At 47.2% G+C, this 143,685-nt stretch overlaps 3 protein-coding genes across 4 annotated transcripts; 2 read left to right on the top strand and 1 right to left on the bottom strand.

Moving 5' to 3' along the window:
• Positions 1–438: 438 nt before the first annotated feature.
• Positions 439–8,348, top strand: LOC308652437 (large ribosomal subunit protein eL39-like). The gene is made up of 3 exons (XM_081300283.1): positions 439–582; positions 698–782; positions 7,899–8,348. Exon 3 carries the CDS (start codon positions 7,958–7,960, stop codon positions 8,111–8,113), a length of 156 nt encoding a protein of 51 aa, XP_081156409.1. The 5' UTR covers positions 439–582; positions 698–782; positions 7,899–7,957; the 3' UTR covers positions 8,114–8,348.
• A 16,215-nt stretch (positions 8,349–24,563) lies between these two features.
• ATF7IP2 (activating transcription factor 7 interacting protein 2) lies at positions 24,564–74,300 on the top strand. The gene is made up of 11 exons (XM_081297249.1): positions 24,564–24,635; positions 39,202–39,318; positions 46,197–46,321; positions 50,140–50,274; positions 52,470–52,568; positions 55,054–55,214; positions 65,219–65,292; positions 66,437–66,498; positions 67,208–67,274; positions 72,473–72,558; positions 73,157–74,300. Exons 3-11 carry the CDS (start codon positions 46,250–46,252, stop codon positions 73,568–73,570), a joined length of 1,170 nt encoding a protein of 389 aa, XP_081153375.1. The 5' UTR covers positions 24,564–24,635; positions 39,202–39,318; positions 46,197–46,249; the 3' UTR covers positions 73,571–74,300.
• A 24,119-nt stretch (positions 74,301–98,419) lies between these two features.
• On the bottom strand, positions 98,420–104,409 carry EMP2 (epithelial membrane protein 2). 2 transcript variants are annotated; one of them, XM_081299311.1, is made up of 4 exons: positions 103,943–104,409; positions 103,364–103,454; positions 100,612–100,723; positions 98,420–99,043 (listed from the first exon to the last, which is right to left on the bottom strand). In XM_081299311.1, exons 1-4 carry the CDS (start codon positions 104,018–104,020, stop codon positions 98,770–98,772), a joined length of 555 nt encoding a protein of 184 aa, XP_081155437.1. In that variant the 5' UTR covers positions 104,021–104,409; the 3' UTR covers positions 98,420–98,769. The 2 variants fall into 2 exon arrangements, with proteins under 2 accessions (XP_081155437.1, XP_081155438.1); XM_081299312.1 differs by having other exon boundaries at positions 100,577–100,723; positions 103,943–104,376.
• Positions 104,410–143,685: the final 39,276 nt, after the last annotated feature.

The raw sequence follows: 143,685 nt of genomic DNA, 5'->3' as shown, positions 1-143,685 counted from the left end.
TTTCTATTTTTTAATTTTGAGACAGGGTCTAAGTTGCTTATGGTGTGGCTAAGTTGCTGAGGCTGGCTTCAAACTTGCAATCCTCCAGCCTCAGCCTCCTAAATCGCTGGGATACATGGATGTGCAGCATCGCCCAAGTTCAAGTCGTCTTTTAAAAGAAGCAAGGGGGAGTGGACAGCAGTCCGTGGGTTGTTTCCGCCGCACACCCGCCCCAGGGCCGGCCGCACACCCGCCCCAGGGCCAGCTGGCACGTTCTAAGCGTCTGCAGAAGTTCTTCTTCCGGTTCTGGCCTCCCAGGTCAAGACCTGCGGCCCTGTGGCCACCAACAGCCCTAACGGCCCTGGGACGCCGGCTTCCGGCCTGAAGGGGGCTGTGTACTGCGGAAACATCCGGGTGGGACCACGCTGCCACCCACTCAGGTTCCAGGACCGCGCATAACCCGGCACCAAACGGGAGCCCTAGCCTGGGGCCAACTTCCGGTGAGGCCTGGCGCTCTTCCGGCAGCCGCCATTGCCCCTGCTGGCCACTCCTGCGGCCCAGAGACCCGGAGGCCTCGGCCTTGAGGCCGTCGGCTTGACCCAGGTGGGTGGACTCGGCCGGCGGCAGGCAGTGGGTGGGACTCCCCACGTGTGGACAGGCCTGGCGCCGGCCCGGCCCTGGGTGCAGGCGCCACGTCCTCGTCGTGTCTCTTTTACAGTTGTCGCCGCCCACGGAGTCGCCGCCCGCGGGCGCCCAGTAGCCCTGCGTCCGCACCCACCTTCTCGACCTCGGCCACCCTGCAGGTAAGAGGGCGCCCTGCGCAGGCCCGCGGGGCCCCAGGCCGCCCTCCGGTTCCTGGTGGTTTTCCCCTCCCGCGGGCGGAGCTCGAGGCCGCGGCCACCCTGCGGCCTCCCTGTGGCCCCTGATGGGCACCGGCCTGGCCCCCAGGGCGCCGAGGCGGGAGGTGTGACCCTCTGACACCGAGCTGCCGCCCTGCCCGGTTTCACCCCGGCCTCACCCCAGCCTCACCCCGGCCTCACCCCGGCCTCACCCCAGCCTCACCCCGGCCTCGGGTTCTGTAAACCCTGGGAGGTGGCTCTGGGAGGGGAGGCCCCGCGTGCAGGACCCGCATCCCACTCTCTGGCCCTCGGAAGTCCCTCTGAGACCTGGGGATTGAATTACTGAGTGTCCTTTGGACAGACGTAGAGGTGGGCTTTTTGAGGTACTGCCTCTGTCCATGGAAGTAGGGAAACTTGTAGAGAAGCAGAGACCCCACCCAGGACCTCGAAGGTGCCAGGCGTGCACTCCACCTGACCCACCAGCTCGGGTTCTCCGTGGTCTTGCAGTGATGGAATGGAGGTGGGGGCAGGCGGGCTGCTGCAGTAATGTGGGCAGGAGGGATTAGCATCTCGTGTTTGCTGAGAACTGCTTCGTTAACAGTTCCTTAGGATGGGCTCCAGCCCTTGGGGACATGAACATTTCAATTTCCCAAGTGCTGCTCTGGTTTCCTGGATTCCATTCTCAATAATGGCCTGAATTTTATTTAGCTTACTCAACATTGGACCCCTGATTTACCTAACTACACTAACTACCTATCTGTAAATCTGGCTTCTTTATGAGCTACTTATTTACGTTGTTTTTGGTTACTTGCCAAACATCCTAAATTAAAATAGACAATAAAAGTCTGTCCTTCTTCCAAGTCATGTGTTTGATAGCAATTTCCCCTTTATCTGCCAACTACCAGTTCCCATTAATTTGGAAGGGTGCAGTGGAGGACTCATTATTTAACTACTGAGCCATATCCTAGGGCTTCGATAAATTGCTGAGGCTAGTCTCAAACTTGGGATCGTCCTACCTCAGGCTTTAAGAGTTACTGGGATTATAGGCATGTACCACCACACCCGGCCACTATTAAGTTTTAATATTCACGTACCGTTTAACCCAGCACCTTTTCTACACACTCTTGGCTCAATAATTTATAGAACTAGGAGATAACCAAAAAGCTTTTACCAGAATAATGCTATCAATAGAATAAAGGAGGGCTCGCATCACCTATGCTTTTCTGTTTAGAATAGGTCAAATGAATTACTGTGTGTCAACACAGTAAAATATAGCGCAACCTTTATACAAAATGGACTAGCTCTGACGGAAAGAACTTCAGGACATACCATGGCCTAGTTGATAAGTAGGATGGAAGGATAAGCACATTTGTGTAGTTTGTCTGTACCTATGTACAGTCCTCCTTCCCCTCCCTCCCTCCCTCCCTCTTTCTTATTCAGCTTTCTCTCATCCACCCCCCTCACCATCCCCACTCTGTGGTATATGTATGTAGATGTTTAGGGAAAAGTTGATAAACTCTTGTTAGGAAGGTTGGAGTGAGTGGAAGTGTGGGTAAGTTTACTTACAAAGAGGCATTTTAATTTTTACTATATAAAATATGCTTCTGTGTTGTTAGAGCTTCATAAGGTTGCATACAGATAACTGGGAACCTTAAAAAAAAAATCATGCAATGGCACACGCCTGTAATCCAGCAACTCTGGAGGCTGAAGCAAGAGGGTCACAAGTTTGAGGCCAACCTTGGCAATTTAGAACCTGAACTAAAAATAAAAAAATAAAAATTCAGCAGTAGCACAGTGGTAGAGCACCCCTGGATTCAATCCAAAGTGTGTGTGTGTGTGTGTGTGTGTGTGTGTGTGTGTCCCTTTATTTATTTGCAGTTCTTTTTTTTTTTTTTTTTTTAAGCAGACACTTTTTTTTTTTTTTAAAGAGAGAGGAGAGAGAGAGAGAATTTTTAATAATTATTCTTAGTTCTTGGCGGACACAACATCTTTGTTGGTATGTGGTGCTGAGGATCGAACCCGGGCCGCACGCATGCGAGGCGAGTGCGCTACTGCTTGAGCCACATCCCCAGCCCTATTTGCAGTTCTATTTAACCACAAACTCTGGGTTACTTCTCCACATAAGAAGTGAAACTGAGCAGGCACTGTCACACATGCCCGTAATCCCAGGGCCTTAGAAAGGTGAGACAGGAGTACCCAAACAAAGTTCAATGCCAGCCACCGCAGTTTAGCGAAACTAACAAACTTAGTGAGACCCTGTCTCAAACATAAAAAGGGCTGGGTGTGTGGCTCCAAGGTTAAGTGCCCCAGGATTCAATCCCCAGTACCAAAAAAAAAAAAAAAAAAAAGTGAAACTTAAATCCCTTCCTCTTCAATTGTGGGATGTTCCATAACAATTTGTCCTCTCCTTTCTTGGATCTAGAATCAGTTATTTCTCTAAGTAGCTGTTTTCTTACAGTAGGAAATAATATTTAAATGAAACACTGGGGACAATTTATGTTATTAGCTTGGTCATTGTTCCCTGCCTTTTTCAGTGGGGAAAGGTAGGAAATAAGTATTTCCTTGTTTCAAAAGATAAAATAGATCCTGAGTTCCCAGGAGTTGGAGAAAGACTTCTTTGGACAGAGGTGCCTTTGTGATGTAGATGAATGTGCAGTTCCCCATTCTCCTTTCTTCAATTACCTTTTTAAAGTTTAGTTGCGAGTACATACCGTTAAATAATTTTTTCATAATAAATCTTATTTAAATTGGAACAAGAGACAATTATCCTTTCTTTTTCTAATATAGTTACCTGTGTCTGAATCATTCTAATTAAATTGAGCCCTTGCATGACCAATGTTACTATGTTTTCTTGGTCTAGTTAAATATTTTAAAAATAATCTTTATTCAGAAAAGCAAAAAAAATTATAATTCTAGCACTCAAACAATTATTATTAAAATATTTAGCAAAACTTTTACACATATAGGAAAAATAATACTGTTTGAGAAAGGATTTAAAATGAAAGACTGAGGTCGTGAAATTCTTTCACTGAGGGGAAACTTGAGGCAGGAGAGTTGGCAGGTCATTCTGACCTCTCAGGGCCAACTCCCTCTCATGGAGGTAAGTCCTCCTAGTAAAAGCTTTTCTTTACAGAGATTCTTTCCTAGAATTAATAACCTGAGCAATGACCATTCATCAAGCTGTGCTATTCTTTTTTTTTTTTTTTTTTTATTAAAATTCTCTCTCTCTCTCTCTCTCCTCTCTCACTCTCTCTTTTTTTTTTTTTTTATAAAGAGAGAGTGAGAGAGGGGGAGAGAGAGAGGGAGAGAGAGAATTTTTAATATTTATTTATTTTTTTTAGTTCTCAGCGGACACAACATCTTTGTTGGTATGTGGTGCTGAGGATCGAACCCGGGCCGCACGCATGCCAGGCGAGCGCGCTACCGCTTGAGCCACATCCCCAGCCCAACTGTGCTATTCTTGTTGACCAGTATCATCGTAAGAACCAAGTTACTGTGATTCCCTTTTTATTTTTTATCTGTAAAATCAGATCCTTTGTATGCCATTTGGCTTGAATAATAGGGTCTTTGTTTTCAATTTTGTGGTGCCTCAAACTGCCTTGTGTTTGGGGATGTAGTAAGAGGGTTTCCTTCCACTTCCCTGTTAGTTCTTTTGTGACTCCTTTGGCTGAATCTAGGAGCCCCATTAATGTAAGAGCTGCTTAGCAAGAAAATAATAAGGGGGTTGGGGATGTGGCTCAAGCGGTAGCGCGCTCGCCTGGCATGTGTGCAGCCAGAGTTCGATCCTCAGCACCACATACCAACAAAGATGCTGTGTCCGCCGAGAACTAAAAAATAAATATTAAAAATTCTCTCTCTCTCTCTCCTCTCTCACTCTCTCTTAAAAAAAAAAAAGAAAAAAAAAAGAAAATAATAAGTTTTTAAGAATTAATGTGGGGATATTCATAACAGAATGAAGTCTGAAGAAATGACCAAAGCATGATGCTTATTTTAGACAAATAACAGTATATTTGTAAAGGAATCATCGTAGGATAAATGGATGTCTGAACTAGGGTCGTAAATTCTAGGGATGTTACTGAGAAGTACATGGGGGAGAATAGACGCGTGTGGAAGGTAAGAGTTAAAGAATTTATTCAGGTTGCAGCCCTAATAAACAGTCTGCTGTTTCCCAGCCTTGGTATGTGAAGGACATCCCTCCCAAGAGAACTCTTGTGACTTGCTGCATGTAGGAAAAGAGAGGCTGAATATCCCTTTCCTCAGTGATTTCAGCTTGAAATAATTACTATACCAATTTGCCATATTTTGTTTTTTTGTGTTTTTGTGGTGCATGCTACTAGGGAAATGCTCAACCACTGAGCTACACCACAGCATTTTTTTTTTTTTTTTTTTTTTGAGGATTGAACCCAAGGCCTTGTGCAAGTTAGGCAAGCACTCTACCAGCTGAGCTATGTCCCCAGCCCTGATAGTGTGACTTTTTAAAAATTCCTTTCTCCTTTCCTTTTCTATGGAATTAAAAAAAAAAAAAAACCAACTATGATTTATTTTCTCAGTGATTACAAAGGGATCACAACTAGACTCTGTTTTTCAGCGCTAACAGTTGAACCCAGGGCTTTCTACATACCAGGCAAGCATTCTCCTGCTGAGGTACATCTCCAGGTACCTTAGCTTTAATAATATGCAGAAACTATGCTCTTACACATTTCCTTCCTTCCCCACTTCCCCCTATTGAATCCAGAACCTGGAGCATGCTACAAAAGTACTCTACCACTGAAGTATATGCCCAGACTTAAAATCTTTATTTCAAGACAGGGTCTTAGCTGGGCACAGTGTTGCACGCCTATAATCCCAGTGGTTCTAGAGGCTGAGGCAGGAGAATCACAAGTTCAAAGCCAGCCTCAGCAACAGTGAGGCACTAAGCAACTTGGTGACACCTGTCTCTAAATAAAATACAAAAAATAAGGCTGGGGATGTTGCTCATTGGTGGAGTGCCCCTGATTTCAATCCCTGGTACCAAAGAAAAAAAAAAGACAAGGTCTTGCTGGGTTGCCCAGGCTTGCCTCAAACTTTCAGCCTCTTGAGTAGCACACAATACCCTACTTCTGCATTAAATTGCTGAGGCTGGCCTCTAGCTTCCAATTCTCCTGCCTCAGCCTCCCAAATTGCTGGAATTATAATCATATGCCACCATGCCTGGCTCTTTCACCACTTTTAATATGTTATCCTGTTAGGTAGGAGTTCCGGATGCGAAGATGGTGTCAGTAGGGTACAAGAAAAATGCGACTTGGAAGACAGGACAGGGAGTTGAGTCATCACATCCCTGTATATAATGTTCCGGTACCATAGCGACTCCTGCCACTGAGGATTTATTGCCCATGATAACTCCCACCACAGGCTTGGAATCTAAACTCACCAGTGGGAGCAAATGTGGGGAGCTCTCTATTAGGTCCACACACGGAAGAACGCCTCACAGCTCAACATAGGAGGCAAGAACTTGCAGACATTGTTTTAGCCACTCTGCTGTACCTGACTGAATGCCACTTTTATCTTCACCTTCAACAAACTGTTCTTTACCTGTTACTTCTGCTTGACTTGCTCAGTTCTTTACTGGGAACACCGAGGACCTGGACTGCAGCTGGAGACCCCAGCCTTACAAATCCCATTGCTCTCTTTTTTTTCTTTTTCACCTGGGATTGAACCCAGGGGTGCTTAACCACTGAGCTACATCTCCAGCCCTTTTAATTTTTTATTTTGAGACAAGGCCTCACTGAAGCAGGCCTTGAATAAGAGATCTTCCTGCCTCAGCCTCCCGAGCCACTGGGATCACAGACATGCCCCACCGTGCCTGGCACAATTCCATGCTTTCTGACCTCCTTGGTTTCAGCTGGGAAATTGGCTGTTTACCTCTCGGAGGATCCCTGTACATGATGGGGTGCTTCTCTCGCTGCTTTAAAGATTTTCTTTATGTCTTTGGGTTTGACACTTTGACTATATTATGTCAGCATATGGCTCATTTGTTTATCTTTGTGTGATTTCTTAGAGATTCTTGGATGCATAGATTTATATCTTTGATCAAATTTTGGACGTTTTCAGCATTTATTTTTTCAAGTATTCTTTCTTTCCCTTTTTTCTGTTTCTTTCCTGAGATTCCCACTGTTTCTTCTGTCTGTTCCTCTGACTTTACAATCTCAGTTGACCTACACTGAAGTTCACTTGTTCTTTCTTCTGACTGCTCAAGTCAGCTGTTGAAATGTCTAGTGAGCTGAGTACAGTAGCACTCCCTAAAATCCCAGTGACTTGGTAGGCTGAGGCAGGAGGATCATGAGTTCAAAGCCAGCCTCAGCAACTCAGTGAGGCATTTAGCAACTCAGCCAGACCCTGTCTCAAAATAAAAAATAAAAAGGACTTGGGATGTGGCTCAGTGGTTAGGCACCCCTGTAAAAACAAAAAAGAATTTTTGACTTTATTGTTGTTAGTTTTATCAGATTTAATCAAATGTGCCAATTGTTCTGGAGTCTTTAAGTTCATGCTCCAGGGCTGATTTTGGTTTTATCCCTGTTGGAATTCATGTTGTTCCATATCTATGCCATCGTCATCTCCTCATTCTGGGACACTTTTTGTACATGGTTTTTTACACTTCATATTTTCTCTGTATGCTTAATTTTCCACCTTTCCTATCGCTCTTTGAGTCCGTGAGTCTTGTCTTCTGTGTCCCATTTTGCAGGAGACCCATCTGTGGCCACCTATTCTGTTCTTATGTCCAACACTATCACGGCCTGGTGGTTCTTGCGACAGGAGCCCGCTGTGTTGCCCAGGCTGGCCCCACTCCTGGTCCCTGTGGGCCTCAGCCTCAGCCTCAGCCGCTCCCCCGCTGGCAGGCAGCTGGTTTATTGTTTGACACATCCTAAGTCTGAGGAATAGTCTCTATTATTTATCTATCCCATTTGCCGTTTCTCTTCATAATTAGTCATTTTAAAAGTCCTTATCTTTAACCCTAATTTATTTCATTTGTTGCTGTGATTTACTTAAGTGTATTCTTTGGATCACCTTTTTTTCCTTTTTCTTTTGTTCCTTAATGCTTAGAGATTTTTGGCTCTCTCCTTCCGACATCGTGGTATGCACAGTGGACTCCATTCCTCACCATGTCTTCTCACAAGACTTTCAGGATCAAGCGATTCCTCGCCAAGAAACAAAAGCAAAATCGTCCCATTCCCCAGTGGGTTCAGATGAAAACTGGTAACAAAATCAGGTACAACTCCAAGAGGAGACACTGGAGACGAACCAAGCTGGGCCTTTAAAGAATTGCATGTAAGATAGCTTACATGTTTATGCTTCATCGGGGCCATTGTCACCTTGCCATATCAAGCTGAAAATGTTACTTATGTCTGAATAATGGGGCATGTTTACTGGGAATATGATTTTTTCGATTTGTTTCTGGTCTCTGCACTAATAATTAATAATAAATTTTGAAAAACCATTTTGTTTGAAAATAAAAGGGTTGTTCTGGATGTATTCCAGAATTTAACAAGTGTTTGCTATTGTCACTGGTGTGTTTTGTGGTGGTGGGAATCAATCACAGGGCATTCTGCACTCACATACATTTCCATTCCATAATAAATGTGTTAAGAAGAAACCTATGTGTGTCACTGTCAGAATATTCCAGTCTTTACTTTTGCCAGAACATTTCCACATAACTGTTAAACTCCATTGATGTTCTTTTCCCAGTAATGGTCCTCTGATCCTTCATTTATGTTCCCAGTTAACAAATTATTTTTTAAAAAATGGCTCTCAGCAAACCCACATAAATACATTTATCTCATACTGTCTAAAGGCACCAAAACCATTCACTGGAGAAAAGAGAGCCTAGTCAATAAATGATGCTGAGAAAGTTGGAGATCCACATGTAACAAAATGAAATTGAACCTTTACCTCTCGGGCTGGGGTTGTGGCTCAGTGGTAGAGTGCTCGCCTAGCATGCACAAGGAACTGGGTTCGATCCTTGGAACCACATAAATATGTAAAAATAAAGATACTGTGTCCACCTAAAACTTAAAAATAAATATTTGGAAAAAATTTTTAAAAAAAACCTTTACCTCTCACCCTGCATGAAACTCGGCTCAAAGTGGACCAAAGATTTAAGCACTCACTAGACCAAAGACACCCTGCGTCTAATAGAAGAAAAAGTGGGCCCAAATCTTCTCCATGTCAGCTTAGGATCTACTTTCTTAACTCGCCTCCTAAAGCATAAGAAGTGAAATCAAGAAATCAATGAATGGAGGGCTGGGGATGTGGCTTACGGTAACGCACTTGCCTGGCATGTGTGAAGCACTGGGTTCGATTCTCAGCACCACATACAAATAAAATAAAGGTCTTTGAACAACTGAAAAAAAAATTAAAAAATCAATAAATGGGATGGATTCAAACTAAAAAGCTTCTTCTCCAGCAAAGGAAATAGTAATGTGAAGACAGAGCCTACAGAATGCACATCAGATAGAACACTAATCTCCAGGATATTTAAAGAACTCAAAAAACTTAACACTAAAAAAAAAAACCCAAACAATGCAATCAATAAATGGGCTAAGGAACTAAGCAGATACTTAAATATACAATCAATCAACAAATATATGAAAAACTGTTCAATGTCTTTAGCAATTGTTATGCTCGAATTCAGGACCCCCAAAGACCACCAGAGACCCAAGATCCATGTAAACAGCAAAGAGGTGTTTATTGCAAGCTAGCTCGGTCCTCTGCACCCACACACAGCAACTGGTGACTTTTTTTTTTTTTTAGAGAGTGAGAGAGGAGGGAGAGAGAGAGAGAGAATTTTTAATATTTATTTTTTTAGTTCTCGGCGGACACAACATCTTTGTTGGTATGTGGTGCTAAGGATTGAACCTGGGCCGCACGCATGCCAGGCGAGCACGCTACCGCTTGAGCCACATCCCCAGCCCAACTGGTGACTCTGGAGAGGCGCTGAGCCCAGGGTTTGCAGCAGTTTTATACAGTCTTTGGAGAAGGCAGGGACTTCACATACATCATAGCATCTCTTAACAAATCATCACACACCGAGGGAAAATCAAATAACAACTCTAAAAAATGATTAGCACATTCACTGGCGGGAACAAGTTGGGTAAGGGTGATTGGTCAGTAAAAAAGGGGTATTGGTTTGAACCGACTGGTTTAAGCCAGGAGGGGTATACGTGCTGAACTACATGGTTTCCCAACATGTTATCAACCACCATAAACTACTGGGGGGTCATCTGGCATCCCAGGTATTCCCCTGTCTCATGCTGATTGGTGGCTGCTAGGGGGTTGCTATGGATCCCCACCTAGCCTGACTGAGTTAGGGACACCTGGCGCAGCAGATCTCTCCTGTTATTTGTAGATAAACAACTTAGCAGGGTGGGCATGTGCCTAGGAGCGCTCTGTGGGTTTTTCCAAGGACAAAGGTGATGTCCCTTCCTTGGACAGGCTTTGCTCTGAGGTAGAGGCTGGTTTTTCATTCCCCCCTTTGTCTGGAAACTTGGGAACCAATCATGGTTTTCTCAGTTGGAGGCCTATTTGGGCAGGCTCTACATCTTGTAAACAGTAATCCTCAGGGGACAGTCTTCAACTTCCCAGACTCACTCAAAATTGGCTTCTTAGATCCATCCAACCTGACTCGATTTACCTATCTACACTGCCTATCCATTTTTGGCTTTATTCCCCCTAATTTTTGGAACTATTTATTGCTGTAAGGAGAAGGGTTGACGGCTCGTTCTGGCTGCTTCAGAGCTGAAAAGGGGTGTCGAACATGAGGGGGCTTGAAGACATGGGGGGCAATGTGGGGGACGTGAGTTCCCTTTTAGAAGTCAGTTCCAGGGCTGGGGATGTGGCTCAAGCGGTAGCGCGCTCGCCTGGCATGCGTGCGGCCTGGGTTTGATCCTCAGCACCACATACAAAGATGTTGTGTCCGCCGAGAACTAAAAAATAAATATTAAATTAAAAAAAAAAAAAGAAGTTCCATTTGAGGTCTGGTTGGGGAAAAACAGGTTGTCATCTGGGGATGGGTGCTTCTATGAGAGAAACAAAAAACATGAGTACTGAATAAATGTTGCAGCAGCTGGAACATGTCACTGTATAAAGTTCCCTCACCAGGCTTTAACATCCCTAGTTATTAGAACTGTAAACCTAACATTTAACTTTTAGGGTTACAGATGTCCTTCCCCTTAAGATACAGTTTAATAATTTAATGTCATCTGATCTTGCAAAATCCTTTTACTAGTATGACCTCTGTGTTTAATAGAGAAACCTTTAATTCTGTTACTTAGGGCTGGATAATCATACAAGCAAACACCAAGCCTACCTGTGTAGGTTAGAAATAGCTGTCGGCCTTAAACTAAAAACTACTCTGGCAGTTCCTTTTGATAGTTGTCAGGCATTCCTGCCTAAGAATCTCTTTTGTAGCTTCCAGTTTACTTATTCTTGGAAGTTACATTTAACTATTATTATTATTTAAAATGCCCAGGAATAGCTATGTTTTGGCTTTAACTGTCTTTGCTAAGTGTTTAAGATGAAGCAAATCAAACTGACTTTTGTTTCTATCTATTGTTAACTGTCAGCTGAGTTTCCATGGGAATCATGGGGGAACGTTAAAGCAGCTTCTCAGTTCCGCTAGTGCCATTTGTGCTAGGATTGGTCCAGGCCTTGCTTGACCATGTGGCTTCTCTTGAAAGCATCAGGGATGGCTCCCTTCTCTGGTGACCCTCCTCTTCATAGCAAATGCACTGATTGGCTTTCTGTTCTCTAGTGGTCTCATTAATCTCCCTGATGGGGAGGTTATGTGGCCCAGAGTTGCAAAGCTCTTTAGAGATGTCCCCTGTTCCCTGGATTCAGACTGACTCAGAGGTCAAGAGCCAAATATTGGTTTTCTTGGCCCTTTTAATTTAATTTTAATTTTAAAACTTAATCTTAAACATCCAGCAAATAAATTTCATCAGCCTTATATTAAGAGTACTGGCTTTAATGTCTATCTCTCTATCCTGTAGGTGATAACTCATTATCTTAAATTAACCCAGGTTGTGTGTTCTTAAAGCACTACCTCTCCAAAACATTAACAGGCAATCTTTAGACCATTTATAAGAAAACTACAAAATAAAATTAAGAAGAGTAAAAACATATTTAGTTCATGTAATAGCTACTTTGAATTTTGGTAGAGTTATACATTATAATCCCCTGTTTGAGATCCTAGTAATCATGACAAAAACCAACTTTTGGACACTACTTTAAATGTACTGAAATCTAGCCTACTTCTTTCATAGTCACTTTCACATGTAGTGAGATGGGACACAAAGCCTTATCTCAGGTAAGGCGGGGCTCATCATAAATCTTAAGTACTGGGCTGGGGATGTGGCTCAAGCCGTAGCGCGCTTGCCTGGCATGTGTGCGGCCCGGGTTCGATCCTCAGCACCACATACCAACAAAGATGTTGTGTCCGCCGAGAACTAAAATAAATAAATAAATTCTCTCTCTCTCTCTCTCTCTCTCTCTCTCTCTCTCTCTCTCTCCCCCTTTCCTCTCTCTTTAAAAAAAAAAATCTTAAGTACTGTAGTTCTGAAACTGATCTTTGCTTTTTAAACATCATTTTACAAAGCCTACATAAATTGTTGCTCAAGTTCACGTGAATATTAGCTAACACAATATAATATCACATCTAAAATATGAATTAAAGAAAGGCTTAAAGTTTTTAACCTTTTGTAGAAAAGTAGCAAAGTACTTTTGTGTTTTACAATATCAACCTTCACACAGATTAGGCTCTGATTAACTTAAAAATACATTTAAATTGTATCTCAGTGTAAAAAGTAACATAGAACTTTACATATCTTATTGATAACAAGTCCAGTTATAGAACACAAATGATATAAATAAATCTCCAACATGTTTTTCTTTTAAGCCTAAAATTACCATACAACTTTAGAACACCAGCTTGATATAATGCTCTTTTAAACTTCTACCTTACAGACTTGTATACCTGGAAGACATGAACACGTTAATAGCACCACAATTACATTGATGATTTTATATTAACCAAGTTTAGCTTTTAAAGAAATAACATATTACAATATTGAAAAATAACAGTTGTTGTTTAACCATAGTTGTATAATTTTTAATTTCTTTAAGATTACTTGCTCAAAAAACTTACATATATAACCAACTTACACAGACCTTCTTTATCACTTACTTAAACCCTCATAATTACTTAATCACATAGACTCTCTTATCCAGAAACACATTTTCCCTCTATTAAATCCATACCTAGAATCTTCTAATTTCTCTTTTCCATCTGTTAACCTCCTTTTCTGTTCACATTTTAAAACAATACTTGTAAATTTCTGAATTTAGGCAGATTATTTCATAGACATCAACATTTTATTAGTTTTTTTTTAATCACCTAGGAAAAACTTATAAGCTTAATTTTAAAGACATCTTTACTTTCATCTGTTTACCCAATTTAAATTGAACCATTTAAATCACGTGAATCAAAGATATTTGGATCCATTTGTTTTAATTTCATGAGGCTCCTCATATATCTGCCGATTGTCACATAATTGCATGACATATGGACATACACATACAGACATACAACACGTAACACACGTGTGCACACATACACAATAGTAAAGGCCTCGAAGCTTTTCTCAGGTGAAATCTCCATTGCAATGTTTAAAAAACTCCACAGTTGATCAAAAATAGAACTGATCAGAAAACTTAGGTCTGTAGGGTCAAAAATCATGAGCTCAAAAAAATACAGAATTAACAAAAAGCAAAAGTCCTAGAAAAAATGACTGGCCAGTTATTAGTAAATACCACACAATTTACTTTTTGGTTTAATCTAGTTTGAGTTCAGGTAAAAGACACCTTTATTTTTTTTTCCCCTTGGGCCTTGGAAGTCTCCTACTGAGCTCGCAGGCTTTTTCTATTGCATTTCAACTTAAGTCCTGGCAGAGGTCTGGAAGGAGCAAGAAAAACTGGAATTCCGAGGAGAAGCCTCATGCCTAAGGCATTTTAACCATAAGTCACAATTTTCAGGTTTGGATGTTGAAAATTATGATACAAGTTTAAGATACAATTCTCAAAATTTCATACCTTTACATCTTCCTGCACTGGAAAAACTTGCTCACACACAACTGAAAATAGGATCTTACTTGATAATATAAAAGCTACCATCAGAAGAAATTCCTTAAGGATCATTAAGCCACATCCTTTGTTCTGAAGTTCCTAAAGTGGTATTAAGTTACATTAAATCACCTGAAAAAAAATTTTAAAAGAGAACTACACACTACCATGTATATCCAATATTAAGCTTTGAAAATTTCCAAGAATGTTGCTATTCAATGCATTTCAATAAGCCAGACCAATGTCCCAATCCAACACTTTCCTTTCCTAAATCCTACACACTGAGGGGAACAGACACCATATCATAATTTACTATCCTTGCCCAAATTAATGCACTGGTATACCTAGTGAAATCTTCCCAGGCTACCCAGTTCAAAAATTGATGAAAAAATAAAGGTAAATGATTGGGAGTTACTTGCCAACTTGGAAGTAGAGTTCTTTAATTTTCCATCCTAAGTATTTAAGTTCTCTAGCATGAACTATCTGAAATCATAAACTAAACAATTACGTAAACCTAACTTTTGGGGCTGGGGATGTGGCTCAAGCGGTAGCGCGCTTGCCTGGCATGCGTGCGGCCTGGGTTCGATCCTCAGCACCACATACAAAAAAGATGTTGTGTCCGCCAATAACTGAAAAATAAAATGTTGAAATTCTCTCTCCATCTCTCTCTTCTCTCTCTCTAAACAAAAAATTTTTTTAAAAAACCTAACTTTTAACTGCAAGATTGTGCAATGCTTCAAAAACCCATCCAGATACCAGATTGTTACAATAAAAAATCATCTTTTAGATACACATTCAGCCAAGATCATCCCCAGAAACAATCTATAATAACCTTTAAAACAGACCAGATAAGAGAAAAATCTCCCCAGGTTTCCAACTCCCATTTAATTATGACTCCTACATCAGTGGCACCATAGATCTCCCCACGAGTGGACCAGATGATCTCACATAGGGGCAACCAGAAGTGTAAAATCAAGGGTCTCCGTGTGGCAACTTTACTGCATCAGTGTCCCCTTCTTTTTAATTAGACAGAGATGGAGCAATCCTTACAGGGTAGAAATGAGGGAGGTTTCCCGAAGCAGAAGGAGCTTCGGCAGCTGCTGGGAGTCCCTCAGTCCCTCCTTTTACTTACAGGATTAGCTCCTTTGGTTAGGTCTGTTCCCAGGCACGCTGGCATATCTCCTAACTTTCCAGTAGTCAGCTCTCAAAAAATTAATCCTCTGCTTGCAGTTGTTTCAAGTGCTAGGCTTCCCCAAGAAGGCAGAGTGGGAGTCCTCTAAAGTCCCCTCTGGGGTGCCAAAATTTGTGACTGAAAGTTTGGTTCCTGTCCTCCAAGCCAATTAATGCCAATTTAATAATGAGGACAGGGTTTTGAGAAAAAGAAAAAGCGAGGTATCAAAGGTCTTAGGTGCCCAGCAGGCATTTCCCTCTGCAGTGGGTGCACTCAAGCCAACTACCGGAAGAAAAGAAAAGGTTGCTTCCCTAATCCCATTTAACAAAGGGGAGTAAAGTTTATCAAAGTTCTTTAAAAGACAGCTTAAAGGGATGTAAAAGTTGAGAACAGAAAAGCTGGCTATTCTATTGACTTTTGGTCCCTCTCAGGAGAAGCATACTAGGGACATTCTTAGGCTAAAATTTAGCTAACGTTACCTCCACACATCTAAGGCAGATGGGAACTTGGGACACTGCTTCTGTCCAAAGTAAAACAATGCCATCACACTTAACCAGACACAGACAAAAACACACACAGAGACACACACAAAGACATAGATTCCCTTTTCAGATTGTCAAAAAACAAAAGTGGGTGCTGGCCCCAAGCCAACTGGGGCCTTCCCTTCAGACAAATGGATTGGGGGAGCATCCCCCTCAGGTTGGGTCTGACGACCCCAGATTGGGAGATTAGTTCTCTTGCCAGGGTGTTGGTGTGGAGACAGACAGGACAATAGAAACAAACACACATAACACAGAATTCGCAGCGCGTCGTGGATTGCTACCCAGAAACTAAAGGCACAGGCGGACCGCGGATCTGTCAGCTACAAAATACTTTACCAAATACTTCACAAAATACTTTACTACAGGCAATCCACTCAGAACCCAGAAAGGGGTTGGGGACATCTCCCACAAACCCCGTCGGCTGCCCTTCAGTGTGTCCACCTGGATCTTTTGCCGACCACACAACACAGAACCAGAACCTGCATGCAACCAGGTCGGCAATGCCTTTACTTACCGGCCGGGTTTTTATCACCTCTCGATTGGGGTGTCTGGGTAGGCTTATTAGGGGGATCCCGGACGAGCCCCCATATGTTATGCTCGAATTTGGGACCCCCAAAAGACCACCAGAGACCAAGATCGATGTAAGCAGCAAAGAGGTGTTTATTGCAAGCTAGCTCAGTCCTCCATGCACACACAGCAACTGGTGACTCTGAGAGGCCCCAAGCCCAGGGTTTGTAGCAGTTTTATACATTCTTTGGAGAAGGCAGGGACTTCACATACATCATAGCAAATCATCACACACCGTGGGAAAATCAAATAACAACTCTAAAACATGATTAGCACATTCACTGGCAGGAACAAGTTGGCTAAGGGTGATTGGTTACTACAAGAGGGGGTTCATTTGAACTGATTGGCTTAAGCCAAGAGGGGTGTTCCTGCTGAACTACACGGTTTCTCAACAGCATAAACTACTGGGATGGTCATCTGGCATCCCAGGTATTTCCCTGTCTCATACCGAGGTGGCTGTGCCATTCCATTTGCTGGATCAGGCCTGATTATAGGAAAAGCAAAGAAGGGAGTTTCGTCCTCATCGTCAGAAGGTTCTGAGTCCATTTCCTGGACAGCCTTTAAAGAAGCTGCCAAAAAAGGGTTGGTGGCTGGAGGGGCAGAGGGCCTGGTTCCCGATAAAGGCCTAGGGTCCATTTTAGCTTCTAATTTATTAAGACGGCCCAGAACTTCCTCCATAACAAGTTTGAATTGTTCGGAAACAGAGCGATCATCGATCGCCGTTTTTACTTTCGTTTTCTTTTCCGTATCATTACTAGTTAAATCAGCAGAATTTTGTGAAGAATTATGAGTCAATTGTTGCGTATCTTTTACTACCTCTTCTTTTTCACTAATATCCAGAGGGAGATCTAGAATAGAGGGAGCTACCTCCTTTTGTAAATTGCCAATCAACCTTTCTTCCTCCATAGCTTTAAACATTGTATGTAAAATAGACCAGATAGACCAAAACCGAATCAGAATTTTTTCGCCTTGCCTCATGGCCTTTTCAACATTATGACGGACCCGTTTCCAATTATCCACATCCATAGATCCTTCCTCCGGGAACCAGGGATTCCATTCCCTGATCACCTTAAGACACATCTCTATATCAGAATGAGAAATGTTAATACCATAGACGGCAAGTGAATGCCTAAGAATATGTAAAAAAGGAGAAGATGAAGATTGTCCCATCACCCTGTAATATAAAGAAAAAGAACTTACCCTTCCTGTCAATCCAGCAGGGTCCCTGTTCGAGCGCCAATTGTGAACGTCTAGAGCGTTCGGGTCCCTGGGTAAGGGTCGCGAAATAACCAGGACACAGGGGATGCAGAGCAAAGGCAGCAGTTGCGACTGCATGCTGAGATTTATTTGCAAGTTCCTTTTGTATTTTTCTTCTAACAAAGCAAGCAATTCTTCAATAACACTTTACCCACATTGTCCAAATATCATGCCTCAGCGGGTACACAGAGCTAAATTCAGATGGTTCCTGTTCATTTGATAAGTATCCTCCCAAAGTTCTTTGTAGACATTATCTAATCCTCTGAGGATGCATTTGTTTCTTTAGAATGTACTGTTCACAGGACAAGTATGCAGGAAGCTTCTTCCTCTTGGCCAAACCATGCAGAACTTGTGACTTGCGATAAGGGGAAGAGAACTTTTCCTCCTCCTAACTGAGGTTTGCCTCAGCTGACCTAAATCACAGCCACAGCTCTTGCAAAGTGTCAGGCCTGAGGGAGCTAAACTCTGCACACTCAAACCCCAACACCTCATGAATGTTAGGTAAGCATTATACCACTGAGCCATACCATCTCTAGCCCAGTTTCTCTTATATTTAAAAGTTCATAATATCAAATACGTTTTACTGATAAAATAAACAAAAAGAACATTCTATCTTTTTGTTTGTTTTGGTGGTACTAGGGATTGATTCTAGGATCTGGTACCTGTTAGTTAGCTTGTGATCTATCACTGAGCTACATCCCAAGCCATTTTTTATTTTAATATATATATATATATAGACACAATACCTTTATTTTATTTGTTTATTTTTATATGGTGCCAGGGATCGAACCCAGTGCCTCACACATGCCAGGCAAGCGCTCTACCACTGAGCCACAACCCTGGCCCCATTTTTTATTTTTGAGACTGGATTCTGTTTAGAGGCTGGCTTCCAAGTTGCCATCCTTCCGTCTCAACCTCCTGAGTCACTGGAATTCTAGGCCTGACTGATAAAAAAGTTTCTAGACAGAATTCCTTCCATTCTGCAAAACCTGTTTTTGTTCTAAAGGCTTTAAAGTAATTGGATGAAGCTCACCCACATTATTGAGGATAATCTCATCAATTGATCATAGATATTAGCCATTTCTACAAACTACCTGCACAGAAACATCTAGCCTTAGATTTGACCAAACAATAGAGTCCCATACTGTAGCCACATTAACACATAAAATATAACCATTGCAATGAATAAGCTTTAAAAATATATAGTCAAAAGATAATGGTATTTCTATTCTACAATGTTCAATTCATAATTAGTGATTGTTTTGGCATCTATAATTTTTCGTGAAATAAAATTTGTATGCTTGTGGACATGATATAATAATCTGTTTACTAACTTTCTGGGTGCATTTATTTTTATTTTATGAACTTTTATTTGTCATCTCTTGTGCATCAGACAATGAAAATGGATATATAATGGTCATAATAGGGTGGTGGGGTTATGCATATCACATTCAGCAAGAAACCCAGCACCAGTCAGAGGGTGGGAGCTCAGGCTTATTTCACCAGAGGACCAGATGATCTAGTGCTCTGAAATTCTGGGGCCCAAGCTGATGTCACACGAGTGCTGTCACAAGGGGCTCTTTATAGGAAATTTTACATCATTCCTTAACTCTTATAACATTGGTGGGTTTGAATTCTTTTTTTTTATTGGTTGTTCAAAATATTACAAAGCTCTTGACATATCATATTTCATACATTAGATTCAAGTGAGTTATGAACTCCCAATTTTACCCCATATAGATTGCAGAATCACATCGGTTACACATCCACAATTTTACATAATGCCCTATTAGTAACTGTTGTATTCTGCTACCTTTCCTATCCTCTACTATCCCCCCTCCCCTCCCCTCCCATCTTCTCTCTCTACCCCATCTACTGTAATTCATTTCTCTCCTTGTTTATTTTCCCATTCCCCTCACAACCTCTTATATGTAATTTTGTATAACAATGAGGGTCTCCCTCCATTTCCATGCAATTCCCCCTTTCTCTCCCTTTCCCTCCCACCTCATGTCTCTGTTTAATGTTAATCTTTTCTTCCTGTCTTCCTCGGTGCTCTGTTCTTAGTTGCTCTCATTATATCAAAGAAGACATTTGGTATTTGTTTTTTAGGGATTGGCTAGCTTCACTAAGCATAATCTGCTCTAGTGCCATCCAGGGTTTGAATTCTTGACGCACATGGCCAGGACCAGGTGGAGCGAATCCAAGATAAGTAGTTCACAGGTGCAGACAGAGACTTGCCTGTGTTATGCTACGTGGCCCTTCCCAAGGCAGCAGCAGCTCAAGATGGCTTGAGTTGACCTTCCTAAGAGCTCTATTTCTAAGAACTAAGCCTATGAAGTTACAGTTCAGACAGCAGTTAACTGGCCTAGCAATTAAACAATGTAGCTACATTTTTACAGAGTTCAGAAAGTTACAAAGTAAAAGAAGAAACAACTTTTTTTTTTTTTTTTTTTTTTGAGGCATCTGTTGAGTCTGGCTTGAAAGCCTGGCACAGGGCATTTTCCTTTTTATTTCAAGAGGCAGTAGTCAGCCTCCCAAGCCAGTTACTTACCACCCAATAGGTAGGAACCCTTGGTTAATTGGGTCCCTAGAAGAAACCAGGTCTGGATTTTCCAACGAGTGCTGATATAATACTTGTACCTTTTCACTAAGCACCCTGTAAGTACTTTACCATATTATTCACATAGTACCTCAAAGACACGTCCCACTCAAGATGCTCATGAGCAGTAGGAAGGGACAAGCAGAAGAGGGACAAGAGTATAATAAGCATGGGACAGGGTCTACCGGTAGAGTCGTTTCAATTTAAGAAGCATTAACCAGGTGACAAAAAAGGGAAATGCTTCTCCAAATATTGGAGCCACAGATGCCAACTATCAAAGTCTTAAAATAACAGGGCATCTTCTGGAGAAACTGGAAATCAAGAGACTGGAAATGAGAAGGGGCAGCCAGTAGGGGCAACAGTCCACAGTCTACCCAGAGGTAGATTTGCTCTCTGCAACTGCTGTATTTCCAGACTTCTCTCATGGCTTTTGAAAGAGATCCAGTAGAAACAGGGAGAGCTGGGCAGTGGTGCATGTCTGTCATCCCAGCAGCTTGGGAGGCTGAGATAGGAGGATCAAGGGTTCAAAGCCAGCCTCAGCAAAATGAGGCATAAAAAGCTCAGTAAGACCCTAACTCTAATAATATTCAAAAATAGGGCTGGAGATGTGGGTCAGTGGTTGAATGTCCCTGAGTTCAATCCCTAGTATAAAAAACAAACAAACAAAAACAACAACAACAACAACAACAAAAACAAAAACAAAAAACAGGTACAAAATAAATTACCTAAGCCTGGAGTTTTCATAGTTCACAGTGCAGAGAACTATGTATAATCCTGACTTCTTTTGTTATAGAGTATCTTGTGACTGCTGGAATTCCTCAATAGATAAAGCAGTGGCAATATGTGGGGTTTTGTTGTTGTTGTTGTTGTTGTGGTGGTTGTTTTTGGTACTGTTGATTGAACCTAAAGTGCTTTAACCACTGACCCACATCCCCAGCCCTTTTTATTTTTTATTTTGAGACAGGGTCTCACTAAATTGCTGAGGTTCTTACTAAATTGCTGAGGCTGGCTTGAACTTGAGATCCTCCTGCCTCAGCCTCCTGACTCAATGGGATTACAGGCATGTTCCACCTTACCTAGCTATGTGTGTGTATTTTCAAGGAAGAAATATTGGTACCAGGTTAGAGAAAAGGTAGAATAAACTTGCAGTTGGTAGTGCCAATTTGGTGACCTTATGAATAGCCCTTTTTTAAAAAAGAGAGAAAGTGAACACTGAGCACCTATCATGTGTTCAGCACTGTGTTGAACACTTCATGTGGCGTGAGTCCTTAGGATTCAGTCCATGCAATCCAAGGGCTTAGTTTTTACTGTGGCAGGCATCACTTCTAATTTTACTTTACAGACAAGGAAGTAGAACTGAGAAGTTTATCAGTCAAGGTTCAGACATAAAGAACCACTTAAGATCTTTTTTTTTTTTTTTTAAAGAGAGAGTGTGTGTGGGGGAGAGAGAGTGTGTGTGTGGGAGAGAGAGAGAGAGAGAGAGAGAGAGAGAGAGAGAGAGAGAGAGAGAGAGAATATTTTATTATTTATTTTTTAGTTATCGGCGGACACAACATCTTTGTTGGTATGTGGTGCGGAGGATCGAACCTGGGCCACATGCATGCCAGGTGAGCGAGCTACCGCTTGAGCCACATCCCCAGCCCCCACTGGAGATCTTGAACCTCGTGGTACTAAGCACAGAGTATTCAGTCTTACAAGACACTGGAAGGGCTGGAGAAGCCATTGTCACATGGTTTCCATCTGCACCTTGGCTTCTGTGGTGAAGAAAACAGGCTGCTGCTGCAGCTGCGACCCAAAGGCCTAAAAGTTCAGAAAAACCACTCTTGGTGAGCCAGTGGCCTGAGACCACGGAGACACATGGGCAAGGAAGAGAGCCAAACAAAAGGAACAACCATGACAGAAGAGCCTCTTACAGTAATGCCTTTCTCTACTTTGCAGAACTCTGAAGTGCCTCTCCTTCAGAAAAATGTAAAGGAATCTGGGATCCTGGGGACAAAAATGTGTGGGGAATGTCCTTCCCAGGACTGCAGCCTGCCCTCTGGGAGAACCGCCCATTGCAGGGAAAGGAATGCTTGTGTTAGGAAAGGAATGCTTACTGCTGTAAAACAACCAGAAACTGCGGACTTGAAACAGCCACCACTTGTTATTTAACAGAAATACAGGAGGCTCCGCTGGGAGCTCTGGCCAGGGTCTCAGAAGGCTCAAGTCTAGGCGGTAGCCAGCAAGACTTGAGAAGGATGTGCCTCCAGTCTCCTTCAGGTTATTGGTGAATTTACTTCCTCCTCCTGTTGCCCTGTGGTCCCTCCATCTTTCAGGTGGCACCTATGGGATGAGTCTTTCTTATGCTAGTGCCTTGAGGAGTTCAAGGGATCACACTGTACTTCCCTGCAAAATCCAGACTAATCTCCATTTTAATGTCAGCAGATTAGTATCCTTAATTATATTTCCAAAATTCCTTTTACCCTGTAACTGAACAAGCAGAAGAGGCATACTAGGGGACCAAGTTCAGGGTGGTCCAAGTTCAGCCTATCTAGTTCTCACTGGAAAAAAGCAAATAAACTTCCAATTCGAAAAGCTAAAAGATTTGCTCAAGGTCACTTATGCTGCGCTCAGCACTGTAAATTTTAATACTAAATGTCATCATCAAATGTCTGCTATCACATTAAGAAATGTACAAAAAGCTGAGTCTCCGTTATCCCACGCGTTTCTTTAATTATCTGGCTTATTTTTGTGGTCCTCTCTGTGGATTGAAGCCAGCACTTTCCACATGTGAGGCATGCGCCCTACCACTGAGCTACATCTTTAGCCCTTTTTATTTTTTATTCTGAGATAGGGTCTAACTAAGTTGCTCAGGCTGACCTTCAACTTGTGGTCCTCTGGCCTCAGCTTGCGGAGTAGCTGGGATTGCTGGTTTGCCCCACCCCAAGTGCCTCCGTGGTACTCTCCTAAAGGAGGGTGTAGCTCAGAGGTAGAAGACTTGGTGAGCATGCACCCTGCGTTGGCAGATTGAGAGACTTTATAGTAAGTGTCTTGAGTCCTGAGAATTAACTTAAATAATAATGGATAAGTGCTTCCTGGAGGGCCTGAGATCATTAAGAACACAATAAACCATCTATTATTGTTTTGGTTGTTCCCAGTTTAGAAAAAAAATCAACAGTGACTCTGAAAAGACATCCAACTTGCTCAAGACCGTGTTCTTAATAAGTGACTCATCATGGCTTTGAATGCAGATTGTCCAAAGGTAGAAATAAAGGGGGGGGGGATTGCATCATAGACTTAATTAACATAATGTCCAATAAATAATAAAAATGACCAGGGTGGGGTGTACTGAGTGGTAGAGTGCTGGCCCTGCATGTGTGAGGTCCCGGGTTCAATCCTCCAGATAACTAACAAGACCCTCTAGACAACCTTTTACCCTAAATAGACATACTACTACTCCTAAAGGCTGCTCCGTGTTGACTAAGTCGGAACTCCTGGTCTGCTGGCGATTTCTCGTCCTTAGGCAATGGGACATATATATATTAGTACGTGGTCGCAGGTGGACCCGGGGTCTTCATCTTATATTCACGTGGTGCTGAGGATGGGACCCGGTGCTGGGTGCGTGCTAGGCGCGCGCCCTCCCGCTGAGCCGACGCATTTGGGGCCATTTGTGCAGTGAGTGGGGAGGGCGACGGTGCCCTGCGGCTCCGGCATTCAGTCTGCTCCACACACCCTGCGCTCTTCCGGAAGGTCCAAGGACATCCCGCCTGACTGCGAAACCTGAAAACAGACAGCACCTCCATGACAGGGAGGTGAGCGCCCCTGCAACGTTGGGCTCCACGGGGAACCTTCTTACCGACCTGGTGCTCCCTGATGCAGGCCGCCGGTCACTCTCTGAGTCACAGTGACGGGCAGTCAGAAAGACAAGTGGCATTCCTACATTTTTTGCTTGTTGGCATGCTGGGAGCTCACCCCAGTCACGCGCTTCGCCACTGAGCTCCAGGGCTGCCCTTCTTATCTCTGTTCTGAGACAGGGTCTTGCTAAATTACAAATTAAATCGCTGAGGCTGGCCTCGCACTTGAGATCCTGCTCCCTCAGCCTCGCAGGTGCCTGGGATCACAGGCCTGCGCCACCCGGCGCCTTTAGGAAATCGATATCTTAGAGCGAAGCTTCAAGCCTTCTAATTGCACAGCTCTGGTTTGCGCGGCCGCGGCTCTCGGACGGGTGGCCAGCGGCGCTCCGGACGGACGCGGTGCGGAGGCCCGGGCCTGGCGCCCAGCCCGCGGGGGGCCGGGAAGCGGCGTCCCGGCCGGCGAGCCGGCGCCCCGCAGCCCACTTCCAGTTCCCGCCGGACTCCTCCGCCCCGCCCACCTCGCCCGGCCGCCTCTGATTGGCGGGGCCGCCGCCCGCTCGCGCTGCCAGGGGCCAGGAGTCAGGCGTGGGCGGGCGCAGGAGCTTCCCCCCGCCGGCCGCGGCGCCCGACTCATTCCGCTCGGCGGTGGCGGTCGCAGAGGTAGCCCGAGGCCGCGGGGACGCCGCGCCGCTCTAGGTACGTGGCGCCCGAGCGAGAGTCCCGCGCGAGTGGCGGTTGGCGCGGCGGCGGCTTCCCGGGCCCCGCGGAGGTACCAGTCGCGAGACCGGAGCGACGGGCGGTTGCGGCGGGGCCGCTGGGGCCGCAAGGTGTCCGCGGGGGGCGCCGGGAATCCGGCCGCGAGGGCCCGGCGCGTCCGCACCGCCGGCGAGCGGGCCGCGGGGAGGCGGGCAGTGGGCGGGAGCGCGGGGCCCGTCGGAAGCGCTTTGCGAGTCACCCGCGCGTCCCAGCCCGCCGCGGCCCTGCAGCCCGGCCACCTCGGGCTCGGGTGGTCGCCGCTGGCCGCGCCGGGCCCTCCCCGCGGTCGGTACGTGGTGACGCGGCGCGTGGAGGCCGGAGGTGACCCGAGCACCTGGAGCACAGGCCGAGTGGCCTCTGCGGAGCTCAGCCGCCGGGACGCGGGGACGCGGGGACGCGGGGACGCGGCGAGCCCTGGCGCGCACGTGCGTTTTGTGGATCTCAGAGCGACCCGACTGGGTTCCCGGCGGCCCGGCCAGTCCTGGGAGGCCCAGGAATGGGTCTGCCCCAGGCCCACGACGCCGCTCTCGTCGTCCTTCAGAAAACTCCAGGCCAGCCCAGGCGTGCCGACGAGGAGGGCGACCTTCTCCCTCCGTAAGAGGACACTAGTTGCTGGCTTCGTGCGCGTGAGCTTTCACCCCCTGCAGGTGTAGATGTTGCTGCCGGTGATCCCAGGTGCTCCTGAGGCTGAGGCAGGAGGATCACAGGCCAGCCAGCCGCGGCAGTCAGGCCAGGCCCCGAGCCATGTAGGACACCCTGTCTCAAAGTCTTAAAAATAAGCAAAAAGTCTGGGTATGTGGCTCCATGGTTAAGCGCCCTGGGATAAATCCATGGTGGAAAAAAATTTTTATGGTATTGTTAATATCAAGAAAAAGACGATTTTATTAAATAATTTATATACAAATTGTCCTAGCAATTTCAATGGACTTATTCCAGATCAGAACTTAATCTGTTAATTCCAAAACTTTTGATTCTGTTAATATTTCAACAAAATGGACCATGGGTGCATTCAAATAGGTTGGAGTTGGGCATGGCATGATGGCTCACTCCTGTAATTCCAGCGATTTGGGAGGCAGAGGCAGGATTCAAGTTCCCGGGCAGTCTAGGCAACGTGGCAAAAACCTGTCTCCAAAACAATTTAAAAAACAGGGCAGGCTGGCCGTGGTGACTCACACCTATAATCCCAAGGGCTCAGGAGACTGAGGCAGGAGGATGGCCGAGTTCAAAGCCAGCCTCAGCAATTTAGTGAGACCCGGTCTCAAAAAGGTTAAAAAGGGTTGGTCATGTACCTCAGTGGTTAAGCACCCCTGAGTTCAATTCCTGGTTGAAAAAAAGGGTGGGAATGGGAAGCCTGCAGGCTGGAGATGTGTATTCAGGGGTAAAATGCCCTTGGGTTCAATCCCCAGTGCCCAAATAAATAACTTGGAAATCATGATCTATAGAGTTGTTAGATATAAGCTCATAATCGTCACAGTATGATACAACTATTATGTATCATGTAACCTTGTGCCGTTGTTATGAGCATTCAGCATCTGGGACCATGAGACAAAATCGGCTAAGACTATGCCCATGATCTTTGCACATCTGCTTGTAGCTGGTGAATGACCTACAATATAAATGTTTGCAAAACAGGTGGGTGAAAATATAAAGATGAGTATAAATAACAGCAAAGCTATTGTGAATGAAAGACAATTAAACTGATCAGCTTTTGTAAGTACGTCTTTCATCTTAGCTTGTTTATTCCTCAGTTCCTTTGTAGAAGTGTTGTATCCAAAGTTAATCAAATTAATCTACTTAACCCCCAGTCTCATTTGCAGATGATATTCAGATATAATCCTAAGATTGACTTTTGCCTCAGTGAAATTCATGAGCAGTGCTTAGCTGCAAATGATGTGTGTACTTTACATATTTCTTTAAATGTTTTTTAGTTGATGTACCTTTCTTATTATTTTTTTAAATTTATATGTGGTGCTCAGGATTGAACTCAGTGCCTCACACATGCCAGGCAAGTGCTCTGCAACTGAGCCACAACCCCAACCCAACTTTAAATTCAAGATTGTCCTGCTAGAGTCTTGGTGTAATCTTGAAATTTCTGCTTGGCTTACCTTATTGACACTCTGCTTCATCTCAACCTTCAATTCCACTATATTTCCTTATTAATACTATGAAGTTTGGCATGGAACTATCATGTGATCTTTTTGTCTTTCTGCATGTATTGTAGTTTGTTTCTCTCTTTTTTGGGGGTAGAGGGAGGCAGTGCTGGGGATCAAACCTGGGGCCTTGCATGTGTTAGGCAAGTGCTCTGTCACTAAGTTACATATCCAGCCCTTCAGATGTATATCATTTGATGTAATAAACCTTTAATATAATGGATAGTTAAAATAAAAGAACTTTCTAACTTTAAGTGTGTATTAGATTAGTTCTCACAAGGTTGAATAATATAAAATATTAAGATCCAAATTCTTCAATCTCATTCCTTCTCTCTTCCTCCATGTGTGTGAACTAGGTATTGAACCCAGGGGTGCTCTATGTCCCCATCCCCCATTTACTTTTGAAACAGGGTGTCACAACATTGCTCAGCTGGTCTTGAACTTTCAATCGCCCTGCCTTAGCCTCTTGAGGCTTTGGGATTACAGGTATGCTGTACTGCGTGTTTCTGCCTTGGTTGGAGAGATTGTCATCAAGTGATATCTAGAGAGAATGAATTCTTAAGAGTGAGGGGAGATAATTAGAGATAACTTTGATTTTTGAATTTCTGATCAAGCATTTATACTAAATTTAACCATTAATTATATACAGGCACTTTTTAAGTGGCAATTTCTATTAATATACTTCTGAGGCTCTACTGTGTATGGTGCTGTTGATGTGAAAAATCTTGTGTGATAAAAATGACAAGTTGCTAAGGCCTGTTCTGGTATTCTTTATTAAGGAGAGGCCCTGGGTTCAATCACCAGTACTGGGGTGGGGTGGGAGGAAGGAAAAAATAAATAACTCTAGGTGGTTTTCCACAGGTTAATTTTTATAAGTAAATACTTATTAAATATCATTTTAATACTTTGTGAGCCTAGTGCTATAGTATACACCTGTAATCCCAGATACTCCTGTATCTGGGATTACAAATTTAAGGTCAGCCTCAGCAACTTGGCCAGATTCTGTCTTAAAAAATTAAAGCACCTGGGATATAGCTCAGTGGTAAAGCACCCCTGGGTTCAATCCCTAGAATCCACCCCACCCCCAAAATCATTGTGAAATGTTTTTCACTGAGGATGTAAAGACACATCTCTGCCCTGAAAGCTTTCGAATAAAAATGCATTTGTAACAGGAAATTTAGATAAGGAAGTAGTCCTCTTGGGGAAGACATAAGGGTCTTAAACTTGACCATTAATAGGGGACCTGTTAATATGTGACAGTTCTGATCAGTTTAGAAGAAAAGGAAGATTTGGTCAGTTCCAGGAAAAATGAAATATCATGTAAGAAATAAAATGCAATCATGATATTGTCTAGTTTTATAAAAATTATTTACCGTAATAAGTATGGATGCATCTGAACGTGTGATGAGCTGTAACAGGCACGTGGAGTATAGAAAAGAACTAAGTCATCAATTTGTAACTGGATTAGTTCCATAGTTTTGGTGGTAGTTTGGTTATCAGACTCCCACACAAATACTCAAATCTGCAAATGCTCAAGTCCTTTAAATAAAGATGGTGAAGTATTTGCATATAACTTACACACATCTTCCTGTATGCTTTAAATCACCTCTAGATATCTTATCTAATACTACGTAAGTGCTATATAAATAGTTGTTATACTAATGGACTGTGGCAGAAGGACTGCTTACATTCTGCACACGTGCAATTATTTTCCATCCATGATTGGTTGAAACTATGGATATAGAACCTACAGATATGGAGAACTGGCTGTATTTAGAAGTAGGTAAATTTTTAACTCAAGAAATTTGAATGTGAACATATTTAAAGACAGGTTTAAAAAAATAAGTTGTTAAAATTAATTGAAAGTGATTGCCATTAGGCATTAAGGTTTATGCTAGCAAACAAATGCTTTATTTATTTTTTAGTAGCTGGGTTGAACCCAGTGGCACTGAGCCCCATCCCCATCCTTTTTTTTGTATTTTATTTGGAGACAGGCTCTCACTGAGTTGCTTAGGTCCTCACTAAGTTGCTGAAGCTGGCCTTGAACTTGCAATCCTCTAGCCTCAGCCTCCTGAGATGCTGGGATTACAGACATGTGCAACCATGCCCAGCCTACAAATGCTTCATTTTGTTATGAGCATTTTATACTAATTAATTTAATACTATTACATTGATAAAACTTAGCAGAAAGGACAATTCTGCTAGTGCTCAGGTGACACCAATGCTGCAGTTCTGTGGACCACACATAATGTAGAAAGAAATAGCCTGTGCTCATGAGAATAGGAGTGGGTCATGCTCATGAATGTCCCCTGACACAAGTTGACCCCTAAAAGGAGCATTGTCACTTTGTTGACTCCCTATTAATGCAGTCCTGTATCTTAACAATACCTTATGTGATTAGATTAGTTGAGGTTTTTTTTTTTAGCTTTTACTTTTAAAAATTAGGTAAAAAGGTAGATTATTGCCAGGTACAGTGTGTGGTTAATTTATGGAATTTTCCATTTAAAATTACTGGACCAGGGACAAGAAAGGGACTATTGTATAGATCCATCTCTCTTGTTATCAATATAAAAAAATTCTAAACAAAATATTACCAAATTGAAGACATTATGATCAAGTGATGTTAAACCAGAAATTAACTAGAATTAATATTTTAAGATATTAATCAGTATAATACAAATTAGTGAAGAAGTGAAATTTATGGATCCATCTCAGTAGATATGGAAAAGCATCTGATAAAATTGAACCTGCATTTATGATAAATTCTTAGCTAGAAATAGAAGGATGATTCATTAATACAAACCATCTAGAGAAAGACAAGCAAAAAGTGTAGCAGAACAATGAAAACCATATAATATCTTGTCTGTGGTTGGCAGTGAGAGAGGGATAATCATATCAGATTGGAGGTTCTAATGCAATACGACAAGAAAAAAAAATGAATGGGAGGATTGGCAAGAAAACGTCATGGTTTTCGACATATATAATTCATTTGTTTAATAAGTGAATTTAATGAATTTGTTGAAGATGTGATTAATACAAAAAGCCCTGATTACATTTGATTACATTACATGTATATAAAGTTTTAAAGTTAAACAGTAGTGAAAGAAAAAGAATTCAGTGAGGCATGTTAAACTAAAAGTAAAACGAGTCAAAGCCAGGCACTATAGCACACGCTTCTAAACTCAGTAACCCCGGAAACCGAAGTAGGAGGATTGCAAGTTTAAGGCCGGCCTCAGCAACTTAGTGTGATCTTATCTCAAAAGTTATAAAAAGGGCTAGAGATGCAGCTCAGTGGCAAAGTGCCCCTGGGTTTAATCCCTAGTACTGTATTTTAAGAAAAGTACACTAGAAGACATGAATGCAGTTATCAATAATGTCAAATATAAATGGATTAAACAATCCAGTCAAATAGAAGAAATTGTCATACTGGAGGAAAAAATGGCATCCAACTATATACTGTCTAAAGGAAACCCGTTTTAGATTCAGAGTTAAAAAATTGTAAGTAAAGTGACAAAGATGTGTTATCAGCGACCATTAGAAAGCTAGAAAGGCTGTACTAATATTAAAGTAGATTTTAAAAAGTATTTCTAGTGACATAAAGAGGGACATTTTAAGAATGTTCTTCAGGAAAGTGTCATGATAATGTATGCACCTAATAAGAGCATCACAATATATATAAAGCAGCTATTGGTGGAATTTAAGGGAGAAATACACAATTTAACATTTTTGTAGTGGAATGGAAATCTAAATCTATCAGCAAGAAAAGAGAAGAATTGAACAACACTGAACCAACTAGAATCAAGTGACATCTTTTGAGCACTCAATGCCTTTAACAGTAAAATACACATTCTTTTCAAGAATACACAGAATTTTCTCCATTATAGCCATGCTAGGCCATGAAACCAAGAAATATGAAAAGATTAAAGTGAAAAAAATAAAGTGCATTATTTGACCACAATGGAATGGATTTATAAAATAGTGCCAAAAAGGAATTTGAGAAATTGACAAATGTGTAGAAATTTACAGACTTAAATCCCTAGGGGAATTACAGAATACTATGAGATGAATGAGGATGAAGACACAAAAGACTCAGGAGTGCAATGTAACAATCCTTAGGAAATTTACAGTGTCAGATGCCTACATTACAAAAGAAGAAAAATTTCAAATTAAGACCTATTTTTAACCTATAATTCAGAAATAGGAGAGAAAACAACCTTGACTCGGCAGCACAAAGAAAAAAAATCAAAGATTAGAACAAAACAATAAAATAGAAAATAGGAAAAATAAAGGAAACTTAAAGCTGTGTTTGGGAAAGATCAGCAAAATATACATTTAGCTATACTGATCAAGAAATCATTAGGGAGAGAAGATTTAAATTACTAAAATGAAAAAATGAGACGATGTTGCTACTGATTTTCCAGTTCTTAGAATTGTTGACAAAGGAATAATACAAGGGGCTGGGGTTGTGGCTCAGGTAGAACGCTCACCTAGCGGGACAAGGCCCTGGGTTCGATCCTCAGCACCACATAAAAATAAATTAATTAATTTAAGATATTGTATCCAACTACAAATAAATAAATATATATATATATATATATATATGAAGAATAATACGAAATGATGCAGTTATATGCCAGGCCATTAAATTAATGAAACAGACAAATCCTAAAAATACACAAGCTACCAAAACTGACTGCAAAAGAACATGTGAGCCAGGCATGATGGCATTGCTTGTAGTCCCAGCTATTTGAGGCTGAGGTAGGAGTATCACAAATTTTGAGGCCAGCCTGGGCAACACAGTGATGCCCTGTCTCAAAAATGACTGTGGATGTGGCTCAGTGGTAGGTTTAATCATGCTGGGTTTAATCCCCAGTAAACTACCCCCAGACACAAAAGGATGATAAAGAAAATATGAATTGAGCAGGCCTATGGGAAGTGATGAGATTGGATTAAGACACAAAAGCCTAAATCAATTAGGCTTAATTGATGAATTCTACCATAAATTTAGAGATTCTGGTTCTTCACAAATTCAGAAGAGTAGGTATGGAACTACCATATAACCTGGTTATCCCACTCTTGGTATCTTAAAGAACTAAAATCTGCATTTTATAGTGATACATGCATGGATACCAAGATTTTTAGCAGCACAATTCAATATCCAGGTTATGGAACCAGCCTGGGTGCTTCTCAACCAACAAATGGATAGTAAATATGATACACACAAGCTGAAGTTTTACTCAGCCTTAAAGAAGAATGAAATTATCATTTGCTGATACATGGGTGGAACTGGAGAATATCATGCTAAATAATAAACCAGACTCAGGAAGTCAGGGTGAATGTTTTTTTCTCATTTGCAGAAGCTCAAGAGAGAAAATCAGGAATAAACAAAAAGTGGGTATCATGAAAAATAGCAGAGAGACCAACAGAGTAATGAAAGGGGGGAATCACGAGGGAAGGAGGAGGAAGGGCATGGGGAAGTACTGGGGAATGCAGTCTACCAAATGTTGCTGTGTTCACTTACAGATATGACACACACACACACACACACGCACATGTATGTGTAACATGTACTGGTTAATAATAACAGGGAGATCAGTGGAGCAAGCGGATCAGGGAGAGGGAGTCAGGGGGTAAAGGGAAGGTACAGGGGAAGCAGGTTGCGCACATTATGTGCATGAATGAATATAACATGAATCCCACTCTTATGTATAATCATAATGCATGAAAATTAGTATTTAAAAACTAAGGATTACTTGCCATCCCATCAAGTGAGTTTTATCCCAAGAATGCAAGGTTAGTTTCTCATTCAAGAATCTCTTAATGTAATGAACCATGAAGCCACAAAACATTTTTTAAATACCAGATCTTGTATGTCTTCATGATGATAAACACTCAAAAGTAAGAAAGGTAAGTTGTAGGTCAAGAAAATCAGTGTACAAAAACCTATCATTATTGCATATATTAGTAGCATTCTACTTATAATAATCCAACAATGATTTTGTTTTTATTTCTGGTTGTCAATGGATCCTTATTTATATGTGGTGCTGAGAATCGAACCCAGTGTCTCACATGCTAGGCAAGCTCTCTACCACGGAGCCACAACCCCAGCCCCCAACAATGATTTTCTGACTTCATAATGAGTTTATTGGAAAGAACCTCATAGAAAGTAAGCATCTATCTACAGTTTTTCAAGTTATGTAGTTGAAATATTATGTAATTATAATGTAATATAATGATATAAGTTTTTTATTATAGCAGTTTTATCAAGGTATTAAATGTGTTTTCTATTTACAAGTGGTTTATCAGAATATCACATTGTGAGTGGGGACCATCTGTACAATGAATAAAAATGATATTAAAACAGTTGGATTTATAATACTATTAAAAAGAAGTGTAAAACATTCTGAATACTATAAAATGTTACTGAAATATTTTTTTATTGGTTGTTCAAAACAGTACAAAGCTCTTGACATATCATATTTCATACATTAGATTCAAGTGGGTTATGAACTCCCATTTTTACCCCGTATACAGATTGCAGAATCACATCAGTTACACATCCACATTTTTACATAATGCCATACTAGTAACTGTTGTATTCTGCTGCCTTTCCTATCCTCTACTATCCCCCCTTCCCTCCCCTCCCATCTTCTCTCTCTACCCCATCTACTGTAATTCATTTCTGTTACTGAAATATTAATTTTTTTTTTTTTTTTTTTTTTGGTACCAGGAATTGAACCCAGAGGCATTCCACTACTGAGTCACATCCACGGTCCTATATTGTATTTTTTATTAGAGACAGGCTCTCACTGAGTTGCTTAGCACATTGCTCTTGCTGAGCTGGCTTTGAACTCGCCATCCTCTTGCCTCAGCCTCCTGAGCTGCTGTGATTACAGGTGCATGCCACTGTCCCCAGCTAAAATTTTTTAAAAATGAATGACACACCATGTTTAAGATCAGGAGACTAGATAGTATTAAGATTACTATATTCCCTTATGTGTTGAACATTAACCCCTTATCAGATACGTGGTTTTGAATATTTTTTCCCATTTCATAGCTTGTCACATCACTCTGTTGGTTGTTTGCTTTGTTGAAGCATTTTGATTGATGTCATGCCTTTGTCTATTTGTGGTTTTGTTGCCTGTGTTTGGGATCATTAAAAAAAAAAATCATTGCTCAGACTAATGCCATGGAGTCCTCCCCCACTTTTTTCTAGTAGTTTTACAGCTTGAGGTCTTAACATTTAAGGTTTCTTGTTTTTTTCCTCCCCATCCCTCTCTGTTCTGGATTGACATCAGAGGCTCTTTACCACTGAGCCATAGTTGCTCCTTTCTGGTTTTTGAGATAAGGTCTCCATGACTTTCCCACGCTGACCTTGAACTTGTGATTCTCCTGCTTTAGCCTCACAAGTAGCTGGGATTACAGGGATGTGCCATCACACTTACAATTGATGTATGTGTATGATAAATTGATGTATGTGTGTGGTATGAGAAGATAGCATAATTTTGTTTGTGGATTGTCTATTTTCACCAATGCTTAGTGAAGAGATTGCACTTTGTCCATTGTGTGTTATTGCCTACTTGTCAAATTTGTTGTTTACTGTCCATGTGCGGATTTATTTTGGGGTTTTCTATTCCATTTCATTGGTCTGTGTGTCTGTTCTTTACTGCAGTGCCATACTGTTGATTACTATGGCTTTGTTGTATATTTTGGTGTATATTTTGGTGTATACTTTGTTGTATATTTAGTGTGATGCCTTGGCTTTGTTTTTGTTTAGGATGCCTTTGAGTATTTAGGATTTCTAAAAAGACTTCTGTGAAAAAATTTCATTGGAAGTTTTGAAAGGCTGCATTGATTCAGGAGATCACTTTGGACAATAATTTTAACATTTATTATTCCAAAAATTTATAAGTAACTGAAAAAACTCAGTTGTGAGAAAACAAAAAACCCAAATAACCTGAATAAAAAATGACTAAGGGACTTGAATAGACATCTTTTCAAAGAAGACATATAAATAACTAATAGGTCTATGAAAAGCCCTCAACATCACTAGTCATGAGGGTAAGAAAGGAAAACCACAATGGGATATCACCCATACCTGTTATTTTGGGTATTATCAAAATGATAAAGGATGAACTTGGGCAGGGTATGAACAACAGGGAACCCTGAACAGCACTGGTGGGACTGTAAATTGGTTTAGCCATCATAGAAAGAAATATGAAATTTCCTCAAAAAAATCAAAAGTAGGGGCTGGGGATGTGGCTCAGGCGTTAGCGCACTCGCCTGGCATGGGTGCAGCCCGGGTTCGATCCTCAGCACCACATACAAAGTGTCTGCCGAAAACTAAAATGTAAATAAATAAATAAATATATATTTTTTTAAAAAAAGCAAAAGTAGAACTACTATATTAACTCTATAATCCCACTAATTGCTATACATCCAAAGGATGTGAAATCCTGATGTCAAAAAGAAATAACTATACTTTTGTGTTCATTGCAGCATTAACAATAGACAAGATGTGGAATCAGCCTAAGTGTCCATCAGTAGATGAGTGGATAAAGAAAACCTGAGTCAGCAGTGGTGGTGCATGCTGTAATTCAGCTACTCGGGAGGCTGGGGCAGGAAGATCACAAGTTTGAGGCCAGTGCTGGTAATCTATTTAGACTCTGTTTCAGAAAATAAAAAGGGCTGGAAATATAGCTCAGTGGTAGAGAACCATTAGGTTCAGTGCTAAGTACTAGTAAGAAAATAGAGAAAGAAAGAAAATTTGGGGGATGTATTGGTGTATATATTTATTACACAGAACATATAAACATAAATATAATACAATATAAATATACATATGTATACATATACCACTGTCTTTAAAAAAAGGGAAGGAAATCTTTATTTATGACAACATTGATGAGCCAATAGGACCTTTGTGTTAAGTGAAATAAGCTAGATGTATACAAATACTGTACGATCTAGCTTACAGGTGGACTCTAAAAGTGTTTAACTCATAAAAGCAAAGAGAAGGTTATGAGGGGTTGTGGGAGAGGACAAAGTTGGATGATGTGGGTGAGAAGATATATCATTAAACTTAGGAGGAATAAGTTCAAAGGCTAGGTACAGTGGCAAGCATCTGTAGTCCCAGCGTCTTTGGAGGCTAAGGTAGGAATTTATTTATAGTTTGAGACTAGTCTGGGAAACAGCTAGACACTGTCTCGAAGAAAGAAAGAATGGGAATTTCAAGATCTATTTTATAACATGATGTTACAAGTTAAAAACAATGCATTCTTGGAAAAAAATTAAACAAAGGCAATTAATGTTAAAATTCACAAATAGTGAAATTTTTTTGTATGTGTTTGTGTATGTGTATATGTTGCTGGGGACCGAACCCAGGGCCTTGTGCATACAAGGCAAACACTCTACCAACTGAGCTATATCCCCAGCCCACAAATAGCAAAATGTTAATTGAAAAAAAAAATAATACTCCCTAAATTGTTCTACAAATTTAACAGAGTTCTTTGTTCTTTATCTTCCAATGTTACTGAGGATTGAATCCTGGGACTCAAACATGCTAAGGAAGCTCTCTATAACTGAGCCACATCCTCAGCCCTTTTTATTTTCTTTTTGAGAAATTGTTGGGTTTGGCCTTTAATATTACATCTGCCTATTCACCCTCCCGAGTAGCTGGGATTGCAGATGCGCACCTGACCTCAGTACAATTCTTAACAAAATCTTACCTGTCTGTGGGTCCAGTGGTGTGTGCCCGTAATCCCAGCAGCTCGGGAGGCTGAGACAGTAGAATTAGAAGTTCAAAGCTAGACTCAGCAGTGGCAAGGTACAAAGCAACTCAGTGAGATCCTGTCTCTAAATACAGAATAGAGTTTGGGATATGGCTCAGGGGTTGAATGCCCATAGGTTCAATCCCCAGTACCCCCACTCCAAAAAATCCTACCTGTCTTTGCAGAAAATGATAATCTGGTCCCAAATTTTTTATGGGAACATAAAACAATTCCAAAAAGAATAAAAAATTAAGAGAACACACAGAGATCTTGAATTCAAAACTTAGCACACAGCTGCAGAAACCAAGACTGTCCAGTAAGTATAAGGACAATCCAGAAACAAACTTGCACATTTATGGACAATTTGTTTTTGTGCAAGAGTATTCAAACAGTTCAATTGGGGAAGGAATACCCTTTCCAAATTGTGCTGAAACAACTTGCTGTTCACTTTGCAATAGAATGAATGCGGACCACTACCTCACACCATATACAAAAATTAACACAAAATGCATAATAGATCTATACATAAGAGCTAAAAGTATAGGCTGGGCATGGTGGCACCTGCATGTAGTCCCAGCGGCTCAGGAAGCTGAGACAGGAGGAACAAGAGTTCAAAGCCAGCCTCAGTAATGTCGAGGCGCTAAGCAATTCAGTGAGACCCTGTCTCTGAATAAAATATAAAACAGGGCTGGGGATGTGGCTCAGTGGTTGAATGCCCCTGAGTTCAATTCTGGTTCCAAAAATAAAAAGTAGAAGGTATTAAAAAAATGGGCAAATTATTATGATCTTGGATTAAACAGTGATTTTTTTTAGCTATGACACCAAAAAATGTACAACCAACATGAAAAAAGGTGAACTTGTATCAAAGTTTAGAAGTTTAGTTCTTCAAAGCATACTACCAGGAATTGAAAAGGCCACCAATAGAATGGAAGGTAAAGTTTATAAATCATCTAAGAAGGTAACATACAAAATACTCTTGCAAATCAGTAATAAAAAGGGCAGATAACACAATTTTTAAATGTGCAAAAGAGCCTGAATAGACATTTATCTAAAAATATACAAGTCATCAAGAAATATGTGAAGAAATGCTCAACATCTGTTATGGTTTGGATCTTCAGTATCCACCAGTGGCCATATGCAAAAGGCTTGGTCCCCAGCCTGTGCTGCTGGTGGGAGGTGGTGGAACTCTTAGGATGCGGGGTTTAGGGGAAGGAATTTAGGTCATTTGCATGTGCCCTTGAAAAGGACATTGGGACCTTAGCCTGTTCCTGTCTGTGTCTTTGCTTCCTGGATGCCATGAGGTGAGCACTTTGCTCCACCAAGTTCCCCCTGCCATCATGTTCTGCCTTGATACCAGCCCAAAACAATGGCACCCAACAGCCATGAAACTGTGAGCCAAGATAAAACTTTTCCTCCTTCTAAGTTGTTTATATGAGGTATTTGGCCACAAAGACAGAAAGCTAATAACATCAGTAGCCATCAGAGAAATGCGAATCATAATGACAGTGAGGCCCCAGTTAAAACTGGAACTTTCAGTCACTCCTAGGATAAATGCAGATTGATCGAAATGCTTGGAAATTTACTCCTGTTGTAAATGCAGATTGATCCATATGCTTGGAAAAAGGGGAGGGGCATGGGGGCAGGAACGCGATGGTGGAGTGAGATGAACTTATTACTCTAGGTACACGTATGACTGCACATGTGGTGCGATTCTACACTGTGTACAACCAGAGGAATGAAAAATTGTGCTCCATTTGTGTACGTCTGCTCTCATGAACTAACTAGAACAAATTTAAAAATGCTTTGAAAAACATTCTGGCTCTTCTCAAAAGGCTAATTATAGAGGCACCATAGTAGGTGAATGGGTTAATAAGTTGTCTCAGGATTGGGTTTGCTGTAAAAGCCTGTTGGGCTGGGTCTCACATTGATTACCTGTCTCTTGCCACTTAATAACCTGCAGCACCTGGATTCCAATAGCTACAAGAACTCTTGACCTTGTATCATAACTGTGAGCCAAAATAAACCTGATTATAGTTTGTGCAGTCTGTGGTATTTTGTTATTATCAGCAGAAAATGTAACAAAGAGAATATATAAATTATGAAGTATAATAACATTAAAATCTTTGACCCAAACATGTAGAATACTACCAATCACTTGAATTTGCCTTCTTGTTTCTCCATACCATGCTTCCTACTCTTTGCCATATTGCATTGATTTTTTTTTATAAAGAGTAATTTTATTATAAATGTCACACATAACATTGTTTAATTGTATTTATGAGTTAAATATAGTTTTCTAATAATTGTTTTTCATAAATATTTCCAAAACTTATCCATGTAATAATTGATTCATTTTCATGGCATTGTACTGATCCACTGGATTAATATACCAAAGTTTGTTTATCTGATTGTATCTAAAGTTTGTTTGCATAATGTGCAGGGTTTTTTTTTGTTGTTGTTATTATTATTGCTGCTGTTGAACTGTTTTATTTGTTTTGATTTTTGCCCTTTATAATAATGGGGATTGAACCTAGGGGCATTCTGCCTCTGAGCTATCCCCCCATCCCTTTTTATTTTTTGAGACAGGGTCTTGCTAAGTTGCCCAGGCTGACCTCCAACTCATGATTCTCCTGCCTCGGCTTCCTGAGTTGCTGGGATTACAGGTGTGCAACACCACACCCAACTGAACATTTTTGTGTTAAGGTACATAAGTATAAGCTTTTGTTGTGTGGGTTTGTTGGGTATCAATAAGGTATACAATGCTCAACTTTTTAAGATAGCCAAATTGTTTTCTGAATTAGTTTTTCTCCAGTTCACACCGTAAAAAACAATGTGTAAGAATTCCCACTGATCCATACCCTCTTGAGCTTCGGTATTAACCGTATTATCTATTTGGATATAGAATTATATTGGTCTTAATTTGCCTTTCCCTAGTTCATGGCATGTCTTCATTTATTTTTTGTCTATATATATGTTTCTATTTCTATAAAACTTTCTGCTATGTCTTGTTCATTTTATCTTGAGTTGTCTTTTCTCATTATTTGATTGGTTAGCAAACAGATTAACCCGAGGCCTAGCACATGCTAGAAAAGCTCTGGACTACATCCCCAGCCCTTTTTATTTTATTTTGAGACAGGGTCTTACTGAGTTGCCAAGTCTGGCCTCAAACTTTTGACCCTCCTGTTTCAGCCTACTGTGTTGCTGGGATTTCAGGCAAGCACCACCACACCCCCTCACCCCACCCTAGGACTCACACATTAGGCAAGTACTTTACCACTGAGCAACCCCCTACTCCCAGCTCTCTCATTTATTTTTAAACAATACTTAATGAACAGGAATTACAGGTATCTCTGTGCATTTTTGGTTTCTCTTTGCTCTTCCTAACTTCAGTATTGTCAAATTTATTCTCTATCTCTCTTCCTCTCAATGCTTGTTTTTCTTACCACATGATGACCTGTGAAGTATTCAGGCTTGCTGTTGGTACAGAAGCACTTACTGATCTGGTTTATCTGAGGTTATGTTGCTATATATCATGGTTGTGCAATGACAAAAATATATAGTAATGCAGAATGTCTGCTTAACTTATAGTTAGGCCAAAGTTCACAAACAACGTGAAAAAACTAATCATTAATGTGTTTATACTTGATAGTTGATCAAATTTAGGGTATTGAGGAGAGAGGTAATTCACTTGGAAAATTTTGTGCAGGAGATTGCTTACAGAAGATAGTAAAACTGCCAGTAAAGCATAGGGAATGTAAATATTGGTAACTGTTACATAACATTTAGTAAAATTCAGCTTATTTCTGGGAGAATAAAAAGCAACTAGTTGGTCTAATTTTGTGCATCACCAGAATTTCTGATTCTTTTCAGCCAGCTTAAATCCTTTGCTGTCACATAAGGCACATTTTCAGAGATCTTTGGAATCAGGATACTTTTCCTGTGGTACTTGGTGTAAAAGATAAATTTTCTATATTTTTTCTTCAAGTTTAAGAGGTTTGTCTTAATCATCTAAGAATTCATTTTAGCATGTAGAAAGAGGAAGGGATCTAGTTTCATTTTTCCCCTTAGGTGTGCAATTGTTTTGCTGTATTCTGTTTGTTTGTTTTTGTTTTGATATTGGGAATTGAATCCGGGGGTGCTTTAGCCCTGAGCTACGTCCCAGCCCTTCTTTGAGACAGTATCTCACTAAATAGCTGAGGACCTTGCTAAATTAATGTAGTCCAGAAGATCCCTACCACAATCATAACAAGTTTCTCTCCTTGTAAGCAAGATTGTTAAACCAAAAACAAAACAAAGAATATCAACAGGATTTTTGCAGAGAACTCATTGTGGATTGAAGCTTTCTCTTTTTTGTAAAAGCTTTCCCTTTCTATTTTCCTTGGTAGAAATTTGTGAAACCTCTGTCCAATCTAAGAATATGGAACAAAGAGTCGCTGTTATGTAACCGCCCCCTAAGTATAAATGTCAAAGAATTTCCAGACTCTGGGTCCATAGATTTTTTTGGCAGCAGCCCCACTGGAACACTGCAGCATAATTAAGCCTGCTTCTTGAAAATTCCTTGGGTATCCAGCTGCTGGGTTTCTGTTCTTTCGATTAAAAGGCTCAGGGGTTACTCCAGGTAAACTGGGCTGACTGGGCTGCACTAAATAACCCCACAAGAGACACAAATACCTTTTTCTTTGGGGTTGCTGTGACGGCTCCTCTGACCTTAAGGGTCCACAGAAAGAGAGCGAGCAAGAGCATGCGCTGACCCCTTTTATTGAGGAGAAGCTATTTAAATGAGGCAAGGGGTCAGGTTTCAGGGGGCTGAGTCTATCTTCATGATGTCCACTGTCAGCAGTTGACTGACACCTGGGTAGGCCACACCCAAGGGCAGAGTAAGAGGAGGGGACACACATAAGGCACTTCCATGGAAGATTCTATCCTAAACAGGGCAAGGGGTTATGTTACAAACGAACAGGTGAGCCTAGCTTCACCCAAGAGGCTGTAGCAAGACACACCCATGCACCCTCGAACCCAAGAAGGGTGGGGAAAGCTCTGCCACATTTCTGTGACTGAGCACCTCAGCACCCAGCTGGGGAGTATGACTCAGTCACGTGTAAGGTTGGTCTCCCACATCCAGCCCTATCTGTCCTGCATCAGAATGACTGAGGCTGGCTGCAAATTTGTGGTCCTCCCACCTTAGCCTTCTGAGTTCCTGGAATTACAGATGTGTGCCACTGATTCAGCTTCACCATTCATTTAAATTTTAAAAACATAAAGTAATATTAATTAATTTTTTTATCTGCTGAATATTAATATTACCCATCCTTTTACCTTTTAACATTTTTATCACTTTGCTTTTTTAGCTGTCTTTTGTAAACAATATGAATACTTTAACCTCATGTTTTTTAGTAGAATTTAACCCATTTACATTTTTTAGAAATGACAAAATCTTTATCTTTGATTTCTATACCTTCTGAGTTTTATTCACTGTTATTGTTTTACTTTTTTCAATTGTTCTTATGTTATTTTCTCTATTATTTAATACAATAGTGCCATTTATGTATTTATTCATTCATTTATTTGTTTATAAAGGCATAGACAACTGTTTATTTAGGAAAGTAGATCTATATTCAAGTGAGAATGAGGGCAGTCTCAGGATATGCCTTTAGGGTAAAGCAAGGAGTAGATATTCAAGAGAGAATGTTTGCTCTCTCCCCCTTTGTAACTCAGTGTTATAGAAATAGTCGTTGGGGTCACTGTGATGACCCCAACACTAGAGGTGGATGTAGAGTGGAGCTACACAATATCATGCCAGTTTTCCCTGGACTTGAGCATTTTCCCGTGTTACAAGGGTGTGGGCAAGGGCATGTGGATAGGAGGTGGGCAATTTTTCCCAGGTACTTTTGCATCTCAGTGGTTCATGGGTGTTTCCTTTGAGACTCAGTATCTTTTTCTTTATTCCCAAATTCCTATCCCATTCATACCTCTCAGACATTTATCCCTTTATCTTAAGGGTTGTTGAGGGGTGAAGATTTATTTACTATGGGAACTTGAGACTGGCATGGGACAATGACCCTGCTTAGTGTAAAATGTTTCATCTTGACTTATCTAAAGGAGGTAGACATTGCTCTCAGCTGTGTGGATTGGAATTCTTGGGTTGCCATCCACTTAAAGTAGAATTTGTAATCTGGAAGATATAAACCCTGTCTCTAAGTAAGAATAAAAAGGGTTGTAGCTCAGTGATAGAGTGCCTGTGGGTTCAATCCCCAATGTGAGGCAGGGGGAGATTTCCTAAAAGCATTCTTTGAGAGCATTTCACTAATGATTGGGGTCAAGAGTGAAACAGTATCATCTGACTGTATCCTTATCTGAAGTAAAGAAAGCTACCTTTTCCTTACTTTCAACCTTATCCTTTTTTGCATCTTTGTTCATTTAATTTAGAATTTTCTGCCCCAGATTTTACCTTACTTTTATATTATATACACATTCAAGAATAACTTTGGATATATTTAATTCTGCTGTAGAGCCAAGTCTACAATTATTTTGTTATATGTTTTAAGTCACTTCAGAGCAAACTATCAGATTTTCTTTTTCTTAAATGTTGTACATAATAAGAAAGTACACAAATTCTCATTATGTTTGATAATTTTCACAAACTGAACACATTCATAAAACCTGCACCTATATCAACAAACAAATTTTCCCCAAACTTAAAGAGGTCTAGCTGGTTCTCTTTCTGGTCGATATTCACTTTGATTTTTTTTTTAACACAATACAGTAATTGTTCTTGATCTTTGTTAAGACGAAATTGAACAGTGCACACTGGTCTACCTCATTTAAACTCTAGGCTTTTGCAACTCATACTATTGTATATAATGAAAGAGCAGTTATTGTTAATTATACTTCACTGTGCAACTATCCTATACATCAGTATTCCAGTGTGCTACAGATTGGCATGTGGATTCTTTCTATTTATGGGGTGCTATAATGTTGCCAAAGAAAACTCATACTTGTTTTTTGGACTGTAAATAAATATTGAAATTATTTTTTTATTTTCATTGACAGATGAAAATATAATTAATTAAATCTGTAGAGATAGTCTTTTAACACTATTTTTAATATTGTAAATAAACTTAATGGAGAAATGCATTTAAATATGATATCTTAAATTCTAGGATATGAAAGATGGCAAGTCCAGATAGAAGTAAACGGAAAATATTAAAAGCCAAAAAAACAATGCCTACAAGTTGCCGGAAGCAAGTAGAGATCTTGAATAAGTCTAAGAATGTTGAAGCTCTGAGAACAGCAGAAATTGGAAGTAATGTTCCGAGTGGTAGTCAGAATATAAGTACTGGGGTTATAACTAGCAAGTGTAAACATTCTGAAAATGTTGATTCCTCACTCAATTCTAACAAAAATTCAGTGTTCTCACAGAAAAGTATAGAAGAAATTGTTGATTCAAAAACAAGACTGGATCATATTGATGAACAAGTTGTGTGTCATTTCCAAAAGCCAAGAAGAACATTAGATTCTCCCAGCAAATTGTTTATACAAAGGGCAGAAGATTCCCAGAACACTTCTGAAACTCATCTTGAATATCAGACAAAAGTAAAAGGATCTTTTTTTGAACTGGAAGAGAATTATAATCTAAAACCTATTTGCTGCCCGCCCGACATATTGAGTGATGTAGATCAAAATACCTTGAATGATAAGAGAATCGATAAGATGGTTTCCAATTTAGAAGCAAACTCCAATACAGAGTCACTTGATAAGAGGCAAAATAACATTTTAAGTCCAAACTCACATTTTCTGCCTGTTGAGAAAACATCTTCCATGGTAAATTTAGTTAATTCCTCCAGCTGTATTGCTAACATTTTGAAAACAGAAGAATCCAGTAGAACCTGTCATTCCAGCATTTCATATTGTGAAAGTACAGACTCAAAGTGGCAGTCATTACTCGACACTGATGGTAATAACAGTAAGTGTATATTTTTGCCTCTTTTGTAGAAATTAATTTTTCTTTGGGGATTTTAAAACCTCAAATATACAAGTAGGTGAGTTTGTATAGACTATATTTAAAGAAAAAGTAAATGATGACTATAATTATTTCAGAGTAACTTGTTTATGAACTCTTTGGTGGGGAGGAGGAAGAGTATTATGAAAAGAGACTATTTCAACAAATCTAGCTGTGCCGTTGCTAATTGGCTTTATTTCTAGTTCTTGAATTAGGCAGCAGTCAGGACCAAAAATGTTTCAAGAAGCTCTTTCCCACTACACAACAGGTTGTATTTATAGCCAAAGAAAAGGGAACAACATAGAGAAAAGGAAGTGAGGTACAAGAGACAGCCTGATCTGATTGGTTATAGCTCATTTCCAGTTTTCATCAGGTGGCCCCTTCTGATTTCCAGACAGGTACTTTTTACATGAGTAGGTTGCAGAGTATTCAACACATCAAGTTAGGTTGTAATTCACTGCACATCCAAAAATGTTCAGGCCATCTTTTAACTACACAAGTGGCTTTAGACCAAAGTTGATTCATTTTAGCTGTATATAAAGGAAGTTATTTTTGCTGGGCATGTTCTGCTTGGCGAGTTGGCTCAAGCCTGTAATCCCAGCGGTTTGGGAGACTGAGACAGGAGGATTGCAAGTTCAAAGCCAGCCTCAGCAATAGCGAGGCACTAAGCAACTCAATGAGATACTGTATCTAAACAAAATATAAAAGGGCTGGGGATGTGGCTCAGTGGTCAAGTGCCCGTGAGTTCAATCTCTGGTACCAAAAAAAAAAAAAAAAAAAAAAGGAAGTTATTCCTGACAAGGAAGGAATCATTTTCCTGAGAGAGCAAATAATCTCAAAATGTGGCTTATGGCAGTTGTTCGGTTCATTTCAATCATGTCTCTTGTTATTTTGAAGTTTTGTTTATTAGAAAGAGTGGATTTTCAAAATTGTTGGTGAACTCATTTCCTTCCATGGACTTGGCCTGTGAATTACATGGTAGGTAAAAGATGATAGATAATGTTATATACACACATACATATATATGCTTGTGTCTGTGTGTGGAGAGAGGAGAGAAACACCAAATAGTTAACAGATGAAGTCCTAGGTTGTAAAACTATTCAAACAGCAAAAGTAAACTTGAATGTTTATGTTGGTTATTGAAATAGAAGAAAATACTCATAGAATTTTGAGATTTTTCTAGTCTACAGAATAATAATTTAAAGGATGAATTTAAAATTGTTTAAAAATGATAGGTTCACCTGTTAAAAAATATATAGCATTAAGTAATTGTAAAAGTAATGTAGGATCACTGAATTAGCTAAGCAAAGGATTAAATGATGTAGTTTGACTGGTTTTTGTTGGTATATGTGTATTACATAAATCTGGAGTGGGAGTGTATCTGAGATCAGAACCATACTTTATCAAAATAGTCTTTTTTTTTTTTAACAAGTTTTGTGGGAACATTTTTATGCATCAAATTTTCTTAAAAATTTTGTTACATTTTAGTTTTTCCATTTGCTTAGAGTGTCCCCAAATTAGGGATTCCCATTTTCTTCTCAAGAAAGAATATTTTTATTTCTAATCTTTCCATCTCCTCAAGGCCATAATCAAAAGAAGAGGACGCTTTCAGAAAACAAAGAAAATGTTAAACGCATGAAAACTTCAGAGCCAATTAACGAAGACATTTGTGTAGCTCTGGAAAAGCAAACAGCAGTACTGGAACAGGTAAAATATTGGGGTTTAAATATTTGCCTCAAAAACATTTTTTTGATTAGTTAAAAAAACAATATTTTTAATTAAATGTTAACTAACTTCTCTCCACAGTGTCATGGTACAGATGATTTTCACTTGATGCAAAGCTGGTGCATGAAAATCAAATGAGCAGACAGATAAATCATGTCCCTTACCAAAATATTTCTAGGTTCTTGAAAATGGGGGAATTGTGTAGATAGTCTAGTTGTAGAAAAAAAAAATTTTTTTAGTCAACCTTACAGTCAGATACGTGTGAGTCTGACATTGAACAATCTTGAACCCTGCCAAACGACGGCGGGAGCTTTCCTGCTGGTTATGGGTTCCTTAGTGGCAGGTGGCTGTTTGTAGACTTCATCGTAATTGCTCAGTTTAGATTCAGACTGTCCAGAGTCCATTGCAGAGTTCTTCTGAATCCAGGTTCACTTACTCACATTCCCACAGTAACATGGATGTGCTGCAGTATCTGACCTGCTGCTCTCATTCTCCCCATTTCATCTCATTGTTTTGTGTCTGCTCCGCTCTGAAATGAGGTTCACTGAACTCCAATTCTGTGGCTGTAATGAGATCCTGTATTGATGATCCGGCTTTGCTTTCCACCATCACTGGCATCGTACACTATCAGAAAGTATGTGGTAGAGCACGTTTCAGCCACAGTGGGCCAGAATCTTCCACACCAAGCGATCGGTGTGTTTCAGGGAAAAAAAATATATATCTATCTATCAATAAGCGCGCATATATATATATAAAGCACTACTGCATTCTAAAATGGACCATTACAATTATATAGCTATATGTCCTAGGACCACGTATTACCTATTAAAGGAAAACTTTTTTAAAAGATTGATGCGGAACCAGCTTCAAAGGTAAGTTAGCAGTTTTCCTCTTTCTATCTCCTATTTTCTTCCAAGAAGATCAAAGTAGACACTAATTTTAAAAAGTATGTAATAGCTGGGCAAGGTGGTCCACTCCTATAATCCCAGCTATTGGGAGTCTGATGCAGGAGGATCACAAGTTTGAGGCCAATGTAGACAACTTAGCAAGGCCATGGATATACCTTAGTATTAAAGCACTTCTGGGCTCAAGCCCCAGGATCACCAAAAGAAAAAAAAAGGTAATTGTTCTATTGCTGGCAGAGAAGGGGCAATCAAACCTAAGGACCATGTTATCAGGAAGAAGACTGAGGCTTCCCAGTGACTCATGGCTGCATTCAGAAACAAAGTGTGAATGGACAAAATGTATCCTAGACTTTGGACATTTTAATTTCACTGGCATAGAGCTGTCAGTACCATTGTCTACTTCACAAAACGGTTCTTCTCAGTGAGTTGAAGGCATCTAGTTTCTTTACATTCTCCAGAGACAACTTGGATTTAGCAGTCCTTTTTTCCTATGTCAAAGCAGCTAGCTTTCCCCTCGTGTTATTCCTGTCCAGACATTTCTCTCTCTAAACCTGTCTCTGTTTATCTTGTTTGAATCTCATAGATATAAGGCCCTCCCATCCTGACAGTCTTTTTCCCCGTTGAATCCTAGAGCTGTTGTCTCCTGAGATCTAGGAAGGATTGGGACCCAGCTGACTCCATTAGGTTAGAGACTTGGAAGGTTTTTCCTCCACTCTAACTGCCCTCTTAAAAAAAGTGAGGGCAGATTGTAAATTTAGATTTTCTACAAACTTGTGGCCAATTTGGTTGCCATCTGCAAACTGCAGGTAGGCCTTCCACCAGATTCCATAATGGTGCGTACATTACCATTGGTAAAACACATTTAATAGGCATTTTATGGAATCCATTGTGCCTCTGTACAATAAACATCATCACCAAGTGAGGACAAAAGTCCACTCTAAAAAGAATTGCTCCTTAGTGGGCAAGTCATCAAGTTTAAGGGTCTCCCTCAGATAGAGGTTTTTTGAGCTCATTTATAGTTGAAGATCATTGTTTTCGCCTACTGTTTTCTCAGATGTAGCCAGTATGAATCATTGGTGGTGCCTGTTAATTGTACAATTTTCTAAGCCTCTTTCCTGGAGATTCTATTTGGATCCAGGATGAGGCCAAGTAGTTGTGATTTAAACATATGTTCCATTTGATTATTCCTTTCTAAGGAAGTTTTTCAGAAACACATGTTCAAAGCATTTAGATATGTTTCTCTTAAGATTTATCTGAGCATGACCTTCACATATTACCCCAGCCAGTGAACTGGCAAGCACCCAGTAACCCACACATGGGTAGCAGGTAAAGGCTGTCAGTGAAAATAGTATGTGTTTCTGAGAATGTTTTTACAATAATATATTGAGTGATGTGTGTGTAGATAGACATATATACACATATGTGTGTGTGTGTGTGTGTGTGTGTGTGTGTGTGTGTGTGTGTTTTGTAAGCACTACAGAGAAGACCAAGTAGACAGAGGCAATGTTGAATGATGAAAACAATTGAAAATGAAAAGGAAGAATCTTGGGGATAATCAAATAAAATCATAGACTACAACTAATCATCAGGTGATATCAATATAAAAGAGTTAAACATGTGAACTATGCATTTCAGTTGAGCACCATGTAGCAAGATATGATTATTGCTAATAAACACCTTAAATGTACCATGACTGGTGTCTTTATTAAAAGAGACTACCTACTTTGTTATGAAATTTGTTTACAGGAGAATATACACTGAAAAACTATAGTGTTTGTGAATGTATGGCTCAGCAGAACTGTGCTGACCAGTGGCCATTGAGATTAATTATGCGTCCTGAAAATAGGCCAATCTATTTTGTTTTTTGGTTTAAAGTGCAGATGATATAAAGTGCATTAATCTTTCATGTAATAGCTACTACAAAGTGTTAGAATAGCATTCATTTTTCCAGACAGTGTGAGTCATTGCATATTTGTCCCTGGCTTTTTTCCATTTTAACATAACAAAGCTACCCCTAAAACACTATGGAAATAATGGTGGATTTCTTGCATACTTATTTCTCTCATTTCAATATGGAACTATTTCACATGTTATCTTATTTTGTTTGTATAAAATCCTTTAAGTATTCCTCATTCAGCAAACATTTTTCTATGTCCTCTATCCATTTTGGACAGAGAAAACGAAGCCCAGAGGTGTTGTGACTTGTCAAAGACCATATGGCTTGTTAATCGCAGGGTCAAGTTTCAAACTTGGGCAATTTGTTCTGTATCTACTGTAGACCACCCAACCATTTTCATCAGGCTCTGGTTTTCAGATAAGTAGAGCTGCTCTTTATGGACTACGAACTTGTAAGTTTGATAATTAAAAATCTAAATGGAGCTGGGTGCTGAGGCAGGAAGATCTTGAGTTCAGAGCCAGCCTCAGCAAAAGCGAGGCGCCAAGAAACTCGGTGAGACTGAGGACTCAGGATGTAGCTTCATGGTCGAGTGCCCCTGAGTTCAATTCTTGGTCCCCCCAACCTCCGAAAAAGTTTGTGTGTGTGTGTGTATGTGTGTAATATAGCTCTGTAATTGTTTCTATAATGGATATTATAGAATAATAATCAACTGGAACTATAAGAAGCAATTTGAGAATAAATTTAATTTCTAACATCTTTATATATTGTATATGGTATTTTTTTATTCTAATTAGTTATACATGACACTAGAGTGCTGGATATGTTCTATTGAGCTTAATATTCAAGTTTTATATAACTTATTGTTACAGTAATATAAATGGAAACATTAAAAAGTATCTTAGTTAATCCAGAAAAAGAGCAAAGCTATTTTTAAAAAGTAAAAAAGTTATTTGAAATTTGAAATCTGAGATGTTTTTGTTTTTATTTTAAAATTCTAGGTCAGACATTTGATTCGTCATGAGATCTGTAGTGTAAATCACAAACTATTTGATAAAAAACTGAAAGAATTGAACGAACGCATTGGGAAGATGCAGTGCAGGAATAAGCATGAAGCAACAGCTGATGAACTCTTTGTAAGTTTGATTTCATTTGAGTCCTTTTAAAACAGTGAAATTTAGTGCTCTTATGTGTTAGAAAAGGCAAACAGTGAAGGAAGAAGACCCAAATTTGATTCCTGGCCACAAGCCTATTTAAGACTATGGCACAGAAAAGACGAAAGAACTTAATACTTTTCAGCAGTATTGGCCTTGGAGAAGTACTCAGAGCCATCAACATCCTGGGTTGCTTTATGGCTTAGTTCTTAGGCACTGTTTCTTTTCATTTTAAGTTTGTTCTGTGTTAGAGCTAAACAGCCTATTTCAACCTCTTGGAATCCCCCCAGGGTCACTTGCTGATTTTATCAGCATCAGTTTTATAGTGACCAATTAAAAGACTGATTGTTGGGAGTTGCCCTGGCTCCAAAGACTAACTTCCTCATCCCCCCAGAAGAGCCGCCCTGCTGACTCACATGACCCTTACCCACCAATCAGAAAGCACCCCAGCCAACTGTCAAACCATTAAACCGTTAAACTGTCATAACTGTCAAACCACCCCTGCTCTATGAATATGCAGAGCTGTTCCTCTGTAATTGGGCACTTGTTCCGAACCTGGGAGGGGGAGTGCCTCACTGCTCAAGGGCCCCTCTCTCAAGGCTGGCCGTCCTTGTCCATTCTTTCGAGCACTGCTACTCGCACAACATGGGCTCTTCAGCAGGTGAGTTCCCCTCTCGGGTATCCAACTTCAGATGGGCTACTCAGGGGCTTTGACTGTGAACGTCCGGCAAACCTCTGACGCCCAATCTGGAGGAGAGAACGCCCCCACCACGATCCTCACGGTCACGGTGGACTCTCTGGAACCCACTCGCAATTGTTAGAGATCTGTTTAACTTCTGCAAGCGCTCGAAAAAGTGGAAGCAGATCCCCTCTCTTGAGGCTTCTTGTCTTTGTTCTCACCCCAACCTATCCCCCCACCCCCGTCGGCTCTGTCCAGCCCCCTAGGCCAACACCTTTGGTCCCCCCAAACTAGGTCCCGCTCCCTAATCCTACAAACCAGTGCCCCCCTTAAGAAAGGTTGCTGGACCTGAGGGCATTGTCCAGGTAATGACCTCACACAACCCAAGCGAAGGTTGGGCTCATTCCCACAGATCCCACCACTTACATAAGAGTTTCAGTGGGTCCTCCAGGCTTGTAGCCTCCCTCACCAGGAGATGTATATATGTTATGGGCTAATACTCTCCTTCCTGAGGAACGTACCAGAGTCTGGGAACTTGCCAGAGCCCATGCAGATGAAACTCAACAAGTTAATTCCAATCACCCTCTGGGGCCACTTGCTGCCCCAGATCAAACTCCCAACTGGGATTATGATACGCAAGCTGGCATACAGAGTAGGGACCGATTCTCTGCATTTATTATTGCTGGCCTCAAAAAAGCGGCACCTAAGCCCATCAGTTTCCAAAACTTACAAGAGATTATTCAAAAGCGAGAGGAGACCCCATTGGAATTTCTGCATCGGCTTACAAAAACCCTTCAGCAGTATACTAACCTAGATCCCGAAACCCCAGATGGCCATCATGTCCTTATGACATATTTCCTCTTGCAGAGCTACCCCGACATCTGGGCCAAATGAAAAAGCTCAAACAAGGCCCTGCCACCCCCAAGACTGAGATCTTGGCGGTAGCCTTTAAGGCTTTTCACAAGGCTGAACACAGTAATTTAAGATGCTTGCCCAGGCCCTGCAGGGTGCTTCCTCAGGTTGCTGCCCCTCACAGCAGGTCAAACCCCACTCCACCCCCGCGCGCCTGCTTCAAGTGTGGCAATGAGGGACATTGGGCCAGGGCATGCCCTGCACCAGGCACTCTGCATACCCCATGCCCTAAATCAACAACATGGTCATTGGGGCTCTGACTATCCTAAATCCCGTAGGAGGCCTATGGCCAGGGAACCCTCTGACCTTCTGGACATGTCAATCAATTGAGGGAGCCTTGGGTCATTGCCCCCAGCCGTAATGATCAATAGACAGGAACCCAGGGTGTGGATTCAGGTGGATGATTGCAAGTTTGACTTTCTCCTTGACACCGGGGCTGGAACCAATTCCATGATACCAGGGGATAACTAAATAAGAACTTCTTATTTGATTATATGCCTAAGTCTCACAAAACTACTTTGAATGATTTTTCTATATATTATCTTAGCTCTTTGGTTTGGTGTTTACTTATTTTTCTTTATTCCAGGCAAAAATAGCAAGACTTCAAAGACGTATTAAAACAGTATTATTATCTCAAAGGAAAGGTTTGGAACCAAACACATTATCTAGTAATATAGCCTGTCAGGTTGGTATAAACACTCAGGAGTTTTAATAACCTAGATGACTCCTATAAGTAGTTGGACTGTAAGACATGAATATATTTCCTAACTTGGACATAAATTAATTTATACTTAGAATGTTCTTATGAATTGTACCACTTGCATTTCTTTAGTTTGAAAACGGTCAATATATGCAGCAAAGCTGAAAGAATTTTACAGTGAGTATTCATATACCGAGCACCTAGATTTTAACTTTAATATTTTGCTAACTTATTCTTGTCATATATATTCATCCCCAGATACATTCAGAATGCCAGTATATTTTGTATCAAAATAAACTTTGAAACATACATTTCAAAATATTACATATAAAATGATTAAGTACAATTTAGTGGCTGTTTTTGTGTGTATTTATTTGGGGAGCGGATACTAGGAATTGAATCCAAAGGAGGCTTTACACTGAGCCACATCCCAGCTCTTTCAGTTTTTATTTAGAGGCAGAGTTCATTAAGTTGCTTAGTGCTTAATGAACTAAGTGCTGAGGCTAGCCTCAGCCTCCCAACATGTTTGTACCACCGTGCCCCGCTAGCTGTTTATATTTTTATATACAACTTATAATTTGTGCATGTACCCTGAATTATTATTTTTTTATAATGTATGTTAGTATTTGGCTTCATTTCTGATATGGTTAATCTGCTTTTTTTCTTGACGAGTCTAGAGCTTTTGAAGTTTTACTCTTTCATTTTTCTCATTGATTTCTGTTCTTCATTCTTTCTTCACATACATTAGATTTCTGCGCTTTTTTGTGTGGGCATGTGTGGTACTGGGAGTTGAACCCGGGGTGCTCTACCATTGAGCTACATCCCCAGACATTTTTTAATATTTTTTATTTTGAGTTAAGATCTCACTAAGTTTCTGAGACTGGCCTTGAACTTTCTGTCCTCCTACTTTCAGCCTCCTTAGTGGCTAGGATTGTAAGTGTGCACCACTGCAGCCTGCTCAGGGGATTGTTTTTTTATATATAAGTTCACGGTATAGCTGAATAGTCGTACAGTTGTCATGGGAAACCAAAGTTGTAAGCAATGGACTTGGATGTTTTTTTTTAAAGTTGGACCCAGCACATGCATCCATTTATTTATTTATTATGTGTTGCTGAGGATGGAACTCAGTACCTCACACGTGCTAGGCAAACAATCTACCACTGAGCCAAAACCCCAGCCCCCTAGACTTGGATTTTTATTAGGTTGACAAGATTTCTGAGCAAGTTTTGAAGGAACGTTTTGTGTATTTCTTCTTGCTTCTATTAAAGTACAACATGAAAGAAACAATTGTAAGGAGAAAGTGCTGAGTAATAAGGGTGCTGCACACTGGAAAATTCTCAACCTATCCAGATCGCAACAGATCCTAAAATTAGGAAGTTTATTGGCAAAAAAGCATGCTCTGAAGAAAAAACCAAGGACAGGGTTGTACAACCTTTTGCTTCTCCCAGAGGAGCAAAACATGACAGTGTTCAGCCAAACCAAGGGTTCTTTGAAGCGATGCTCTTTTCAGTAGGCAGTTCCCCTTTAGGTTTAGCGTGTAGGTCCTGCTCCCCTCTCTCAAGTGGTTTTCCCTGAGATTTTGTGTGCTACTTGCGTCGCCTTCATTCCCGTGGCTCCCCTGGGTGTCCTGTTCATTTCGTATGGGTCCTACCATGGTTCCCAGTGCTGTTGGATGGAAGTTCAGGAGATGTTGGCCCATGAACCCTGTCAGGCAGTGCCCTGGGCTTGCTGTTGCCTGGGCGGGGAGCAGGGGTGATGTGGATGTGTGAGTAGTGCAGGCCCTATTACTGTCCCTCGTGTGGTGCGCTGACCATCCAGACATTGAAGTAGATTGGGCCACCTTTTCCTGATTTGCAATGTTGTTTAATACAATAATATTGCAGAATTGTGCTTTAGTGTATCTGCATTTTTTGTGTGCATACTGTACCAGAGAATGGTTCCTGAGTTAGACAATCAGTTGATCCTTTCCTATTGGATAATATGCAGACATATTATAAATGCTGCAAGTTCTCAAGCCAGAACGCAGACTACATGTTTAAGTTTTAAACAGATTCACTACTTGGAAAAGTGAGTTTGCAATCTGATTTATTTCTGGTCTTTATTAGAAATATGGCAGTAGTAAAAAGTTGAAGTCTTACTTTTTTTCGTTTCTAAAACTTCAGCTGGTAGAAATAAAATGTTGTCTAAAGTATTTAAAATCCCTCCTTGTCATGCAACCTAGGAAGTTGAATGCTGTATGGTAACATTATCCTTATTTCCTTGAAGTTTTTTTTGGTTGTTTTTTTTTCCCTCAAAGTTTTTAAAAGTTTATTCTGGCAGAGAAATCACAATTGTGGTCATCAGCTGTTGAAATACAGATTATATAATATGTTTTGTCATGTGAGAATATTTTGAAAATATTTTTAAGTGAAATTTTGACTGACATAAATTTTACCCACTCCTTAACTGTTTTTCCTCACCCATTTAACAGATTACAAATTCAGAGACCATGAATTTTGGTAGGAATCAAGAATCAATTAATAATCCAAATGAAAGAGTAACTTCAGTGAACTCTGAATCTTCTAACCCCTTGAAGAAAGCAAATGAAAACATTAATTTGTCACCAGATTGTGTTGAGTTTGTTTCTGAAAGGTAGGTGTTTCTACAAAAATGAGCAAACTTTCTTTTCTAAACAAATACTTTGTAAAAATATACCCTTTTCTTAATTAAGCATAAAATAACTTGTAACTTCATACATGAAGACTTTTGTCCATTATGAAAGAACAGAATTGGTTCTCTAAAGCTTGATTGTTGTTTAATAGTTCTAAATTTTTAAATGGAGAGGTGATCAAGTTTTTCCTTTGATACTTCCGGACTTCAGTAGAATGATTGACTCTAACATAGTTTCCAGCTCTACGCATGAAAAAGTCAAGGCCCTTGGAAACAGTGGTTGAAACAATTATGCCCAAGAGTTGTTAGGGTTAGGAAAGAAGTATCTAAGGTTAGTTCCCTTCATATTGAAAGTAGTATCATGGTAACCTCAAATCAGAGTGAAAGGTTAACTTATTTGTCTAATTGGGTCATAAACAACTGAGAAGTTTATTTTCTAATCTAGTCTAAAAGATTTGGGGGAAATAGGGAATGGTTATAATTCAATAAAGAAATATGTCTGGTGGTCCTGGCCTAGGTGGATATTCAAGGGGAGGAGTGGTGGCATATTAATAAATTCTTTTCTCATCACAGGTGATGAGAAAGTTTCTATTTCTAATCGAGATTTTTTTTTAACATTTCTCTTTACATGTCCTGTATTTTTAATTTTCATCCTTTTTTATTGGTACATAATTTGGCCCAAATCATTCACCAGTATTTTACCTTCCCCCCCACCCTCCTTCCTGCTGGTCCTTCTCCTCTACACATTTCCCTTCAGTTTTCATGAGACTCCCACCGCCTTTCCCTTTGTCCTGTCTAACTTCTAACTTAGAGAAAACATACCACCCATAACTTTCCGACTTTAGCCTGTTTCACTGAAGCTAGTGTTCTCAAGTTTCATCTACTTCCCTGTAAATGACATAATTTCATTCTTCTTTATGACTGATAAAACTCCATTTGTTTATATACATACCATATTTTATTTTTATTCATTCATTCACATGGGAAGCCTCTGCCGACTCCAGAGTTTTGCTGTTGTGAATTGTGCTGCATAAACTTGGGTATTCATGTGTTGCTGTACTTTGCTAACTAATTCTTTAGGATAAATACAGAGGAATGACATAACTGGATCATATGGTTGTTCCATTCCTAGTCTTTTGAGAAACCTCAATATTGATTTCCATAACAGTTTTTCTAATTTATAATCCAAACAGCCAATATAAAAGTGTTTCTTTTTCTGTACATCCTCTAGCAATTATTGTTTGTGTTCGTTTTAAAATTTACTTATCTAAACTGTTGTATATGACAGAAGTGTCTGACCGCATTTCAATTCATAGTACACATATAGAACACAATTTTTCATGTCTCTGGTTGTACACAAAGTAGAGTCACACCTTTCTTGTCTTCATTCATGTACTTGGGGTAATGATGTCCATCTCTTTCCACAGTCTTTCCTACCCCCATCCTCTCTCCCTTCCCCTCGGTCCCCTTTGTCCTATCTAAAGTTCCTCCATTCCTCCCGTGTTCCCACCCCGCCTCCCCATTATGGATCAGCGTCCTCATTTCAAAGAAAACATTCAGCATTTGGTTTTTTGGGATTGGCGTACTCCACTTAGCATAGTATTCTCCAACTCCATCAATTTACCTGCAAATGCTATGATTTTATTCTCTTTAATGCTAGTAGTATTCCATTGTGTATATATACCACATTTTCTTTATCCATCTACTGAAGGGCATCCAGGTGGTTCCACAATTTAGCTATTGTGAATTGTGCTGCTGTAAACGTTGATGTGGCTGTGTCATTGTAGTATGCTGTTTTTAAGTCCTTTGGGTATAAACCGAGGAATGGGATACAGCTGGGTCAAATGGTGGTTCATTCCCAGTTTTCCAAGGAATCTCTATACTGCTTTCCAGATTACTTGCACCAATTTGCAGTCCCACCAGCAATGTATGAGTGAGCCTTTTCCCCACATCCTCGCCAACTCATATTACTGTTTGTATTCTCAATAGCAGCTATTCTGGGTGGAGTGAGATGAAATCTTAGAGTAGATTTTGATTTGCATTTCTCTAATTGCTAGCGATGTTAGACATTTTTTCATATATTTGTTGATTGTATATCATCTTCTGAGAAGTGTCTATTCAGTTCCTTGACCCATTTATTGATTGGGTTATTTGGTTTTGGGGGCTGTTAAGCGAAATGAAATTAAACCCCTATCTCTCACCATGCACAAAAGTCAAAGTGGATCAAGGACCTAGGAGTTAAACCGGAGACCTGCACCTAATAGAAGAAAAAGTAGGCCCAGATCTTCTTCACCACGTCGGCTTGGGCCCGGACTTCCTAATAAAGACTCCTGTAGTGCAAGGGTGAAATCAAGAATCAATGAATGAGATGGGTTCATACTAAAAAGCTCCTCAGGAAGAGAAACGATCAGTGGTGTGCATAGAGATGTTACCACAAGCACATTAGGTAATCTCCAGAGTAAATAAAGAACTGTTTGTATTCTTGATGTCTGCCATTCTAATAAGAGTGAGATATCAGTGTAGTTTTGACTTGCAGTTTCTTCATTGCAAAAGATATTGAACATTTTTTCATGTATCTTTTAGCCATTTGTATTTCTATATTTGAAAAGTATTTACTTCATTATTAATTGGGTTATTTGTTTCTTTGGTGTTAAGTTTTTGAGTTCTTTATATATTCTGGATGTTACTCCTCTGTCAGAGAGTAGTGAGCAAAGATCTCCTGTTCTATATGTTCTTTCTTCACATTCTTAATTGTTTCCTTTGCTGTGCAGAAGCTTTTTAATTTGCCATTCCATTTATTCTTGGCATTATTTTATGAGGTTTAGGAGTTGGTTGAGGAATTCATTGCTTGTACCTGTCTGTTGGAGTTGCAAAGTTTTCGATCTGAATCCTAGGACTTAGATCCATTTTGAGTTGGCTCTTCTGCAGACCAAGAGACAGGGACCTAGACTCATTCTTTTACATATGGATAACTAGTGTTTTCAGCAGCATTTGCTAAAAAGAAAAAAAAAAATGGCTGTCTTTTCTTCAATATGTTTCCAGGATCAGATGACTGTGTCTGTGTGGGTTTGTCTCTGTGTCTTGTATTCTGTTCCATGGTCTATGTGGGATTTTTCTATGCCAGGACCAGAGCTTTCCCATGTACCAGTACTAAACTGTAAAGCTCTGTAGTATAATTCAAGGTCAGATGTTGTGATGCCTCCAACATTGCTTTTTTGACTTAAAATTGGTTTGGCTCTTCTATGTCTTTTATTCTTCCAAATGAATTTTAAGACTGTTTTTTCTAGTTCCTTGAAGGATGCCATTAATATTTTGATAGGGATTACACTGAATCGGGGTATTGATTGTATAACATGGCCATTTTTACAATCCTGCCTATTCATGAACATGGGACGTCTTTTCATCTTTGTGTCTTCTTCAGTTCCTTTCTTCAGTGTTCTATAATTTTCATTATAGAGATCTTTCACCTCCTTGGGTAGATTCATTCCCAGGTGTTTTTATTTTTTTGAGGCTACTGTAAATAGGATTTTTTTCTTGATTTCTTTCTCAGCAGTTTTGTGTATGGAAAAGCTATTGATACTTGTTTGTTGGTTTCGTAACCTGGTATTTTGCTGAATTTGTTTATTAGCTCTAGAAGTCTTGCTTTTTTGGATCTTCTCTGTAATTTTTATTTGAAATATTAAATTATGGCCATTCTTTGAAGAACACCACTTTTTCCAACTAATTGCTATTCATATTTAAGGTTGCTACAAAACAAAGGAGAAGGGCTGGGGTTGTGGCTCAGTGGTAGAGCTCTTGCCTAGTATGTGTGAGGCACTGGTGTTTGATTCTCAGCACCATATATAAATAAATAAAGTCCATTGACAAGATAAAAAAAAATATTAAAGGAGAAAAACAAATACCATTACTGACAGCAGTAATTCACTTCTAGGGCATCAGAAAACAACAATTATATAAACTCCTGGCTTGGGCTGGGGCCGTGGCTCAGTGGTAAAGTGCTTGCCTAGCACGAGCGAGGCCCTGGGTTCAATCCTCAGCACCACGTAAAAATAAATGAATAAAATAAAGGTACTGTGTCCAACTACAACTACAAAATAACTATTTAAAAAAATAAAATAAAATGTCCTGGCTTTCTCTAGCATCAGGATAATAATATGAGGAACCATGCATTTCTTTTTTCGATTTGTTTTTAAAGAATTCCTTTATTTCTTAAATCCTTTAAGAAATAAGTTATGTGTGTGCAAAGTATATAAACTGATATGTAGAAAAACTATGATGGAGGCTTCACAACTCCAACAACTTTGAAAAGCTGTATTTAGAATCATTTTTTTTTTTTTCCAGTAAGGAAAGAAAAAAAAATTTCAAACTCATCCTGGTTTCTGAAAGCCAGGAGGTTTTATAATTGTTGATTTCTGATGCCCTAGAATTGAATTAGTGGTGTTAGTAATGGTATTTGATGGTATTTGTTTTTATGGTATCTTTTAGATGTAGAAGTTTGAGCACTTTTCATTTTATAATGTGAAGAAAATTGAAAAGACAGTAACAACTGATCTGTAGAACCTTGTAGAACAGAAGGCTTATGACTGTAATATCTGTTTGATAAAGAAGAATCTTGCTTAAAAATAGGACGAGAAGGGCTTTATGTACAGTCCTTTCCAAAAATGAAGATAAAACATGAAGGTCTTCGGTACCCAAGAACAGACCACTTAACAAATGCTGATTAAACAAAATGTCAATACTGCCCAAAATGTCTTAGATTGAATTTCATATGAATAAGTGTTTACAGAGACACAAAGGGGGAAAACAAGTTACTGGCTAATAGTAGGCTAGAGAAATAGGCATGTGTTTCTTCCTACTTATTCTTTGTTGAAATTCATCTCATCTTAATAATAAATTTATATGTCTTTTCTAGTCAAAGCCAAAGCAGAGTTTTTGCTCCAAAATACTCAGCTAGTAAATGGCATAGCCAGAATTTAGATCCAGCCATTGTCTCCAGAACTCAGCATTCTTTTTTTTTTTTTAAAGAGAGCGAGAGAGAATTTTTTATATTTATTTTTTAGTTCTCGGTGGACACAACATCTTTGTTTGTATGTGGTGCTGAGGATTGAACCCGGGTCACACGCATGCCAGGCGAGTGCGCTACCGCTTGAGCCACATCCCCAGCCCCTTCATTCCATCTTGAATTGCCTTTTCTCAAGTTCATTATCTGATGTATTTAGTATGAATATCTTTATAATTCCCAAGTCTCTTTCCTTAATGGTGTCTGTATGTACTGTACTTAATTTCAGTTAGCCCTCTTTTCATGTATTCTACTTTTTTGATGAATGCTCCGTCTCATTTTAAGTATCTTCACCATCTTTTCCTTCATTTTGTGTGTGTGTGTGTGTGTGTTAGTTACTAGGGATTGAACCTAGGGCTTTTTGCATGCTAGGCAAGCTCTCTACCACTGAGCTACATCCCCACCCCTTTTTATTTTATTTTGAGACAGGGCTTTACTAAGTTGTTCAGGCTGGCCTTGAACTTCTGATCTTCCTGCCTTAGCCTCAGTAGTTGGGATTATAAGTATGCACCACCATACCTGGCTTCCCTCCATTTTCTTAATACTATTAATCATAGTTATTTGAATGCCTTTGTTTTATAACTCCTGTATTTGGATCACCTGTGTATCTGTTTCTATTCTTTTTCTGTCAATTTCCAGTCATTTAGTCTGTCTGTTGGAATATTTGATAATCCCTGAAAAATTGTTAAGGCTCTAAATAATATTTTGGTGTAGACACATTCATCCTTTCTTCTGCTTGTCAGATAAACTGGTCTAATCCCCTCGCCTATTGAGTGTGACTTGAGGCTTGTTGTGATCTGAGTACGTCTCTTCCTCTTTCTCATTCTGGATGGTTCCTGAGACTTGGACTTTTTTTTTTTTTAAACCATTTTTTTTTTTTAAGAGAGAGAGAGAGAGAGAGAAGCTTTTAATTTTTATTTTTCAGTATTCAGTGGACACAACATCTTTATTTTTATTTTTATGTGGTGCTGAGGATCAAACCCAGCGCCCCACGCATGCCAGGCGAGCGTGTTACTGCTTGAGCCACCTCCCCAGCCCGAGACTTGGTCTTTCACAGACTCCACCTGAAAGCTTGGCGGTTCACCGGGACTCCCTGACCTTCATGGGTGTCAGTGTTGATACTTAGCTCCTACATACAGGGTCTTAAACTTTCCGCCTTTAGTTTCTTATGCACCTAAATAGCATTATAGTTGAAGTACTATATTACCAAGTAAAGAAAACTTTACTGAAGAATTTTGAGATGGATAAGGGATTTTGACTATAGTGTAATGAACCTCTGAGAAGATCTACTTGAAATTTAGATAAGAATGTTAATTTTCTTTCTTACAAATAATAGTAAACACTGGAATCCCTCATTGATAAATTTGACATAAAATTGTTAAAGCCACATTTTAAAATGTGCATAAAAACAGTTCATTTCACAGAATGAAAATAAATATGTAGAAAGTTCTGCTTCTGCCCATGAAACATTATGGTAAAAGCTCAGTTCCTGTAGCTATTAAATACCTTGAAAAGCAGTCTAAAAACGGGGGTCTGTGGGGACACACTGTCCAGTAGGGACCTCAGGGCAACAGAGAGGGGAGTCACCCAGAGCTGGGTGGTCCTGCTGTGAGGTCCACCAGAGACGGAGAGTTGGTAGAATTTGTGCCTCAGAACAGCCAAGAGAAGAAAGTGCGAAGACAGCGCTCTGAAGGTCCATGAAGGACATTTCTTGAATCATTGCCTAAAAATGGATCCATGCACACAATACGGAAGCAACCTGAGGCGGAAGAGAGAACTACTGGAAAGAAGACCAAACAATTTCTGAAAGTCCAATATTTTGATTTCCCACTAAGATGAATAGACTTAAGAAGCCATTGGTAAAGTCCAGAGATGGCTATGTCTCAGTGGGGCTAAGTTAGTCCTAGACTAAAGACTGCAAAGGACCTCACACTAAAAAGCTAAAAGCAAGTTTCAAAAGATTCTTCATAATCCCAAAAAGTTTAATTGCCTGCCAAAAGAAAATCCAGTGCTGAGGAATGAAACATCCCCTGCTCCATAGTACACAGCTACTAAAAACATGGCCAGGAATGCAAAGCTGCAGAAGTGGGACCCATTAACAAGGAGGAACGTGAGTGATCGACCTGAGCCACTGCACATGGCAGGTTGAGCAGACAGACAGCGCCACAGCAGAGCCCTCAGTTTGCTCTCCACACTCGACGTTATAGAGGGGAATGTGAAGATGTGAGAAATGGACGGAAGACACAGAACCCAGCTGAACTCTCAGATATGAAAAAGACAGTGGTTCAAAAAGTAGACGGGATAGAATTAACATCAGAGTATTTAATTATTGTTTCTAAAAATCAATGAAATACGAAAGGTGCAGAAGGAATGAAGCAATGTCCCCACCTGAACAGCACAGTTCAAGTAAAAAAAATTGCCCGAAATGTAAAGCTGCAGAAATGAGACCCAGTCATGAGGAGGAACATGAGTGGTAGACCTAGAACCAATGTATGTGACGGATTCAGCAGATGGTGCAGAGTCGGAGAAGAAAAAGACCAGAAAAGCCATGAACAGTGCTTCAGAGAGCTGTGGATAAGAGTCCTCCACCGCCTCTGTGTAGGTGTGTTTGGAGTGTCACCAAGGAAGGTGGAAAAGGCAGTGGAGCATACAGTGTCTGGTGGAAACTTTACAAAAAAGTTAACAGACCCCAGTGGAAGAAATGTGAAACCACACAGTGACAACCTGTCGCATATTTCAGATGGCTGGAACTCTGTAAAGAGAAAACGTTAAAAAGCAACCAGTGATAAAAGACATCACATAGAAAGGAACAAAGATTTACAGTGGCAGCTGACTTCAAACTAGAAGACATCTATAAAATGGAGAAGTATCTTAAAAATCTTGGGGCTGGGGTTGTAGCTCAGGGGTAGAGCACTCGTCTAGCACATGTAAGGCCTTGGGTTCGATCCCCAGCACCACATAAAAATAAATGAAATAAAGGTATTGTGTCCAACTACACCAAAAAATAAATATTAAAAATAAAATGCTTGTATCCAGCAAAAATAAAAGCATAGGGGAAAAACAGACATTTTTAACTAAAAAAGTTGGGAGAATAGATCAGCAGCAGCCCTGGACTAATGGAAATTTTAAAGTAAGTTCTTCAGGCAGTAGGAAAATAGTACTGGAGAGAAATTTAGATCTATGTAAAGTAATGTAAACTTCCAGAAATAGTAAATATGGGTAAGTAAAAGTATCTTTCTGTTTCTATATATGTATTTCTCTCAAGTATTTCTTTATACAGACAATTAACAATGGGAATTTAGAATATCATCAAAGAATGTGATATACTTGGTAAACCAAAATATGTATAAAACCTTTAAGATTACAAAGTGGGCTGGAGATGTTGCCTGTTGGTAGAGTGCTTGCCTACCATGTGCCAGGGGGGCCCTGGGCTGGGCTGGTTCCTAAGGAGAGAGAGAGAGAGAGAGTATAAAATATTGCTGAAATTTTTTAAGGAGATGTAAATAAATGGTGGGATATACTACATTTTTTGAATCATTATTAAGAGAATCCATTACAAAGATGATACTCCCACCCACCACAAGTTGAATTACATTGAATGCAATCCAAAACTCCCAGGAACCTTTATTGTATAAAGTAACAAACTGGTTAAAAACATCCATGAAAATGCAAAAACCCAGATGAGTAACAGTGTTATTAAAAAAAAAGTCGGAAGACTCAACTACCTGAGTTCCTGACCTGTTGTAAAGCTGCAGTATTTAGACAGCGGTATTGGTCTAGGCTAAGTATATAAATCAACAGACACATACAGATGTCATCCGTTGGTGTAGTGGAAAGGTGTCAAGAGAATAGGGAAAAGATTTCCTTTTCCACAGATACGTGTGGATAACGAGGGGGGACAGAATAAACCTCAACTCTTCACACCATATATAAAAATTAACTTAAAATGAATTATAGACCTAAATACAAACGCTAAAAATATATAAGACATGTACAAGATAATGGTATAATTCTGCTGGAAAATTCCTTTAGCATTTAATTAACTTAATGCAATTTGCCTCAAGGTTTTCTTAAGAAAATTCTGATGTAAAACGTGGAACTTATAAAATTGGAGTGAAAAGGGCAGAAAAAGATGTTCTGGCTCAGATATTCTCTAAACATAAACATCAGTCACTATCCTTGCCTGAGTTTAGAACATTTTTTGGTAAATTATGGCTTAATATAGAATTATTGCTGTTATTTAAAAAATAATGTTATTTATTATAGTCCTGCATCTTCAAAAGTCAGAAGTGTCTTTATGAGTCTTAATGGGGTTCGTTCAGTTATGTGTTTTCATTTTTATGAAAGTACCTACATGTCTAGAGTGATAATTACATATTTATGTAGAGAGTATCTTTATGTAGTCTACTTATTTGGAGTCATTTTGAAAAGATCTCAAAAGTTTGTGTGTTCAACGCAAGGGCACTTAACCACTGAGCCACATCCCCAAACCTTTTTTATTCAGAGGCAGGGTCTCACTGAGCTGCTAGACCCATAAAGCTTTTTTTTTTTTTTTTACTCTTTTTTTTCTTTAATATTTATTTTTTAGTTTTCGGCAGACACAACATCTTTGTTGGTATGTGGTGCTGAGGATCAAACCCGGGCCGCACGCATGCCAAGCGAGCGCGCTACCGCTTGAGCCACATCCCCAGCCCCTATAAAACTTATTATGGATATATTGTATTGAAGTTCTATGTCCTTTTGTTTATATAAATGAATTGGAAATCTTGGGTTCCTTAAGTATTTCATTTTTATCTCCTCCATCCAATGGTTGTTCACTTAAAACATGTTATGAAATAATAACTTAAAGGAATTCTAACCACTAATTGCATGCTTAAGCCTGGTAATGCATGTTTAGTTTATTTTTAATTTTTTTTTATCATTTTAGTAACAATGATGATGTTATGTTGATTTCTGTGGAAAGTCCTAATTTGACAACTCCAGTTACATCAAATCCAACAGGTATCTTAACATGATTAGAATATGATCTATCAAATTAGAAAGCTTAAAATAGATATTTGTTAAAAATAAAGAACTGAATAGTACCTTTTTCTAAAATAAAAAATGTACCTACTCTGGAAATGTTTTGATTTCTGTGATTAATAATACCTAAATAAATACATGACTCTTTAATGTAATTGATGTTTCTTTTTAATCTTGTATTTTATCAATTTCTATCCTTTTGTTTCTTTACTGTGTTTATCTAATGATTTTCAAGTTAAAAAATTTAAAAAATTACATATAATTTTTTAAATCGTTTGCCTTGACCTTCTGTTGGTGCTGGTGGTGTTTTACTTCTTGCCTTTTTACCTATTAAGTTGTTTTACACTTTATTTTACATTTAAAGTTTGTCAGGTTTGTTTTTTAACTTTTTTGTTTTTTAACACTTTTTTATTAGTTTAAATTTCTCTAAACATAGCCATATTTTTCAGCCCATAAGTTCTTATCTAAAATTCCTGTTTTTACTTTATCAGAGTAGTGAATCTTAATTTAAAAAGTTTGCCTCCATTTATGAAGCTACTTAATTGTGTCCACAGTTTGTAAATCAAAGAACTACAAAAGATGCTAAGTATTATAATTGAGTCTTCCAACTGGTTCCAGGAAGAATGCCTTTCAGCCATCTGGGCAATCTATTTTAACAATATCATGAATTTAAAAACAGTTGCAGCTGAGTATGATGGCACACACTTGTAATCCCAGCTCCTTGGGAGGCTGAGACAGGAAGATGGCAAGTTCCAGGCCAGACTGGACAAAATTAAAAATCTGTAAAGGGTCTGGGGTGTAGCTCTGTGGTAGAGCGCTCGCATAACTTGTGTATAAGGCTCTGGGTTCGATCCCCAGTGTTTAAACAATAAATAGTTCCATAGTCAAGTGTAGGGTTTCAAATGCTGAAATAATTTTCAGAGCTACTATTATGTTGTAGAGTTACAGAAAGAAAAGATTCTTTTAACACCCAATTAACTTTTTTAACCAGATCATCAGATTTGGGAATAGGTAAAGTCAATAGTTAATTAAAAGTTAATCAGTGTCCCCATTGTTTCATAATTCATATATTACAAAGATCATAAATGTGTAATAGTTTAAAAATATAATAATTTTCTTTCAGATATTAGAAAAACAGCATCAAGAAATTTCAACAATTCACCAAATGCTACACCAGAAGTCAGGGTAGGTAATAATCATTGTCTTAGATTGTTCACTTAAATTATAATTTGTTCTAGGTTCTTTAGTGTTGCTCTGTGTTGGATACCTTGGTGTTTGTCGTTGATTCTTGTGCAAAGTTGATGGGAATGTGGTAGTATATCCCATGTACCCTCCCACTACACCACCTCCGTGTGTGTGTGTGTGTGTGTGTGTGTGTGTGTGTGTGTGTATGAGAGAGAGAAAGAAAGAGACAGACACACAAATCAATATCCAGCTAGTTCATATAGTCAGGTTCCAGGCCAGCTTGTACTTTGTATTAGTGTCTAACTAACTAGCCTAACCAGGTTCCAGTACAGCTCACACACTGAATAACAGACTGCTAGTGATGAACATATTTCCTAACCATACCCACTTACCCATTTACAAGTACATGTGGATTCTTAATCATTCTCAGAAACCATGCAGTATTTTATAAGGGCTTCTCTTTTATTGTATAATTAAGTTAAACCATAAGAAACTCAGAGAATGTTCAGTTTCTAGCTTCTAGATGATCATTTAGGTCTTTGGGTACACCTCATCGTAGGATACTTCCAACGTGCACAGACCTTTCCATCTCCTGCACTGCCAAAAGGTGGGGAAACGTTAGTTTAAAGTTGTGTTTCATCTTTTAAAAATGATTCTCTGCTTTTACAGCAAAACCTTACTTATTTTTTTTTTAACAATGACTTTTCAGAGTGTAAAGAAGAAACTTGATTTTGTTATTGATTTGACCAAAGAAGCCCTGTCCAACTTCAACACAGGTAAAGGTTTTTTGTTTTTCTTAAGAAAGTGGGAAGCATAATTCAAAATGTCCTTTTGAAACTTATGAAGTTTGTTTTATGTGTTAAAGTACATATATTTATAGTTTTATGCAGTTTATCACATGTGTAGATTTGTATAATTGTCACCATAAGACTTCCTCACGGTCCTTTTTATAGTCACACCTGCCTCTTGCCCATAGTCCCTAACCCCTGGCAACTACTTTATGACCGTGTCTTTTCACAAATGCTATGAAGATATGGTAGAGTCCATGTCCTTCTGAGACTGACTTCGACTTACCACAGTTGTCTTGAGTGCTGCTCATGTTGTTGTGTGTCGGTAGTGTGTTCCTTCTATGGCCAAGTAGTAGCCCATGACATGGATGTATCACACTTGTTCATCCATCCACCCTTTGAAAGACCTCTGGGTTGTTTGGGGCCATTATGGATCTCTTCTCCTCATGGCACATACCTTTTCCCTAACCCTGACAGCAGGGGTTGAAAAGACATAACACAACAGGAAATGCAGGTAGAAACTTAGGGAGAGCCACAGCAGTGCCCTTTTTCTCCAGCTTAAGCAAAAAAAAAGTGAATCTGGGGCTGGGAATTAGTGTTATTTTAGTAAGCATGAGTCACAAGCCCAGGAAGTTCCAAAGAAGATAAACATCAAGAAAACCATACCACTGAGCACGGTGACTCAGGCCTGTATTCCCAGCCGCTCGAGGCTGAGACGGGAGATTAAGCGTGCAAAGCCAGCCTCAGCCAAATGAGGTGCCAAGCAACACAGTAAGACCCTGTCTCTAAATAAAATTAAATGGCATCATTAAAAGACTGGGGAAAATCCCTGTCCACTTGAAATTCTGTATCTAGCATATATCTTTCAAAAATTGAAGGAAAATTAAGTTTGTGTGTGTGTGTGTGTTCATTTATAGATGGACACAGTACAGTATTTTATTTATTTATATGTGGTGCTGAGGATCGAACCCAGTGCCTCACACTTGCCAGGCGAGCCCTCTACCACTGAGGCCCAGCCCCAGCCCAAGTTGACTAAAATATGTGGCCAACAGATTTTCACTATCAGAAATAAAATTCTCCAAGTAAAAAGAAAATGATATGAGATGGAATGTGGAGCTATGCTAAGAAATGTAACACCAGTTTGTGGAGTTCTGTCATATATACCGAGGTTAATGCACGATAACCACAGCGCAAAAGACTGCTAGAGGCGTGCGCGGTGCTGGGTGAAGGCCGAGCACTATGTGAGTGGAACCGTGTTACTTAACGATGGATTATGATTTAACATATGGTAATGCCTAGAGTCGCAGAGCAAATAACCCAACAGTGGAGATCGAGTGCTAAAGTAAGAGAAGCCACCAAAGAAAGCATACAAAGAATAAACAAGATTAAAAAAGAAGAGAAGGCAGAATGGTAGATTTAAAGCTCTGTTGATAATAAATGGTCTACACACTCTATGAAAAAGCAAATGCTGTCAGACTAAGTAACAAACGATTCATCTATCGTGGTCATGAGAGAGGCAGTTTGTATATAAACACACAGATCGGTTAGAGGTAAGAGGGTGGAGGGTGAGCCGCGGGAGAGCATGGAAGGGCTAGTCCTAAGAAAGCTGGGGTGGTGGTGCTGTTACGGGCAAGTAGGTAAGGGCTGTTACCAGTGAGTGAGGAAGAAAGCTGCAGATCACTGTAAGTACTGCACACCCCTTGCCAGAACTGCAGAGGAGCAAAGCATAAATAGAAAATGAATAATAATAATTAGAGATTTCAACAGTCCTCAGTAATCAATATGTAGAAAGAAAGTAAGGCTTTAGAGAAACCTAAACTGTCAACATTTCTAGAATATTTAACCCAAACCAGAAATACAAATTCTCTGTGTGTGCAGGGGTACTGGTAGCCAGAACCCAGGGCCTCACACATGCTAGGTTAGTACTACTCAATCACAGAGCTACTTTCCTGGCCTTTTACAAATTTGTTACTTTATTTTGAGACAGGATCTTGCTGTGTTTCCCAGGTTGGTCTAGAATATATGATCAAACACTCATTCTTTTAAGTGTATGTAACATGCAATAAGAGATAAGATTCTGGGTCATAAATTAAATAAGAAGTAAATGAGTAATCTATAATGGAAATGTAGCTGGAAAATCCCTGAATTTGGAAACTAAACAGACTTCTCAAACCTATGAGTAAAAGAAGAAACCTTAAAGGAATATTATAAAATATTCTGAACTGGATGAAAATTAAAAGATAGCATATTAGAATGTATGCAATACAGCTAAACAATGCTGACAGGGGAAATTATTAGGATTAAATGTTCATATTAGAAAACATAAAAGGTCTAAAATGATGAACAATTAAATACTTTTACCATAGATGCTGTGGGTAAGCAAGTATACTAAGAAGTAGTCAGGCAGTTTCTTGACCAACTATACTCTTATCATGACTCTGTTAATCCATTCTTTCACCTATTTGCCAAGAGAAACAAAAACCTACATCCACACAGGTTATCACAGGAGCTTTATTCATATAGCCCAGAGCTAGAATCAGCCCCAATCCATCGACAGATGAATGCACAAATAAGAGTTCACATCCATACAACTGAACACTCAACCAAAAACAAACAAAATATTGATATGTTATTAGTGTATAAGTTTCAGAAAAACCAGGCTGGGTTAAAAGAATCCTATGTGCTATGGTAATTCAATTTATATGAAATGCTAGAAAAGGCAACCTTAGTTTGCTTCTTGTTTAGTTGGTGGTGGAGATGGAACCCAGAGCCTCACAGATGCTAGGCAAGTGCTCTATCACTGAGCTTCATCCCTAGCCCCAGCCCTTTTTATTTTATTTAGAGACATGATCTCAATTAGTCTGGCTTTGAACTTTCTTGTGATCTTCCTGCCTCAGCCTCATGAATAGCTGGTGTTACAGCTATACACCCCCATGACTGGCCCTAAACCTGGTGTTCAGTGACACCAACCAGTGGTTTCATGGGAATAGGTGTGGGTGGAGGTTTGAGAAGGGATGCTAGGGGCTGGGCTGTAGCTCAGTTGGTAGAGTGCTTGCCTAGCATGCACAAGGCCCTGGGTTCCGTCCCTAAAACCACAACAAAAAGGGGGCGGGGAGGGTTACTGAGGAACTTTTGGTTGTTTGAGTGATACAGTATTGTGTCTTGATTTTGGTGATGGTTTATTAAGTGCATACATTTGTCAAAACTTGAGAATTATGCTTAAAATGGATAGATTTTACTGTTTGTAAAACTATATTTCTCAATTGGTCATTCAGTATAAAGTAGAAACTTTAAAAATAATTCTTTTGATCTTTTTTTTTGGGGGGGGTGTTTGGCGGACACAACATCTTTGTTTGTATGTGGTGCTGAGGATCGAACCCGGGCCGCATGCATGCCCGGTCCGCATGCATGCCAGGCGAGCACGCTACTGCTTGAGCCACATCCCCAGCCCTAAAAATAATTCTTACAGTGTAAGTAATAATGTGGCTGGGGATGTGGCTCAAGCAGTAGCGTGCTCACCTGGCATGCGTGCGGCCCGGGTTCGATCCTCAGTACCACATACCAACAAAGATGTTGTGTCCGCCGAAAAACTAAAAATAAATATTAAAAAAAAATGTGGATGGATGTGCGTATCCACACAGGTACCTAATGCAGTAGAAGATCCGGCAGTCAAACAGTTGAAAGCAGAGGCCAGTTTTCCCCTCGCACTTGAATGGGTTTCTAGCTACTGTGGCTGTGAGACTACAAAGTCCTGCAGATACCATTATAGTTTTTCATGATAAGGATGAAAGCTGGAGAGTATAAGACATCAATACTGGTATCACTTGGGACATCAGCGGGATTGGGATAACAGTCCTTTTTATCTACACAAAGTTGAGAGTCTGTTTTAATTTGCTAAGGATTTGTTGACTTATTTTCCTGAAGGAAGTGGTATTATGCATGGTAAGTTATGTTTTTTAGAATCTTGTCTATTTGTTAAGTTGTTTCCTTGGAAATTTAAGGCATTTGTTTCACCTCTGACCTGTTGACAATCTGCAGATCATGTTCTCACAAATTCAGTTCTGTTTAATTAAGTCAGTGTAAAGTCTGTACAGACTCACTTAGCATTCAGACCACAAAGCCATTACCTGTTCCTGAAAGGTTTTTAACACCAGTAAAAAGAAGGGACTGATAAATGAACTTTGAAATGTAGTGCAGAATTTTATTCTTTAAATTAAAAGAAAATACTGATTTCATTTGGAGGATTCATTAAGTACACAATTATACCACTAGACACAACAGACCTAAGTGGTTAAAACTCTTGGAACTTTGCGTCACGCCGCCCTAGTGCTCCAGCATGGCTCCTCTTCTTCCACTCCCCCAGGTGTTCTCATCCACTCTCACACCCACCACACCCTTCCCTCCACCCCATCTCCTCAGTCCCCTCCCCCTTTCTTCATTCCACAGTTTATATTTGATTTCTTTCAGTTCAACACAGACTTCATTGGTAGAGATTCTTCTAATCCCAGCCTCTGAGATCTTTTAATTTGGATCCTCAGGCCTGGTGGGCCTTACATACTCAGTGTTCACAAAGAGCTCTAGGTTTGCAGACATCTTTGTCCAACATCACGTAACAGCCATCCCTCTCCCCTGTGGAAATGCACCTGCCTCCAGGCACATATCGGGGTGTCCCTCAGGAGGGACGTTTTGAAGCTGGGTGTGATGGTGAGCTCCGTTTTGCTGGAGGCCGTTGCTGATGGTGGGAGGAGCATTTGAGCCCCCAAGTCCAGATTCAGCCTGAGCTTCATACATAGCAAGACCCCGTGTCAAAAAAAAAATATTGAAAATATTTGTCAATGGAAAATTATATTGGTACTTTTGAATCCTGAACTTATATCAGAAGTCGCTTCATATTTCACAGTTTTATAATTTTAATTCATATTTACCACCTAAAATGTAAACTGCTTAAAAGCCATGGAATTGATTATTGCAGGTAAATTTTTTTTTCTTGTAATTCTGGGGATCAAACCCAGGTCCTACACATGTGAGGCAAGCTCTCTCCTTCTGATCTATTCACCCAGTTATAAACTTCACTTGGTGTAGGGGGGCAGTATTGCTGGGGCTTGAACCCAGGGCCTCACATATCAAGCAGATTTTCTACCAACCAACCTAAATATTTTTTCTTTTAAATCTTGTGTTATTCACAGAAATTCCAGCACCTACCCGGGAGTCACCTTCGAAAGCTGCTTTAAATTCAAAAGAAATAATCCCAGTGGCAGAAAATACAGCTGAGGTACTAATATAAAATGCTCTGTCAGGGACTTTCCTTCCAAATTGAGTGGGAAGTATCTGTTTTACTCTTGGAAGAAACATGTGGCTCACATTTCAACTTAGATAACACTTCAGTGGGCTTTTAAAATATGCTATCATGAGTCTACTTATTAATTAAAATAATTTAGTTAAATTTTACAGAAACTATAGGTATTAAAATCCTTTTTTCATCTAACAAATTAAGAAAGAATTGTTTTGTCATAGCCATTGTTGAAAAGGGTTGAGGCTAATTGGTTTTCTCATACTAATACTTTCATGTAAGTCAGTTCAGTGTTTGGAAACAATTTGCAAATAAGATGTGATATTTATCCAGAATGTTTGAGACCTATCCCATTCTGGATCAGTGATATTCCAGAATGTAGACATCTTAGCTGCAAAAGAGCCTCATGCTTAAAAAGACTAGATTCAGCCTCACATATTCTTGAAATATCCTGTTTGTTATTTCGCTAAAAGGAGTGAAGAATGGGAAATATATATTTGAACAGCTGCAGTAGACCACTTTAAAATAGTCGGTTCCCAGCCAACTAGCTTGCTAAACTTTTTTACAAATATGCTTTTAGGATTTTGATTCCTTTGAGCACCTGCCACCTCTCCCAGAACCACCACCACTACTCCCTGAACTGGTGGACAAAATCCAGGACACACTCCCTCCCCAGAAGCCAGAGCTCAAAGTGAAGCGTGTGCGGAGACCCATGGGCATCGCCCTGACTTGGAACATCAACGAGGTCGACCCTAGGTGTGCTCCTGTGGAGAGCTACCACCTCTTCCTGTGCCACGGGAACTCAGCTAACAAGCTGATTTGGAAGAAAATTGGAGGAATCAAAGCTTTTCCACTCCCAATGGCCTGTACTCTGTCTCAGTTATTGACTTCCGACAAGTATTATTTTACTATCCAGTCAAAAGACATTTTTGGGCGATATGGACCATTTTCTGACATAAAATCTGTCCCTGGGTTTTCTACAAATCTTACCTAAAAGAAAAATCTTCAAAAACTTTATGTTGTATAGTACATATTTTCCCCCATATTTGAGTTGGTTTACAATGTTACCCTTAACACTATTTGCCATTTTAAATGGCCATTTCAGATTGTGAACCCTTTTGTACGGGGACAGTTCTCATGTATTTGTAAGTGGCTTATAGCTTCACTAATTTTTTTATTTGCATTCAGTGTGTTCTTTGTATGTGTTCTCAAACATACACTATGGTGGACCCATTTTGCTAAGGTGTGTTAGGAACAAGTCCTTTGGAGAGTGGAGCTCTATAGCACAAGTGACCACCATTTCCTCTGTTGACCATCAAGTCTGATGATTTGCTTGGGTCATTTTAGGTACAGAAAAAATTGGCCCTTTATTGAGGCCAGATCATCCTTGGGGCATATCCCCGCTAAAGTTTCATAAAAAATAAATGTCTTTCCATTCTGTTTAACTTCTAAGGGCTATAAATTTACCCCTTCTATTTTATTTTATTTTATTTTATTGACTATGTTAGTCATTTGGAGAAATAGTCCTGAGGTTTTCCCTAAGTGTATTTGTATACTTATATACATAAAATGTGTTAAACATTGTGTGTTGTGTACACAAAATCATACAACATCTCTTATAAAAAAATATTGTCTGCACTGGTTCAGTTGTGGAGTTGTCCACTGCAGCTAAGGCTTTAATTTGCTGATTCCCAAAATGCTGCCCTTCCTACTCAGAGGACATAACACTAAAGCCCTAATGGCTAGGTCTCCTTGTGCTGAGATGGAGCGAGAGAACAGACTTGAGAAGTGGAATTCGGGCTCAAGGGAGACCGACTTTTTTTTTTTTTTTTTTTTTTTTTTAAAGAGAGAGTGAGAGAGGAGGGAGGGAGAGAGAGAGAGAATTTTTTTTTTAATATTTATTTTTTATTTCTCGGCGGACACAACATCTTTGTTGGTATGTGGTGCTGAGTATCGAACCCAGGCCGCACGCATGCCAGGCGAGCGCACTACCGCTTGAGCCACATCCCCAGCCCAAGGGTGACCAACTTTGTGGACAGCTAATAACCGGGATGTTGGGAAAACAGGAAAATAAAAGATTGTCTGAAAGAGAGGCATTCTTTCCTGGCAAATAATCAAAAGTTCCAAAAGTAAATAACTGAACAGGGCAGGAGGCTTAGGCAGGAGAATCACAGGTTTCGGGCCCGCCTGGGGAACTTAGCAAGGCCCCATCTCAAAAATGGAGGGCCTGTGGGTTCCATTGCTAGTACTTTGTATAGAAAACTTAGCAGGTTATGGTTTCCTTGGCATTTTGTGGATGACTGCACATCTTCAGTAATATCCTGTTATTTTTTTCAGTTGCCTGTGTCTTAACAAAACATTACAGTAAAAGAGCCATATTCTGAAGTGCATCTCACTGGACGAGCTGCTCCCTGAGAGGTCCATTTAGAACTCAGCAGCAAAGGAGGTCCTGCAGCACAGAACCAGGAGCTCGCCCCAAGTGAATTTGTCACCCTCAGGTAGATGGAAACTAGATGTTCGCTGGTAAGTGAAGCCCAAAGACTTGACGTCCTATCAAGCTTCTGGCGCCCTTCGCCAACGTGAAACTGCATGCCCCTGCAGCAGGCCATCTGGAAAGTGAGGTGTGCAGGCTCCAGCAGAGAGGGTCAGGCTTCAGGACCAGCAGGGAGGCTGATGTGGAAGCAGACATCTGAATGTGAGTGGCTCAGACAGCGTTGGTATTTCTTGCCTTTTGCAGAGGCAGTGACAAAATTCTCAGCTGTCAGTGACACGAGAAGATAGCCAGCCCAAGGGCAAGGAAGTCCTGCCAGCCAGCACAGTCACCCCACAAGGTGCCACCTGGGCTTGCAGATTAGTGGGAAGCTTTTTGCCTCCATCAAGTTACAGGAGGAAACATAAGCCAGCATCAAACACAACTCACCTGGCTCGTGGAATCCCCGGGAGTCCCAGAGATCTGGGCTTGGGAACCAGGCAGGCATGATTCACAACGACCTGGCATTCTGCCTCACAGTGAAGCCATACTTTAATAATGCATTTTAATACATTTAATAAAATAATGCTTTTAATAAATAATGCTTTTAATAAAATACTTTTAATAAATTTTAAAGATGGGGAAGTAGGCCCAGGGAGCTTATAAGACTTTCCCAAGGGCACCAAGATCCAAAGAGTAAGTGGGGCTGGGATTCAAATCTAGGTCTTGGTTCAGGGTACATGTGCTTCCTGTGGGGACTAGGTGGACACAGCAGAGTGCACACTGTCCCCGCCGCCTTGGGTCTGCGTGGAAAGCCCTGGCTCACAAGGTGAACTAGTGAAGCAAACCTGTCATTTGTCCTCAGTGAAAGGTGGGTGAGTGAGACATCTTTTGCTGCCTGCAGCTCCTGTAGCAGACTTTAGCCACACGAGGAAGAGGCACAGCGTGGGCAGCTCCGTGCTCGGCCATGTGTCTGGATGGAGAGCCGCTCTCTAGGCGAGCTCTTTGCGGCTCCCTCAGGTGTGCCTGGCAGGTGAGGCACGGAGGAGGGAGAAATGAGAAGCATTCTATTACTCACAGGTCCACAAGAGAAGAGGGTGGCCACAGGGCCAGTGAGAGATCCAGACTGCCAGTGCTTGGGGTAAGAGCAAAGGACCTTTGGGCTTCGTGTATTTAACGGGGTCCAGTACACTTACCTAAGCAGGTCCCCTTGAGGGCCTCTGATGGGTGGCTCCTTTGCTTTCTTGCTCCCCGGTCACTGGTTGAGCACCCTGTAGACTCTACATTTCACACTGGCCCCATAGTCACCCCTCTTGTCTTGTGGACCTATAAGTAATAAAGTGCTTCTAATTTCTCTTGTGGCTGTGCTGCACCTGTGCCTCACCTGTGGGGACTAGATGGACACAACGGAGTGTCCCTCCGCTCAGTCAGGGCTCACCTAGAGACCAAGTCTCATGGTAAGAATCCAAGCAGGTCAGACAAGAGCCGTAGGATGCCTGGGAGAGGGACGCTTGGTCACGGTTTGGACACTACCAGTCAGCTCTTGGTGGCTATGACAGAATGCCTTAAAACTTTGAGATAAGTCTTTCCTTTTTTATAAAAGTTTTGAGGGTTTTTGTCCATGGTCCTTCTCCACTGTTTTGGGCCTGTGACAAGACGTCATTATGGTGGAAGCACATGGCAGAGGACACTGCTCACCGCATGGGCCCCGCTGTCCCCTTCCTGTCACTATCAGTGACCTCACTTCCTTCGTTAGGGATGGAAGCACTATTTCTGGCATTCCCCATGACAGCAAAGGTGCTATTTGTGTGTCCTGTCACCACTGGACTTTCTGGGGTGGCATCCCGAGGCATGCTGGTGCTGTCCGGACCTTCCCATATTTTTCAATAAATCCTAACTCACATGCCATCTCCAGGGGTTTTCTTTGACTTCTCAACAAACTAGCCCACTGTCCAAGCACAATTGGATTGTGGACACAACTTTCAACCCTCAAAAATTACAAAACATAAAAATTACATCAGAATTGGAAGACTCAGAACGTGATTTGGAAACTGAGGTTCTTAGGGTCTGCTCCACAATTCATTTATTTCAGTCCGACAGGATGGATCCTGTGAGTGTCTGTGTATGGAGGTGGCTGGAGTGTGCATCATGGAGACACAGAATTTGTATTTTTTGTGTTTATTACCCTTTTTGATGGCTCATTTTTCTCTTTGCCTTCCTTCTGCTGGAATTCTGCTTATCTGAGCAATTTGGTTGTTTCTCTGTTCTTTTAGTGACTTTCCTCAAATGTCAACATATATTACATAAAACTTTTCATTATGGAAATTTCCAAACATATACAAAAGGGGAAGGATTGATAAAATAAAATCCCATGTTTTCTGTCAAAAATCAAATCTAGCCTCAGGTAAGAAGAGAACCTATTAAAAAGTACTCACTGTAACAGGGAGAGGCCACACCACAAGGTCTGCAAGGCGCTCAGAATAAGGACTGGAATGGTTTTCTCTTACAGGGAGAAGTGAAGTCTAGAAATAACTGGCCTGGGGAGTGGGGTGGTTCAGCACTTGAACAAAAAAGGTTTCCACTCACGGCTTTTTCCAAGGTGTTGGCGGGGAGGGACCCCATAGTCCACTGCTTGGTTAAAGACCCGATTCTCACTGAAATTCAAGGGTCGGCCAATGTTCAGAGGCCTGGGAGAGAGAGCAGACGACAGCATGCCAAGTCCTGTCAGCAGGCGGTTGGTCTGGACTGGCCAGTGGACACAGACTTCACTTATCATCTGTGGGATGGAAATCTGGGTAATTGGAGGGTCTGCCTCTGGCCTTGTCACACGTCACCAATTGATCTCAGTCTCCCCTAAGTGCAGCCAGCCACTTCCCGAGCACTGGGATGGAGGGAGGGGTTCTTAATCACCACTGTTCTCCAGAGTCTCAGGCCCAGTGTGAAATCCAGGAGAAAGTTGTAATGAAAAGCAATATCAAAAGAGCATTTCCAGAAAGCTCTAAGAGACTTGAGGTATGGGAGGGGTGGGTGGCAGGAACCATTATGGAAATCAGAGTTGCCAACTAAGCCCAATCTAGATTACGACCTCTTAGAACACCAAGAGTTTGTGGCAGAGCCTCGGGGGGAAAGGTGGCAGGAGCCTGGTGTCAGGAAGCCAGAGGAGGGTACTGTCCTTGGCCAGTTCCTGGTGCTACGAGATGCAGACCCCTTCTGGGAGTGGCTGAAGGACACTGGTGCCAATGCCAAGCAATCCGACACGCCTGCGGGTGCCCTGGGAGCGGTGTGGTCTCTGTGACGGCCTCTGGGGCCCTCAGTCCCAGCCCCGTGTCGGTCCCCTCCCAGGCCTCTGACCTCTAGAAGGTCACTGTGATCCTGCTCCCCTCTGCTGTGCTCTGGGGTCCTCACCATTTCAGCTTCTGGGGACTCTCCCTCTTGGATGCATCTCCCTCCTCCTTCCCCTGCCACTTCCTTGGGGACAGTTGCCGCCTTTCCTGCATGGATTCCTGGCCCCTTCCCTCACCCACCTCCACTGCTGGTCTGCGTGATGCCATGTGGCTCCTTTGGGGCAGAACAGACACTTCCTGGTAAAGTTTTCAGCAGTCATGTCCGTGGCCCTCGTGGCATTAAAAGAGCATCTCGTAATGGAATCGAGGCCATTAAAGGGCCAGGACTTGGCACCTTGGAGCTGCAGCCTGGGAATGTGGGTCTTTGCACTGGCCAGGGGAATGTGACCTTTGGAACCCAGCCAAGTCTGCAAAGGCCATGACCTTATGGTGAACAGAGCAGCTGCGATTGCCACCGGCTTCAGCTGGCTCCGACTGCACCCAGAGCGTCCTGGCAATCCCTCAGGTTCAGCCTGTGTCAAGTTAGCTTATTGCACCTGTTCCATTCCTCTTCATGCAGTTTGTGGAATTTTGTCTTCTCCTCCTCCTCCCCTTCAAAAGCCCTATCCAGTCTGACCTGCTGGGGAGCAATTATCCAGAGCCCATTGCATCTCTGTTTTCTGAATTGCAATTTCTAAGACCAAAATAAAACTTCTGAGCTTGAGTTAATGAACACCAGGTAAAGTTCAATGTTGACAGCACCCCTCACCTTTAACAAATCCCAGCTCATCTCACCCTGCATGAACCTCAACTCAAAGTGGATCAAAGACTTGGGCACTAGACCAGAGAGACCCTGCGCCTAATAGAAGAAAAAATAGGCCCAAATCTTCACCACGTCGGCTTAGGACCTGACTTCCTAACAAGACTCCTAAAGCACAAGAACTAAAATCAAGAATCAATAAATGGGATGGATTCAAACTAAAAACTTCTTCTCAGCAAAGGAAATAACATAGAGATTCTACAGAATGGGAAAAAGTCTTTGCCAGATGCACCTCAGAACACTAATCTCCAGGATATATGAAGAACTCAAAAAACTCAACACACACACACACACACACAAAAAAAAAAAGAAAAACAAATAATAAATGGGCTAAAGAACTGAACAGACACTTCACAGAAGAAATAAAATTATTCAACAAACATGAAAAAATGTTCATCATCTTTAGCAATTAGAGAAATGCAAATCAAAACAGATACTCTAAGATTCCATCTCACTCCAGTCAGAATGGCAATTATCAAGAATACAAGCAACAGTAAGTGTTGGCAAGGATGTCGGGGAAAAGGTACATTTAATACATGGCTGGTGGGACTGCAAATTGGTGCAGCCACTCTGAAAAGCAGTGTGGAAATTCTTCAGAAAACTTAGAATGGAAACACCATTTGACCCAGTTCTCCCACTCCTCAGTCTATACTCAAAGGATTTAAAATAAACATACTACAGTGACATAGTCACATCAATGTTTATCGCAGCTCAATTCACAGTAGTTAAACTATGGAACCAACTTAGATGCCCTTCAACAGAAGAATGGATAAAGAAAATGTGGTACATATTCACGATAGAATTATTACTCAGCCTTAAAGAAGAGTGAAATTATGGCATCTGCAGGTAAATGCATGGAACTAGGAAATATCATGCTAAGTGAAATAAACCAGTCCCAAAAAACTAAAGGCCAAATGTTTTCTCTGATAAGTGGATGCTGAACCATAATGAAGTGGAGTAGTGAAGAATGAAGGAACTTTGGATTGTGCAGAGGGGAGGGTGGGGCTGTGGAGATGGGAAGGACAGTAGAACGGACAGACATTATTATGCTATATCCATGTATGATCACACTACGGGTGTGACTCCACTTGTGTACACAGTGTCAAAATGCATTCTATTGTCATGTAGAATTCATTAGAAGAAAATTTTTTTAAAAAATTCCAAAACATGACCTCTTAAAAATCCTATTCTGAACATCAGAATAGCTGTTGACCTTTAAAGCAGTTGAGCTTAATAATAAACCCATATCAATACAGTAAAAAAAAAAATTCCAGCTCATGCCAACCTCCTTTCATCTGAACTTCAGATAACTTCCCGAGCCCCCACTAGCTACACAGTTATTGTGCTGCAGACCTGTGACATATAGTTTTATTCATGATATTTTAATATTGACATTTTTTCCAACATTGACCAAAGTTTTTCAATATTTCTATCATCTTTCCAAACAAGAGAAGGATAGCATGCCTTGACTTCAATTTCCTTACCCCAGATACATGGCCATATAGGGTTTTAGACCCACTGTTTCCGGTGAGCATCTTGTTTGAGTTCCTGGCATTTTGCCCAGTGTCTGGCCTCACCATTTTTCCGTCTATTCCTCACTTTTGTCCTTTTGATTAGGGGCCAGTATTTTATTCTCCCATAAGCCGTGTGTCTGCAGCGCCTTCACCACCCTGCTCTGGGTTGTGCTCAGCTGGGTATAACATGGCATATGGTCAAGACACCGTTTGTCGTCTGGCCTCGATTTATTAAAAAGAAATGTGTTGGGAGTTTTTTTCACATAAGTAATCTAGTTATCTAAGCTACATAATTATTTTAATATCATCTCTTTAGTTAATCAGGGTGATGTAGTAAAAACCATGTAGCACCAATGACAAAGTACTTTTGCCAAAATGTTCCATCTGGCTGGGTGTGGGGTTGCATGCCACGATTCCAGCCACTCGGGAGATGGGAGCTGGAGGATCACAAGGTCGAAGCCAGCAACTTTTATTTATTTATTTATTGAATGATTCTCCTTAATGCTTTAAAACATCAGGAGAAATATATTGTATTAGATTAGGGAACCCCTATAGATTCAATACGAAAAACAATCTGTCAGATCAAGATGACATGAGAACTATTTTCTGTGTTGAGCTTCTTGAGGTGGTGAGATTCCTCATTGAGTCTTCCTGGTTTGGTTTCATGAGGATCTGGCACCTTCAGAGGATGCCCAGGGCTTTCTGCTTCCCTCTGAGTTTCCGTGGGTGTAGAGGTAGTGATCACACTAGCACATGTTGGGAAAGTTCTCTACTGTGCTCAGATACCTACTAGATTTCTGGTGGGTCCCAGGAGCTCATCCCTGATTGTTTGTGACCTTGCAGCCAGGTCTCTCCCGGTGAGGTGTACAGTCTCTTGTGCTTTTCTGAAGGGAAGTTTCATGTACCCCGAGATGTCAAGTCTGGTCTAGCCCCTGTGTGCAGGGAGTCGGCCTCAGCAGTTTTGTGAGACCCTCAACAACTTAGTGAGAAAGTCTTTGTCTCAAAATATAAGAAATATAAATAAAAAGGACAGGGGCTATAGCTCAGTGGTTAAGTTCTGTCCTCAGTACCCCTCACCCCTGATTACACCTGATCCTGGCTCCTGGCAGGCTTTTAGATGTAACTACAGGGGGCTGGGGAGGGTTCAAGTGGTAGCAAGCTCTCCCGGCATGCGCGGGCCACTGGGTTCCATCCTCAGCACCACATACAAATAAAATAAAGATGTCGTGTCCACTGAAAACTAAAAAATAAATATTAAAAAATTCTCTCTCTCTCTCTCTCTCTCTCTAAAAGAAAAAGATGTAACTACAGGTTTACAGGTGACATGGGGGCTAGAGGGGCACTCTACACAACAGCTCAGGGACTCAGTCAAGTCCAGAGTGTGAAATTCTATATAATAAATTACTCAGTTTCTCAACAAATAAAAAGGAAAGGGACTTTTGTAAACTTTTTTAAACACCATAAGAGACTTATATACTAAAAGCATAAAGCAAAAAGGATTTTGTTGAGATCTTGATTTCAACAACCTGATAAGACTTGTGTGGGACAGTTGGGGAAATCTGAACATTGAATAGGTATTTGTTTTGTGTCTAAGGATCATGGTTTAGATTTTAAGAAATCATTATTGATCTTTTTAGGTATGTGCTACAGTTTGGATCCGGAATGTTCCCCAAAGGCTCATATATTAAAGGCTTAGCCCCAAACTTGTGCTATGGAGAGACAGTGGAAACTCTTAGGAGATGGGGTCTAGTGGGACGTCTTAGGTGACTGGAAGCATGCCCTTGAAGGGAACTGTGGGACCCCGATCTCTCCCTCTCCCAGTTTGTTTCCCAGCCACCGTGAGGTGAGTGGCTTTTGATGCCATGTACTCTTGCCACGATACACTGCTCACTACAGGCTAAAAAGCAACAGGGCCAATCAAACTTGGCCTGAAAACTCCAAAAGTATAAGCCAAAATGAAACTTTCTTCCTTTTAAGTTGATTATCTGTGGTATTTTGTTATAGTAACAGAAAACTAACTAGCATAGTATAATGGTATTTTGGATATGTTTGTTAAACTTACATATATATCTCTATCTATCTATCTGTCTCCTCCCTTAGGATAAGAGGAGATGACTGTACTGTAGATGACTGTACTATTAATGGATAAAATATCATATCTAAAAGTTATTTTAAAATACACTGTGGGATGAAAAGAGAATCAGTAAGAGAGGCATGTTGAAGTCACCTGTATCAGTGTACTGTGGTCTATTTGAGTCCTTTTGTTGAGGAGGGTCTGTCTTATATAATTAGGTACACCAACATTTGGGGCATAAATATTTACATTTGTTATGTCTTTTGTTGGATCATTCCCTTTACTCTTATGAAGTGATCTTCTTTGCCTCTTCTGATTAACTTTGGCATGAAGTCTGCTTTGTTAGTAGAAGTCCACTCCTGGTTGGTTGTAAATACATTTTGTCTGTCTCTTTTGATTGGAGAATTGAGATAATTTGGGTTCAGTGTTACTGTAGAGTGATGTTTATTAATTCCTGCCATTTTGATTTACTTGTAATGTTTAATTTGGTCCCTTTCTCATTTGTTTAGCTGCTCTTCAAATGAGATTTGTTCATCTGTGTGCTTTGGGATGGTTTTATTTCTTCTGTGGATTCTAAGGATTTTCTGTAGTATCAGCTTAGTAGTCTTTAATTCTTTCAGTTTCTGTTTATCTTGGAAGGTTTTATTTCTTCTTTGATTCTGAAGGACAGCTTTGCTGGAATAGCAGCAGTCTCGGTTGACAGTTATTTGAAACCTTCCTGGATTTTAGTGTTTGTGTAGAGAATTCAGAAGTAATTCTAATTTGCTGCTCTAAATGTGACCTGACATTTTTCTCTTGAGTCTCTTAGAACCCTATTCTTGTTCTGTACATTAGACATTCAAACTGTAATAGGACTTGGAGAGGCTCTTTCCCTACCTTGTCTATTTGGGGTTCTGAATGCTTCCTACATCTGGACGTCCATCTCACTCCAAGTTTTGAAAATTTTTCTTTATTTCCTTGAAGAGACCATCCATGTCATTAGCCTACATCTCAACTCTCTTTGATTCCAATGATTCTTTTTTTGGAGGGCGAGGGGGGTACTGGGGATTGAACTCAGGGCCACTCAACCACTGAGGCACATGCCCAGCCCTATGTTGTATTGTATTTAGAGACAGGACCTCACTGAGTTGCTTAGCGCCTCACTGTTGCTGAGGGTGGCTTTGAACTCGCGATCCTCCTGCCTCAACCTCCTGAACCACTGGGATTACGGTCGTGCACCACCGCACCTGGCTCCAGTGATTCTTATTTTTTTTAATATTTACTTTTTTGTAGTTATACACAATAACTTCTATTTATTTTTATGTGGTGCTGAGGATTGAACCCAGGACCTTGCACGTGTGAGGCAAGCGTTCTACCGCTGAACCATAACCCCAGCCCCTCCAGTGATTCTTAAACTTGGTCTCTCTGTGTTTTCACAGAATTCTTGAACCTTCTGGTCATGGTTACTTAGTTTCTTTTCTTTAATGCTGTCTGAATGTTCAAGGCCAGCCACTGTGTCTTTTAGCTCTGAGATTCTGTCTTCACCATCGTCTACTCTCTTAGACTTTTAACTGACTTTTAAAAAAACTTTCTTTTTCTAACACACACACACACACACACACACACACACAGAGTTGCAGATGGACACAATACCTTATTTTATTATTTGTTTTTATTTTATGTGGTGCCGGGGATCAAGCCCAGTGCCTCACACATGCTAGGCGAGCGTCTACCACTGAGCCCCAACACCCCGCCCCTCAACTGACGTTTTATTTGATGTTTATATGTCTTTCTTTTCCAAGATTTCTGTTTGGTTCTTATCAGTCTCTTTCTCCTCATTGAATTTCTCATTCATATCCTGTACTGACTTCCTTAATTCATGCAGTTTTTTGGTGTTCTCTTGGAATTTATTGATCATTTTACAATTATTCTTTTGAATTCTTTGTCTGGTGTTTTACCACTTCAGTCTCTTTGGAGCCACTGGTGGTGACTCGTGGGCTTTAGGGTATCACGTCACCTTGTGTTTCCATTTCTGTGTTCCTGCCTCGGGTCTTCTGCCTCTGCCGGGATGCATCTCTCTGACTCAGATGCGTGGCCTTTGGGGCACAGGTGTCCCCTGCCATTTGTTCTTTGATATTAGGTGGTCCTGGTTCAGATAGGAGGTGTCACTGAAAAGCTCATGTGTGAGATGATCCTGAGAGGTGTGGCCAGGCCCTGCACTGACCCACTGATGGGGTCAACTAGGGCAACCGGAGCAGGCAGGTGTGGCCCGAGGAGACCTGCTGTGCCTCGAGGGCTTCGCTTTCTCCCTGAAGCAGAGCCTGTCCATCTCTCTTGTTGCCACGGCCTGAGCTGCTTTCCTGACTCTGTCCTTCTGCCCAGATGTTCTACCTCAACTGGGGCCAGAGCGATGGACTTGGTGGCCTATGGATGAGACCTCTGAAGCCGTGAGCCCCAGATGAATTTTTCCTCCTCTAAAATTGTTTTTATCAGCTCTTTTGGTCACAAAAATGAAAAAAAAAACAGGTTTTTGTGAATTTTTCAACATATTTAATTTTTTTTTTTTGTACCAGGGATTAAACTGGGTCACTCAGCCACTGAACCACATCCTCAGCCCGCATCACCCCTAAAACCCTGGTTTTCATTTTATTTAGAGGCTGGGTCTCACTGAGTTGCTTATCACCTCACTTTTGTTGAGGCTGACTTTGAACTCACGATCCTCCTGCCTCAGCCTCCCAAGCCTCTGGGATGACAGGCACACACCACCTGGCTCCGATGGGTTTTGTAGTGTAAGTTTCTTTGCTAGTTCTTTGGTGATGGTTCGTGTATTTTGATACAGTTTATATTGTGTCAGAGCTTGAGATTCCACTTTCCCTGTAGGTCTCAAAGAGGAGGATCCTTCTTGGAGATCTGGGAATTGTGTTGTACTCAGTGGAGGGTGTGGGGTGCTCATGCTGTGACTGTTCTTCATTTACCAGCTCTGAATATTCTAAAGGGGTAGGGGTGTGATCTAGATTGAGATTCCTCTTGGGTGAGGTGCCCACGTCTGTTAGTCAGTCCTTTCTGGTTTTGCTGTAGGAATGGATGTCCACAAGTGGAAATGCAGGGCCTCCGTAGCCATTCCTACTTGGGATATCTCGTTGGTAGTTAGTTTGGGGTGCACTGTCTCTTGACTGGGTTTAGCTCAGCAGTAGTCCCTACCGTGTGAACTTACCGTGTCACACCTCCTGAGATGCGGCACTCTCACTGTTTGAGTTGTAAGGCACAGAACACCTGGAAATACAGCCTTCTTCTAATCCACCACCTTGAATGCCCTGGGGATGTTTAAAACACCAACATGTCTTGGACCGACTTTTAAAAATACCTCTGCACCTTCAGGCATTCATGATTCACTTCTTCCTCTTGCCATTTTTACAAAAACTCTCAGCTTTAGAAATAATTCGGGATATATTTTGGCTATATTTTAACATTGTGATTTATGTAATGTAAAGATTTGAATAAAGTTAGTTTCTTACATAATCCATTTAGGATGATGAGTAATGAAGGATTCTTGACTTCTCACCTGGCCTTAGCTAGAATTGACCACCAAAACCAACTGTTGACCTAGAGCATATTGTACCAAGGAGGGTCCTTTGATTGCCAGCAAGTGTGTTGGGGAATGTTTTATGGGAAATCCATGGCTAATTCCCAGAAAGAAAAGAAAATCTGGGCAGAGTCTCTTTGGAATGCTCCCCTCCAAAGATACCAGATAATCTGTGGGGACTTACCTAAAGTCGAAATTCTCTGTTGATGGACTTTCCCTCTTGTCTGTCCTTGATTAGCGACTTGCTGTGGGATGGGATAATGTGATTAACGTTCCCACCAGGACTGTGTGAAATGTGGGAGTTCCCTCTAAGAAATGCTGGGTCCTGCTACCCAAGAGTGGGGAAGGAGATGCCAAGCAGGTAGGAACTCTCCCACTAAGCTCATTCCCAGCCATTTTTATTCTTTCTTTCTTTTTTGGGGGGAGTGAGTGGGGGTGGGTACCAGGGATTGAACTCAGGGGTACTCAACTACTGAGCCACATCTCCTCAGCCCAATTTTGTATTTTATTGGAGACAGGGTCTTACTGAGTTGCTTAGCACCTCACTGTTGCTGAGGCTGGCTTTGAAGTCATGATCCTCCTGTCTCAGCCTCCCAAGCCACTGGGATTACAGCTGTGCACCACCATGCCCAGCTTTTATTCTTTATTTTGAGACAGCATTTTCCAAATTGCCCAGGCTGGCTTCAAACTTGTGATCCTCCTTTTTCAGCCTCTGTAGTTGTTGGGACTACAGGCATGCACCACTGTGTATGACATATTCTGTCTATTCAGTGATATATCACTGCAAATACCCAGAAAAGCGTAACCCTATCCTCTGTCCTTCTCTGGGAAACTGGGTATCAGTTCAGGAGCTGAGACCTTGAACTTGTGCCTTTAAGTCGGCCTCTGAGTGGGACCTATGCTGACTGTGTTCTTGGCTGCCACCTGGTGGTGGTGATGATGGGACCACTCATACACCTGATTCTGAAAGATGGAAGAGATGCTGCTTAGACAGGGACTGGAAAGGGGACAGTGGAAGGGAACACTATTCTAAAAATGTGCACGATTTCTGGCCAATCACCAGAAGCTTTCTCTGAGACCTCTCACCATTTATCTGTATCCTCTTCCACCCCTGAAAGATGTGTGATGAGCTAGACTACGAAGGTGCCCGTATTTAGACAAAGGGTCTTCACGGGTGTAATTAAGTTAAGGGTCTCAGGATCATCCTGGATTATCCAGATGGGCCCTAAAGCCAATGGCAGGTGCCTAAGAGACACACAGAGAAGACCCAGGAGATGGACAACGAGTGTAAAGGACTCCCTGTTCCACGGAGGTGGGCCTCCTGGGCACGGCTGGACTCTTCACCCTTCCAATAAGGAAGGTGCAGAACTCCATCAGTCCCCCCAAGGGCCTTCCCTCCATGAGATGTGCCAGCATAGGACTCGGGCTGAGCCTGACCTGAGGCTGACAGGAGGAGGCAGTCGGAGCAGCGGCTGTCCACTCCACCCCTCCACAAATCCAGGGTTAAACTTGAAAAGAAAGAGCCCTAAAGAGCGTACAGATCCATTCAGTCAGTCCTACCCTTGCCCTTATAAGACTGTGGGAGATAAGGCACCTACGATATGGACCCTTAGGTGGTAGAGCCATATTGGGGTGAAGGGCCCCACCCACAGGGCCCCAGACATAAAAAAAAAAAAACTTAGGAAAAGTCAAAACTGATGGTGATTACAGGAATCCCAGCAGATGGTGAAGATCTCAGCAGATAAGCTGTGTGGATGGGCACTGGTCAACAAGCAGAACCTTCCATGTCGGCAATGAAACAATGACCCGTATACCAGCATGGAGTATCTTCCTCGAGTCTTTGAAAGGAACCGTCTCCTATACTTTCAGAATTAGGGCTGGGGATGGTGGGAGGGGTAACCATTTGTCAATGACAGTGAAGTAAAATGTTGTCAAGATTATAGTAAGTTGAATGGATAAGGCTGATACTGAGGGTTCATCTATAGATACTCTGACTGATCCACTGGGGCAAAAGCAGCGATGGAAATTCTTTAATGGAGGTACGTGACGTCTTATCTATGAAGATGGTCTTTCTACACACCAGATTTGTTTTTTCCTCCTGCACTGGCGTATGGAACCCAGGGCCTGACATATGCTAGGAAAGTACTCTACCACTGAACTACATCCCCAACCCTTTGTATTGTTTGAGACAGGGTCTTGCTAAGTTGCTGAGACTGGCCTTGAACTTGAGATTCTCCTGCCTCAGCCTCCTGAGTCGCTGGGATTACAGATGTGCACCATAGCACCCAGCTTAAAACTGTTCATAACTCCCCACAGTTTCCCTGCATCAGGCTCCAGGGAGTATCATCAGTGCATGGTTTACTCACTTTTTCACTGCTGTGACCAGAAGACCTGACAACAACAATTTTAGAGGTAGAAAAGTTTACTAGGGGCCCAAGGTTTCAGTCCAGAGATGGCTGACTCCACTGCCTGAGCCCCAGGTGAGGCAGAAGAGCCCCAGGTGGAGGAAAACAGCTCAGAACCTGGCACTGGGGAGCAAAGAGAGAGCTCCTCACCAGGAACAAAATATACATCCAAAGACCCCCCAGTGACCCTCCTCCCCAGCCACACCCTACCTGCCTACAGTGACCACCCAGTTAATCCCCAACAGGGCATGAAGGCACTGATTAGGTTCAGTCTGTCATGACCCAAAGACTGCACCTCTCAACTCTCATGTCTCTCACACATCAGCTTTTGGGGGACACCACATATATAAACCATAACAATGCAAATGGCCAAGCTGGGAAGGACCCAAGCAAATGGTCCGTGGTTTGTGGTGCAGAGTTTTAATTCCCCTACAAGAAAGCATGGGGCTTGAGCGTGAAGGAGCAGTTCCTAAATGAGTAATCTGTGGGGCAGGGTGAGTGGTGGGAAGGGGACGTTCTGTAATAGTAGCAAATGATCAGTTCAAGCCTAGTCTACAGTAAGCAGGGAGACAGGCACATTTTTCTGGCCAAACTAAATGTAGAATTTAATTGAAAACAGAAATATACATAATTGAAAAAGAAATGTACACATCTCAAGTCAAGATCAGGGAACAATGAAGCCACATTTAAAGACAGGTAGTTAGTGTAGTTAGGTAAATCCGGTCTAATATCGAGTAAGATAAAGAAAATGGAGACCATTATGGAGAATGGAGCCCAGGAAACCAGAACAGCACCAGGGGAAATTGAAATGTTGATGTCCCCAAGGCCCAAAGCCCATCCTAAGAAACTGTTAATGAAGTAGCTCCCAGTACACAGGGAGGTGCTAATCAAACCACCCCAGGCCCTTCCTGCCCAGACTACTCCTCCAGTCCCCCTGTGTCCCACCTTCCGACCTTCCCCCCTGCTTTCTGTCACTGCAGGACAGAGGGAAACCCAGGACCTCAGATGCAAAGAAGGGAAGACCTCTCCTTTATCCTTTTGGGTCCCCTTCTGCTCTGGGAGGAAGTCTTTTCTGCTATCCTTTTTTTAAAGTATTTGTTTTTAGGTGTAGATGGACACAACATAATGCCTTTATTTTCATGTGTGCTGAGGATTGAACCTGGGTCCCACCGGTGCCAGGTAAGTACTCTACCGCTGGGCCACAATCCCAGCCCTCTGCTATCCCTTAATAAAGCTTCCACTCTCCACCTCCACTCGCCTGGACGTGCTTCTCTGGTGTTATACTTCAGCTTTCAGGGAAGCAAGGACTTCCACAGCGCAACAGCAAGACCCAAATGTGGAGGGGGTTGGCGCATTTAACCTGAACTCCACGTTACCAAATTTTATCAGTCCTGAACTAACAATCTGTGGCCACCAGGTGGCAGTGGTGCCTCTGGTAATTTCTGCAGTTGACTTAAACATGCTCTTGTCCTTTTCAATGTTGGAAGAAGAGATTTTCACCAAACTGCTAAATAAGATACTGTGCAAGTGTGCCAAGTATTTTAGCTACTATCAGAACATAATGTGACCTTACTTCCCAGGCTTCCATGTTGGTCTCCGCTGCGTTGGGCTCTTGAGTCACAAGTCTTCACTAGAATTGCCTTACAGGTCAGACTTGAAGTCCCAAGCTCTTCCATGCTGATCCCAGAGCCTGGGTTCTACTTGAAATGAAAGTCCTTGATAGTGGATCTTATCAACAGGCACATTGTTCCCTTCTTCATGCACCCTTTCATCAAATCCCCAAATTGGAATCGAATGACAGATTAAAACCAATAAAACCAATTTGTTTAAGGTGAACATCCATCACAAGTGGGAAAAGTCTCAAATCTCACCAAGAGCGTAGAAGCCATCAGCTTCGGTTGTCCTGGATGAACCTGGGAAGTTTCCTCGGGATGGGTTTCCCTCCCCCAAATACTCAGCACGCAGCAGTTTGCCCTCCCCTCTCCTCACGGGAAATAAACACAGGATGAAAGTCTCCAGAAGGTGGCGGCAAGATGCAGACTTAGATTAAGAGAAAGAACCTTCAGAGTTGTCAAATGGCCAGAAGTTAAACAGGAAAGGGATTCACAGGAAGGACGGAGTGACCCACAGAACCTCTGCTAGAGCAGGGTCAGGATGGGACAGGGGCACCAAAGGCGGCCCAGGAGGAGCCGGACAGGATGCAGCTGCTGAGGGACTAACTGCAGCGGAGTCGGCCCCTGAGGTCCCTCTAGTCCCTGGGAGCCTGGCTCCAGTCACTGCCAGACTTTGCCCTAGGGGATGGCTCCCAGGGAGGGAGGTGCCTTCTCCAAAGGGAAGGCGGCCTGGTGGCCAGTGGCCGAAGGTGACCTACACAGGAAACCAGCGTGACCTTTGGAAATCCCTGAACTGTGAGGTGACGTTCTCAGCTGGACGAGATCCTTTCCCACCTCCTCTGAAGACCACTGGGCTCATCATTCAGGGAGAGGAGCAGTCCGGGCCACCCCTCGTTGGGGGACTGGCCTAGCTTGCGCACTTGGTGGCCCACCAAGGTTCCCAGTCGCCACTGGCAGATCCCTGCCTCTGGCACCTGGGGGACTTGTTCAGGTGGCCGGTTCCAGGCCCCAGCTCTGGAGGATTCACGCAGCATGGGTGACCCCGGAACCTCGTCCCCAACACGTCCCCGGGGATTCCAGTGTCCAGGCCTGCGCTGTAACAGCATGTCCCCGGCCACCGAACCACGAAGACCCAGGAACAAGGAGAGGGAGCAGGAGAAAGTGCGTCCTGCCCGCCGGGTCACCCGCTGCCCCAGGGGGTCACCCGCAGCACCGGCCTGCAGGAAGGAGGTGGCGCTGGGCTGGGAGCCCAGGATGGCGGCTCCGGCCTCCAGCGCTGGCTCCAGACCCTGCCGACTCCTTGCAGCCGCCTGGCTCCCCTTTAACCCCCAGGAGACCCCGCCAGCGCCCCACGTGCCCGCCGCACCACCCACCACCGAACCTGCCCGTCCCCTCGCCTCCCCCTGCCATCGCCTCCCGGGGGAGACTGTCTGCCACTTCCTCCAGGAAGCCCACTGGTGGTGGCTTGAGCGCTTTCCTGAACTTGTCTTTTTAGAAAACCCTGGTATCTGTCTGTCTGTCTGTCTCTGTGTCTCTGTCTCTCTGTCCCCCCACCACCCTCTCTCTCTCTCTCACACACACACACACACTCTCTCTCACACACACACACACACACACCATGAAATCTAACTCTTAAAACTGTAGGGCTGGTGGGGTGAGGTTCAGTGGGAGAGCGCTGGCCTGGCAGGCAGAGGCACCGGGTTCCATCCTCAGCACCACATAAACATGAAATAAAGAGATGGTGTCCACCTACACCGTGAAAATAAAATATTTTTAATAAAATGTTACGTGTGCCGTACAGTTGACTCTAGCAGGACCGTGAACAGCAGATCTCTAGAAGCCCCTCACTCCTGCCCAGCTCCCCTCCGCCCGTGGCCACTCCACCCTGCTCTGTCTCTATGAGTTTCACTCCTTTGCACACCTTTGTGTAAGTGCAATCGGAGGCGGAAATGACCTACCTGTGCATCGATGGTGGGTGGAGAGAATGGGGTCCATCCCCGCGATGGAATGTTCTCAGCCACAAGAACAAGGGGGATCAGACACCAGCTGCCACGGGCTGGCCTGGAGGATGTTGTGCCCACTGACAGGAACCAGGCCCGGAGGGAAGACGCAGCCCGCCCCTGACTCACTGGACTGTCCTCAGGTTGGAACGTGGAGTGGGACAGGCTCTCCATGCCGGCTGTGTGTTAGAACCACCTGAATTTTACTTCACAGCTCTGTTGCCCAAGCTGCTTCCCAGACAAATCGAATCTCACCTTTGGAACCTGGGAATTGCCAGCTTCCCAGTGGTTCCAGCGTGTGGCCATGTGGAAACCCAGGATCTGAAGTCAGGAAATCCAAGTCTTAGCCTGGAATCTGCCACTTACCCGTAGGGCACTTGACAGTGATGAAAGATGAACAACCTTCCGTGAGCACTGGCGGATGGCCCCTGCAGATGCTGCCATGGTGATTCAGGAAGCTGAGGCCCAGAGAAGCCATGTAATTTGTCTCAGGTCACACAGCAGGAAATTATGGGGCCACATTTGCTAGGCATTTCCCCAACACAATGGAGAGGCAGCTTAGTGGGCAGGATTTGCCAGGGAGTGGAGGTCCTGTGCTTCTGGGAGGATAGCTCCTTAAGGTCCCACACCTGGTCTGAAGTTTCCGGCATTCAGGGTCCCCTTCTCGGGCTGGAAGATCATGGTCTGAGGCTGGTATACAGGGCACGGGAGAGAGGTGGACTTCAGAAATACCCCAGCCTGGGTCCAGCCAGGACGAGGCTGTGGCCCCAGCTGGGGGTCAGCTCTCCTGCCAGGCTCTACCTTAGTGGCACGCTTCCCACCTGATGAGGCAGTGGCAGGTGGTGGCAATTCGCCTGCTCCTCCTGCCCCGGCCCCAAATCTGCTGGTGAAGCGGCCCACCTGTGTCCACGCCCCTGCTGAAATGACCCTTCCCAAACACGGAGCAGCCTCTTCCTGGTCCCCTGGCCCCTTCAGCTGGGGATGGGGAAACCCGTGCCCTTCTCCTGAGTTCAGATGCCCAGGGCCATCGCTGGGGACGCTGTGCGCCTTCCTCCCGTTGTTCCCCCGGGGATGAGAGCCGTTGGGCTTCGTGTTTGCTGCCCAGTCCCAGCAGCCCCCGAGGGCCCCCTCATCGGGGGCACAGGAGTCCTGGCACTCATCCACCCTGCGGCAGTGGCCCCCCGCAGGGGGCGGGGAGCCTTGTGCTCCTTCCCTCCAGGGAACAGTTTGGGTGGTCACAAGGTGAGGTAGGGGATGTGCCATTGACGTCCAGTGGGGAGAGGCCAGCCACGCTGAAGACCAGAGGACTCTCAGCTGGAATATCATCGTATTGAGGTTGAAACCCTGTCCCCAGGGTCAGTGTGAGTTGCTACCAGGAAGAAATTCTAAAGAAAACGGTGAAATGTACTCTCCACGATGCTGTCTACTTACAATGACTTCAAAGGGAGTTTGTACTGGAAACACCTTTTCTCCTGTACCGTTGAGTACCGTTGTCCCTTGGTACCTGGGGGACGGTTCCCACGTAGGAAATGGCACCGTGCTTGCATACAGCCTGTGCACAGCCACCTGCAGGCCTCGACTCCTCTCTAGATGCTCATAGCACTGAACACTGGGAAATCAGTTGTTATACTACTTTGTTTAGGAAGTAATGACAAGAAGAAAAAGCCCAGCATGTTTAGTACAGATGCAATTGTTTCTGAATATTCTCCATCATTATGGACAGATTCCAGGACTCAAAACTCACCAACACAGAGGGCACACTGTGCAGTGGACTCCCGTCCTAAACTGTAAGTCTCTCTTGAACAGTCACCAAAAAAGGCACAAAAATCACATGACTAAGAATTGATAAACTGAGATCCTTAAAAATCACCTAGCGGTGTTCTGGTAACGGGTTAAATTAACAAAGACTAACTCCCAGGAGCCTTCATGGGCTGCAGGTTTGAGGAAGTGGACGGGGATTGGTGTCAACGCTGAGTCTCTAGACACCACCATCAGAGGCAGTAGTATCTCCTGCTCCTGTGCTGTCTGGGGTATTTTAGGTTTTGTGGTTCACACACTCTGTCTCCTATCCGGAACCGTGATCACTGTGGAAGTGAGCAGGTGTGGGTGTGTCCTGAAGGGACTCGATCCACAGGACCAGGTGGTGGCCTGGGCCTGGCCCCTGGGTGGAAGTTTTGACTTGGCTTAGCTTTCCCTTTTTATTTTATACCCACCATGAACTTGTGGGTGTTGTTGCATCAGGAGAAATTGTGCAAACACACCAGGATGTTGGCGTGTCTCACAGCCTTCAGCGAGATCCTACAAGGAGCAGATCTTGGACCGAGTGGTTTGCTAACAAGCAAAACTGAAACAGAATGTGGCTTTGCTGAGCCCATTTCTGCCTGGGACCTGCCATCTACATTGCTGCAGATCCGTGATCTAATGATTGGAAGCTTTGAAGGACAGGTGAATTCAACTCAAGGGTCAGAGAAGCTCTGGGAAGGTCCAGGCAGGATTTTCGGCTTGTTAGGCCATGTGGTTGCTATAGCAACTCGCCCACCCAGGCGGGCAGGCCCCAGCACGCACTCTCAGCACAAATGGGCGTGGCTGTTTCCAATAAAACTTTATGGACACTGAAATTCGAACTTCAGACCCTTCCACAGGCACCAAACACTCTTCTTTTCACCTTCCCCCAGCCACTTAGAAATGCAAAGGCCATGTCCAGTTCATGGGTCAAAGAAACAGGCCGCCGGGCAGATCCGGCCAGTCGGGCTCTAGTCTGTGTCCTGGATAAGGTCAGCACACAGGATGTCCCCTGTGAAAGGCCGCCGCAGGCTCTTCCCACCCTCCATCTCTGGCCTCGGGTTGATACAGTGGGTCTCACTCCCTGCTCCGGCCAAGTGTGGGAACCATGGTGAAGGAACAGGAGCCGGGTGCAGCCACCAGACACTAGCTCTGGGTGCTGGAGTTGAGTCTCAGACGTGGAGATCAGGCCAGAGACTAGGGTTGTCATGAAGCACCTAGCGCCCAGCGCAGTGCGCATCCACATAGCTACACACATACTTGGTGAATAAATGACAGAGGCATAAAACTCAGGCTTCTGCAGGGACCAGCACCCATCTGCCACATGCATCCAAGAAAACAAAACCAACACCAGATAAACCAGGGCACGGTGTGTCTCAGAGGGCGGAGCTGGAGGCTCTGGGTCCCAGCCAGCAGCAGAAGACAGAAACAAAGAACGTGGACAGTATCCCCCTGGGAACTTGAAGTCACAGCCATGTGGAGGCCAGGAAACGGGGGTCCCCCAGAGAGAGCTCTGGCTGCCTTTGGCTTCCCTTAAAGAGATCTTGGAGGGGGAGGGGAGGAACAGCGAGGAAGGACATGAAAGGCCCTGTGCACACGCCCTTGGTCTCTTGGGCTGGACCCTACAGCTTTCGGCAGAGCGTGCTCCGGCAATGATCTGATTTCCATCCTGATGCCACCCTTTAAAGCCAAGGTCTTTATTAACATAAACTGGAGAACAGGACCAATCACATATTTCCCATCTGCAAAGTGGACATTGGGGCCACTTGCTCAAGACGGTGCTGGAGATCACCCACCAGGCAGGGGCGTGGGATCCTGTGCCCTGCAGAGGTGGCCACCACGCCAGCCCTGAGAGAGCAGGAGGACTGGAGGTGACCTCCTGACGGCTTGCTGTAAGAAACCCAAAGCTCTCACCTTCACGAGACACCCACTGACCATCATCACGCCAGGGAACATCCGAGTCTGTTGCTCTGAGCGATTCGTTTTAAATTTTATTTTTCACGTACAGTTTTAGATTATATAAAACATAGAAAATGGACTATTTTAAAGGCACAGGAAGCAGAAAGTCTCTAACTGCCCTAAATTCACATATGTCCCCAAAGCAAGCTTCTTCAGTAACCTCTCAGCCTTCCCCTGGAACCTCCCCATGTACAAAATGGCCCGAGTTGCTCTTTGGTAACCTGTAAATTATCAGCGAGTTTAGTGATGCACTCCCCACGCAGGAGGCCGCCGCCTTGGGTCTTCACCGTGGGGTACTGCGGAGTATCCTTGGGTCAGCCTGGCCACACACAGGCACGACCCCGCGGCAGGGGGCGGGCGCAGGGAGCCCCCCTCTCCTGCATTCAGACGTCCCGCAGGGTGACGCGCCAAGCAAGCTCCAAACTCGTTTGAACAGAGACCCAAAATAATTTTAATGCAAATAACAAAACAAGTTAGTCTGTCCCCATCACGTGCCCCCCATGAAAGAATCACAGTACTTTATAAAAATGTCATAAGCTGCGCAGACTACATTCCTTCCAACACAGTAGCAGATTTGGTCCTGATATTTGCTTCTTGGATGTCCAGCTGATTTGGTGGTGGTTCTCGAGCCAATGACAAGGAGCACCAGGTAGGTGTGTCTACCTGCGGGAGGACAAGGGGCAGCCGCCCGCACCCTCCCGACTTCCCACACGCCTCACGGTGGGAAGAGGCCTCCCACACCTCACCACAGTCGTGTCACAGACGGAGGGACCTAGTGCAGCCCGCCGGGAGACCCCGGGCTGCTCCAGATCAGGGGTGACAGGTACTCTGTGGCCCCAGAGTTACTTTGTGGGGGGATTCATGCCTTGCATGGGGGTTGGGCCTTCTACAGCTCTGGTTCTAAGGAATTCTGATTGTTTACGTTGTGAATATCAGAAAGTTCTAGAAAAGCCACCTGGGGAGGAAGCCTAGGGGAGGGCGCCCAGACCCAGCCTCCTCCTACAGCATCCTGCCGACCCCAGGGGTGCGGCTCACGTCCTGGCCCACAGTGAGCCTGGTGACCCTTTTCCACGGGGTCAGCAGGGGACCATCGTCCTGTCTCTGGCCCGTGGCACTGGGCTGACGGTGACCCCTCCACAGAGAGGGGGTCCTGCTTCAGAGACGGCAAACTCCACACGGGAGCCCCCCCGGGGCACCTAGTACAACTGTGGAAACCAGCGAACGAGTGAGGACACTGCTGTGCACTGAAGGGGCCTGGGTGACCCTGAAAGCACTCACAGGGGACGTCTCCCTAGCTCCACCTCCGCTGGGCTGATGGCAGCCACCCGGTCAGGGCCAAGGTGTTTAAACAGCCCCGACGCCATCCCAGGGTCACCTCCCGGGGGGAAGCTCAAACACCAGAGGAGAAGGATGCTGAGGTTGGAGGTCGGGCTCCTGCCTGGGACGCGCTCCGTGATGACCCAGGATGCTCTCGGAATCACCAGGAATGCTCGCTCCCCGGCTCCCTGCCCTGGAAGCCTGAGGACTGTGGCCCTGGGGGATGCGCCTCTGCTGGCCGGCTGGGGACCCCGACCCTCCATGGAAGTGGCCTCCGGCACTGGGCAGAGCCCACGTGTCGGAGTCGAGTGCAGCTATGTTTAGAGGGAGCTGAACACCCGGGGCTGTCGGGACAGGTGGGCACCCAGCTCCTCAGTGGCGTCTGCCGCTCCACCACGGCTTGTAACCAGCTCTCCTAACTGGATTCTAGTCTTTCTTCTCCACCAGATGACGACCCTGCGAGTCCCCTGCGCCTGCCGCGTGGCAAGCATGCCGTCACCTATGTGGACGAACGAATGAATGAAGGACCGAACAGTGGCAGGTCCTCTGAGCTCCAGGACAGGGGTCAGGGAGGCTCGCCAGCCCCAGAATGCAGGACAGGAAGGGAGGCTGGGGAGGAGGCTGCACAGCCTCTGGAGGTGTCAGGGGCTGGGAGAGGAGCTCGGTGGCCCAGGGTGAGAACCAAGAGGGGCCGGGGGCTGAGGTCTGGCCTCAGTGGGGCCATCTGGACATGACCAGGCCACTGACATGTCCAAGACGGCTCTGCCACCCGGCTCTGGGAGGTGGTCCCCAGCTCTAAGCCATCTAAGAAATGCAGCTGGCGGGCCGTCTGCTGGGCGCTGGCTCTGCCGGGCTGGGGGCGTCCACAGTCTGCATTTGAAGATGCCCTAAGGAACTTTCTGCAGCGATTCTTTGCCTTAATCTGACACCAGGTTACGGACCCGTGTCCCTGACGCAAGCAGAGATGCAGTCAGCAGCTCTGGGCTGCGGCCCAGCCTGCTCCAGGAGGCTGGGGGCCCGGCTCACCACAGACAGAATGCCGGTTCTCACCCGGGGCTCGGGCTCAACGTGAAGGTCGCCTCTCGCCTGGCCCTTTGGGGAGGAAGCTGAGGAGGCTGCCTCCTCCCTCACGACACCCTCCCTGCCCCGCTTAAGAAGCAGCTACCCGCCTTTCCTGGTCTCTGCGGCTGGATGGGCCTTTGTCTTGCTCGGGCTTTTGGGTGGGCAGCAGTTTTGAATGCCAGTCGGAATGCCAGTCTCCTCTCTCATCCCAAGAATGCAAAAACGCTTCTCTCTCTCTCCCTCTCTCTTTTTTTTTTTCTTTTTTTGGCTTTTAAAGGAAACAATATGTTTGCTAGAAAAACCACAAAAAACGATTATATACAAAACGGTTATCTGAGTGTGGACTCTGAGGTGCAGGGGGAGGGCGGGCGCCTGGGGCTACTTGCGCTTCCTCAGAATCAGGTACATGATGCCGCTGATGAAGGTGAAGGCGAAGGCCACCCAGGCCAGGATGAAGGCGTAGCCGTACCTGCCCTCCGATGTCAGGGAGTAGTAATGCAGGTTGCTGTTGTGAAGGTCCTGGCGCCGGTCTGTGTAGATGGCAGCCGCGAGCATCACACACAGACCTGTCAGAAAGAAAGCGGGGGCTCCATGAACCACGTCCACCGCGCTCCGGGGAGCCGCGCACAGGAGGGATGAGCCACATCCCCATCCCTTTTCATATTTCTATTTCGACAGGGTCTTGCTAAGTTGCTGAGGCTGGCCTTGAGCTTGCGATCCTCCCGCCTCAGCCTCCTGAATGCGCCACCTGCCTGGCTCACAGCACAATATTGCTATCTACCCTAAAGCCACTTTGCTTACTAGCTGGAACCTGTTTTGTGTGGGCAGCCAAGAACCCAGTCCAGAGGTCAGCAAACTTGTCCTACAAAGGGCCACGAAGTAAATAGTTTAGGCTTTCAAGGGCTAGAGGAGTCACCACTGCTCGACTCTGGCCGGAGCGTGATGGCAGCCAGGGAGAGCACATTAAAAAACGGGAGTGGCTGTGTTCCAATAAAACTTTATTTACACAAACACAGGGCAGGCCAGATTATTTGTCACCCCAGTTTACTAGCTAGTTTATGGACACAACTGTATGTGACCCTAGTTCTGGCCAGAGGAAATTCTTCAGTGAAAGATATTAGCCCCTGAGAAGAGATGAAGGAGGAAAAAGCATATTTTAATTGTTTTCTTTCTCCCCTGCTGGATGCTTTAGATACTATTAGATCAGGATGAAGTGTCTGGACTTACAGTAGCCCTTTTGGGGTCATGAAGAGGCTGTCACTCACAGTCTGAAGATGACAGACTAGAAGGATGGGAAGAGACGGGGTGCTTGATGCTGTGAGCCATCAAACCAGCTCTGGCACTTTGAACCTACGGGCTACTTGTTATAACTATCTTTATGGCTAGAGTCACTAATAATTGGATTTTCTCTCAGGCACAGCCACAGTATCGTAGCTGAACATTCACAGAGGTCAGTGCCAACAGGAGGCTAAGCTCCCTGATTGTCCTTAGGACCCTGCCCTGGTCCAGCCAGGCTGTCTTTGTGGGACTGTCCATCCAGGGGCCCAGACTCCTCCGGGCAGCTTATAACAACGAATGGTCACGTCGTGGAGTGGACGTCTCCATCCACTTTCTGTCTTGCTAAACTTCATAGGTACAAAAAGTGCTGTGCGACCTCCACCTTCTCTAAGTTCCTCCAGGACTGGGACCATGCGGTCATCTCTTACCTCCAGCGGGCAGCAGGGGCTTGGCCCAAGGTGGGCACTTCTGCCACCGACCAGCCTAAACTCTGCTGGTGGCTTCCGCCAGCTTAGGATGAAGACCCCAAGTGCTGTCCGTGGCCTACAGGACCCCACGGGTCTGGACCCCCCCTGGCCCACCTCCCACACCTCCCCTCCCCACTGGCCGGCTCTTGGCTCCTGGCCACGCTGCTCCCCGGCCAGCGCGCTGCCCCCTCCCCGCTGTCCCAACACAGCACAGGGGTGACAGAGGCTCCTGCACCCTGACAGGCCCCTGCTCAGCTTAGTGCCTTTGGGGGGCCTTCCCTGACCCCAACTAACCACGCTCTCCATACACACTGCCCCGGGGACCGGAGGGGACCGCTGCCCGCCCTCACTCACACGACAGCAGCTGGATGATGGAGGTCAGCACGAACCTCGCTCCCTGCTTGAGGCGGAAGAGCTGGAGCAGGAAGATGAAGAAGGCGATGCAGCAGAGGGTGGTGGACAGGATCATGGTGGCCTGCACCGCCCGCAGCGTGGCGTAGCCTGTGGGCAGAGGCCGAGGGCCAGGCTGAGGACGCGACCCACAGCCACCAAGAGAGCCGCCCAGCCGCCTCCCAGGATGCACCTGGGCATCTGGGCCCAGGGGCAGCAAGGAGCCCCCGGACCCCTCCCCGACAGCCACACGCACCCCTGACACACCCCTGACGGGAGGGCCCGGACGCCCTTATCTGGAAGGTGGAGGAGGAGCCCCTCTGCAGGCCCCGGGCTGGGGCACGGCTCCCACATGCAGCTCGCAAGGGGCTTAAAGTGCCATTGTCACATCACCCTGGAAGATGCGATTCCAGAGGCCAGGCTGGGGCCTGGGCGGGTGCGCTTCAGGCTCTGGGGACTGCGTAATGAGCTCCTGACAGCGCTCCGAGGACCCAGTGTGCCCCCGAGGCACCCGTGAGAGGATGAGCATCGTGATCCCCACGTGGGAAAAGAGGGGATTCCTTTCTTTGAGACCAGCTTTAACAGGGTGAGAGGTTCCAGTGCAGGGAGGACAGGCCTCAGGGACAGACAGAGTCCTGCTGGAGGGGGAGAGCAGGGTTGAGCACCGTGGAACCAACAACCACAGGTGGAGAATATTCAGGAAAAACAACTAGAGAGTGTCAGAGAGCCAGCCTTGGACCTGCCTTGCCCTGGCACTACGTGGAGCCCACACCAACGAGGTGACCCGCGGGCACTGACTCAGGTCTCTCAAGGAATCCAGAGGTGACCTGAAGCGCAGAAGGCCGTGTGCAGGTGACATCTCTGCAGACACGTGCCACTTTATAGAGGGGACCTGGGCATCTGCAAGCCATGCTGTGCTCAAGGGTCCTGGCCCCAGTGCCCTGCAGCTACAAGGGATCTGGGGTGGGGCTGGGTTTTATTCTGGTTTGAACCAGAAAGAACCAGACACCGGCTCAGAGCTTCCAGAAGGGAGGCGTCTGGCCGGTTGGATTCCCTTTGGTTTTCAGGGCAGCCTTTTCCGACTCCTGTGGGTGATGCTGGCTGGGTCAGGGGCAGAGACAGAAAGTGCCCTGGATGACAAAGTGGCCCTCATGAAGCAGGAGCCAGACAGTGAAGCCCGCAGGCTCGCAGACCTTGTTCTCTGTTCTGTTCTGGCTTGGGGTTCTTGTTCTTTGTAACCCATCTTAGCTCTGAGGGCCACTCCAAAACCGGCCTCAGCTGAACTTGGCCAGCAGTTCCCCGACCGCTGCCTTAGGGACAACCACAGCAAGTGGTCCCACAGGCTGTGACAGACCAGCAAGTGACACAGGCTTGCTGGGGATGTGGGCACACACTGGCCACAAATGGGTTTGCCAGGTAGGAAGAATGGCGGTCCCTGGGCTGAGGTTCAGTGTGACACACAGAGCGGGAGAGAGGTGGCACTGATGGCTCCGTGTGGTTGGCTGTTGGTCATGGTCATGTCTAGAAGGAATCCTGGCTCCATCGACTGCTTCTGGCTGGGCCACTTCCAGTAACACAACTGTTCTTGGCCTCAGTTTCCCTATGGTTCCCGCCTGGCGAGGCTGCGCATAAAGGGCTCAGCCCCTGCTCAGGGCGGAGCTGGGGGAACCACGCCGGCCACTGGTATCTCTGCTGCTGTGATGTGAACAAGGATGCTGTCCCCAGGCCATCACTTCACCACGGAGCCCCAGCCCCAGCCCTTGATGCTGCTCTTCAGTGCACAGTGAGATCCTGGGACCCAGAGAGAAGCATCCTCTGCTCCCCAAATCAGAAATCAGTTGTCAGCACCAAAAGAGGGTGCCCAGGTGAACCTGAGTGTCGATAAACAGTGACTGATCTTAGGCGTGAGACTGTCTCATGTAAAAAGTGGGACATGCTCATAAGAAAAAATGATTCACTGTTTATCTGAAATACCGATGTAACAGGTCATCCCGTATTTTGTCAGATACGAGGGATCCCAAAGTGCATCTAGTCTGGGTTCTACCGGGACAGCTGCCCTTCACAATGAGTGAGAGACAGCGGCTGGGGTGCGGTTTTCAGGGTGGGGGTGTAGCTCAGTGCTGGGGGGTATGCTTCGTACGCACCAGGGCCTGGATTCAATCCCAACACCACAGAATTATGTTTAAAAATGTAGTTTTCTGTATCTCCAAAGCCCCTTTTCATATTTGAGCTCGTTTAAACGGACGTGTAGCAGGTGTGGTGGCCCGCCCCTGTTAGCCCAGTGACAGGGAGGGGGCTGAGGCAGCAGGATCACAAGTTCAAGGTGAGCCTCAGCAACTTGGCAAGACCTTGTCTCAAAATACAAAATAAAAAGGCCCCGGATGTAGCTCAGGGGTGTAGTCCCCGAGTTTAATCCCAGGCGTACACAGAGGTGAGGGTGGCTGAGGGCTCTGGGGTCCTCGAACACTGGTGACCGGCCCAAGGGGCAGAAGTGCTCTGGGTTTCTGCCACAGTGGGTGGCTGCGACAGGGGACGTGGTCAGGCGTGGACCAGGAAGAGGCAGAGGGCACCCAGATGGGCTGAGGCTGCAGGAAGGGGAAGGCGGGAAGCAGAAGAGGTGAGGCCCAGCTCAGCAGGGCGGGTCCCCCTCCCCCAGTGCTGGGCGCGAGCAGACCCCCGGGCCCGCCTCCGCAGGGGCACAGGTTCCTCTCCACTGTGCCTCCTCGGCCAGCTCCCACCATCCACACTCACCTTCAAAGTGGTCACCGATTTCCGTACAGTTGGTGCCATTTGTGCACACTCTCCAGACATCGGCATAGAAATCCTCTCCCACCCACCAGGCCTGCAGCAAGAAAGGGAAATGGGCGGTTAGAGAGGCGCTTCCTTGCACGTCCTACTAGGACAGCTGGCAACGTCTGAGGACATTTTTAATTGTCCCAAGTAAGGACAGAGGTGCTGCTGGCATCCAGACAGAGGCCGGGATGTTGCTAAGCCAGGCACAACACACAGGAAAGCCCCGGCAGTGCTGAACGGAGCCGGGTCCGCAGGAGATCCGAATTCCCAGGACCTCTGCAAAGGCTCAGCAGGGCCGCGTGGGAATCGGAGGAGAGGACGGGGTTGTGTCCTCCAGGCCCTGCCAATCAAACCTGAACATGGATGCTCCAGAAGCCCCATGCTGAGGCCAGAGTCTCCATGCCTGGGCTCGGGGCCACGGGGCAGGGAGGACGCCTCCAAACTGCCATCAGGCCAACAGAGGGCACCGGGGGCCTCAGAGCACTGAGGGCACTGGATGTTGGCCCGGGGCTCCAAGCGGGTGGGGAGGGGACTTACGTTGTCGACGGTGGCCACAAACAGCAGGGCTGCGGAGGTGATGTGGAAGATGATGATGAAGGCAAGGAGCATCAGCATGGTGGCCGAGCAGGGCAGGCGGGCGGCCAAGGGTCAGGCGAAGCCCAAGCAGGTGTGCTAAGGAGGGGGGGACAGATTCAGATTTGTCACGAAGCAATACGGTTCAGTGGGGTCTTAGGACGATCAAGCCAGTTCTGTCACCTTTCCTCGCCCGGGGTACACTGGACCAAAGGTGGCAGGAGGAGCTGTCCCCTGTTAGACCCAGCAGCTGCGGCTCCTCAGCTGACTGCGGCACAGATCAGGAAGGAGGGGTTCTGCCTGTTCCAACGCTGTTCCCCACCCTCTATCCCAGAAACTCGTGAGTACCCACTCCCTCAGGCCCTGCTTCTGAAAAAGCAGCATGGTCACGGTAGGAAAATAGTCGTTGATGGTCTGGCCACTTCTGAAACCAGTCCCCACTCAGACATCCCTCCTCTTAATACCATTTGCACAACATTGGTCCATAACATACAAGAACACTGTGTGACCCACAGCTGCCATTTCTCTTCCCACTCTCTGAGCACACAAGGAGACTACATTTCCCAGACTCCTTTGCAGCTAGGTTGGGGCCAAAGGTCATTCCTGTGGGAGGCCTCTGTGCTCCCTCCCCCAGGGAGTAGCTGGGGACAGCGCAGCTGTGGTAGGCTGAAGCCTCACACCCTGGACAGGGACTGCAGCTGAGAAATAAGCCTTTGAATGTTAAGCCGCCGAGATCCCAGGGTGTTTTTTTTTTTTTTAATTCTGGTAAGACAATCTGAATAATATACAACAGGAAGTGACTGCTAAACGAAATTGGAGACCTGGCAAAAGAACTCAGGCTGTTCTCAACCCACAAGCAACACTGGATCCTTCTCAAAGGCGGTAACATGTGAGAACTTGTCGGAGCTGGGCTGGTTCACATTAAAAGACAGGAAAGATAAACCTAGATGATGTGGGGAGAGCGCATTGAAAAGAGCGATTTCGATATCGGGTTAAAAGTCCCACTGGGGAATGTTGACGAAGTCTGAACAGTTTTACGTACATGACCATCGGCTTCGTCAACAAAAGCCAGATGTCAAGTGAAGATGTCACATCAACCCCCAAATCAACAGGGGAGCATTCTCCTTTCATTCCTGTAATTTGTAATCAGATTCTATTATCAAATCTGATAGAACATAAAATCGATTAAAAATAGTTAAAAATCAGACCTTGCTTTGACCATGATAAAATTTTTGCCCAATTTTAAATGGAATAAAACATATGTGCATGTACACACACATATTTTTTTGCCCACCACTTGTCTAAACCAAACCTCTTTCTCTAAATACTTCAGTGCAGTTCTCAAAAGCAAGTCCAATAAAACTAATTATAACAAATTAAAAAAAAAAAAAGTCCAGGGGCTGGGATCATGGCTCAGTGGTGGAGCACATGCCTCCCATGTGGATTCGATCCACATAAAAACAAATAAAAATGAAGGTTCATCAACAACTAAAAATTTAAAAAATTTAAAAGCGAGTCCATTTTCTCAGGTAGCCACAGTACAATGACCACAACTATGAAATTTAACATGATACAATGCTGGTACCTCACTTACAGTCTATTTAGACTTCTCTAATTATCCCAATAATATTTCATGTAGCTTCTTTTCCTGGCCCAGGATCCCGTCTAAGATGGTGGGTTGCATTTTGCCATCAAGACTCTTTAGTCTCCTTTAGGCTGGAATGGTACTTTCTTTCCTTCTCATGACAGTGATAGAAGACTGCTGACCATTGTCATGGAAAATGCCTGGCGAACGTGCCTGTGAGGTGTCCCCATGGTCCGTCAGGTTGTTTTCCTGGCAGGACAGACACTTCACAGGCAATGTGTACCCCACCAGGGAGCACGGTGTCAGATGGGCTCATTATTGATGGTGCCTACTTTGGTTGGTTGTGATCACTCATTGCACATTTTCTTTTGTAATTCAACAGTCATTTCAGGGGGAGATAATTTTTTTTGTGGTAAAACACACACATTATAAAACCTGCCCTTAGTGATGCTTAGTGATCCACCACCCCGTCCAGTTCTAGAACATTCATCATCCTAACGGAAACTTGGCACCTTTTAAGCAGTCACTCCTCCTCTTCCCCTCCCCACAACCCGGCATCCGTGATCTGCTTCCTGTCTCTAAGGATCTGCTTGCTGTGGACATTTCATATAAATGGAATCACGATATGTGGCCTCTTCTCTCATTCAGCATGTTTCAGGGTTCATGCCTGTTGAAAGATGGGGAGCTCTTCTGAGATCACGCAGAGACCCTCTCCATGGAACTTTCATTTCCAAAATAGGCTCATTTAAGACGGCCCTTCTCCGGCTACCGTTCTCTCCCTTCTCCGGTGAACATGCAGGAACCACCGCGGGAGCCCCCCGACCGCCTCTCTGTCAGCTCTTCCCTCAGACCATGACCACTCTCCCTCTGTTACCCCCTCCTGGAACTCACTGAGGCTCCTGGACTCACACAGGGGCTACTCCCGGAGACACAGGACTCTCCAGAATGAGCCAGGAGCTACGTGGCTGCCCCCTCGGTCTGGGAGGCCCCGGCAATGCTGTGCACCACCAGTTGGAAGGACCCAAGGAGCCAGCTCAGAGATTCTTCCAATTCTTTTCAAATGGACAAATTCCCCTTTGTTCAGGCCTGCGTCATTCCCAGTTGCCATTGTACGCTGCCTCCAAATAGATGCATTTCTGACTCTTGGAAAAAAGCTCACGAACCATCTAAAGGCCATGTCACTTAAATATGGGCTGGAATGTCAAAAGGCCAAGTTCTTCTGGCCATAAACTCCTGGATGATGATAGCTTTATACACTGTCCAGCTTAGACAACACAAAAGCATATAGACATAAAACCAAAACTTTCTAGAAAAGGAAAAGAGGCTTTAACCCACTCTTTCCCCAAGCATGAAATCCAAATGTTACAAGGATTATCTTGAATGGTGCATTGACAGGGGGCATTCAACCACACGATGAGAAAGTCCCCTCCCAATGCTCCTGACTACACCAAGAAACAGTGACAGTCTGTCTGTCACACCAATCTTGTTTTTTCAAAAGAAAAGACAGAGCTTTGTTAGACCATAGTTTGTAACTAGAATTTCATAACATTTTTTAGTTTATTATATTTATTTTCAAGGTTCTTTCTTTTTATAGTAATATTTATAGTAATGATATAAAGTGACACTTCAAAACAATTTTATTCGTTTTAAAGTGAGTCATTAAAGAAAAATATGATGTTAATAAAAAGAGGGGAACCTCAGTGTCAGCAAAAACCCTGAGGGTGGTTCTCAAATGCTGGGTGCCCGGGAGGTACTGCCTTGACCCCGGGGAATGACTTTGGTTGAAAATCTCAGACATCAGGAATAGGTTCCTGCAGCGAAAGGGGTAAGTTCTTATTAGCGGTCAAGTACGGTCTGAGTCCAGCATAAGGGAAGGGCTGGGGTCCACAGGTGGAAGGGCGAGTTGGGATTGGTTTGGGCCCTTGGGTGCCCGCGAAAATCGGGGCACAGAGAAGTCGGTCACCCACTTAGAATTCTCCTAGGATCACGTCTGGAATTCAGCTCCGGTGAGTGAGTTAATAACGAAACAAACGCCAAGAGCCGGGTGCAGGTCAGTGCCAGCTCTGTGAACCCAGGACCCTGCGGTGACCTGACCCGAAACTGCGGGAGAAACCACTTACAAATTGAGAAAACCCCACCAGTCTGTAAGAGGGAATGCAAGTGGCTCTCTACTCCTGCGTCTCGGTGCGAAGTGAGTCTCCTGGCCCCACCACCACCCCTGCCAGTCCCCCAGTGCCCTCCTCGAGGTCACCACCCTCCAGGTTCCCACGCAGCCTTCCCGACACGCTCGTTAGGAGGAACATTTAATTCCCTCCCCCTCCGGTTTCCGCGTGAAGGGAGCAGCACCAGAGTAACACTTCCGCCTCATGTCACGCCCCTCACTCACTCCTTCGCTCCTGATTGGAGGAGACATCCACGGTCCGCTTTCCGGATTGGCGGAGCGCCTCCCTGAGGGTGCCCGGACGCCCTCGGGGCCCTGGCCTCCTGAGGTTGACCTCTAACCCCGTGCTCCCTCCTTTCTCATCCGATGACAACCCCACGGAGCCGGGGCGAGTCCACCGCGTCCTTGGAATGGCTGCCTGGTGTTCTGTTGTGGGGCTGCGCCCGCTCCGCCGCCCTGGCTCCCCGTGGATGCCACAGTTCTGCCACCTGCCCAGTGAGCGTCCTCATCCCCCACACTGGGTCAGAGCACCCCGGGCGGGCCCCTGGGCGGGGAGCGGGAGCAGAGTCCGCGCAGGTAAGTCATCTTACCTTAGTGTGAATTTCAGTTTCACGTATTGCATCCAGGACCCCATCAGTGTCACCTCAGCCGACCTTTGGAGGTCTTCAGGGGGCACCAAGTCCGGGGCCAGCTTGACCTTGAGCTTTGGAGGTCTTCAGGGGGCACCAAGTCCCGGGCCAGCTTGACCTTGACCTTTGGAGGTCTTCAGGGGGCACCAAGTCCCGGGCCAGCTTGACCTTGAGCTTTGGAGGTCTTCAGGGGGCACCAAGTCCCGGGCCAGCTTGACCTTGAGCTTTGGAGGTCTTCAGGGGGCACCAAGTCCCGGGCCAGCTTGACCTTGAGCTTTGGAGGTCTTCAGGGGGCACCAAGTCCCGGGCCAGCTTGACCTTGAGCTTTGGAGGTCTTCAGGGGGCACCAAGTCCCGGGCCAGCTTGACCTTGAGCTTTGGAGGTCTTCAGGGGGCACCAAGTCCCGGGCCAGCTTGACCTTGACCTTTGGAGGTCTTCAGGGGGCACCAAGTCCGGGGCCAGCTTGACCTTGAGCTTTGGAGGTCTTCAGGGGGCACCAAGTCCCGGGCCAGCTTGACCTTGACCTTTGGAGGTCTTCAGGGGGCACCAAGTCCCGGGCCAGCTTGACCTTGAGCTTTGGAGGTCTTCAGGGGGCACCAAGTCCCGGGCCAGCTTGACCTTGAGCTTTGGAGGTCTTCAGGGGGCACCAAGTCCCGGGCCAGCTTGACCTTGACCTTTGGAGGTCTTCAGGGGGCACCAAGTCCCGGGCCAGCTTGACCTTGACCTTTGGAGGTCTTCAGGGGGCACCAAGTCCCGGGCCAGCTTGACCTTGAGCTTTGGAGGTCTTCAGGGGGCACCAAGTCCCGGGCCAGCTTGACCTTGACCTTTGGAGGTCTTCAGGGGGCACCAAGTCCCGGGCCAGCTTGACCTTGAGCTTTGGAGGTCTTCAGGGGGCACCAAGTCCGGGGCCAGCTTGACCTTGAGCTTTGGAGGTCTTCAGGGGGCACCAAGTCCCGGGCCAGCTTGACCTTGACCTTTGGAGGTCTTCAGGGGGCACCAAGTCCCGGGCCAGCTTGACCTTGAGCTTTGGAGATCTTCAGGGGGCACCAAGTCCCGGGCCAGCTTGACCTTGAGCTTTGGAGGTCTTCAGGGGGCACCAAGTCCCGGGCCAGCTTGACCTTGAGCTTTGGAGGTCTTCAGGGGGCACCAAGTCCCGGGCCAGCTTGACCTTGAGCTTTGGAGGTCTTCAGGGGGCACCAAGTCCCGGGCCAGCTTGACCTTGAGCTTTGGAGGTCTTCAGGGGGCACCAAGTCCGGGGCCAGCTTGACCTTGAGCTTTGGAGGTCTTCAGGGGGCACCAAGTCCCGGGCCAGCTTGACCTTGAGCTTTGGAGGTCTTCAGGGGGCACCAAGTCCCGGGCCAGCTTGACCTTGAGCTTTGGAGGTCTTCAGGGGGCACCAAGTCCGGGGCCAGCTTGACCTTGAGCTTTGGAGGTCTTCAGGGGGCACCAAGTCCCGGGCCAGCTTGACCTTGAGCTTTGGAGGTCTTCAGGGGGCACCAAGTCCCGGGCCAGCTCGACATGGGCGGGCGGGTGGAGGAGCCTGGATGTCCCTTCTGATCCTTAACATCCTCTGGTTTCCTCGGAGGTGAGATTCTGGCCTCTAGAAATCAGCCCGTGCCATTCCCAGGGCTGGTCCCAGCAATGCTGTCCCCTTGCTACAGCACCCCCACAGCACACCCTGTCCTCTCTGGAGACCCTGGGCTCCATGTTGGATGGAGATGGCCCACTGAGCCCAGGGTGACATCAGAATTACTCCTTGACCTTCAGACTCATCTTCCCTTCAACAAACATGATACTGAATTCTGGTCCCCCCACACCCCTATTTCCTCAAGGCTTCAGTGCTCTCCCATTGTAGCCAGATTGGCCATGTCCCTTGGGCAGGCTCTCCTTTTCCCTCGGCTCACACTCTCAGTTAGTCTGGGTCTCAATTCAAACATCCCTCCCAAGAAAAGAGCCTCGGAGCACCAACGGGAAGCTACCACTCCTCCCTCCAGCACCGTGGCCCCCTGCCCGAGTTTCTCTTTCTGGGAGGAGTTGCCGCAGTCTGAAGTCATCTTGCTCTTTTGCTTATTTATGGTCTGTCTCCCCCTCTGTCTTCTGCCATGCCCGCTGTGCAGAAGCTGCCATTTTACGGTTACAGAAAGGTTGAACTACAAAGGCCTCTGGAAAACTCAAGGCCCTGATGGTCCAGAAGTGAGAACTGAGGCCAGGGAGGGCCGAGACTGGATCCCGTCCTACAGCAAAGCAGGAACAGGACCAGGTCTAGAAATCCGCTGACCAATGCCAGTCACCCTTGGATCTCGACGGAGACCCCTTGGAAGGCTCACAACAATCTTTCAGAAATCCACCACCATTTCCCAAAACCCTCTGTCATGAGCCACATTGTTTTTCCCTTCACCATTTCTTCAGGAGCTGAATAGAATGTTCTTCTAAAGAGGCCTCCTGAGCCTGGGCGTTTACCTGCCTGAAGTCAGGGGACCGACTAGGAGAACGTTCCCAGTGCCTGTCTAGTAACCAGAATCCTGTGATTGCAGTGGGGTTTTTTGTTTTGGTTGCTTGGATGTTGGGGGTGCTGGGGATTGAACCCAGGGCCTTGTGCATGCAAGGCAAGCCCTCTACCAGCTGAGCTGTGTCCCCAGCCTGCAGTGGTCGTTGTTGTTGCTGTTTTGATTGCAGCGATTTAACATACGTTTTGTCCTGTATAATAATGTGATGGTTTAAAAAAAGTAAAAAAGATAAACAGAACCAAAAGGCGTACGATGAAAACCCACAGCCTCTGCCCTACCTCAGTCGCACTCCTCTAAATAATCACTCTCCCTTTCAGCCACCCCCATCCCCCGTATTTCCAGGCAGCATCTGTGCACTTGTGTTTTCTAGTTGTTATTGGTATCTTCCTGCTTAGGGAAGAGTTTTTCTCTTTTACTGCCATTTATTCCCGTCTCCTCTCCCATTATCCCATTTCGTCTCTACTCAGAAGATCAGTCGTTGTCCCCTCGGTCATCCCCATGTAAACATGTACACTGCAGAGCCAAACAGTGTGCTGTTTGTCACTCCTTTGACAAATCCTTTTTCTAAACCATTTCTATTGTCTTTCTCTCTCTTCTTAATGTTCTTCTTCCCCCTCTGTGGCTCCATCTCTCTCCCATATTTCTTTCTAAGCTCTGCCTCAGTTTTTTTCTCCTTCTGTCTTCTGTTGCAGAATCCCAGGCGCAAAGCAAATGCCCAGTGTCTGTTCCAAGCTCATGGGTTAGATTTGCCTTTGTGGTGCTCATTTTCCAGCCAGTCCCTCTCCAGACTCTGCCCTCCCCGGCCCTCTGCCGCGTGCAGCCTCAGCAGCTGCTACTGTCCCTGGACAAGGAGGACAAGCAGTCCACACATGGCACTCTTCAGGGAAGACGGGCAGATTCGGTTCTGGGCTGGTCTGACTCCAGACAAGCAGGAGGTGAAGCACATCTGGGGGACGGAGCCCGGAGGGGCACCCCCCAGGAAGGCGAGGCGCGTCATGATTAAAGGTCCAGCTACGGTTTACCCGGTGTGTCCTGCATTGGTCTTTATGTCAGCTTGATGAGGCCAGCAGAGCAAGGGGTCATCAGCCACGTTTTACAGATGAGGAGCTAGGCTCCCAGAGCCTTCCAGGGATGGCCAACGTGGGCAGAGCTGGACTCCAACCCCTGGACACTGGCAGCTTGACTGATGAAAAGCAGGCCGGAGGACACAAAGCGTCAGGTCACCACTTTGCCACCTCCTGTGGCTGGACTGCTCTTGACCTTTGCACCAGGCAGGAGGGTTTATGACGGCGGCTGCTTCCTGCACCCGCCCAGCAGCTCAAGTTGAGGTGGAACTGGGTGAATCAAGCCCCGGCCTGATTAAGAACTCCACTCCACTCTTCCCTGGCACCCAAAATAGGGTTTCCTGCCTTCTTCATCCTTCAGCTCCCTGGCCAGGCTGAAGCACTTCTCCAGTCACTTGGAGATTGGGGTGGATTATGGATTGTGAATAGGGTTTCACTTGATCATTGAAAAGAGCTCTCCAGGGCTGGGGCAGGCTCAGCGGTACAGCGCTCACCTAGCACGTGTGAGGCTCTGGGTTCAGTCCTCAGCACCACATAAAAATAAATAAATAAAATAAAGGTATTGTGTCCAATTACAACTAAAAAATAAAATCTTTTTTAAAAGAGCTGTCCAGACATGGTGGAATGGCCGCGGTTTTGCGGTTTCTATTTATCACAGTGTGTTCCCTTCTGCACGGAGCTCACTGGGTGCAGTAAATCACCTGGGTGCTCCGACTGGGTGCATTCCATGACTGAAGCCCAAGTTCTCGAAGTCTGTGAAATACCCATAAAACAATCACATAAACCAGCCTACAAAGCAGGGCGTTGGAACCGCGGGGCTTTAGTTTAGCTTGGTTTGGGCAGTGTTGGCGATTGAAACCCGGAGCCCCCAGCACCCTGAGCTACATCCCAAGCCCTCTTTACTTTTTATTTTTCATTTCAAGACGAGGCCTCTCTAAGTCGCCCACGTTGGCTTGATTTTGCAATCCTCCTGCCTCAGCCTCCCAGGTAGCTAGGGTCTCAGGTGTGCACCACCTTGCCCGGTCGATATTTTATTTTAGGAAAAGAAATTGGGGACCACAGTAGGAGAAGCGGCGAAAGGCCGAGGAGGAGGAGGAGGAATAACCGGCAGGAGGAAGGGGCGAGTCCCTGGGAGTCTCCGTGGAGCTATAGAAATTCTGCGCGCGCACACACACACACACACACACACACGGAGTATTTGGGACTCAGTGACTGTGGAGTTCTAACAGTTGACAGGGTGGTGGTCAGTACCCCAAGGGCTGGCTAAGCAGAGCTTGATTATGTCCTAGGTGGAGGCGGCCCTGCGGGCCTCGTCCACTGTCCACTGTGCTGGAAATGCGGGCGCGCGTGCGCCGAGCCGTTGTGCCTGGGTGTGGGGAAGCGCAAGTCTGTCCACTGTGACTCGCTGGCCCTCCCACTCCCAGGGGCAATATCCAGTCTGTCATCGGTGGGCGACAAGTCCACCAGGGCCTTGTGGGTGGAAGGGAGGCCTCAGGGCCTCGCCCAGGCCGTCCAGGGTCCCCTCCCACCCCATCATGAAGACCCAGATCTCAGCCCCCACGGCGCCGCTCCATCGGGGGCTCTTCCTCCTGCTGGAGCCACCGGTTCTCAGCCTCTGCTGACCCTCCAGGGAACCGCAGGCAGAGGACGATCTCGAGGCTGGAGCCTTCCATTCAGACCGTCTGGGGGTGGGGCCGTCCTCCAACTGAAGCGGTCCCCCCCCACTCCCCCGGGTCCCCCCCCAGCCCCCCGGGTCACCCCCCCCAGTCCCCCGGGTCACCACCCCAGTCCCCCGGGTCACCCCCCCAGCCCCCCGGGTCACCCCCCCAGTCCCCCGGGTCACCCCCCCAGTCCCCCGGGTCACCACCCCACTCCCCCGGGTCCCCCCCAGTCCCCCGGGTCACCCCCCCACTCCCCCGGGTCCCCCCCAGTCCCCCGGGTCCCCCCACCAGTTCCCCGGGTCCCCCCCAGCCCCCCTGGTCCCCCCCACCAGTCCCCCGGGTCCCCCCCCCAGTCCCCCGGGTCCCCCCCACCAGTCCCCCGGGTCACCCCCCCCAGCCCCCCGGGTCACCCCCCCAGTCCCCCGGGTCACCACCCCACTCCCCCGGGTCCCCCCCACCAGTCCCCTGGGTCCCCCCCAGCCCCCCGGGTCACCCCCCCAGTCCCCTGGGTCACCCCCCCAGTCCCCCGGGTCCCCCCCCAGCCCCCCGGGTCACCCCCCCCCAGTCCCCCGGGTCACCCCACCAGTCCCCCCCCCAGTCCCCCGGGTCCCCCCCCCCCCCCCCCCCCGCTTGCTCAAAGCGCCCAGCAGCCCTGGCACGGCCCCTGGGGAAGGCGGGCAGCCGAGCGGTCACCCGGCAGCCAGCGGGATTCCAAGGGCCACCGTGGGGCTGGTGCTTCGACCCCAGGCTGGCCGGAGCCCAGGCCCCTCCCACTGCCCCTGCGCTCCGAGGGGACAGTGGCTTTGGCCTCTATTTTCAGGAAGGCAGAGGTCAGCGCAGCCTCTCTCCCTGGTGTCTGGACACCTGCCAGCCAGGAATGTCCAGGCTTCCGAGATGCCCGGGGACAGTGGAAGCCCCTGCGCCCTGGGCGGCCCAGCTTGGTGCTCACTGTGGCCAGGGCTCCGGGCACAGGGCCAACGTTGGTTCTGTCCGGAAACGGCCCCAGGCGGGACAGTGGAATCTGGCAGTGCTCCAGGGCAGAAGCCACGGAGGACACTCTGTCGGAATCTGTCTGCACAGTGGCAGGTCTGAGCCACTGGAGCAGTGAGAACCAGGATGTCCACTCTAAGGACAGCCAGGATCACCGCCCCGGGTGCCCCCGACCCAACTCTGATGCAGGCTGGGGTCAGCCCCGTCTCACAGGTAGAGTAAGTGAGGCCAGGGAGGTCGGGACACGTCCCAGAGGCCACCTGCTAACCAAGGCTGGGGCTGGGATCTGAGCCCAGGCGCGTCCACCCCAAAACCATCGAGCCGTCCAGCTTCAGCCTGATTTCCCTTCCCTTCTGGGGTCCTGTCACCTTAAGGCCTAATGTGGGATCCATCCAAGTCCTGGTCCACCTGGGGCTTCAGATGCTGGCCACAGCTTCCTGCCATTCCTCCAGGCTTGGTCCTGGGTTGGCTTTGAAGCCCCCCGGGGACAAAGGGAGCAGAGGGTGACGGTCCTGCCCCGTCCTCTGGCTGAGGGCTCTTCCCACCACTGGGTGTAGAACAGACGTCCCTCGGAGGGGTCACGGGCCTCTCGTAAGGACAGGCACGGACTGTGATGGCTCACTTTGTAGGGGACCACAGTGACAGACATGTTCCCATTAGCCACTTCACTGGTGGCAGGCAGGGACTCGGCCTCAGACTTCCAGCCACTAACTGTTGCTCATTCTTTAAAAATGGAGCAGTTGTTCATGCCAGGGACAGTCACTGAGCACAAGGAGCAGGCCCCAGGGACACCCAGAGGGGCAGGGCACACTGTGCCCCTGGAGCGGCTGGGCGTGTGGAGGACGGTGTGTGAACAGCGGACGGGACTTGGCCACCGCGCAGGGCGGCACCTGTGGTGTGGCTGGCCCTGGGCGGGCAGAACAGCCGCAGGCAAGGGGGGTGCTGGGACAGGCAGGCCAGCCAGGACCTCCTGGGCAGGAAGCACAGGGTGGACGTGACCCGGAGGCGTCGGGGCTGAGGAGGGTTCTTAGGCAGGACTGACCAAGACCCGCTTCTGGGTGGGGGGACCACTCTGCAGCAGGAGGAAGGCCTGGGAGGAGCACAGCTGGGGAGCTGGGGGCGCCCTGGAGAGAAAGGACGAAGGCCTGGCCCAGTGGGAACCGGGCAGGGGACAGAGCTCCTCCAGGCGGAGCGTCCACAGGCTGGGTGACAGGCGGGTGCCCAAGGACCCTGGAGGTCCTCCGCCGACCCAGAGCGGGTGCTGGTTCCACGTCTGCACCAGGTGGGCGAGAGGCACACCTGGGGGCCAGGGGAAGACTTGGTTTGGTTTGAGACCCGTCAGGAGGGCCATGGCAGAAATGGGTGCAGGCCATGGGCAGCAGGCGCAGCAGGGCCAGGAGCGTCCCTCGGGAGAACACGGGAGCTGGGACGGCCATCCCAGCGCCACGGTGCGGGGGGCAGATGGAGCCACTGGCAGCTGAGAAGCTACCAGGGAGAGAGGCCGAGGGGGGAGGGGCTGGGGAGAAAAGCCACGAGGGCAGAGAAGCCCCCTCCAGCCCCCTCCACCTCCAGAGAGACCAGGAGAGGCACGGGGTGGGACAGCTCCGTGTGACTGGGTGGCCCAGGTCAGTGACTCCTCTCAGGTGTCCTCTGTGGGCTGAAGCCAGGCTGGAGGCGTCTCCTGGGTGGGCTGTGACCCCGAGCAGGGGGGTCGGGGACTTGCACATCCCTGCAGGTCGCTCCTCCCAGCCCCGTGGATGTGGCTGGAGGAAGACAGAAGGAACCGGGCACACGGAGGAGCAGAGAGATGCAGCCAGGCTCCTCCTCCCTCTTAGGAAGAAGAATCCAACTCCACAAACCGGTCCAGGAAACCGAAAGGAGGAAACACCCTCCTCCCAGGTCGTTCTGCAAGGCCAGCGCCACCCTGACCCCCCAGCAGACAGACAGGGGTCACTCCCATCCACAGGTTAGAAGAAGTAACTGTCAGCAGATCAGATCCCCCATCAGGAGGTGGGGTCTGTCTCCCCGCCCAGGAACCCCAGCTGGCCTCGGGGAGACCCACGGTGGCCCCGCTGACTCGCCCACTGACCACAGCCCAAGTGAGCCCAGCAGAGTCAGGAGCCCACCCAAGAGTCCAGCCCAAAGGCCCTCCATGGTCACTTTCTGGGGTGGCTGGTCACCCAGCCTGACTGACACGTGGAGCAGCAGGGTCCATCAGAGCAGGACCTCAGAGCAAAGCTCACCTCACTCACGGGCTGCGCAGGGGGTGGGGGCTCAGGGGCTCAGCACCCCGGGTTCCAGCCCTCCCCCAACAGACAAATCAGTGAGCGCACTAACGATTTCTAAAAGGAAGCCTACTCCACAACTGAGAGGGACGCCAGCGCCCGCCATGACCAGGGGTGCCGCGGAGACCGACAGCCAGGGACAGAGACCAGCGTTGCGCATTCCAGCTCCCGCTGCTGGAGGTCCAAGGCCAGCTCTCCACTTCTTTGCTAAAATAGGGTCTCGCACGAGTTTGGGATGTTCTCAGGGCTCATCAGCCCCAAACCGAGATTTCCTCTTTTTATTTATTTTTTAAATATCTATTTCTTAATTGTACTTGGACATAGCACACTTATTTTATTTACTCATTTTTATGTGTTGCTGAGGATCAGACCCAGGGCCTCGAGTGTGCTAGGCAAGTGCTCACCGCTGAGCCCCAACCCAGCCCTGAGATTTCCCCTTTGTATTGAAAAGGGAGTGACCGGAAAGATCCTGGTCTGTTACCCTAGTACTGGGTGTCTGTCACGGTCTGCTTGTCTGGCCCCAGGGCTTCTGGAAGGAGATTTGGGATGAGATTTGCATCTGAGTTGCTGGGTTTTGAGTCAAGCAGAGTCCTTCCTAAGGAGGTGGGCCACATCTAATTAGTTGAAGACCTGGCTAAATAAGAAGTCACTTTCTTAAGCAAGAAGAGTCAGCAAATGGCCTTCAGACTTGGACTTCAGCACTGGCTCTTCCCCGGATCTCCAGCCTGCTGGCCTGCCCTGCAGATTTTGCATTTGGCAGCCTCCATAGTCACACAAGCCAGTTCCTTAAAATAAATCTCTCTCTACCTCCTCCCCCTCCCCCCTCTCCGCCCCGTTAGCCCACAGTTTCACCCCCAGCTTCACTTACTTGAAGTCAAAAAGCCCAAAAATATTAAGTGGAAAATTCCAGAAATAAACAACCCATGAGGTCTACATCATGAACTGTCCTGAGTGGTGTGACACCATCTCAAGCCATCCCCTGCATCCCATCTGAGACGTGAATCAGCCTCTGTCTAGTGTATCCGCTGGGTATGTGCTACCTGCCCGTCAGTTTCTCAGTAGCCTTCTTATCTGTCAGGTCCACCAAGGCCATTCCTGTGCTTGGCCACAGGGCTCCGTGCCGTCTGAGACTTCAGGAATCTCAGAACCAGCCTCGGGATAAGGGGACTGCGGTGTCACATTCGGTCGGCTCTGCTCCTCTGCACTTCCCGACTTACCCTGCCGGGCGGGTTGCACCCTCACTGAGGGCTTGGGGGAGAGCAGGAAACGCTCAGGTCAGGGAGGTAAGCCTGCCCAGGGGGGCCCTTCTGACCTGGGAAGAAAGGCAGCCCCAGGCCCGGCTCCCTCCCACGGGAGAGCAGCGCGGTGGCACTGTGACAGCGATCCCTCCCACAGCTCACCAACAGGGGGTCCACCCTGGCATCTCAGCTGAAAGGCGCGGGGTCCTTAGAGCCACTGACGGCTGCGCTATTCCTCCGCGTCCAGCGCCCGACAGTGCCCGTCAGTGTCCCTCAGTGCCCCTGAGCTTGTCCCCGCGGGGGCCTCGCTGCTCCCTAACCTGCCCCGATTTGGGCCCTAACGCTGAGCATGGGCCCTGAACCTCGGCCGCTGGCCCGCCGCGTCCCAGTACCACGGTGGATGTCACTTCAGCCTTGTCCTTGAGCCACTTTCTGACACAGAGGCACGTCGTCGTTTAAAAAGCAACGATCCTGGCTCCCGGGAGTGGAGAACCAGCGTCACTGGCCACAAACAGCCCTCGGAGGTGAGGATCGACAGCCCCACGGCTCTGCTCTGCCACCGGACGGGGGCCAGAGAGGCCATGCTGCCCCGGGGGTCCTGAAAGCCACTTGGATGGGATGGCTTTCTCACCCGGTGACCTCATGCCCCAGAGCAGGTGCCCCCTTGCCTCCAGCTCCCCAGCCCCCGCCCTGGCTAGCCTGTCCCAGAGCCTTGGTGGGCCCTGCTTGGCCCCAGGAGCCTGCTTCAGGTCTGTAGGGATGTCACAGTGGAAGCTCCCCAGGACTAGAAACCAGGACACGGCCGGGGGCTACAGTAAGACCTGGGGAAGCAGAGGATCAGAGCTCACTGCACGGGGGGCACGAACAGGGCCCCAGGACCCGGCAGTTCCACCCCAGGCACAAACCAGGAGAAATACACCCCACCTCCAGGGAAAACCCTGCCCATGAACACCCAGAGCCGCACTTTTCACAATCACTAAAAGGTGGAAACAACCCACACATTCATCAGGGGATGAACACAAGAGGAAATAATATTCCACACCACGGAATAGTATTCAGCCATGAAAAAAGAATGGGTACTGTTCATGCTCCAACGCAGAGAAACCTTGAAAACCTCACGCTAAATGAATAAAGCCGGACACTGAGGGTCCATTTGATGTGATTCCAGAATAGGCAGACCCACAGGCTGAAAGGGTCAGTGATCGGGACTGACGGGGTGATATCTAAACAGGAAGGTTTCTTTTTGAGAGGATGAGCATGTTCTAAAACTCGTATTTCTTGGAGTATATTAAAATGTAAAGAATCGTGCACTCTAAACCTCTCAGAAAAAAATATTAAAAAGCAGAGAAGTTCTGAGTTCACTGAGGCTGGCCAACGCTGGGTCAGGTTCAGCAAGAGGAGGTGACCCGAGGGCCCTCTGCCGCCCCCCGTGGAGAGAGGAGAAGCCCTCGCTCAGGAGTGGGGTCCAGCTGGAAGGGCCCAGCTGAGCCAGGGGCCTCTCAACACTGGGCCGACCGACCCCCACCTGAAACCAGTCCCCACCCAGCGCCTGGGAGGGCCTCGGGCAGCAGAGGGCAAACTCGGGGAAAGGTCCCTTCGAGGGTGGACAAGGCACGGGCTCCTCAGAGGAGAGAGCCTCTGAGTGCAGGGACTGGAACTGAGGCCTTGATCTCCCTGGGAACAGCAGGGGAGGGACAGGTGCGGGCTCAGGCTCCAGGACACTCCCAGGGCAGGGGACAGAGGACCAGAAGGCTGAGGGGCAGCGGTCCAGGCCGGTCCTCTAAGAGCCCCGAGCCCCGAGCCCCGCTGAGGACAAAGCTCAGCCCGGACTGGAGTCCTCAACTCCCCTCCTGGGGACGGGTCCTCATCGGCACGTGGTCCCTCTCCATCCACTGGGAGCCCCAGGAGCCCCTCAGACACCACCTCCAGGGACACTCAAGCCCTCACATCGGGCCGCAGTGACCCGTGCAGGTCCTCTTTAGGCTGAGTCACCTCTGGGTCTCTCCCAGCGCCTCCCGCGGCACTAGCGCTGGTCGACAGCGTCCCCCGCATCCCCAGGAACGAAGACGGGGAGGTCTACCCACGTCCAGCACCGACGCAAGGACTTTTCAGATGTTTTTGGTGGAGACTGACAACTCCCCAGATGCAGACCCCCACGGAGGGCCACCTATGTTCATCGACGCGGCCCCCGAGAAAGGGCAGTGTGCACCCCACTGGGCCAGCCCTCCCCCGGCCTTTCCTGGTAATATCCAAAGCGCCGGCTGCTGTGAGCTCATGCAGACGGAGTCGAGGGTCATAGGCACACGGTCCGCGGACGCGGCATCTGGACACTGGGTGTCGGCGGACACTGCATGAATGCAGTGGGAGCCGCGGGTGGGCTCCTGCCCTCGTGGGACCAGGAAGGTGAAGATGTCCTTCCTTGTCGCCTCCTAGATGCGGGGACTGGCCTGTGTGTGTCCAACACCAACCCGCGGCGCTGGGACGGAGCCCTGGCACGGCGCACGCTGGCCAGGAAGGAGGTTCTGGGCCTCATCTCAGCCTCCTTCACCTCTGCGCCCCCATAGCTCTGCCCCCTGGTCGCAAGGCGTCCCGGGCACAGCGCAGCTGCTAACTGACCTTGGTGGTGGGAAGGGGGCTTGGGGCCAAGCCGCGCGCCCCTGTGGGCCTGGTGGCCTGGGGCAGCCCTGGGTGGGGGTCCCCCTGGGGGGGCTCTTGGTGGGAACTGGGAGGAAGTGAGGGGGGAAGGTGGGACGGGGAGGACGCAGGAGAGACGTGGGGTGCAGAGGCGGGGCCTCAGCCCTGCGTGGGGGCAGCCCACAGACCTGCCCTGCCCGCTGGTCAGGGCTGGGCTCTCACCCCAGTGCCCCTCAGTCACTCTCTGGGGGTGGACCTCAGGAGAGGGGTGGAGCTGACCTCCCAGGGGCTTGTCACTAGTTTTGGAGAATGTGAAACTGAGTCCTTAGCAGCCCACACGCACTGCTGCCGGGGGACAAGTCCACGTCCACTGATGGTGACCCGGTGTGGTTCCAGGAGTGACACATGGTCCCCACCTTCGCTGGGACCTCTGTACACCATTCCCTGCCCACATCACCCCTATTAGGGTGAATCATTTTTTCTTTAATTCTGGGGACTGATCCCCAGGCCTCAGACATGTAGGCAGGTAGCAAGCACCCTGCACCCTCAGACCTCAACTCATTTTTGGGGGGTACAGGGAATTGAACTCAGGGGGGCACTGGGCCACTGAGCCACATCCCCCACCCGATTTTGCATTTTGTTTAGAGACAGGGTCTCACTGAGTTGCTTAGAGCACTGCGTTTGCTGAGGCTGGCTTTGGACTCGCCATCCTCCTGCCTCAGCCTCCTGAGCGCTGAGATTTCAGGGTGCGCCCCGTGCCCGGCCTCAATTCACCTCTAGCTGTGAATTCTGCAGATGGAGAATCACACCACTGCCAAGTGGAAGCCATTTAAATACTACGCTTTAAAACAAATACGGCATATCCACGTTTTCACAGGTCTGTCCTCCAGAAATCAGTTCCAAATACCTTCAGCTGTGTGGACCCCACTCGAGAGCCATGGCCCCAGGCAGGGGCTACTGCAGGGAGAGGACACAGCCGCCCTGACCCCTCTCTCCCGGCCAACCTGCAGCCCGGTCCCAGCTCACCGAGGCGCGGGGCCTTCTGGACCCCTCCCCCAGGGCTGCTGAAGGCCGGGTGCCTGGGGCTGCGATGGCCAGCTCAGCAGTGACCCACACCCGGTCCCTGGGCCTGCCGGCCCCTGCCACCTCACATACCAGGGGACCTCGTGGCCAGTGTGCAGCTCTGAAGTGACCTGGGGTCAGGAAGCTTCCCCAGGGAATCGAGGGACTCTGGAAGCAGAGCTCACTCACGAGAGGACAGGCCTGGGCAGGGAGAGGGAGGGAGGGAGGGAGGAGCAGCGGGCAGGGCGCTAGAGCTGGACCAACTGAGGCCAGCCGCAGCTCCAAGGCCAAGGGGGAGCAGGGGGAGCCCAGAGCAGCCAGACCCGGGGCCCGGGGACCGCAGGACCCCACCCCGCCCCCGAGAGTCTGCCGTCCTTCCTCACAGGTGGGGGCTGGGACTGGCGCTTTGTCAAGATGGTGAAGACCCGGGTCTTCTTTCTCCTTCATTTTAGGAGTAACGGAGACTACCAAGGAGTCTTCAGTGAGCTGAGCAAGAGTCACCAGGCTGGCTTGCCCTCTGCACGGGCCACCTGGTAGGAAGTGGTCGGCAGGACAGGGTGGCTGTAGGGACAGCGGTCACGGAGCTGGTGCAGTTGTCCATGCAAAAGACGGAGGTGGCCTGGGCCAAAACGGTGGCCACAGTAAAGAGAAGACACGAATCCAGAGACACCAAGGCAGGGGGCCGGCCCGGCTTTCCGCGGAGCTGCTGATGGGCTGTGGTGGCACTCACTGAGGACTGTCACGGGGGCTCTTTCAGATCACAGGCTCTGGGGCTCCTGACCATCCACCTGGAGGTCAGGACACTTTCCACATTAATAAGAGGACTCAATGTGGTCCCCTTGCCACATTTGACTCAAAAAAAATCACATCATGTGAGGATCTACGTGTCTTCATAAAGGGACAGAAGGCGCGGGAAAGCGGGGTTCGTATCATCACGTCCCCCAGGACCTTCGAGGGCTGAGACCGCCGACTTTGCAGGAAGGACATGCAGGATGCCCACCAGAACTTCCATAGTGAAGGAATATTCTGGGCCCCAGAGACCAGGATTATCCAGGAGGAGAGGAAGACGCTGATGTTTTCTGGGCATCACAAGGAGCCACATCCAACAGAGCCCAGGGGCCTCGGCTTCCAGTCCCACTCAGGCCCTGCGCGCTGTGGGTGGGAGCGCGGCTCGCGCAGCCCTAGAGCAGGGGTGAGAAGGGTCTGCCTCACGGGGGCGCTGTCCTCTTTCACCCAGGTCCCGCCCGTGGCCTCGGAGAGGCTCCGACGGTACAACGTGAGTCTCATCACCTCCACGGTAACACGGACGTCAAGGCCCTCCTCCCTGAAACACGACTTAAAACCGCGTGAGCCCCGTCTCCCTGGGTCCTCGGACTCCCTCTGAAGCCCTGGACTCCCTCCCAGTGGTCTCCCAGAGGCCTCCCCCTGGACCTCACAGCACCCCATGGACACACCCCAGGGAGTCCACTTTGCCCCTCTTCTCCAGACCAGGGTTAACATTTGTGGACAGCCTCGGACTGGAAATCCACATTGTGAGGTTCCTAGGGGACCGTCCAGGGGACCCTCACCTGTCCCTACTGGTCCCGTCCACAGAGCCTCCACCACACCATCCATCCTAAAGGTCGACCCACCACCCTGGGAAAGCTCGCCGTCCCCCAGGCTGGGAGGAGCAGCTTGTTCAGTGGGGTCTGGCACACAGGGGACTCAGGCACATTCTCCTGTCCTAGACAGGACCGGGGTCCCTCAGCCACTGGGTACCCCTGGCTCTCACCAGAGGCAACCACACTCATCTACCGGCCACCCTTCCAAGCACCGTTCCTCGCACACACACAAGACGTGCGAGGCCAGGAAGGTTCATTTTTATATGAATAGTGCCTTTTTCATACCTAGTTGATGATTTTTTTAGCTCAATAAGGCCACACAGCTGTTTCCATATTAGCACACATGGGCGAAGCGGTTTTTATAGTCATGCAGGTGGCTCTCCCTGGAATCCTCACTGTGGTGGGAAGGGAGACTCAGGACTCTTCCCACCCTGTCTAAAGGCTGTAGGAGTCTCCTTGCTGGCCGCCCTGAAACCGCATGTGGTGGCCTGGGGCCTGGAGCTGTCATCCTGACACTCGTCAGCCCTTCACTGGACTACACCTTCCTCTGAAGACACGGAAGTCCTCCTTTGATTGTCAGTCTCCATCGAGACCAAAGGGGGCCGGCCAGCCCCTCAGCCTGCAGACCCCAGGTCCTCAAGCCACTTCTACCTGCTGACATGGATATGTCATCTCCTCTGACCCTCAGGGCAGCCAGCGAGGGCCAGGGGGCAGAGGATGACCTGCATCAAAGAGACTCTCAGAAGCTAAGCCAAGCCGCAGGCCTCCGTCTAGAGCTGACTCCAGGGGCCTCTGGGAGAGGGGAGCTTGGGGGGGGAGCTAAAGGTCTTTCCAGGTCAGACCCATCGTGGAAGGTATGAAATGTGTACATTCCAGTCCTCATTAGAAACCGTCTCCCTTGTGCCTATTAAGGAAATTCTTCAAATACTTAAAAAACGTCAAGTTTAAAACCTCAACATTCACTGGAACTTAAGCAGGAGTATTTGTGAAACCAAGGGTTTCTGTGCGGTTTACATGTATTTCTCAAATGTCTATCAAGAAAAATACGTTAATTAATATATTCTTTTTTAATGTTCCACTGCAGACCTTTAAAAATTATCTTGGGTGCCACCAATAATGACACCCCTTGGGAAACATTTATTAAAATAAGATTAATGAAGCCTGGTGAGATGGCACAGGCCTATAATCCCAGCAGCTCGAGAGGCTGAGGCAGGAGGATCGCAAGTTCAAAGCCAGCCTCAGCCATGATGAGGCGCTGAGCAACTCAGTGAGACTCTGTCTCTAAATAAAATATAAAAAAGGGCTGGGGATGTGGCTTAGTGGTTGAGTGGCCCCTGAGTTCAATCCTTATTACCTCCAAAAAAAAAAAAAATTTTTTTTAAAGAGAGAGTCATGGAGGGAGAGAGAGAATTTTTTTTAATATTTATTTTTTAGTTTTCGGCGGACACAACATCGTTGTTTGTATGTGGTGCTGAGGGCCGCACGCATGCCAGGTGAGCGCGCTACCACTTGAGCCACATCCCCAGCCCTCCAAAAAAATTTTTTAAAATAAGATTAATGAGATCCTTGGGATCATATTTACTAACTGAAAAAAGTATTTAAATTTTTTTCCTTCTAAGGGAAGATAGTTCACCGGAGAAGTTTCTGATTAGCACACAAGAAAAAAAAATATCTCAAGTGAGGGACTCTGCTATAGGAAACGTCCTTGAGTTCAGACCAGGAGCCCCGCGTAGGGAGGGACTCTTGGCCAGTCTCTATGTCCTGCATGGTGAGAGCTACTTTATGTCCCAGGTTTCTGGGGGCAAATATTATACCAACATCACTTGGTGATGCCTCCCTCCGTTCTGGACCCAGAGTCCCAGGAAGCTTCCAGAAGCTGATGTCGTCCAGCCTGTCCCTGGAGGGCAGGACCTGGGGCAGCCCCTCCTCCCCTTGGTCCCCATAGGTCAACTGAAGCCTGGCTTCCCAAGAAAGGCCAGGGCCAGGAATTCAGGTTCTCAGTCCAACCACGACTCGTCAAGGACGGAGACACTGAACTGAACCTCAGCTTCTCTGCACGGGAAGAAGGGGGGCTCCTTCTCCCCGTCTCCTCCCTACATCCCGCCCCAGGATGGCCTGGCGCTTGTGCCCCCAGAGTCACAGACGCCCAATGGGAGGTGCCGCACCCATCATAGCTCTTTGCCCACCATTCTCCTAGGGTGTCAGCAGCCTAGATAGATGGGTCACTCACCCTGGGGACCTAGCCTCTGGGCTCCTCAGCTGGGTGAGCCCTACACCCAGATCTGGCCCTGGGTCTGCTGCCAACTCCCTGTGGATGCTGCACAGCTCATTCCACTTCTGAGGGTCCCCAGCCACCAGACTGGGACTTCCTAAGGTCCTTATGTTCCCCAGTTCATGGCTGCCCTGAATGCTTCCTCTCGCCCTTCCTGCACTGCCCCGTCCCGGGCTGGGCTGCCAGGAGGAGTCGAGGGACTCTGGCTGGTGTCGTCACCACCAGCCCCTGCCCTGGGCATCGGGTTACAGCCGGGCTCCACACTGTTGGGTGGCAGCGCTGCCTCTGATATTTTTAGACAAGCCCCTGGGCCTGGCCTAACAAGAGCCAGATGCATCCGATTCCCGATTCCTGCCAGAGCCCTGCCAAAACTGCACCCTCTGGGCAACTTCTGCACAGAGCCAGAGTCCCCAGCCGCTGGCGGGGACAGGAGGGAGCCTCCTCGTCGCGCTACCCCACACCTAGCCCCATGCCTTCCGGAGACAAGCGGAAGCCACCAGCGCCAGTTCTTTCTAGGATGCCAACTGCCCTTTCCCCCAGTCCAGCCGCCGCCAATCACCTAATTTCCCAAACCCTGTCACTGTCACACACACACACACACACACACACTCTCCTCATGGCCAGTACCTGGGACCCCAGCCCATCTTTGGGTGATGACTGCCACCACCTCCACCCTCAGGGGTTCCCTGTGGCTCCTCTCCCCCAGGGCTAAAGCCTGTGTCCCAGGCCCCACTTGGCCAAGAGCTGGGCATGAGCCAGGTGTCGCCCCCCCCACTCCCTGAGCTACACCCCCCCCCCAGGGTACTGGATTCCCGCCTCCCAAACACACCTCCACACCTAGTGGGCAGTCTGAGGCCAGGCCTCTGGCCAGCAAAGTATTCATGTGTGTTTGTCTGACAGATTTCCCTTTCTGGCCATGTCTACTGGAGTGTGGTCATGACAAAGAATGGGACTTCCGTGGGCCCCACCGGCCAGGGAGGCACAGAGCAGAGGACAGGGTGGGGAGCACGCGTCTAGGCCTGGGCGGAAAAACACTGGTCCTCCAGGTGAACTACCTGTGCTGGAGATCCAGAGTCGGTGTCACAGGCCCGGTGGAGGTCCCTCGTTAAGATACTGGGGCAGAAGCGGGAAAAAGAAACCCAGGTGTGATTTCTGGTGTGTGTGGGGTGCTTAATGGATGCACCTTGTATTTACAATTAAGAGGCCCAATCTGGGGCAGCGCCAGCCTGAGGGGGGCCCTCCCCTGTGGGTGGGGCCACAGCCCCAAGCTCAACCCCTTCGCTCCGGCTTCCTGGCCCTCCCTCCTGGCCCCGCTGGCCACCTACAGGGCTTCCAACACAAACACCCTTCCCTGGACGGCAGGCTCACCCAGTTCTCCTCTTGAGGGACAGAAGAGGCTCCAGGCGCTGTGGCCTGCTCTGCCTCGACCTCCAGCCTCTTCTCCGCGGGGGCGGTGGGAAAACAGGTTCCACGCTTCCCTGCCACCCCGCGCCCTGCCGGGGCTGTGGGCTGGGCATCTACCCGCGAGCCCTGAGGATATCTGCGCCCTGTTTCCCCGCACCCCACCCGGTTCCCACGCACACCAAGGCCTCGCCAGGCCGGAAAGAGGGGGGCTGGAGGGGAGGCAGGTGGGGCTCCTGGCCCTGAGTAACTGCTTGGCCAGGCTTCCCCACCTGCGGCAGAGAGGCTCCTGGGGACAGCGGAGGGCGCGCCTCACCAGGAAGCCGGGAGGGGCCGGGGAGGGGCCGGCGCAGCCCACCGCTCACCTCCGCTCTGCGCTGCTGACTCCTGGGCAAACTGCGCCTTCCTGGTCCTCCACCCCTTCCCCATCTGGAGGCAAAGTTCCAGGGACAGGTGGCCACCGACGCCGCCTGGGTCCTGGAATTTCTATTGGACTCAAGTGCCGAGGTGTGGCCTCAGGTGTCGCCCCCCCCCCCCGTGGTGGTAAAACATGCAGTAAATATCTTAACCCCGTGTTGGTGTCCAATCAAAGTTGTGTGACCATCACCTCTGTCTATACCCAAAACTCTGTCATCCTCCCCAACAGAAATCCTGAACCCCACAAGCAAGAGCCCACGCTCGGAGCCGCCGATGTCATCCACTTTCCTTAACTAGGAATCTGCGGGCTCTAGGGCCCGGGACGTGGAACCACGCGGCGGGCTGGGACTTCTGAGGTCTCGGAGCCTCTCACCCGGGCAACCACAGCTTGGGAGGGGACAGCGCTGCGGGGCTAGCTTCCTCCCCAAAGCTGGGTCCTGGAGGGGAAGCCTGGCTCTGCAGGGGCTCCCTGGGGCCCCAGGGTTCCGTGTCCCCGCCACACGACGACCTCAGAGCTCTCCCTGGGGTGTTTAAGTCTCTGGATCTGGGGGACGTCGGATCCACACCCGAGTTCTAGCCTCCCCTCCGCTGGAATCCCCGGGCAGGGCACCCCCTACGCCCTTCAACCCTGGGGTGGTGGACCAGCGGAGAGAAGCCACCGCCACGGACCCAAGGAGGTCGATCCCTGCCGCAGGGGGGCGCGCCGGGGCCGCGCCGGGGCCGCGGGGGCGCGCAGCCCTCGAGGACGCCGACTCCGCCCGGCGCCGTCGTGCCCCGCCCGGCTCCTGGCGGCTGGGTCGCGCGCTGGGGTCCCACCCGGGGCGTGGGGAGTGCCCCGGACTCCGGGCTGAGGCTGGCGGGGGTGAGGGGCGCCGCCCTGACTCCTCCCCGAACTTTTCCCGCCCGCCTCGGCGCACAGGCGAAGGCCGCTGTCCGGGGTGGCCAGCCGGGCGGGTCGGGGGCAGTAGTGGACCTCAGGCCCCCTGGTGCTCCCGGCTCCTCCCTGTCCCCCACCCGTCCCCGGGCCTTTCTCGGTCCCTAAAGAGGACGATCGCGCCGGCGGCCCAGGGCGCACGCTGCCCGCAGCCCCGGGGTCACCCGCGCCCTGCTCGCGGTCCCCGGGGGCACCCACTCACCGGACGCTGGCGGCGGCGCTGGCGGCTGGACGGACGCGCGGGCTGGGCGCGAGGGGAGGCGGCCGCGCGGTTTTGAAGCTCTGGGCTGGACGCGCGCCGCCCTCCTCCCTCCGCGCCGCGCCGCGCCGAGCCTCCTCTCGCGGCCCCCTCCTTCCAGGCCGCCTCCCGCGGTGATGTCAAGGCCCGGGAGCCAGTGGGCGGGACCTCGGGAGGCGGGGGGCCGGAGGGGAGGGCCGGCCGGGCCGCGCCCCGGGCCCCGCCGCCTCCCGGCCACGCTGCGGCCAAGTTTGGGGCGGAGTCGGGGCTCTGCGGCCGGGACCGCGAGAAGGGACAGCTCCGGGCGCTGGACGTCCGGGCGGCGCCCTCCCGCAGGTCGCCCGCTCCCGCCCTCGGTCCTCGGGCTTCTCCCCTTTTCTTCCCTTCCTTCGGGTGGGGAGTCCCGGAATCCCCTGGAATCCGGCGCCTTCTTTGGCATCCCTCGTCCAGCGCTTTTGGAACTTGGTGAACTTGTTCCCTTGGTTCTGGGGGCGGAATCCAGGGGGGCGCCACCACTGAGGGACATCCCAGACCTTTCAGTTTTTTATTTTTATTTTAAGAAGCCTGGCTAAAGTACCCGGGCTGGTCTCGAACTTGCGATCCTCCTGGAATTACAAGCGTCGCCACCGCGCCCCGGGGCAGGGGACTCATTCTTGATCTCACCTGCCTCGGTTGCCCTTTCTGGAAATGGGAGTCAGCAGAATCTCTTCCTTGCGCCGTGTGTAGCCTGGAAGAGCTCATGATGGGAAGTTCACAGGTACCACCTGCCCAGCTCGCAGTTAGGCTCTGAAGGTTAAGCACCATTACTGTCTCAGGCGGAGGTCCAGGAATGAGTCTGAAGGTTTCTCCACTCTCCTCCATTCACTCCGGGAGCCAAAACACACACACACACACACACACACACACACGTCACAAAAAATCACGCCCCATGTTTTGGACCCACCCCTGAAAATGACATCAAAAAACTGCCTTTGTTTCCAGCCTCAGTTTCCCCATCTGGAAGTCGAGGGCTGGTGGGCTGGGAGGCTCTTGGGAGGATGAGGAACGAGGCCAGGGGGGGGGGGGGTCCGAGCTCCATCGTGCGTGTTGAAAGGCGTATTTTAAAAATTGAAGAAATTCCAAAGCTGGGTCAGAACATATTGCAGCACATTGAAAATGTAATGGGTTGATGTTATTTGAACAAACTCAGGCACACAAGGCAACTGATTTATGCTGCTGGCAAGAGAATTAGAACACCTTTTTAAGAAATACGACTTACTGAGGCTGGGGTTGTGGCTCAGCGACAGAGCACACGTCTACCACATGTGAGGCCCTGGGTTTGATCCTCAGCACCCCATAAAAATAAATTAAAAAAATAAAGGTATTGTGTCCAACTACTTGTAAAAAATAAATATTTTTTAAAAATCTTTAAAACAAAAAAGAAAAGAAATACGATTTATTGCATAATAGTGTGGTCTGGCCGGGACACTGTGTGTAAATTTTCTGATGAGCATCTCTTTTTAATCCTTGAGGAGCTTTGGTGGGCGGACCTCATTGGGTCAAAACTAGAAATCCTGGGGGGATTTGAGACCCCCTCCAAAGGGTCATCCCACCTTGCAGGCCCTGAGCTTGCTCAGTTAGTCTGGGGTCTCATTTGCCAGGTCCCTTTTAATTGCATGGACTCTCGTCCCCCAAGTGAGATTCTTTGGGTCTGAAGAGGTGCAGGAAGGTGTGAATTTGAACATGGACCTGCTTGGACAGTGGTTCCTGCCTGTCCGGTGGCCACCTGGACAACCCAAAGGGAAAGTCCAGGTGGAGAGAGAGTAGGTGGGCTTCTGCCATGTGCCGAGCGCCTACTGAGTGCTGGTTCCTTTGTAAGTATCACCTTCAACGTAGCACAAGAACCCCGCTGAAGGAGTCACCCTGATTTTATCCATGAAGAACCTGAGGCATCTGCAAGGCCACCTGCCCAAAGGCCCGGTGCCAGTGGCCCAGTGTGGACGGGCACCTCGACGACCGCCTGACAACCTGCCACCTGAGCCGCTTACTGTTCGCTCTGTTTCTCTGGAAGTCAACTGTGTATTTTAATATATTTATTTAAAAGGAAATCCGGTATTGCCAAGGACCAGGGCTATCCATCAAAAAGAGAAGAGAAACTCACAAATAGAAACATTATCCCAATAAAAGGGCATTGGTGAGACGCATCCTGTCGCCTGAGGTGCGCCATCTGTGACAAGGGACATCAATGAGGTGTAAAAGCGCCACAGAGGACTCTTCCTCCTGTTGTCAGAGGTACTGAAGATCCCTGGGAGGGGAAGGTGCTCTGCTCGGTGACTCAGAGCCAGCCACTGCTCCTGGCCCTGGGCCCCTGGACCTCCTGCTGGTGGGGTGTGTCCTTCACAGGGAAGCACCTGCCCACACACCTGGACGCCTCCCCAGGACCAGGTGAAGGAAGGAGCAGACCCATTGCCCCTCCCTGTTTCCGAGTGCTCTTAGGAGCCTCCCTATTCCCCTTATTTTCTCTTTAAACATGTTCCTGTCTCTCCAATGAGACTGGAGGCAGAGACCTCCGAACACCACCTTGGATCCCTGCTCCAGATGTTTCCATAATAATAAACTTGAAACCTCCCCATGGTGTGGGGGAGATAAAAGTGTGTCGGATGGGGTTCTCACCCCCAAACCTCAGCCCCTGTAGGAGCTGAGTGCGTCCCTATCCTAGCCAGAGCCGCCTGGAGGACAGAGCCCATCCCCCACCCCCTTGATCTTGAACCTGGCCATGTGACTCAGTTCGGCCACTGGGCCATGACACACACACAAACACAGGGAAGGCACTTGGGCGGTGGGCTGCCCTCTGGCACCATTGCCGTTTCCATGAGCAGAACACACAGCTGGTAGCCACTGGTCCCCGGAAATGAAAGGCACAGATAGCAGAGCTCCACCAGGCTGGGAAGGCCTGGCCTTGTGGGAAGCCCTGGCCTGCAGAACCTCTGCCTGGGGCACAGAATTGCTCCGGCCGAGCTACAGACAGGTGAGTGGGAAGCACGTGCTTCTTGCTGGGTGCCCCCGAGGTTTCATGGCTGTTTGTTACACAGCCATAGCTGATTGATAGAAGGGTCATCTTACTTGGAGACAGTGTGCATTTGAAGGTGTGGAGGGCCATGGAGAAGGCTGGGGCTGGGGGGCGTTGGCTTAGGTTTGGGGAAAGAAGATAATTGAGGGTGCAGAGATCTCTGAGTGTGCTTCTGTGTAGCACCTTTCAGAGTTCTGCCACTTTGACCTAGTTGATCCTGTTGGCTGTTCTTATGTTTCTGTTCTCAGAAGATTGATGGAGTCATCCAGGCCTGGGGACAGCGTGACAAATCCCCGAGTTGTAGCAGGATAAATCCCAGGGGAGACAGTGTGGGTTCTTGTCAAGAAGGATGGGGAGGGGCTGGGCTGGGGCTCCGCGGTAGTGCACTTGCCTGGCATGTGTGAGGCACTGGGTTCTATTCTCAGCACCACACAGAAAGACATAAACAAAATAAGTGTCTCTCAACAACTAAAAAACATTTAAAAAAAGAAGGATGGAGAAGTAAAGAAAATATGATTAAAGTCTATAGGTCATTGTGGGCATGGATCAAATATGAATGCCACCCAAGCTCATGTCCGTGGTCAGTGACTCCAGATGGGCACTGGGGGGTCTACTGACTTCCATTCAAGGACCATTTCCTTTGCTAACAGTCTGGGGAGGGGCTGGTGTGATGGCCCTGCCTCCTGTACTCATGCCCTTGTGAAGTCTGCATTCCCTTGGGAAGGACCGAACAACCAGGGGCTGCACCTAACACCTTGCTTTAATGACCAGACTGAAGTTATGAGCTATCACCTTCGTAGTGATGCTCCACAGCACTGTGACTCTGTGACTTCGGGGTCACTGCCCGACTCTCTGTAGCCTTGTAGGATTGAGTGTCTGCGTGGAGCATCTGCCTTGTTAGAGAACCACGTGATACAGAGTCAAGGGTCACTCCAGCCAGCACCACCAGGAGCTGCAGCCTTCAGCCCGACAGCCTGCTCCACCACTGCTGCCAACACCAGCGAGCCAGGTGAGCTGGAAGCATGTCCTTCCCCGGCGGAGCCTTCGGATGAGACCCCAGCTCTGGCCAACACCTTGACCAGAGCCTGTGGGAAACCTGAGGCAAGGACCCAGCTAAGCCGTGCCTAGACTCCTGCCCACAGAAGCTGTGAGACAGTAAATGTGAGCTGCTTTAAGCTGCTAAATTGTGGGGTCATTTGTTATGCAGCAGTGGATAACTAACATGCAAACTTAGAATCAACCTTAGTGCCTTAAATGGGGGGGCAGGTTCTAGCTGTAGCCTCGGGGCTGGGTTATCTGTGGTAGAAAGTGGTCCCCACATCTGGTGGCTTACAAGTGCTGACACATCTTGCTCCTGGTGTATGTGGACTGTGGGTTGATGGGACCATGTTCCTGTAGCCTCTTTGTTCCAGGACACAGGCTGATGGAGCTGTCTCTATCTGGAGTGTTCCTGGCCTCAGGGAAGAGGGGGGCTGACGATGACCACGCATCAGTTAGTCAAAGCTTCTGCCCGCTCACGTTTCAGGGGCAAAGCCAACTAGGAGACCAAGAACAAGACTCTCCCCTCATCCTGGCACAGGGTTCATCTCCCAGGATCCAGCACCATCCGAGGTGGGCCCACAACCTCACGCTCCTGGGGGTAGGGGTCAGGAACTCCTGGAGGCCTCCCAGCCCCTGGCTCTTGGCCCCTCTTCCAGAGACACAGGCAGCAGGATCCTCCCATGAGGGCTCCTGGGAGACCCAGGTGTGGAAGCTACAGGAAGCCCAGCGCTGGGCCAAACCCCCATCCAGCCGCCCCAGCCAGGCGCGCTTCTGCCCATGGCCCCAGGAGAGACCCTCGGGCAGCCCCTGAGTCTCTGTGGCGTGGGAAAGGGAAATCTGCGCCCCCAGAGCAGGGCCTGAGGAAGGGGCTCTCCTGGGACCACTTCCTCCACAGAGCGGGTTGGACGGTGGTCTCCAGCCACACGAGAAACCCTGGTGTCCCTGGCTCACACCTGGTCCCTCGCTTCCTTCCCTGAGTCGGGGACAGAGCCGAAGTTTAGGATCCGACTCTTCTGCGTCCTCTCATCACTGATAGAATGGCCACCCACAAGCGCGGCCAGGAAACCTCCTGCAAACAGGAGAAGGCCCCCACACAGTCGGTCCCCACCTGCGGCTGCCCCGGGCCCTCCGCCAAGGATCCCGCTTTTCTCACTTTCTGTCCAGAAGCGCTTCCCGGGGCGGCTCCCCTGCCCCCACGTGCACCCTGAGAACCCGGCACCCCAGAGCTCCCTGAGAACCCGGCACCCCAGAGCGCCCTGAGAACCCGGCACCCCAGAGCTCCCTGAGAACCCGGCACCCCACTGCACCCTGAGAACCCGGCACCCCACTGCACCCTGAGAACCCGGCACCCCAGAGCTCCCTGAGAACCCGGCACCCCACTGCACCCTGAGAACCCGGCACCCCACTGCACCCTGAGAACCCGGCACCCCACTGCACCCTGAGAACCCGGCACCCCAGAGCGCCCTGAGAACCCGGCACCCCAGAGCTCCCTGAGAACCCGGCACCCCAGAGCGCCCTGAGAACCCGGCACCCCACTGCACCCTGAGAACCCGGCACCCCACTGCACCCTGAGAACCCGGCACCCCAGAGCTCCCTGAGAACCTGGCACCCCACTGCACCCTGAGAACCCGGCACCCCAGAGCGCCCTGAGAACCCGGCACCCCACTGCACCCTGAGAACCCAGCACCCCAGAGTGCCCTGAGAACCCGGGTACCCCAGAGCGCCCTGAGAACCCGGCACCCCAGAGCGCCCTGAGAACCCGGCACCCCAGAGCGCCCTGAGAACCCGGCACCCCACTGCGCCCTGAGAACCCGGCACCCCAGAGCGCCCTGAGAACCCGGGTACCCCAGAGCGCCCTGAGAACCCGGCACCCCAGAGTGCCCTGAGAACCCGGGTACCCCAGAGCGCCCTGAGAACCCGGGTACCCCAGAGCGCCCTGAGAACCCGGCACCCCAGAGCGCCCTGAGAACCCGGCACCCCAGAGTGCCCTGAGAACCCGGCACCCCAGAGTGCCCTGAGAACCCGGGTACCCCAGAGCGCCCTGAGAACCCGGCACCCCAGAGCGCCCTGAGAACCCGGCACCCCAGAGCGCCCTGAGAACCCGGCACCCCACTGCACCCTGAGAACCCGGCACCCCAGAGCGCCCTGAGAACCCGGCACCCCAGAGCGCCCTGAGAACCCGGCACCCCAGAGCGCCCTGAGAACCCGGCACCCCACTGCGCCCTGAGAACCCGGCACCCCAGAGCACCCTGAGAACCCGGCACCCCACTGCGCCCTGAGAACCCGGCACCCCAGAGCGCCCTGAGAACACGACACCCCACTGCGCCCTGAGAACCCGGCACCCCAGAGCGCCCTGAGAACCCGGCACCCCAGAGCGCCCTGAGAACCCGGCACCCCAGAGCTCCCTGAGAACCCGGCACCCCAGAGCTCCCTGAGAACCCGGCACCCCACTGCACCCTGAGAACCCGGCACCCCAGAGCGCCCTGAGAACCCGGCACCCCAGAGCGCCCTGAGAACCCGGCACCCCAGAGCGCCCTGAGAACCCGGCACCCCAGAGCGCCCTGAGAACCCGGCACCCCACTGCGCCCTGAGAACCCGGCACCCCAGAGCGCCCTGAGAACCCGGCACCCCAGAGCTCCCTGAGAACCCGGCACCCCAGAGCTCCCTGAGAACCCGGCACCCCACTGCACCCTGAGAACCCGGCACCCCAGAGCGCCCTGAGAACCCGGCACCCCACTGCACCCTGAGAACCCGGCACCCCACTGCACCCTGAGAACCCGGCACCCCACTGCACCCTGAGAACCCGGCACCCCACTGCGCCCTGAGAACCCGGCACCCCAGAGTGACCTGAGAACCCGGCACCCCACTGCACCCTGAGAACCCGGCACCCCAGAGCGCAAGGGCTTGGAGCAAAGTGCCCGACAGAGGTCCTCGGGTGGGGGAGGGGAAGGTGGCCCAGTGGCCCGGGGTGGGACAGATTTGGAGGCTTGGTCTCAGCTATCGGTTGTCGCTTTTTCCATAAAGTCTAAAAATTCAGCCAAGAGAAGAGCGAGGAGGAGGAGGAGGAAGAGGAAGAATGATAACAGCATAAACATGGTTCCCTGGACTCAGGACAGAAGTCCAACTAGTGACCAGAGTCCAGGAGCACAGAATTCCCAGGCCCCTGGAGAAGCCGCCCGGATCCTGTCAGGGCTCCTCCTTGTCCTCTAAGGCCATCCGTGTGACCAAGTCACCACACCTGAATAGGAGAGACACAGGGCAGGTCCAGGGCCAGCGTGGCCTGGGAGCGTGTGGCCTTGGGGACCCTGAACTTCTGGCCTCTCACCGCGGGCTCCCGGTCTCATCAGGACCGAGGGCACCCCAGAGCCGAGCCCCAGGCTGTCCAGTTGGAATGTTCCTGAAGGACGGTCAGAAGGCAAACAGGAAGTGGGGGGTCTGCCCTCCTCCTCCAGCCTCACCACCACCCAAACGTGGGGACCCCGGGTGGCTTACAGGAGGAGGGCCTCAGGTGTCCCCCAGCACGGCTGGGAGGGTGGAGGCCGAGAAGCACGGAATAGGAGGGGTGGGAGAGAGCGTCCCTGTGGTTAGTAATGTCCCCAGGGTGGGTCCCGTGCCCGGGATCTCAGCTCTATCATAAATACTGTACCTGCGGCCTATGAGGCCGTCCTTTGTACTTCTCTAAATATTTTTAATTTTTCATAACAAAATCCTCCCCTTCCTTCCTTTGTGCCAAACAATTGCTCAGGAAAATAATATTTTTCCGATCCCTCACTTAAGGTACACTGAGTGTGGGTCTCCTGTGAGCCGTCCGCTGCGGCTCTGAGGCAGGGAACCAACTTGTCCCAACCTCTTAATCTCATGGAACTTACTAACGAACCCTGTTCTACTTGTTATCCTGCTTGACACGGGTAGGTGTTGTGTTTTTCTTTCCGAGATTCCTGGGTATCTGTGTGGGTGAGTTGTCTCTCAGGCTAAAAGGCCACGGAAATAGCCCCTCAAACAAGCGACCTCTGGGCCAACTGGGCAAATCCAGCCTCAGAACCCAGCCTGACTCGAGAGTCTGTACAAATCTTTGGGTCTGAGGACCCATGACCCCTCAGTTCAAAATTCCAAGATTAACAGAGAGGACCTAGAAATTCTTTTACATTTATTTATTCATTTATTTTTGGTGGGGATTGAACTCAGGGGACTTAACCACTGAGCCACATCCCCAGCCTTTTTTTTTTTTTTTCTACTTTATTTAGAGACAGGGTCTCACCGAGTTGCTAAGTTGCTGAGGCTGGTTTCAACTTGTGATCCTCCTGCCTCAGCCTTTTGAGCCATGGGATTATAGGCATGAGCCAGGAGATCAGGCTGAGACCTAGAAATTCTTTTTTTTTTTTTTATTGGTTGTTCACAACATTACAAAGCTCTTGACATATCATATTTCATACATTAGATTGAAGTGGGTTATGAACCCCCAATTTTACCCCAAATGCAGATTGCAGAATCACGTCAGTTCTTGACCAGTCCTATGCTTCTAGGTGGAGGTATTTAAGCCAAAACTAGACTCCTTTGACAGTCTGGAATTCCGTCCCCAGGTGACATTAAAACCCTTCTGGACACAGCCATGTTTGTTTGCTCTTGCCCATTCCTCCCTGTTCATTTTTCCCTGACAGACTGGTGTCCCGGAAGAGACAGGCTTGGCCTCCAGATTCTGGCTTCTGCCTCCAGCAGCCCACACAGAATAGGTATTCAGTCAGGGGACTTCTCTTCCTTAACACTTGCATTAGTCTTTTGTTGTTGTTGTTGTTACTGTAATGAAATACTTGAGGCCAGGTAACTTATGAAGAAAAGAGGTCTCAAAACAAGAAAGGAAGAAAGGCAGGAAGGAGGGAAGGAGGGAGGGAGAAACAAGGTTTTTTCCTTAAGCTCCCAGGGCAGGGCCTGGTGCCGGTATCAGCTCAGCTCTGGCAAAGGCCCCATGAAGCCAGAGTGTGGGAAGGAGCCTGGCTCAGTTCTTCTATAACAACCTTCTCATGGAAGCTCACTGGGGTCCCGTGAGCACTGACCTATCCCTTCCCAGGCACCACCCTAGGACCTTCCGTTAGGCTCCCCGCCAAGGTCCCACCACCACCTAACATGGCCACACTGGGGACCAAGCTTCCCACACACCAGCTCCTGGGTGACAAGCCACAGGAGACCACGGTGACCTGTTCCCACTCTGCAGTGCACTTGTTAGGCTCCTCGTGTTTACACTTCTCACTCCGTGCCTGTCTTCCCTAACAGAACCCAGCTTCCTGGCAGCAGAGGCGGGGTCTACCAGCGTCTGACGCACAGTGGGTGATTTATGAGGGTTTCCCTCGTGTCCACGGTGCTTCATGAAATAGGGAAAGGTTCTCCCTCAAAGCCAGGGTTAGAGATGGCTCCCTCAGGACACGGGGCCTGTGCAAATAAGGAGAGAAGACACAACCCCAAGCCAGGCTCATGGCTTAGGGAGCAGTCCGTGGGCGGACGTCACCCCTGACCCTTGGCTGGGAGCCCGTGTGCCCAAACTAGCAACCGGGCGCAGGAGCATTGGAATCAATAAATAGTGGGTGATTGATGGACTGATTGAAGGAGGCCCTGGAGGTGTGGGAGGTTTCAACATGTCTGCCAGTTCTTTGGCACTCGGTCCGTGGAGAGGTTCACAGTCGTCAGTGTCTGGTCAACCACGGAGTCAGGAGGAGGTGACTGTGTGGCTTTCAAGCCAGGTCATGAAGGACCCCGCGGCTCAGCTGAGGTCCCTGGGGGCCTGCTCCTGAGCTCTGACGGGCACCGAGCAGAGACAAGCCGGCTCCTGCCTCCCGGAGTTGAAGGCTGGTGGGTGTCGGCCACTGGGCTAGCCGTCACTGCTCACTAAGGCAGGGCCCTGAGGTGCGGGTGCTGTGGATGGCTCAGAGGGACAGCCAGCACACAGAACCGTCCCAGGGCGCTGGGACGTGAAGCCCCCTAATAGAAAGAACTAAATAATCCCTCAACTAACCATGAATGCGTTGGCATGACCACGTGCTAGGAAGGAAGGGGCACCTCGCGGTCTGGGGGCCTGTGGTGGGGCACTGGCTCCCCCAGGACATCAGGGAGGGCTTCCCTGAGGAGGCGGTGCTAGAGCCTGGGCCTGACGCCTGGCGGGAAAGTAGGAGTCAGCCTGGCAAAGGGGGGAGAAGAGGGGCCGGAAGAGTGCCCAGTGACGGCCGTGGGTGGGAGCAGGGGGTAGGAGGTCTGAGGACGCCCGGCGCCTAGACGGGCCGAGCCGGGATGAGACCCCCACGGTCAAGTGACGGGAAGGGGGACCTCGTTCCAGGAGTGATGGGGTCTCACGGAAGGCTCCCTTTGCCAATCGTCAAGGTCTGGGCACAGTGGGCAGAGCCAGAGAAACAAGGGGTCCAAGATGGCACTCGCAGTTTAGGAGGATGCTAGAAGGAGGACCAAAGGGATCCAGAGGGCCCTGGGGTGGGGGACGTCTACAGAAAGGACCTACTTACAGGAGTCTGGAGAGCCCGGGGTCAGGGAAGTGGGCACCTGTCGGGGCCAGATGTGGAGGGCTGGCGTGGCCCCGGGCACAGCTGCTGATGCGCATGTTTCTTAGAAGCAGAAGCTGAGGGGGGACTGGACCCTGGAGACCCGGGGCCTCCATTCAGGCCATAAAGATGGGTTTTCTGGGCAACTGTGGGCTGCATTTTGATAATGGACGGTTGGTCAGAAGAGCATCCTGGGGACAGGAGGTTCCCGGAACACCTGGTCATGTGCGGAGCCGCGTGAATGTCCTCTGCCTCTCTGGCTTCCAGAGGGAGGCTACTGCCTCTGTGATCAAAGGAGACATAATGGAGCTCACCCAAGGGAAATGAAAGCTATGGAGACGGAGGAGGAAGCAAATGTAGGCGCTTCTGCACCCGTAAATGAACCCGCGGTCATCTGGAGTCCACTCCCAAAGGCGCTCGAGAGTAGGTCTGGGGTGCAGCCCAGGAGTCTGCGTATCTAGAAAGCTCTGCTTCCCGGCAAAGTGGTTGTGATGTGGGGGGACAGACACATGCTGAGAAACTCTGCTTTGGTCCTCTAGGAAAATGTGACTGAGAACTCATTCAAGATGGAACATGCTGACCCCAGGCGGAACGGAGACCTGGCACCTGGTACGGTCCCTTGGCCAATAGAGGACCACCCAAGGCTCACGAGGGACCCCGGGGGGTATCATGAGCTCAGTAAAGCAAGCTCCCTGGACCTCTGGTTGCATCTATCAGGTGCTAGAGAGGACCTTGGTAAGTCCTCAGGTGCAGAGGGGGACGGAGCTGTCCCTGGGACAGTAGAAGCTCACCTACTGGAACAGCCCCCTCTGCCTCCCGGGAGAGACCCTGGGCAGAAGCTCCGCCCAGCTGTGCTGAGTCCCAGGGTCTGACCGACGGGTCCTTAGGGCCTGCCACCCTGGGGCCTGGGGCTGTGCAGCTCTGTTCTGGAGCCCCCTTGGTTCCGTGCTCCTTGCAGTTTCCCCTCCTCCTTCATCAACCCCTTTTGGGTTTCTGTGACCCCTCCCTCACTTCTGAGCAATGGGAAAGGAGACCCTGCGTGTTGGGGCAGAGGATCGGCAGGACAAACTTCCCCTAGGTCATTGCTACTCAAAGTGTGGTCCACGGCCCACAGCCTCGGCATCTCTGGAAACTCGTGAAAATGCAGATTCCCAGATCACCGGGTGACTCACCTGCCACGGCTGCACTCACTCCTCCGTTCAGCCACCGAGAGCCTCCAGCCGGGCTCTGGGTTAAGGCTGGGGCACAGGGATGGACGGCGTAGTCCTTGCTCCATAGCAGGGGGCAGCCTGGTGAAGGATCCGGGATGGAAAAGTAAAGAGCACACAGTCACAAGTCACAAGTCACGGCGACCACGACTCAGGAGCAGGGCAAGGACAAAGGTGTAAACATGTTAGACGATGACCGGCAGACCAGGAGAGGGGTGCTCAGCAGACGGGACAGTTCAGGGCTTGAGGGAAGGAAGGGACTTGAGATACCCATGGACGGCCTCTCAGGAGATGTGACTTTAAGCTTGGGAGATAGGAGAAGATTCTAGAAGGGGCACCAACTGTGGTGTAGGATCACACTGAGAAGCGGCAGCTGAAGTCCCCCAGCGCAGGCGGTAAGGTCCCTGGTGAAGAAGTCAGCGCCAAGCTCTCCAGAGACTGGCTCCAGCTCTTCCAAAGGCACCGGAGGTCCCCTCCCCTGGCCCCAGGTCAGCACAGCACAGAGGACGTCTGCCGAGGTCCCCCGGGCCCACTCCTCGCTCCTGTCGAGGTCAGTCCCATGACTGTAATCATCCCGAGAGCTGGAGAGTGAGACTGTGGGAAAGATCGAGGACCGAGAGGCTCTGTTTTGTGATTTCCAAGATGGCTTCTGAGCCCTCCCTTCCAAGCTTCTCACCCTCGTCCACCGCTGGTGAGGCGGGGAGCCCAGCTTCTGCGAAACGGTCACCTGAGGTGGGGTCCCTGTGGCTCTCCTCCCTGCTCACCACACTGCCCCCGCCCGGAGCAGGAGGCCGTGGGCAGGGGGCCGTGGGCAGGAGGCCGTGGGCAAGAGCTGTGGGCAGGGGGCCGTGGGCAGGGGGCTGTGGGCAGGAGGCCGTGGGCAGGAGCTGTGGGCAGGGGGCCGGGGGCAGGAGCTGCAGACAGACAGGGAAGCTGGAGAGGTGAGAGAAGGGACACAGTGTCCACAGCCAAGGCGCTCCCTGGGGAGGGCGAGAGGGTGCCTGGTAGAGATGCCAGCACAGCCCCCCCACCTCGCTGAGGCCTCCTCTCTGGGGAAGTGACGGGCGGAGCCCAGGTGACCGTGAACAGGCGAGCTGAAGAAACACGATGTGGAAGGAGCAGGTCCAGAGGAGGGGCCTGGTCCGCTCAAGGTCATGTGGCAGCTCAGGGGCCAGCACAGGTGAGAACCAAGCACTTTTCCTGATTTTCACAGATTTTCCCTTATTCTGGCTGGTTTCAACTTTTTTTTTCTTTTTAAATCATCAGAATCTTTTTTTTTAAACAAATTTTTAAATGTTGTGCAGAATAAAATATAATCAGATCTAAGGAGGGGATGGTTGGCACGTAGCAGGGGCTACGTTGATCGCTGTCAAGTGAGGGAGAACCCGGACTGTCACCTCTCCAGGAAGAGCCGCGGGGCTCTGTGCAGGGGCTGGTCCAGGGGCTGGTCCAGGGGCTGGTCCAGGGGCTGGTCAGGCAGCAGCCTCCAGATAGGACTGGAACAATGGTTTGCTCTGGTTCTGTTTATTTTTGCAGCTTCCTCCCATTCAGACATCATTCTGGCTTTCTCTGCGGTGCTCGCAGTTTCACTTTAGGGCTGGACCGTGGCTCAGTGGTTTAGTATGTGCTTAACACGCCCCTGGGTTCCACCCCAGCCTCCCTCCCCTCAAAAACAGGGGGAAACCATTTTAATGTAAATTTAAGTTAAAAACACATTTTTTTTCCTTCTTCCTTCTAATGAAGTGAAATTAAGGGTCAGCCATCTTTTTCTGTAAGGAGCCGGGGAGCAAATACCTTTAGCTCTGCGGCTGCTCAGCCTGGACCACGGCGGCCTGTAAACACGTGGGGCTGTGTTCCCATGATGCTTCCCTGCAAAACAGTCTTGGGATCAAGGTCGGCCTGAAGGTCACATTAAACCACCTCTGAAAGGATATCATAGGTCCCAGGTACCGAGAGACACAGCCTGGGCGATCCCGTCCAGACCCTACTCTAGGACAAACCTCGGGGACAGGCAACGTGGACGGTGAAGGTGGGCCTCTTGGGCACAGCCACAGACCTCCCGGCACATCTGCTAATGCTGTCCCTTGCAGACAACAAAGAGTCCCCAAGGCAGAGGGTCCCCAAGGAAATTTGCTCAGGGACTTTAATCCCCTCCTTCCTCTGTGTCCCACGCCAACAGATGCCCCCAGGGCCTCAGCAAGTCCCCTTGTGCCCCATCCATCTGCCTGCTACACCACCACCCCAGGCTCCGCAAGGACTGACTTCTCAGGCTGCCACTGGTTAAATGTGAATGTCCCCAGGTGGGGACCCCATTAGTCCTTCTCTCATTAGCTAGAGCCAGCCTTTGACACCTTCGCTGGAGCCACCGCCTGCCAGCCTTCCAGTGGAACTTAGCTGGGGGCGGGGTGGGGGAGAAATAGGAAGAGTCCTGGGCTGAGTCTGTCCTCAACTTCCCCCAGCTCCTCGCCCTGTGCTGATGAGCGAGCACCTACTACGTGCTGAAGAGCGAGCACCTACTACGTGCTGAAGAGCGAGCACCTACTACGTGCTGATGAGCGAGCACCTACTACGTGCTGAAGACCTACGGGAAGCAGTGATCTCCGCTTGACAGCTTAGGGAACCGAGGTTCAGGTCATGAAGCAGGTGGCCGGAGCCAGACTCTAGGGTCTGAGGGCTCCTCCTCCTTAATGACCACCTCCCACTCGCTGCTCCGCCCTGGAGGCTTCTCTCCCAGCCTCATCCACTGATCTCAGCCCTGGGCTCCGGGCTGTGCCTCTCCAGCCCCAGAGTGCTCCCACCTCCACCCCGAAGGGGGGCGCCCCTGGGAGCCCAGCTCGGGTGCCCGTGCCCGCCCCTCCCTGGTCCTGGAGAGGTGCGGGGTCTCCACGTCTCCTGGGCTGGCCTCACCGGGGTCAGCGCTGATGGACTGCAGACAGGGTGGGAGGCCAGGTCCCCCAGGAGGGCCTCCCGTCTCCGGGGCGGGGGTGTCGCGTTCCCGGGCTGGCACGCTCACCGCCCACGCCCAGCACTCGCCCGACCCGTCGGACCACACCACCCACATGCCAGCTGGGACCGTTTGGTCGGGCAGACGCAGGCCCTGGCTCGCCCGCCCCTCCCGCTGCCAGGGCCCCCGGCCTTCAGAGGCACGTCCGTCCTCAGTGAGGGTCTCACAAGGAAGAGAGGCCAGGACT

Source organism: Spermophilus citellus (assembly GCF_964194105.1).
Source record: "Spermophilus citellus genome assembly, chromosome: 6".
Lineage (NCBI taxonomy): Eukaryota > Metazoa > Chordata > Mammalia > Rodentia > Sciuridae > Spermophilus > Spermophilus citellus.
Note: the sequence above shows the minus strand (reverse complement) of the source record. Positions and strands in the feature narration are given on the sequence as shown.

Bases quoted from the DNA above. Each gene is read 5' to 3' on its own strand.
- LOC308652437 (XM_081300283.1), top strand. From the start codon at position 7,958: ATGTCTTCTCACAAGACTTTCAGGATCAAGCGATTCCTCGCCAAGAAA.
- ATF7IP2 (XM_081297249.1), top strand. From the start codon at position 46,250: ATGAAAACTTCAGAGCCAATTAACGAAGACATTTGTGTAGCTCTGGAA. The intron at 66,499-67,207 runs GTAGGTAATAAT...ATGACTTTTCAG, and splicing joins ATGCTACACCAGAAGTCAGG to AGTGTAAAGAAGAAACTTGA. The intron at 72,559-73,156 runs GTACTAATATAA...ATATGCTTTTAG, and splicing joins TGGCAGAAAATACAGCTGAG to GATTTTGATTCCTTTGAGCA.
- EMP2 (XM_081299311.1), bottom strand. From the start codon at position 104,020: ATGCTGATGCTCCTTGCCTTCATCATCATCTTCCACATCACCTCCGCA. The intron at 103,455-103,942 runs GTAAGTCCCCTC...TTCTTGCTGCAG, and splicing joins TTGTGGCCACCGTCGACAAC to GCCTGGTGGGTGGGAGAGGA. The intron at 99,044-100,611 runs GTTCGTGCTGAC...TCTTTCTGACAG, and splicing joins CGCCTCAAGCAGGGAGCGAG to GTCTGTGTGTGATGCTCGCG.